We start from the raw sequence: 125,171 nt of genomic DNA on the forward strand, positions 1-125,171 counted from the left end.
TTCGATCTGGATGGTTTTCATAAAAATCTAGAATCCAGTGTCTTATTTGAATAGTTTATTTTGAGTTTTAGTATATTGTGTATCTCTTGGACTGTTTCAATAAACACCACCAGAGTAATGGGTTGCGGTTGATGATCATCAACACCCCCCACAGGGAGGATAAGCCACAGGTGAGAGGTGAAAGCCCTGGCTGTCCGCAGAGTGCTGTATCTAAGCACCTTAATGAAAATCTACGTCCACACTCGCCCGGATAGATTTGAAAACGCTCCGCGTCCACACTAACGTTTTCAGTCGTTTTCACAGAGTTGTGCGTCCACATTGAAACGGCCCCAAACGCTTACGTTCCAGTCCTGCGCATGCGCAAAAGCGAGTGAGAATTAAAGAATTTGAAGAAAAGCTATCTGGAGCATGTACAAACTGATATTAATCTTTTTTAGGGCTGTCAAAACTGAGAGCAATCAAAACAACTGCTGTATAATACCCTCCGCTATCTTTGTTTAATTGGTCACATGACTGCATCACATGACTAAAATGCCTCATTGTTTTAGAAAGTCTACGTTTTCGAGTGTCCACACTGCGATGGGGCAGCTCCGTTTTGAAATGTATGCGTTTTCGAGAGCGTTTTCAGAACGCTGCGTGTTTCCTTGAGGAAAGCGCCGTCTCAGTGTGGACGGGAGGCCAAAACGATGTAGCGTGGATGTAGCCTGAGTGGAATCGAAAGGTGCGCAGGTAACAGGAATGACCACAGCCTTGAAGAGAGGGGATTCTTATGAAAAGTTAATTAAAGAACTTGTGAGAGCTTCACAAGAAGTGGACTGGGGCTAGTTTCCGAGCAACTGTCACATTCCCAATATCAACCCACTCCTTACCGGGACTAAGGAGGAAAAGATCTGAACTCCTGCTGAGTGGTCTGAAGTCCTTTTTGCAGATTAAAGTTAATTTTGGATTTCATTTGGAAATCAAAGACCTGACGTCTGGAGGAAGAGTGGAAGAATCCAAGGTGTTTGGTGTTTCCTCTATTGCTGCTCCTAATCTGTGGAACAATCTTTCCCAGCACATTAGAGAGGCCCCTTCACTGTCCACTTTTAAAACACGTCTTTAAACCCATTTTTACTCCTTGGCATATGACACAGTCTGACCCTGATTTTATTGATTTTATTGTTTTGATCTAATGTGCTGATTTTATTGTTTTAAATGTAATTCTCATCATCATTTTTTATACTATTTTATTATTGTTTTTGCTATTTGTGCTAATTTTATTATTTTAATGTCATTTTAATAATCATTTATTTACATATATATATATATATATATATATATATATATATGATTTATTTTATATTATTATTTTTCTTATTTTTTAACATGTTCAATGTATCATTTTGACATGTCAAGTGTACAGCACTTTGTGTTCAGCTGGGGGCTGATCTGAAAGTGCTATATAAATAAATTGCTTGCTTGCTTGAAGTCCAGTGTAAAGATTCTCCAGTCTGTGAACAGCTGGGAGATTTTAGATCGCTTCGTGATTCCATCTCCCTGCAAGCTTTACGGAGATGCCAAGTTCATTTTTCCAGCAGTGCCCCAGTGTCAAAAACTACTACCCAGGTCTACTTACATTATTATTATTGTGCTTAATTGGCCAGCCAACTCACCTCACCTAAACCCCAGAGAGAATCTGTGGGTTATTTGTTATGGGGTAGACGTAGTTTTGTTGTTTTATTCTGTCTTTTATTGGCTTGGTTTTATACTATGGTTTTATGCATGTTTATATATATTTTGCATGCTTTTATTTTGAAGTTTGTTTTTCTTCCTACCCACCCATATTCAAAGCAATTCTCCACAACTGCTCACACTGCATAAAAGATGGGAGGTGGGGGCAGTTAAGGGGAGTTACAGAGCACGGGCAGTCAGGAGAGGAGTCAGAGCAGGCACAGAGGTGGTACAAGCATGAAGACCGCAGAGCTTCAGCAGAGCAGAAGGATGGAGAAGCCAGACAGATGCCAAGGAGGCTGGAAGTGTCTGTGGAACTGGAGCTGTATGCAGTAAGGCTTTTCTCAGTAAGAGATAGTTGGTGCTAGAAGATCTATTTCAAGACTGTTGCACCTGTAATACATTATATATGTGTGGGACTGTAAATGAATGTTAGAGTTTTGTACTCCTCGGCTACCACCACCCCTATTTATTTTATTTGTTTTAGCTGCTTTCCACCCGATGGAAAAGGACCTCCCTCTTCCTTCTCCTTTCCCCTTATTACACATTATCAAATGAAAGATAAGAAACACCCCAAAATACAGGTGAGCTATCAAAGCAACCTGGGCTGTGAGTAACACCTCAGCAGCTACAAGCTGAGCACCTCTGTGCCGAACCACACTGATGCAGTAATTCATGGTAAAGGAGCCACAAATAAGTATTGAGTGTGTAAATGAACATACTTTTTAGAAGTTATAGATATATTTATATTGAATAAAAACATGTCAAAAGTATGGCCTGGGGACAAAAGTGATCTGCCAAGAGTTCCACAACCCGACCTGCTGGTGGCTTTGCTAAAGGGCAGTAAATCAGCTTAGATGACATTTTAGTTTTCTGTGAATTATACAGGAAATCATGGAACAGACTGCCAGTACTTTTTCTATCATTTTACAGATCTGTTTTGTAGACTATAAACCCGTGGAGACATGCTGATGTGTCTCTATTATGGTCGTTTGTCTGTTGTCAAGGACTTATCTGCACAATCTCATACACACGCACACCTTCATACACCAAGTTACTTTTTGCATAATGCTCAGTATTTTGCACATTTCTATTGCACTGTCTCGTGTCTGTGTCGTTCTGTTCTGTCTGCTGTTGCACAGTGTTTGTTTTGGGGTTTTTGCAATTTTTGCACTTTGCACTTTATGTAGTCCTGTGTTGATTGTCTGTTATATGTCATATGTAGCACCACGGTCTCGGAGGAAGGTTGTCTCGTTTCACTGTGTACTGCACCACTGCACATGGTTAAAATGACAATAAAGCCACTTGACTTGAGTTATATTGATTATTAGGTGTTTCTCTGCTTGGTGTTGATCAAGTTTTTATTTTTTTGCTTTGACTCTACCATCTTGAGTCTTGTTGCATTTAAGATTCCTTTATGTGTAATTTGGTTTGTCCCCTTTGTCACGGTACTGGGTCTTGTCCAGCTGCCAGAAGGCAAAAGACAGGGTACACATCTTTAATTGATGTGAATGTTCTCAGAATGTATTTCTTTATACTAACAGAGGATTCATTCTGAGGTATTTGTTTTTACAGGTTATTGGTAATATTAGTTCTCTGGCCCCTCTAAATTGGGCTGTTTGTGCCCCACAAATTACAATAAGTTTACCACCCTCTGATATAAAAAGTCTAAAACAGTTTCAAATCGATATTGAAAACTATAACTTGGAAATCTATATTAATATTATGCATTTATAGTCCTGCAGCCTTAAGAGAAAAGCAGAATGTGGGATAAATTAGAGGCTGACAGGCTGCTTTGTGCTTGAAAACAAGCCAGCCACCTCAAGGACATGAAAATACGAGGCTGTGTGGGCATCAGCATCACAAGCTAGACAGATAGAAAGCACCGTGGAGAGAATATTTATCTAAGTATGTACTGTCACAGGAGCTCCCGTCATTACAATAAATGAACTGTCTGTACTTTACCAAATGATTCATGCTTAATAAGCTGTGCAGCTGCAGGTCAGATAATCTTTCTGCAAAATAAAAGCTGCAGAGCTCAGTGACACCTTTTAAATGGTCAGTACACTCAAATCAACATAAATACACACGGTGTGACTCACCCATAGTGGGTTTTAAGCATCGCACGAAGTTCTCCCAGGTTTTGAGATATTTTCTGCCACAGCCTCATTTGTGCTGCTCACAGCAGAGCAGACTCAACACTTCACAGAGCGCGACAGACGCTTCTTCTGGACTGAAACGCACAGCTTTATTAAATAAGATTTTGTGGCATTATACGGCACGCCGAAGTTTTATCTGGCTTCTGCTTTCAGTTTACTTTGATACACGATACACACTTGATAAAGTTTTCAGCCAGTAAACATTTGTGAGTGTTGAAAACAGCTGGGCAATTTACAGGATCTGATTAAACAATAAATAAATATATTAGTTGATTAATGATTAAATTATATAAGGTGATTGTCTGATTGTTGGGATTTTCACTAATATTGCGACGTCTGTAGCTTACAAGATAAAGTGCTTTGATGCAGCTACAGTTATAAATTGATTAAAACTGAGCTGAGTTAACCCTTTAAAACCTGAACCATGAAATAACTGCCAGAAATCTTTAATTTTTTTGATAATGGAATGTTTGTTGAACCTTTAGACAAACTATATAAAAATATATCAAATTTAAATCTGCATATATGAGTTTTAATTTGAATCACATTTGCTACATAAGCAATATTTTTGCAATGTAGTTATTAAAAATGTGTCATGCAATTCATATCATTTTTGGGGGGTAAAAAAAGTCATGCTGATCATGTAGAAGTCTCAAAAACTCACAAAACACATGTATCAAATATGATACACTTGGATTTAAAGGGTTAAACTGTTTACCAGTGAGTAGCACAGAGACCTCCAGCAAAACCAGATTTGGGTAACCTGTACTGCAACTGGTTGAAGGCAAAGAGAAGAAAGAAAAGGACAAAACAGAAATTAGAGGAGAGAGAAGACATGGGATCCAACATTTTTTTAAGTTTAAGTAATGAAATATTATTGTCACATAATTGCTGCAATGTCTGTCTATCAAATTATCTTACTAAAATCCAGATTAAATTATTTTAGCTCCATTTTTGGTCTCCACCAGCTAAAAGAACTATCAGGCTTCTCATTTATTACTTCTGCAGTTTCCTCTTTGCTGGTTGGTCTGTCTGCCACAGGCTAAAGCTCTTATTTATCTAATAATTAATGCTTCTAAAAACCATTATAAGAAAGCGTCTTTTGGTGGAAAAGACAGCTAGTCTTTCTCTTGTTTCACTGACATGCCAAAAACTGAAAAAAGTGTATTTTTTTTTAAAGAAATTACAGCTTCCTGAGATCAAAGCATTGATATTTTATTGTGTGGCAGCCTTTTTTGTGGAATAAATTTACATTTCTGTGTCTTCTGATGACTTTAGGCTGGAGTAGTGGGTGTAACTGTAAAGAAATAATGAGTTCAAGGATGGAATAATACAGAAGCTTGGAGAAATGAAGGTAAACAAGAAGTTGTTTGAACTCATCTGAAAACATAACAGAATGACTTAATGGTTAAATGTATGTCTTCTGTTTGGAAAGTAGTCTTAACATTGAAGTCAGAGTTATGTGATGAATATGGGCTTAAACTGCAGAGTCTTAGCTTTAATTTGAAATTATGACATTTTTAAAGATGCACACTCCTTTTTTAGGGACTTTGTTTCACAGTTATTTTAAGCAGGTGGGAGGTCTAGACATGAGTCTATATGTGGCATTTTGTTTACTGTGAACCTGCAACATGTGAGCTTACGATGCAAATTAAATTGTTCATCCTTACTGGGTCTGAGCAGAGACGTGGCAATTAGAGACCAGAGAATCAGAGACATTTGGTGACTTGGAAACGAGCTGGTGATGTGAAGTGGGTGGGTGGGTTCATTTCAACAGCTATCACTTCAAGTCCTTGAATTTCATCAGCTTTCTGTGATCTGGTTGCCATGTCACTGCTTGTTATTTACTGTGTGGAAGCCCTGAGACAAAATCAACAGTTTAGTATATTCTGAAAAAAAAAGAGAACAACACACTTCTTTGTTTGGTAAAATAAAAGGCCTGGATAATAGAAAACAATAGAAAACAACAGCGGTGGATGATCGCAGGATCCTTTCCATGATAATAAAAATCACTAAAGACAGCTACAGGCCTGGCAAAGCATCTAAAAGAAGCAAACTGACTATTTTGCAGTGTTTCCTGTTTTTAGACAGCTGTCATTGTTTCTCCACAAAGTTCATTTTATTCACAACTGTTTGAACAATGACTTTTAAAAACATTTAACAGTATATTATAATTATTGTACTTCCTTAACTTAATGCAATATCTTTATTTTTTGCACTTTAATATCAAATAACTGATATGTATATTATTATACATAATATATTTTGATATTTAAAATATGACATTGAGTCAATATGTGGACACAACATGTTTGTTATTTGTACTACTGTTTCTGTTGAGTCATTCTGAGTCATTGTGTGTGCGTGATGCATGTAAACTCCTGAGGTTTATTCCACAGACCTTACATATATAATGCACAGTTATTGTCATAATACAGAAATTCAAATTCAAATAACTCCTTTACTTTGAGCTATTGCAGGTTAAACAATTGTGAGTGAGAACAGACTGAGAGGCTGCTGGGAGAGAGGTAGTGAGATTCATTCGTCACCTCGGGCCTTCACACTCATCAAATACGATTAAAAAAAATATGAGCACTTTTATGAGAGAAGAGGAAAATGTTCCAGTCTTCTTTTATCTGCATATAGAAATTAAAATATCAATCCCCCCACTGCACTGTCTTTAATTCATACCATTGCAAGCTATAGTCATTTTAAATAATCTGTTTAAAGTTGTTTGCAAGGAATTCACATTTTTTATACCTTAGCAGAATTCTTGCCTTTGTTGTTGAGATACTGTCACATGTATGACCATGATATGGATATGATGATACTGAAGGAAGTAAAGACGGCGTTAAGATCAGTTATAAAACAGCAACCTTTCTGTTTGAGATACTCGCTGTGTGTCAGTCTAACTCACCTAAATAGAGAATGATTAACCTGTGAGATAAAAGCAAAACTGTTGTGAGAACAGAAGAACTAATAAAAATCTCAACTGAAACTGAAACTCTTGGGAGTGCATTCAAAAGGCCTCTTCTAAAAACAAAAGAGTGAACATTGTAAGTACATTCACTCAAGTAAACCAGAAAACAGGAGGAAAAAACTAAACAAAATATAGTAAAAGAAAATTTATAGGGCAGAACTTTTATTTTTCCTTCTTTGTGACCCCCATTAAACATCTTAAGACCCCTCATATTTTATCCAGTGATTCCTTTTAGGGCATCTGTACACAGTGACGTCGGATTCTAAATCAAACAATCAATTTGAATTGCAGAATTTTGGGTTTATTTCAAGGGGTTTAAAAACAATTTTGCATTTACTGTTTAGGAATTGCCATCATTTTTATTCATATTTGAAATACTTTGCAATTAAAGACCACCTGCTTTATTTGAGAACCTTTCTGCCTTCAGTTTTGTCTTCAGTAGTCTTGGAATCTTTTCTCTGCTTCTGGAATAATGAGGGAAAAGGCCTCACTTGACCATGAAACTGAGAACAGAGAGTGTCATCGGCACAGAAGGGAAGATAGTCACAGTATAACTGCAAAACAAAACAAAACAGCCCTGAAGCTCAGAAAATATAGTCAAGAAATCTGAGGAACCTGTGCAGACTAAATGTATTCATCAGTATAGTCTTGTTTAATTTATATAAAGCCCCCCCTAAAGAATTCACTGTTTGTCACTTGGAGACCTGCTAAAAATAATTAGAATTAATTATTTATATATATGACCCTTTGTCCTTTGGCACTGAGCCAACAGTCAAACCAGGTAAAAGGAAGTGCGACTGCAGTCGATGAAACACACAACTGCTGATGTCCGACTCTTCAGCTGCACAAACCGAAAACAAAAAGCACTGTCACCTGCAGTTCTTTGTGTTTTGAAGAAATGACCTGACAACCCTCCAACCTGACACACTTGCACATCAGAAAGGAGACTAGTGAATTTCATGCCTCAGTAATTGTTTTACATTTAAAGGCCATATTTCCTGCAAGGCCTGTAATATTCAATGAAGAAGTTCCGCCTCTGTGGTGAACTGTCAAATTTAATTTCATCACCTTTCACAGACATGACATTCACCACAGACCAGTTCCTTTTTCAGCTGCATTCCTGTTTTAAATGCTCCAGGCCAGTGCTCTGGTCTAATTTACATTATCACTTTCAGGGCTTTTTATGGTGCTCAAATAAGCACATAACCATTGTCTAATTTTTGCATTCTTGTTGTTTATCCATGCTCACAAAAAAACGTATAAGGGAATAACCATTTAAACTAACTCACCTTAACAGTTTAGTGCACAAAGACAGAAAAAGTATATATATTATAGTCAACAGTTACAGACTTTGAATCCTACATATCAGGACATGATAAGCAGTTATCTGGTCCTTAGCAGGTTTTCAAATTAGGCAATCACAGCTTCAGAAGAACAACAACACATGACATAATACACTCATTTTTTTTTATTTGGTAAACTGTAAGCCGTATAGCAGAAGCAGTGTATGAGAAATGAAGAACATCCCATGATTCGGTAGCTTTTAGAGCAGCAATCATTTTGTTGAGTGTCAGTGTAGGTCACTGGGCTGAGCAGGTGACCCATATGCTGCAAGTCTATTTGCAGAAAGCTGAGTTTGATGCTGCCCCAGGCAGATTTACTGTGTGTCCCCCCCTTAAAGCATTTCTATCAGGTTGAGGTCTGGACTTTGATAGTGCCAACACATCAGCTTGGGGTTTTTTCTTTTTCACTTATTCTGTTGCAGATTTGTTGCTGTGCTTGGCATCATTGTCCTGTTGCATGACTCAGATCAGCCAAACTTTAGCTGTCAGACAGATGAGCTCACACTGATTCTAGGATACTTTGGTACACAGAGGAGTTGATGGTCGACTGCGAAACAAGCCTAAATCATCACCCCTCCACCACTGTGCTCACAGTTTGTGAGGTGTTTGTCCTGATATGGTGATTTGGTTTTCTCCAAACGTGGTGCTGTGCCTTATGTTAAACATCACCACTTTGGACTCGTCTGTCCGAAAGGCCATTGTTCCAGAAGTCTTTCTTCAGAACTTTTCAAACCTAAGCTATGGTACTATGTCCTTTTTGGAGAAAAGAGGCCTTCTCCTGGTAAGCCTTCCAAACAATCCATAAGTGTTCAGGCTTCTTCTAATTGTAATTGTCATGAGCTTTAACATTTAACAAGCAAACCAAGGCCTGCAGACTCAGACTTTTTTTAAGTTTCTCTGAGCATTGCATGGTCTGGCCTTGGGGTGAATTTGTGGGAACATCGACTCCTGGGGAGATCGTCTTGAAAAACTGTAGAATGATGGAGTTCAGTTCCTTGAAAGTGGCAACTGTTGCTTCTGTCATTGCTGATGTCTTTGCTCTTTGACATTGTGATATAAAAAACAAAACCCCTCAGTTTTCCAGGCCAGCAAACTGCCGACACTTTAGCGTTTATGGAGGTGGTCATTCTGATTAATGATTAATTAATCAAGTGATTTCATTAGCAGCGCTTGGCTGCTTACTCTTTACATTTCAGTGGAATAGTAAGCGTGTATTTAGTTTTTCCATTCATCCACTATGCCTTTTTGTTGTTTAAATAAATAATGAAAGTGTAATATGCCATGTTGTTTATTTGAGATTAGATTTAAATAATTTTAGAACCTGCTAAGGACCAGATAATGTTTTTAAATTATGTAAAAGTGCACTTTTGTTTTCAGAACTATTTAAAATATAAATAATAAAAGTTGCATAATCTTTAGATTGTATATGTTTAAAAAATGTAATATACAAAAAGCTAAATCCTCCATTTTTCTGTCTTACTTGCACACATTCAGAAAAAGTTAATGTGCTATGAAAAATGGCATATGAAATTTAAAATGTAAAAATAATGACACCTTCTGACAAACCGAGACTTAATGCCATTGAAAATTTTATTGTGATATCTGATAGTTTACATTAGAGTGAAAACAGACATGTGACATGGCTTTAATAAGACAGAATGCAAAGCAATGTAGTCAAATAAAAAGCATAGAATATTTGTTTTTAAATTTAGAAAGAAAAAAAAAACAAAAAACAGGCACGACATTATAAATACAACATGCTTTTAGACCTCAAACTGTAGTTTAACAGTCTAAGAAAAGAACTTGTACAGTCTTTTCCCCCGTATACCCATCTAGCCTTTGATCAACATCCTGTTTAGACAGTAACAGAGCGCAAAAAGTAGGTAGCCAGTGCCACAATAACAACAGAACAACAATAAAAAGTAAACAGTTTTCAGCAGCAAATATCTACATTTTTCATCCAGGCTGCTTTGACGCTGTATTTCAGAGAATCAAAACATTCTACAGAAAGACAATGTCATAGGTGACAGGTTTTCTACTCTTTGATTTTGGTATCGCAGTCGAATCTCCAGGGGACCATCGACCGTGGACCCTGGCTTCGTTCCTGCCCGCTGACACATGACACTGATGCATTCAATAGAGCCTGGGTCTTTATTTGGTACGCACTGGCGGTGACACTGGCAGCTGCTTTTTGTTGGTTCAATTTTGACTGACTTATCGAAGGGAAGAGTATAGAGGCTCTGCAGTCGGGTCGCTCCCAGAAACTGCTGCTGCTGCCATGTGGAGGTCCTTATGAGAAACTGGCTGTGTGCATGTAGCAGAGGGAAATCGTACAACTGTGTGTGTGCATTCAGTAATGATTCAGGTAGACACAAACAGTCCTGTAAGGTAGATTTCTTTCCAAATTTTGCTACGGGTGCTGGTCTTGTGAGACTGAGTGTGTGGAAAGTTCACAGAGGTAAACCAACCTAAAGGCAGGGGCTGTGGCATTGTTATGTTAATGCAATCAGACTTTGCTGTTTTAATAAAAGCTCATCATAGTTCAGGAGCTGCAACCTTCGAGCATCTAACGATGCATTCACGCATTCCTGTGAACATCTAATGTTTGTAGCTTTAATCTGACCAAATCTCAAGACATGTGGAAGAAGACATGGCTTTAATGCAATGACTGTTTTATCCGATGGCCTTCCAGTCTGCAGTATTCCAGATTGTTACCAGGAAATGGAAAGACAAGCTAGTTCTGGCTGAAGGAGCTCAAATCTTTCACATCATATTTCAATACTTTAGAATTTGGACTCAAAAACAGGCCATTAAAAGTTTGATATGACATCTGCAAAGAAGTTTGTTGCACCTCTGAGCACACGCCCAAACGATGCTGCGGGGTTAACGCTATCAGCTGCGTTCAACACTCTATGCATTAAGTTGTTGGACAGACCTGCAAATTCTTGCCTGCATTTGACAGGCCCTGTGTGTCCTGCAAAACATCGAAAGGATGCAGCACCAGAACTGAGATGTGACTAAAACAGGCTATTATCATCAAAACAAGCCATTCGATCAAATAGATAAGGGGAGTAACAGTTCACTTTTACACAAAAAAAGAAAAACACCACGAGAATGAATACGTTCAAAAAATACAATCAGATATTCACAGCCAGTGTTGCCGCAAACTAATGACCTCCGACATAGCTGCCACAGGGTGCATTTCTACACCTGAAAGCCCTCAGCACAGGAGACACTGACTGTGGTGGCCAAAGGGTCTTGGTAAAGGCTCTCCCTGCGACATGGTGGGAGATTCCAGCTCGCCCTCAACGTCTACATGGCTCAGCAGAGACCTAAACACCGGCCCTCTAACGGGCTCTTACCACACAAGCTAAATAAACAAGCTAACAGGGAAAAAAAGCAAACAAACCAAACGGGGGATAAATCACTTCCAAACAAACTAACCTGGCTGTCAACCTCGCAGATCAGCGGGAGAGACAGTGAAACCAAACAGCTGTGAAAGGGAAGAAAAAAAAAAAAAAAAAAAAAACACACCAGGAAAACTCAAAAAGAAAAAAGAAAGAGGGGAAAACTGAGGAAGTGAAGGTAAACATTCGCTTTGGTGTGCAGGCATGCATGTGGATTAACACACATGCATGTATGCGCACACGCCACACAGCCAGACACCACACAGCCAGAGGTACGGTGAACAAAAGTGCTTCAAGTAGGGGAAGTAAAAGAACTAACCCAGTAGAAATACGTATAAAACCTTAAATATGTTACTTTATGTACAAAAACTGTAACACGGGCCAATATCTTAGCTGTTTATGTATTTATATTTCAAGTAGGTATCACTGCTAACTATCAAGGGTTTGCATTGTCATAGTTTTAGGTTAAAAGGTCGTGTGATCTGACTGACCTTGCCGGCAAAGTAATCAATCACTGCTGATTTTTTTTTTTTTTTTTTTTTTTTTTTTTTTTTTTAAATCTCTCCCATCCTATCCCACCCTGCCCACACCATCACCTGCTGCCATCTTTTTAATCCCTCCGATTAAAAAGTCCAACAAGTCCTGGGCAACTTCTTCCTCCTCTTTGCTTTACTGTGAGAAATAATATACTGAATATCCATCTGTTTTTGCACCTCTAAATCTTAACATAGAAAATATATGTGTGTATATATACCAAGTCTCTGTTATCCATAGAGCTCTGAGGATTTTGGTGAAAAATGTTATTTCGAGGGCTACTTCTTTGAACCAGGAAGGGGGCGAAGGGAAGGGGAAGACACATCGGTTCACATGAAAGTTTTCAGAGTTATGCACTGCACAACAGAAGGAAAAATAAAAGAAAACAAGTAGAGGGAGGCCGTTCGTGTTTTGAAGAGGCACAAGATTCATACGGCTTGGAGGCAAATCACAGATGCTGTCCACAAAGAGACGATTCATACGCTCCGAGAGAGAGAGAAGGACGTAAAGTGCAAAAGATCTAGAAGAACGGGGCGAAGCGGCGGGATTTCCAGTATAGCAGCAAAAAAATCAGAAACTACTTTTTGGGGTGGAAGAAGTGAGAGGAAACCCGGAATTTAAAGAAAATGAAACCAAATTTCCTCAAAGTATCTAACAGGCAGCTGCTAAGCATACCAGAGTCGACGAAGCCCTCCTGCTCCAGCTTCCTTTCCATCTCCAACAATCTGTCGTTCATCTGTGAGAAGGCCATTGGGAAACGAGAGCGAACAAACATTTTGCCTCCAAACCGCGATGGACCAAACGCCTCTGCAAAGTGCAAACGAAGTCGTTCAAGTATGCCACTGTATAATGCATGACCACACACACACACACACAATGCATATATACACACAGTAATATGCATATATACATATGTGCATGACAGCAAATATATATATAGAGAGAAACCATGTTCCAATATCGACGTACTACGAACATTTTCATAGTATTTATGGATATGTAATCATAATATGTGTATTTATATTCATATGTAAGTGTGTCTCTTATTGTTTCATTACCAGACAATGGGATAATACACTCTGTCATCGTGTTTTATGATGTGTGGGCACTGATGTAAGGATCCCCAGTCTAATAACCATTTCTGCTTCTTTTTCGTCTTTCACTCGTGGTACTGCTGCAAACTGGGACCAGCCACAATCGCAATTAGCCAAACACTACAAATATTTATCTATAGATCTATGTATACGTATATATATATACCCATTTATGTCAAACGAATACTAGGTGCTGCTTTCAATGCTTTTGGGTGCTGAAAAGTACCAGAAAGAGGGAAAAAGAAAGTCGAAAAAAAGGGTAAAAACAGAAAAATATTAGGTATAAAATTCCACATTACTGCAAACTCATTCTTTGCCTCTTTAAAAAAGAAAAAAAAAGAAAAAAGAAAGCAAGATGCTGCTACATATTTGCAACTACGATAAACTCCCTTTCCCCCTCTGCTCCTCACCCATCCCTGATTACTCATTTGGACATTAGCAAAGAAAAGCATGCTCAGCTAGAGGCAGAGATACACCAAGCCGACAAAACGAACAAAAACAGACTTGACAGGGAAATAAAATATAATGCTAACCAGTAACATCCATCGGCTGCCAAACCAAATCTTTACCAAACCCGACGTTAAAACTAAAGCAAATAACATTAAAATAATCAAAGTCATCAAGAAAAGAAAGAAACGTCCTCTCGGTGAAGTCTCTCTCTTCGTTCGCATAGTGGTCGACACGTCACCACAATCACTTGTAAGCGTGTTTCGGTGGGGCGGCGGCGGGTTGAGAGTGGGCGGGGTCGATCCCAAAAGCTCTGGGGCTGCGAAGGAGAACAGGGAATCTTCAAAGTAACGGCGGGACTCCCACGATGTCTTTTTTCAACGAGTCGCTCCACTCGTCGGTCGCCGTTTGTTCACTTTCACAATGAGCAGGTGGGTGCGTGTGCACGTGGAGAAGGCGGGAAGGTGGAGGTGTTTGTTTTTTTTAACTGTTAGGAAAGTGTGGGGGCTGGTGGGGGGAGGGCCGGACGAGCGCCCTCCCCCTGTAGTTCGATAAAGAGCATTCCCAGGTCAGAAAAAAAACAACAACAAAAACAACAAAAACAAATGGAGAGGCGGAGCGTCACTCCCACCCGTTGTCCTTGATCATGTGAGCCAGCTCGATGATGAACTTTCCCTCTTTGTACTTTTGACTGCTTTCAAACGCGTGCTCCTGTTAAAAGAGGAAAAACATCAGAAAATCAGTCATGAAAAAGAAAAACACATAATCAAACAAAACGAGTGACAGTGGGAATACAAAGTGGAATAAGAGCAATAAACAGCTGCACTTCATATCTCAATGGCTCATCTGTGCTCACTTTAATTTTCTCCTATATCGGTGCATCTTTGTAACCATCACCGGTGCATCATATAGACTAATGTGCTCTGCAGGGACTGCTGATGTAAATGAGCAGCTTTGCTAAAATCTGGCACGCTTACATCTTCTATGTTTTTTCTTTATAGTCATAAAAATGCACAAAAAGAAAGAAAGACTGGCGATATTGTCCCAGCCCTTTTTTATACGGAGAACATGGGACGCGTAGAGACGGCAGCATTCAAGCATCCAAGATGAACACATTGATGTAGCACTATCACCATCACCGTCAGAGAACAGCAGGGTTTTGAGAGACGCAGAGAGAAATATGAGAACAGAAAACGTTTCCTCCGGTGTCCAAATCGCTTCGTTCAAAGGTCTAAACTTCCAGACCGGCAGTGCATCTCGTTAAGTGCTGTATGATTTCCGGCATATGTCCCGGCCCTGCTGAGCTCCGGGAGACTCGTGTGAGTCTGCTTCCGTGAATATTTGCTCAGCCTGGTTTGCCTTGTAAACCAGCCCTGCTCTGCTTTGCTTTCAGGGCTTTTCGGAGAATCTCTAATTGTTTTTGTCACTGAAGCAGCAGCTTTAAGTGAGTCCCTGTCTTTATACCGTGTTCAGTTATTTTACACCCTTCTATACTCTTTTCACACAATTACCAGGACAAGCCTCTTCAAAACGGCCTGACATTTAATCACTGTAGACTCTCAGAGGTACCAGCCTGGCTGTCTGCAGCCAACCTTTCGGCACTGTAATTATCTTGCACACTTGGATACCACAGAGTGTTCAATCTCTGAGCCCAAACAAAAACCTGAGTATTTAAAAAAAGAAAAAAACTGTCACAGTTTCTTTAATGAGCATTGCTTTAATAAGAGCAACCTTGTTCTTCTGACCTGTAACAGCATAATGTGTTCTCTCAGAAACTAGAAAAACCACATAGCTGCAAAACAACAAAGCAGCAGCCTTTAGTGATCCATCAAGACAGACGGGGAAGTAAGAACACAAAGAAAAGCTGAGGGGAACATTTAAATAGCAAATTACTTACATATTTCCAGCCAAGGGTGGTTTTACAGTTTTCACAGTAGATATCAGCCACAGCATGTAAACCTGTGAGGAGAACCCGCTCCTCTGCTGGCCCGCAGCCGACATTCACCCTGTAAGGAAGGCAGGGAGAGCAGGAAAGGTCACAAGGGTCAAGGAAATTAAAGCAGAGTATAAATAGGGGCCCTACGATTAAACATGGTAAATGGCCTGTATTTGTATAGCGCTTTACACTACATTCGGTCATCCACCCATTCACATTGTAGCCACAGCCGTCCTGGGGCGCACTGACAGAGGCGAGGCTGCCGGACACTGGCGCCACCGGGGCCTCTGACCACCACCAGTAGGCAACGGGTGAAGTGTCTTGCCCAAGGACACCACGACCGAGACTGTCGGAGCCGGGGCTCGAACTACCAACTCGCCCCTAAATTTACCTAAACCATTTTATATAGACCGAATCTTATTTTCTTGCAGAAAGTTTCAGGAGTGAAAGCAAAGCAAAGATAAACGTGTTAAGAATGTCTCGACGCTGCCACTTTGCTCTTAGTTTGCCCCCAAAATCTTTGCTGTGTTGTTAATTCCTCTGCTTTAAGTTGACCAGTTTGGGACACATCAGCTCTACAGACGTCAGCCTTTCCTTGAAAATACCACGAACCTTGGCGTCTTACTTAATTTGCTGACGAACTGGTATTGCCGTGCAGAGGTGCAGCAACCCGTGACGGTGTGAGAATATGTAAACATTCACGTCTACCTCAGCTGACCTGTACTGTCAGCGAGCTGCACGCTTGGATTTGTTGGCAGATGTAGACACAAGAAAGAAAATTCTGCACGAAAGCAGAGCCTGATGCTCAGCTTCATGAGGAAAAAGGCAGACACGTCTGATAACTCACAGCAAAACAATCCAGGCAGACTGAGAGGACTGCTTTTTGTGGTGAACTGTCCCTTTAAAAACGCTGTGCTGCAGAGAAGTTTGAGTGGCGTTTTAATTAAATGAACACGTCATGAGAAACAGACTCCTTTAGAAATTATTATATGTAACCAAGCAACCGGTAGATGTCTGCAAACCTTTAGTTTTTTTCCCTCCACCACAAATGTTTCTGTTTTTTAGCCTAAATGTCTTTTTACCTGCAGCGCACCATAAGCTTTGTCTCAGGGGTTCGGTTGCTTTCACATTGTTCGGAATCATTTATTCAGACGCTCGCGCCCGTAGACTGCTTCTCTCATTCGATTCATTGTGACAGGTGAAACAATGTAATTCAGAGTCGGGTGGCACGAAGCTGTTGAAAAGCGACACTGTCTCAAAATGTCTCGGGGCTCTGAGGGGCAGAGAGGGGGGCGGCTTCTGCGCGGTTCATTAAGACTGAGAGCAGAGTCCCAAAAACCAACCAACCAAGAAATAGACCGGTAAAAGTTGCTCTCAGGTTCAAAGAGATGAATGCTAACCAGCTTTTTCTGCAGCACGGACTGAAACTCTGAAAGAATGGAAGTCCGTCCTGCGTTTACCAGTGAGAAATGATTTGTTTGTTTCCAGGTCAAATGATAAATTAATGACTGGACTCATTAAAACCTGATTAGAAATAGTGCAAAAGCTGAATCGGTCATGTGTGTGATCTAAACAACTGAAAACTACAATTATTTTGACATCGTTTGACCTGCAAAACACCAAATAAATCAGCGCTTGCTGGGCTTGGCTGCTGCAAACTGGAACCAGACTGTTTCTGAGTCACTATGGTGCCAGAAATCTGCAGTTCCTTTGAGTGTTTGTAGTTAAAAATTTCTGGCATGCAATATCATTTTATGAACCCACAGAGGCCACCTAAAGGAGGTGTTTGTAAGCAAACTGTGGTGCAGTCTGCATGCATGACAGAGACCGATCCATGCTCCGAGAGCATGAAAATTTATGTGCATCTCATGCTAACAGCTCTGGCTGCAGCAGTGCACTGATAAGATGCAGGTGTACAGACAAAGAAGCATGGCACAACATTTCCTCCTATGAACCTTCGTCACTGGAAGGTGTGCATCTATGAGGACATGGGGGTGGGAACTATTAATTAAAAGATGGGTTGCTTTAAGTATGCTTTTCCTGAACAGTGAATATGTGCGTGCATAAAGCATGTGCTGAGTAAAACTTATCAAAAATAACTGTAAATGGCTACTCCGACAAATTCTGCAGAAGTGAACGGGGGTTAGTGGAGGTGATCGTTCCTCTTTCAGTTCTAAATTTTGGCCTGTGCAGTTAAGAAGAAAGTGCTTTCAACATTTGCTACTTTCATCAGCTAACATTGTGTTTCAACTGATGAAAGTGGCAAATGTTGAAAGCAAAGTGGAGTGAAAGATGAATTCAGATAACTGAACTGTGTTTTAAAGCCAAACTAAGCTGTAGGTCAGACTGCTTATATGAGAAACAAGGAAGGTGAGCTGGAGGTGTGAGATTCATACTTACACTGAATTAAACAGATAGGCTCTTCCTTGACTGCCTTGAAATGACTGAAACCAGAGAGAGAGAGAAAAAGACATCATGTAAGTTGACATTAAAGAGCTGCACCGCACCGCTGAGTTCAAGAATGTCAGCATCTGACGCCCCGGGGTGCTTCTCCCCCCTCGACTGCTGTGCATTCTTGTTCTTCCACCTTATCAACAGTCCCGCACAAGTTTGGCTGGAGGTAAGGAATAAAATGAGGCTCAAAAATGCAGAAGCCTGAGCAGATAAACAACACAGACAGGTCTATGAATAATGTGGATGTGAGAGCAGTAAAAACATTAGACCACATAAACAATGACTCAATATTCACAAACTTCAGTTTCTGCTAAATACTGCATGGACAGTCATGTAAGAAGAGGTCAATACTCTACTTTTGAGTAGAGTATTAAAGTACAAGTAGGGCTATGAGGAAACAGATGAAAGTTTGTTTTGAATAAACGGATCATATAACATCAAGGTAAAAATCTAATGAGTCACATTTTTACAGAGTTTTTCCATCTGCAATCTCAACATTTCAAGCTCCACTGTTGACATGCAGCCCCAGATATTCAGTGCATCTGCCGAACAACAAAGCAGCTTTCACAGCAGCTGATAGAAGACTGATGTCTGAGGAATGCTGCAGTTTAACAGGGATTTATCTCTCACACACACACGGCTGATAATAACTACTTTAATCATCGTCATCACCCCCAAAATGAGCTGAAAACCCTGCATCAGTTTTATTAAACGCACCCCGTGGAGTTTTCTCGTTAGACAGGAACTGTTATGTTTACATCCCTGAAAATAGTATAAGCAGGGATTCCTTGAGGCAAATCAAACACAGCCTTCCTTATGAGGCTGGAATTAAAAATGTCTCTGCAGAGAAGGGTGATGTGGGTAACCGGGGGTCCTAATGTATTCATGCTCCTGCAAACAAAAGAAACTTTGAGTCCAAGTACTCAAATAAAATTTTGGGGGTGTTTCAGTCTTCAGTTACAGAAATGATGAGAACAAACCAATGACAGCGGCAGGTTTTGTCTGAGAGCAGCACAGATGAGCCTGCTGAGCTGTTTACAGAGAGAAAGTGAAGCAAACAAGCAAGTGCCTTAAACTTGCATTCATTCAAATGTCCAGCAGGGGCGATTCCTATTGTTGCAAAGATGTCTGGTTGTATAGTAATCTATGGGAAAACGGGCCTGATTCTCACTTCCTCCATGAGCTCAGTAAATACTTTCCAGATTACTTTATAGGCTCAATCACTAGTTCCATGTTGCATTTAATATAACATCGTGTTCATTTAGTAAATCATGGTTCCCATTATTGTTGAGGCAGATAAAGCTTGCTATGCCTTACCCGTGGGACGTGGGACAGACAGAACTACCCAGGTTTATATTATATCTGCATGACACATTTAGTCACTAGAACAGCAGATGTGAGTCTGCTAGCATCTGCCAAAAATAAACCAAAGACACAATTAAAGAGAATTTTACGTTGATAATTCACAATTAATACTTCACAGTAGTATGCTATAGATCAGGAGTTGGTTTAAAATAGAGATACAATCTTAAAAAGAATAAAAAGCACAATGTTTAAAGATAACAACGCAAGTGCACATGTTACTGCATTTCCACACAGAGCCACTAGAGGTCGCTTAAACTTAAAATCTGACTATAGGTCCTAAGAAGACGCTTGCACAAACAACTTATGGTAGTGTCGCTCCAGCAGGTCACTGAGGGACAGCCGATGCCTGTTGCTGACCGGGAGGGAGTTCTTTCTCCCCACAGTCACCAAGTTTGTTTACAGGGGAGTGGCCAATTGTTGGGGCTGTTTCAGTAATACTGTAGGGTACACTCAATCACTTATGTAGTCTTGATTGCTGTAGGAGGTAATAAAAAGAAAACTGGCATTTTTTTTTTACTATCCTGCTATTTGCCTGCCATTGAATGTACACACGACTGTTCTGTATAATGTAAACAGAGCCAGTAAAGCCGTCACAGTGAGTGACAACAGAGCCTGCCAGGCTTCCATCCTCTGGTCCCGTCATCCCAGGCTGGGCGACAGGCCTCAATCGGCTTTGCTTTTTCCATTGCAAATGAGTGTGGCAGATACATTTGTTGTTGCGGTTGAGGGCGCTGAGCTAATACCGCCTAATAGGAGCACCAGCTGCCTCCTTCACTGACCACAGCCACAACCAGCACTGAGGCCCGGGGGACATCTTTAACTGCCCAGCATGTGTCCAAACTGGCAAAGTTTAATTTCAGACGTTAGCAGTTCATCCCAAAACCGATTCCACAGCAACAAATGTGAGGTGCAAAAAAAGGAAACCCTTCTCTCTGCAGAACTCTTACTGTCACATCCTTAACTTTGATGTTTGTGTTTGAAGGGAAATCTATGCACACATGCAGTCCAGCGCCACAAGACATGCGACCTTTAGCTGCGAGAGGGAACTGGGTCGGTCCCCGTGGAGTTAACAACAAGTCCTCGGCAGCGTTTAGGCCAGAGAGGGTGGCGGGTTACTCTGTGTGACGAGAGCTGGATGTCGTATCTGTGCTGCTCTGTAGCTCGCCATCAGCTGAACAACTGGCAAAAGACTCCATCTCTTGCTGCCCTTATCTGTTTCCCACAGTCTATTTTTACTTTGCTTGTGTTTTTTTCCCCTTTTCCCGAGCTGCTGCAACATTCACTAAAACATTAGCAACAGAAAATCCTACAAGATTAAAAAGAAAAAAGAGAGAAAGAAATTCGGATAGTAGCTTTGGGAGACAGACGGCAACCCAAGCGTCCTCTAGCCTACCCTACCAGCAGTCCAGCTAGACATCCCAGGGACTGCTTTGTTGACTGTTTAACCATGCAGCAAGAATCAGATACTAGCTGGAAATATTCACACAGCTTGTTTTTTTGCTGCTTAATAAAACATGACAAAAACTGGAGTGTGGTTACCAAACTCATTTCTTTGAGCTGCTGCAATTACACTTGTTTTAAAACGCTTGTTCCCAAGAAATAAATTCTACAAAGCAAATCTCAAAATCCCTGAATATCCTGTTGACCACATGGGACTAAAGGGAACAATACCTCGCACACAGAAATCTGCTCCTTCAGCCAAACACACGATACACAAATCCACCGTGAGAGCAGTGAGTGTGCTGTGTCACCGGCGTTTCTTCTTAAAATGACGCCATAAAAATGAAAGAGAAGCTGTGAAACAAACACTTGTGTTTAAAAAAAAGGAAAGAAAAGAGATTAACTCAGAGCTCTTATAACAAACCCGCTGAGGTCAACTTTTACCATCTGTTTTAACAGATGTCGGCTGTTGCAGGTGAAGGCTCAGCTCCAACTTAATCTTGTTAAATCCCAAGGCTCTGTATAAATTCAGTTAGAGGACAGCGTTTGTCAGATGTTTGTAAGAAAAGTAGATCTGGTATTTGTAGATTTTGTGTTGGCTTCTGTTTTATTTTAAGTCATGTAGCATTCACTCACAGATATGCTCCGACGGGATATATCAGAGATGTGAAAATTCAACATGAACTAATGATACGCAGTTTGAACTTGATTATAGAAGAAATTGTCCTTTTCATGTCATCCCTCCAAACCTCAGTTTTCTTATTTGAAACTTTGCAGCTTTTGGTTTACTTGCTGCTTTGGGTCTCTGTGTTGTTGCATTACCCAAACCCGCCTGTAAAACTTGCTACACTTTTGCATTCATTGGTTCAAAAGCAGCCCTGAACCACGATGATTCCTCCGCCGTGCTGCACAGTCAGGACGAGGCTTTAAAACTTTTATCTCATCTTTCCTGAAATGTTGTGGCTCACCCAAATATTTGAGACACACTCCAGTGTTCCCACTCAACGTTTTTCTGCGACTGGACGCATTTAAAGTTTTAGTCCTTTTTCCATGTTGCACTCTTGGCGTGATCATTACAGGATGTCTGGTCATCTAAAGGTTTGTGATCCTCTTAGAGCACAGGTGTCGAACTCCAGGCCTCGAGGGCCGGTGTCCTGCATGTTTTAGATGTGTCCTTGATCCAACACAGCTGATTTAAATGGCTAAATTATCACCTCAACATGTCTTGAAGTTCTCCAGAAGCCTGTTAATGAACTAATAATTTGATTAAGGTGTTGAAACAGGGTGATATCTAAAACCTGCGGGACACCGGCCCTCGAGGCCTGGAGTTCGACACCCCTGTCTTAGAGGCATCCAGTTTTGTTTGCCTCTCTTAATATGGTGTTCTTCCTTCCTTCCCACTGTCACCAAGTTTTTGCAGACATGGGATTGTTGAATCATTGGGGCCTTCTCTCTCTCCATGAGATCGTTTTTGTTGTGAAGTGATGCCATTAAAATAAAACTAAAATTGTCTGTAACCCACAGGTGCGATTCAGTCTCCTTGACTCCAAGCAGCTGGATGTACTGTAGGTGAGGATTTTTGTCTATAACTGAGACAATCACCGCAGGCACCGATTGTTGAACGTTTGCTCACCATCTCTGGCGTCAAACCAAGTGATTACTGAAATGTTTCACCTTTGACGTACCAGGTAATAAACATCACCGCTGACGTTGCTGCGAAAAGGTTCAATAAAACCTTCCTGGTCAAATGGTGTTTTTTTAAAAGAAGAGAGAAAGAAGAGCAATATTAAACTGACTTCTCTGTCACAGGCAGAGTCTTGGCAAACTTCCAGTTAAAGATGGCTTAAAAAAGAAAGACGAAAAAGGGAGCTGCGTCTGTTAATGGTGAGAAATGAAAAGTGTGATCAATCCATTAGAGAGACTTCCATCAGCCCGATGGGTGGGACGAGGCCAAGGTGCTGAATGAAATACTCAGCCTCCTCGTCAGTATTCGGGCGGCATCCTCCCGCTCCAGGACCACGTTCACACTGCAGGCCTTCACGCTCTGCTCTTAACCGCTGCTCTGATTTCAGGATGCCGTATCGCTATCTGTAACCCACATCTGATAAAAATATGAAGCGACAGCGATGCTGAAAAGAAGCTGCGTGCTCGGGATGACAACAACAACACGTGTCCGATCAGATTTTGTGCCTGCGCGTCTTGTGTTCAGCATGTTTGGGTTGAAGGTGTTGACTGAAATTAAACCATGTCAGTGATTATCTAGCTGCCCTTCATGTTAACAAATCCAGTGGAGTGACAAAAATAGACCATAGAATCAGAGCTTAGGAACTGTAACAAGTCAGGCGCTGGATATCGGCACAGTTTTAGCCTCAACTAAATCAGAACAGTGAGATATATATTTTAAAAAAAGTTGTCTGCTTTAATATAAATATAAAATAGATATATATCCTACAGCATTAATCTAGCATCATTTCCAAGCCCAAGGAACATGTTTGCTGGCAAACTTAAAATCCAGCTTAAATATGTTTATTTATGTCGTTTATTTACTTTGCATGCTTTCCAGCAGCAGTTTGCAGGAATCAGCCCAGAAAATAAACAGACATAAAATATTATAAATAATAGAAATATTGCATTTGTTTGATTAATTCCTCTTTTAATTGACAGACAGCTGTACAAGTGATTTAAATGCATCATCAGTGTTCTATGAAGCATACAACCTGCACATTAACTGATGCTGATGCACATGAATCCCAAGACTGCATACCCTCAAACATTTTCATCAAGTTTCCACCATAAAAAAAATAAATCACCATCTCCACTCAGAGCTGAGGTAATAACACCCCCCCCCCCCCATATTTAGTTTAGTGGCTGAAGCGGGAGGGGGGAGGCCACTGTGCCTGCCATACTTCCTTCTGGTCCATGTGCTCAGGTTAATCCTCTCTTTCAGGCTGCTCCATCTGCATCTTCCCTCGCTGCCTGGCATGCCTCGAAGACTCTGTGCACAAGCTCGGGTAATGAAACATTTTCCCCCCACTCTTCTTTTTTATACCTGACTCAGGGGATTTCCAGCACTCAGGCTGCAGCGATGGAGAGAAATCTGTCAGAACCTGCAGAGCTCCTCCAACACTTCCCTTTGTTTTTTTGTTTTTAAAACAGGGCTTAGGAACTACTTTCTCCTCTGCTTAGACCACGTACAATGGAAAGAAAACCCCACATAACGCACTACCGGTGCAAGATACTTTCACATGAGATGAAAATCAAACATGGACAAGGCGAGCGGTCCTTGGCACCATGCAGTGGAAAACACCAGACTACGGTGTCATCTTCTCCTGAGTAACATAATCGGCTTAGAAGGCTTGATGCTGAGGACCAGCGATGCCGCCTTGGACTGCTGAACACACACATGGCAGCGAGGTGTGGCGCAGAATGAGGAGTTTATTAATAGATCAGTGTGAGGTACGGTCAACAATCAATATCAAGATATTAAGAACGATTTCCAGATGGATGTTTTCACGGTACGATGCATTCGTGTGAAATCAGACATTAAAATACACGTTTGGGTTTTTTGTCCATCAACAAAAAACCCGCTCTGCTCCCTGACGTCACCGTCGTAACCTGGACCTGAGAACGGGAGGCCTGCGGGTCGAGTCACTCCCAGGTTTCAAAGCTTTTTCATTATTTTGAATCACATGACAATATTTAAAAAACTGCTGAATACAAACTTTCAAACTCAAAAGTCAAACAAGGAGGTTCAGGTGATGTTGAGCATGGGCAGAACTTTTACTTTGTAACTACGATGGTTATTTTATTTTGAAATGATTGCTAGGAAATAAAAAAATAAAATAAATACAATTCAGTACTCATGTTATTGATAATTATCCTCAAAATGAGCCGTTTCTCTCTACAGTTACATGGATTATACTTCTTTAGGTCACATATTGGTGGTCAAACAAATAATCGTATGTTGTTCTATTTCGAGAGACATCTCTACTTTAAATAAAATAATAAAATAAATAATAATTAAATAATAATTAAATAAAATCATTCAATTGCAATTTCTCAAACAATAGAAAAAGACTGAAAATGCATTCCTGCACTTGTATGAAGTGGTAAAGCTTCTGTTACTTTACTGTGGCTGTGAGTCCACGTGGCAGCATTATGCAACAAAATACATTTACTGCTGCGCTGCGTCACAGGTTTTCCTGACATTTGCAGTTTTTTCTGCCCGTGTTCTGATTGCTTTCTGTATTAATTATGCGGCGCTTGAACTGCAGGAGCTACGATTGTGCAATTATCTCCTGCGAGGCTGCAGGAAGAAGCACATGCACGGCGGCCTTGAGAAACCCTTTTGACACTTACCCCGATGAAAGCCTGCTAATTGAACTTCAGCTGAAATATCTGCATCCAAATGAAGTGCACGCAGCCTTTTGTAGCATCTGATCTCTCTGGACGCCTTGTACCTTTTTTAATTAAAACTAACAATGAAGTGAGTTGGGGAAAAAAATAAAAATATTAAGTGCACTTCAGGATTCTGAGTCAGGATTTACAAAACAAAACAAAAAATACATGCTACATAGATATTAGTGTTATGAAGGCAGAATAGGAGCAAATAGCCTCATTTTAAGCATTTGAAACCTGCCGGAGAAGAACAGACTGTCCGAGGAAGCACTCTTAATGAAATCCAATTATTACAGACGTGGATTGTTTGGCTTAAAGAGGTCGTCCGTCATCAGTCGCATTAATCCAGTAAACACAGCAACACAACCCAGTGAGCCCTTTACTCCAGTGGTATACTGGGAACTGTTTAGCACTGCCAACTAATCGCATTCTTAAGAAACAGAAATGGAGAATAGAGATTTTTATGGCGGTATATAACTATTTAACATCATAAAACACCAACCAGCCAAACCAGCCAAACCATCAAAGGTCCACCAGTAAATTTTTTTGATAATTGTTCTACAACAAAACCAAAACATATTTCTGCTCAAACAAGTTTCATAAGAAAGTTCATCTCAAGTCACACACGGGACCAGAGCAGAATTTATTCCACGAAAGAGAAAACAACAAATGTGTTTGTTTTCATCACAGAAATACACGATTATTAAAATAATTGTTAATAATTGTTACTTGAATCGTTTGTACTTGTCACAACAGCGTGGGGCATTTTAAAGCGAGATGGCGTTTCTGACTGCAGTCTGACGCAAACATCGCCTCTCAGCTTTAACCACAGCAACACCATCTCTGGTTATATGTTAGTAAACACAGCAGCAGGATGTCTGTGGTTTGATTCCTCAATAATTCATGAGAAAACAAGACAGGTTTAATTTATTCCCATGGAAATCAAGCCCAGAAACCAAACAAAGGCCAGCACGGACGTGGCTAATGTGAAGTCATAAATCAGCTCCCAGACAGAAGCGCTCTGGTGCTACTGGTTTTCCAGCATTCCTGCTCCAGTGTCATCTCTGAGGAACACTGAGAAACAATGTGGCGTGACTTTAATAAAGCCAGCAGACAGGCTAAACAACCTTCAACACCTTCAGCTCCTCCCGCTCTGACCTGCGGAGCGCCGACGCCTGACGTCATTATTGTGTTGCTTCCATCTAATCGTTTGTCACACGGGAGGCAACATCAAGAAGAATGACTGCAGCACAGGAAAGGTGGGTTTGATGCTCATAATAAAACAAGCTCATGACCCCGGTGAGACATTTGCCATACCAGGCATTCGAGCCTTGCAGTGCTGGTGTAACTGCAGATTAAATAATATCTTTTGGCTGACATTTCAATGCAAAATTACGCCTGATCAGATTCAGCAGCACCTTAACCACACAGGCCTGTACTCAGTAAAACACAGTATTGCATATTTTCCTTAAAAAGAGCTCTCTGGGAACTTTGATCTGAAAAACAGCAGCTGACTTCTAGTTTTGGCACCGTTTGAATCGTAGACGGCCCATCGCAGCCAAGAGTGTGTAAAAGCATTTGTTCTGTTCCCTGCTACTTGCTCGTCTTCTCTGTCCAAGCCACAAAGAGTTACCAGAAAGTCAAACTGACCTTCAAAGCATGCGGACCGGCCCTGACGGAGCTCTGGTCCCTGAAGGGAAAAAAAATCCAGTAAGTCACCGATCGGCCTCAAGAAGCCGTCATCAGCCGCTGTCTCAACTGAGCGAGAGGTTATGGAGGAGATTACAACAAGCTGCTGCTTGATGGTAAACAAGGAGCTGCTGATAAGAGAATAACCGAGTAACCGTGCAGTTATTATTGTTTCAGCTTCACTTTCTTCCATCATAATGAAAACTAAACGTTTTTTAAATCCAGCTTTGACCATTGAGGATGAGCCGTGTCATAAAAGTTAAGTGTTTTCTTCCACGATCGACTTCCTATTTGCAAAAAAGCGAAAGAAATTGATTAATTACAAGAGCAAGCAATGGTGTCTCGATTTAAATAGCATCCCATGAATGAATCATGTTTTCCTCTACATTTTTCTTCTGCTGATAAACTGAAGGTTATTTGCATGAGCCACATCGGCTAAACTTCTCTTCATTTATTGCTTTATCCCCCCCACCACCACCACCAGCCACCCGGTTTCAGTTCAACTTTGCTGGAGCAACAATTTAATTTCCCCACGCAGGATCCAATAAACCTTCACTGCATAAAACACCTTCTTTCTGCCCTGTCACAGTCTTTGCTGCGCGTGGCGATAAATCCACATATCTGACATGGCTCACAACAGGTTAAGTGAGGCGCAGATAAATGAGGACACCCCCCCTCTCTCGGGCCAAAGGCACATCGCATTCATGATTTATGATACTCGTTAAAAATTAAAACCCAGTGAAATTGTTGTTGTGCAGACTTCGCAACTCCAAACTTACCACCTTGAGGCCTCTGAAAATTCTGAGAGGCTGGTGGTAAAGCTTCTGCTTGCACTAACAAACCGAGTTATCAGCATTTGCTTCAGGAGAGAATTAGCACATATATGTAGAATTTTTAAACACTGGATTTTTGACATAGTGGCTAGTGGTAATATTATAGCTGTTCCAGCAGTACCTACTCACTGTACTTGGTTTCAGTTTTTTCCAAGTGAGTACCACATGACGTATGAGGTCATTACAGCAGCGCAGCCTCCACACGGTCGATCAAAGCTCAGATTGATCAACTTTGCCATTTAAATAATCAGCTTAGCGCTCGGTAAGGCCTTAACGCAGAGGAGCACGCCGTCGCTGCTGAATTATAACACGTAAAGGTCACCACTCCTGCTCTGCTTCATCTCACAGTTCAGAAACTTTCCCCTCCAGCTGCCGATTTACGACCGGCATTAAAGTGACGCTTTCACAGCTTTGCGCGTTTGTGCCTCCAAATGCCAGCGTGGACTTCGATACACAGAAATCGTGTAATAAACAGACTCGGAAACTTTAAGGGGCCACAGAGCTCTTTGTATTTCACTCAGGTTCACATTTGTCACTCTCTGTGGGCTGATGAATGACCAGCCCTGGCAGGACAATTTCATTTTGGGAAATTGGCTGAATCTTCAGCGTCCTGCTGTGCGCTCTGACTGTAAAATGAGGTTTTTTGTTTGTTTTGGTTGCTAGAATTGATCATTAGTGAAGACAGGATTTATGTGCAGGCAGCAACAAAACGATCAGCAGCCATTTATGATGGGAAGTTAATAATGAGGCTTTTTTTCCACAGGACTATGCAGACATTTGAGTCCACAGACACATCACAGAGGAGGGGTCACGAGTTGATACCAGCGACCAGTTGAAAACCAGTTCCACCACCAGGTACTGTGAAAACTGTGCTGAAATTAGTGGTCCTAATATTCGCGTTTTCAGAGATTTTCCCTGAGATTCCTGACTTTAAATCCAGACTGGCACCGTCGGACACTTTATGACGCTTATAATAATGTGTCGTCTAGATTCGCTTCAGGTCACAGACTCGCGGAGATGAATTTCTCTGACAATAGTCTGACGGGAACACTGGATTCAACGAGTGACACATCATTTCTACCAGCACCTTTAAGCTGTTCGTACTCGACAGGAGTGGATGATGATGAAGGTAATTTTCCTTAAAAAAAAGAAGAAAAAAAAGGGTAAAGTCGGAATGAAAAGCACAGTCACGGGAATATTAGTCACACCAGCCCAGCGATGACAGGTAAGGTGAGTAGAAGAGCGGTGAGGTTTTCATGCTCATCAGCCTCAAACTTTCAGTAAATGAACGTCTGAGATTTAATGATTTTTGTGGCTTTCTAAAGTGTTGCCATCCATCCCTCCATGCATTGACTTATTTAAAACTTTTGTTCATGGAGATTATGGAATCTGAAGACATTATCTCTGACATTTTGCAATAGGCAGCTCTTTAAATCCACACTTATCTACATCATGACAAGACACGATATGAGCAAACACAAACAAAAACACGTCCCCAGACTCCCGGCAAACGTGTGGCCAGCGGCGCAGATACGAAGCTCGACTGTCCTATTTTATCCATCTCAGATTTTCAAAGCATGTATGAGGTTACCAAAGATGCTCAGCGAACCAAAGCGGTGCTTTCAGCTTTGACGTTTTTAACTCAAAAACAGCCACAGAAGCAAAAATAGCCACGGCAGTAACACTTTAAAAGAGCGACCAGCTCTTTCATGCTCTGCAGCAGCGTCAGTGATAATAGCAGCCCCGCCCAGCATCCCAGCCTCGGAGAATTTATGGGCAGTAACCAGACACAGACGCAAGAGCGGACAGGTACACGAGCTGTGGAGATGCAATAAGGAAGTTGAGCATCACATAAAATTTCATCTGTGTCATTTGCCAGAACTGATATCAGATATTGCTGAGTGGGATTTCACAGTTTAGACATATTTATTCACCACAAAATATTACGAGCATGCTGTCAAATATGACTGCCTGAGAAAGTCATCCCCATGGTTACTAAGGAAAACATGCCATTCATTTTGATCTGCAGATAAGTCTGCATAATTATCAGAGCTCGATTTTAACCGTGAGCTGCATAAATCAGCACAAAACTACATTTATTTTCCTATAAACACACTTTCAGAGCTCTAACTTTACAAATTCACATGCGTGTTGCTTGTGCTTCTAATTCAGTTCCATCTAGTGAGGATCACTTATTTAAAATCTTCACTGATTAGGGTTCAAGAGTCAGGGTTAGAAATGAAGTGTCAAAAACTCAAATGGACAGTTAAAGCGAGTCAATCCCAAAAAGACTGCCAGGATTAACAGCCCAAAGTTACAGCCTAAATGCACAGCATAGAGCCTGATATTAAACAAACACAAAGCAGTTTCAGTTTCCCCTCAATGACACCGGTAAGGTAGGTGTTTTTATTTACACATGTCAGCTGTTTAAAAGTTATGCAATACTAGGAGGTGACCCACTTTGAGTAACAGGTGGATTGTGACACAGACAGGTAAAGCCACTCGCAGTCTGTGAGCCTTCAGGTAATCTGACTGAGTCACTGAACCTCCTCAGCATGTTTGTGCTGTTTGTGCCTTCAGAAGTATTTATAATGAAGTTATGTGACACATGTTATGAATAACCACGTTTTGGTTAAAGGTGGTTTCATTGCCAGCTCCAAAGAAAGAAAAATAAACATGGCGGCATCAACAATGCTAAGCTTGAGCCTTCACAGCAGGACTAACCAACAGGTGAGACCATTTTTGATATACAGTCTATAAAATACTGTACAGTGAAACTCTTATAGCACATTGTTAAGGTTTTAAAGCACATGATCCACCTTATTCCTAACACGAGGCAGCTGAGCTCTTATTTTGAAGGAACAATAGAAAAAACAAAAGCTCCCAAAATTCACGTGAGCACACCTGCTCGCTGAGCTGGCTGAAAGTAAATATTTGGTTGTAAAACATACATTTAATACCACAACATTAGGTTATAACAGAGTGAACTCCACTAGTCACTATGCTAAAGAACGCTCTGGGCTGTAAAATGCAACCATAGACTGTATATTAAAGACGGACATAGCGATAGTGACATCACACATTTCGGCCATCGCCATGGTAGCTTTTTGAAACCAGATGCGATCAATTAAAGGACACCTCACACTCATACGGTAACAGTTTGTCAATAACGAGGTGGACACACCCTGCAATTGAATGTCTCGCCCCCTGCTGGCCTTCATGAACACTGCAGGTTTATGCACTTCCACACCGGCTTCAGGCTATGAGCTCAGGAAGCGAGGCCAGTTTATGGGACTCGAGAGACCCATTTATCGACAGACTCCCGTCTCGTAACTCTTCCAAACTCGCATTTTAGGTTTTATATAACTAAAATTTCCTGTCAGCTCAGGCGAGCACGGCAGATTACGAGAAGTTCCCGAGGCATGCTGGTCACCATAGTAGTCAAACAAACATGAGCACGGTGTGCGGCGCGGAGCAGCCTGCTGGCGCTCGCTCAGATTAATTCTCTGTTCTGCTCTCACGTCATGACGTGTCTTCAAACAGACAGTATGGCTAAAAACAGTTTGCTGTGCCACAGTAACCTACATTTGCTTCTTCGACTACATCACATTATCCACACTTATTTATAGCTTACAGAATGGGCCGACACTCGCAGCTTTTATTTATAGCGCTAAGGAGAGGGCCAACACTCGCTGCTGATCAGGGTGTTTTAAGCACGCTACACTAATGTAATATTTCTCTCTAGTTGACCTTCGGGACGGCACCAAGTGTAGCTGCTGTGAGATTTGTGAGACAAGTGCAAAACCCTGAAGCTTTCCTTCCCCCATAAATAAAACAGAGCAGCTGAAGTCATGTGAAGTGCTGCAGGGTGGCTTTATATGAAGGGCAGGGACGGGTGAGCTCGTGTGGAGCCGTCATACCTTTGAGATGAGCTCGTCGTGGTTGGCCAGATGTGCTCGGCAGTGGATGCAGCTGTAGGTGCGGTGGCAGGACGGCAGGTAAGCCTGGAAGGTCTTAGACTTGGTCATCTTCACCATGTCAGTGGGGCAGGGCTCCTCGCTGGTGTCAGGGCTGGCACTGGAAGAGTTGCAGCTCTGCTGGACTTGCTGACAGAAGAAACACTGGAAGATGCAAGCAAAAGCCGTCGTTGTTGTGGAGTGGGTGTGTGGCACGCTCCACACAGACACCACGGGAGAAAATCAAACCTGCGGATAAGTGGGAAAAGGAAAGAGACGATGTGGTGAGCGGCACGTTCCGCACTTCCTATTTATAGCGCTCATGAGCTTAATTGCATTTCCAATATAAACAGCTCGTTCACTGGAACAATCATTTGATTAGAAACATCTATTAAGTGATTACAGTCGCATGTTGTCCCCTACCAACACGGCTGCGTGGTTATGTAACTTAATATGACAACGAGTCAGAGGCCACATAATACGTTTCACCTGCTCTCAAACTATTTTCTTCTTCACAGCACATGACAGAAACCAGCCTGTCTTCATTTTGTCTCTTTAGACTGAAAGATGCGAGAAGAGATTAGCAGCTTGGAGATAAGTCAGAGGAATTTCTCAGGAGGAACAAAAATCCTTCAAAGGACAAAAATATACAGTATTTAGAATCTAAAACTCGGCACCAACTCTTGTGCCTGTAGAAACTTAAGGAAATGCTGCTCAGATGTCAATTTTTCAAGTAGCTCAACATGTTTTCCTCTCATGTCATTACTTTACACGAACAAATGGCTCATGATCGTTTTTGTTGGACACTTGACGTCAAAGTATCTTAATGCATGCCGAACAATCCAGGCAGGAAAATCCTTGAAAGTTGATTCAGTTCATCTGGACGCAGTGTTTTCAGTGGGAGAAGTGTTTCATCACTCAGACGAGTGATTTCTTCAGTCTGGAATGGACTTGGCTGACTGATGAAACGTTTGTTTATATGAATCAACTTTCTGGGATTTTATGTCAAAGGATACCATTAGTCACATCTCTTAGCCTTATCTTGGAACGTGGCGTTTAAAGAAGAAAGAAGCACGACTGTCTGCAAAGGTTTCAGAGGTAAAAGTGAAAGCAGGCTAAAAACTGCACACCAGCACAGCTGCTGAGACAATGAAACAGAAGCCTGATAATAGGTGCGAGCTTTGAAGGGGGTTCACGAAAAACACGTCTGCAGGTCTACACAGATGCTAAACATCCACCCATGTGGAGTCTTCCTTCTCTTCCTCCTACTGTGCAGCTGTTTGCAAGCATGTGACTCCCAGATGACCAATATGAGATTAATGCTCACATAAAAAAATGCATATCTGGAATTTTTTTAACCTCAAAAAGAAAAAAAAAAAAGAGCCCGGAGTGACAGACCTGCACAGATCTGCCACAACATTAAAACCACTTGCAGGTGAAGTGAGTGACATTGATGATCTCGTTAGGATGTAATGTCCTGCGGGGACTCGTCGGCTCCTGGAACTGCACTGACATGCAGATGTTACTTTCACACTGCTACGGTTTCTCTGCTCTCCCTGTGGGACTGTGCAGGTAGGGGGAGTTGTTAGGCTAATTTGGGCACACCTGTGCAGGCTAGAAACAGAGCCTAAATGAGCTCAGTGTAATCGATCTCTCCCCTTCTGCCTCCTTTGATTTGGTTTGCTCCATCTTTTGCTTTCTGCTAACAGCATTACCACACATATCACTTCTCCATACACAATCAGAAGTCCATGTTGGCAGGGGTCTCCCACAGCAAACTGTGTCCCCAAATTTGTTAAAATGAATAAAAATGATCACAAAAGTTTGCACAGGTCTTCGCAAGAATGTTTTAAAAATGCATTTAATTATTAAACCAGATCCAAACAGCGTGCAGACTTTTTCCCAGGTTTCAAACTTCCACGGACATGCCTGAACAAGCCCGATCCCAGACACCCCACCCAAGGCTGTGATCCTGGACTAAATCTAAATCAAGAAAAGACTAAAAGTAGGCGTTAAAAACATCCCACAAACAGACTTGGATAAAAGAATAAAATGAGAGGATACTTTGTGCTCGCCAAACTAAAAGCAAAAAGAAAAACTGAGGAAGTGTTCTTAGTTTTAGTTTTTTCCCAGTGTGGTCGGGTTTGTTGACACAACCAGCCTCACGAGGCTTTGGAGTGTGTGATTACTGGGATGTCCACCGGACTGTGACTCAACTTCCTTCACAAACTGTTGCGTTTTGCTATTGTGAGCATCGTATCTTGGCCCTTAGTAATACCCGCACTTTTATAACATTCAGAAAATAAAATTAACCTGAAGCTAAACATTGCAAACTAAACTGCAATGAGTAAACCCACTCTGGAAACTAAACGAAAAGCTAATGCAAAGCTGCACTCAGTGTCCTGACATTTAAACTTATCAGAATAATCATTATTAATTGTTAGGTTTGTGGATTGTAGCCAGGCCAGAAAACATATTTTTATTTACTGAGGCATTTCTCCACATTTACACAAAATAAATTAACCACTGTAACTTTTAAAGGTGCAGTGGAACTCACGCAGAATTAGATTTGAACACATTCAGACCCACTCACTGTTCAGCTCTGCAGACAAAGATGAAACGCACATTCACTGCTGTGCACGGTGCTAAAAATATCATTTTATCCCTTTTTAAAAATCATATTTTGTGTCATTTTCTATTTTACTGGTTGCTGCATCTGAAGAGCACACGCTGATTGAAGGTGCTAAAGGTGACGGGCTGATTGACCGATGAAGGTACATGTATTGATTTGCAGCAGTGTATCAGCAGCCAGGAGGCGCAGAGCACCTGAACACTGGTGTCGAGTTTCTGGACACCTGTTGAATGCACGCCTGTTATTTGCTGTGCTTTTAGCGCTGATTAGATTTCCACTGACAGCTGAGAAAAGTCATCTTTGCCTGCTTGTGTTTAACTTTGTTACTGATTTACAAAGTGTATCTTTCCTCATATGGATTTTTTTTTTTTTTAGCCTTTTTCTGCTGAACTACTGACTTTCAGGAAATGAGCAACACGCAGTAACTTTATCAGAGAGTCAAAGTCCTCAGCCCCTAAACATACAGGGCTAACAGAATGCTAATCAGGTTAACTAAGGTTTCTAGGTTAAGGGAGATAAAATTAACCGTGGTAAACACACCCGGCTGGATCTTGATAAATCTTGAGGACTTTAGATTAGATTTCCCAAAACTACACAGCTTTAACATCATCTGACTAAACTGTGAAGTCAGTTGGGTTGGCATGGTTACCATAATTGGATGGATAAACACAGTTAATGGCTGCATAGATGTTATGAACGGTGCCTTTACAGATCCAGGACATGTATTCCCCTTCCTGTTTGTCCCACTGCAATGTGATTGCAGTTCAGATTGGGGTGCAGTAGGGCGCGCATCGTGAGCTCATCCTCAATAAATGGGGGTAAATTGTGCTAAATGACCGAGATGATCATTTACACTTGCTTCTAGTTTTATACAAATACATATCAACAACACTTCCAAACGGGTATGAAATGACATTCACGCACTTCTGTTTCTCTTGCAGGGAAGCCAAAATTCTCCCAAATAAAAATGGCCGAGGAAGTAAAGGGACCCATGGTGCTGTGAGGTTCCTGATACCCACAGAAATGTGTTTTTCCCTCTCTCTCACCCTGGTCTATTAAAATCGTGTTGAAAACTGGATGAAGAATATGAAATGTTTATATTTTCGGGCTCACCAGCGCCCCCTATGAAACCAGAGCGTGAGGATTCCTGAAGTTTGCAAATTCTCTGGCTCACATTTCCTATGCTGACTGAAATATACGGTGAATCCGACTCTGTGGATCTTATTTCCCCATTCAAACACCAACCAGCACATTGTACACCCAAACTCTCAGACTTTCACTTTTATCTCTCAAGAGTTGCAAAGTGAAGGAAAAATCCACCACACGCCTCTCTTAATATCATCTCTGCATAGCAAAGGTTGCCCCATTAGACAGAAATCCCCTCAAAACAATAACCCTGCGGCCCTGAGAGGGAAAACAATTAAAAAGGCTCGAGAAGTTTCCAATTGAGCTCAATGTGCCGCAACAGGAAGAGCAGCACCGAGACAGAAGCCAGCAGCCAGACAGAAAACAAAGGAGCTTCCGCAACTCAACAGGAAGCAGCGTGAAGCATGGCTGCTCTGCAAACACAAACACACGAATATATACGTATAAATACACAAAAACACACACACAATCAGCCAGGTAAAAACCTGCCATGCAGACACACTCTGGCCCACAGAGGCCCCACGCAGAGAGCCACGTTTACATACATACAGTATAATCTGCACAGGTGCCGAGGCCTAATCCCTGCATGAAAAGGACAAAATCCCCTCTGTGAATTAGCTCAGTTTAAGCGGCACGTGCACAATGAAGGTAAACACACACACACACACACACACACACACACACACACACACACACACACACACACACACACACACACTTTATAAGCCAAGTTGCTGACTTCAGGCCATTTAAAACCACATGTTCTGTTTCTTTGATGAAACTTTAACATTTCTGGACTTCTGCAGATAAAAGTGCTGATAAAACACTTTAAACACGACGCTTTGAATCCTGCAACATTGTCTCCTCCTCTCTATTGTGTCCGTGCACTCCATCGCCTGCCATCTCACCTTCTGCTTTTTAATTAAACAAAAGTATATTTGCATTTTAATAAATTAAAAGCAGAAAGATATTTTTAAAAGGGTGGCAATGTGAGTGCAGAGGACAGGTAACAGCTGACATTCGCACTGAGCAAAGTGAAAACAAAGAGGCAGCACAGTGTGCGTCTCTGGTAACCACTAACAGGAAGAGTGTCCAGACAAAAGACTCGCTCCCTTCATCACTGAGTCTAACCAAAACAACCCGATAACATGCGTTTTCGCTGAAAGTCTTACGATCCAAAGCAGTTAATCTGGCCGTTAGACGCGTTTGCAGCCCTCCCAATTCCTCCTGCTCCTCTTCTAAATTTGTTTATGCCCAACAAAGAGCACGACGCCAGCTCAGGCGCAACAGTGTCGCTGTCTGCTTTCATTGTTTGTTTTTCTGAGCCTGGCGCTGTCTCTGAATCCAGCGCGACACAGAACCTCGGCTGCTGCTTTCTTTCAGTTTTTAAGCAAACGGCGCTTCAGCTGCTGCTGCTGTACTCACCACCTGGATCAGATCTGAGCAGAGCGCAGCTCGGTGGAAAACTGCTTGCTGGAGGAAGAGACAGAGAGGTGTTGTTGTTGGGGTTTTTTTTGCACTTCTTGTTGCTTTTTGGACTTAAAGAAATGATTGTCGGCGTCCCAGGCTCTGGTCCATGGGTGATGCTGCCAGATGGGAACTTATTGTTGCGTCCTTTGGGTGATGACGGTTCTCATTTTTCCCCACACGGGCTTTTGTTGTGCCTTTTGTGTGCGTAATGGACTGGCCTGGTTACTTTACGAGAACGTCACCACGTGGGAGGGAGAGTGCGCTTTGATTAACAGCCCAGCTGACCAATAGATGCCTGCGCTGCCTTCAGGCTCCGGTGGGAAAGATGGATTCCAGATTAAGAGCGCAATTCAAGGTAAAATGGTGTGTTTGTGCGATTTTAATGCCTGCCATTCTCTTTAAATCCACCCTTTGAGAACTCTTATTTTGTAAAAAGCACAACTCTGTTTTAAAGTTTATTTATAAACTTTATTCTTGTAAATATTTGTCTTTGTTTATGTTGCAGGTACATTTGTACTTCATTTACTTTAGATTACCAAAGCATTTTCGACTATTTTTTAAAATGTGATTTCCACCAATTAGTATTTATATCCATATTTACAAGATTTCTTTTGAAACTTTAAATGCTTTTGGATCCTTTTGGAAAGCCATACTTGGAATTTTTAGTCAACGATCTATCCTTGCTTTATTCTTATCCTGCTTATCCACTTCAGAGTCATGTGGAAGGTGGAGCTTATCCTTGCCTTCAGACAGTTTACAACCAATTTACAATCACCAATTAACCTAACATGCTTTTGGACCATGGGAGGAAGCCGAAATGGCTAGAGTGGACATGCAAACTCCACACAGAAAGGATCAGATTTGACTTTTGCTAGGACAGGGAAAGAATCACTTTCTTATTTTAGCTCAAATACCAACAGAAAGCCACCTGCCATATGGCTTCAGCTGGAATATGTGCCAAAGTGCAACAACATCTATGAGACATGGCAGCTAGCAAGCTAAAGAAGCACAAACTTGGCCTCCTCCAAACATGCCAGAGGCAGTCAGAGGTTTTGCTGGACTGTGTGAGAGGTAAAGGAGGCAGGCTGCATGCTAGTGGAGATAACTGCAGAGCCATGAAAATTGGTGCCTCGATTTTTTTCTTGTTATTTAGGTTACATTGTTAAATCGTTGTATAAATCCATCCATCCATCCATTCGCTTCCGCTTATCCTCTTCAGGGTCGCGGGGGGCGCTGGAGCCTATCCCAGCTGTCATAGGGCGAGAGGCAGGGTACACCCTGGACAGGTCGCCAGTCTGTCGCAGGGCCAACACACAGGGACAGACAACCATTCGCACTCACATTCACTCGCTCATTCACACTTAGTGGCAATTTGAATTATCCAATTAACCTATCCCCACAAGCTGCATGTCTTTGGACGGTGGGAGGAAGCCAGAGTACCCGGAGGGAACCCACGCAAACACGGGGAGAACATGCAAACTCCACACAGAAAGACCCCGGCCTGATGGTGGAATTGAACTCAGGACCTTCTTGCTGTGCGGCAACAGTGCTAACCACCGTGCCACCGTGCTGCCCGTTGTATAAATCATTAGTAGAAATTATTTTTGTGGATGGATTTATGCTGCTTAATTTGGTTTTATAAAACAAAATGTTCCCAGAGTCTTCCACCCACATGTTCAGCCACAGTTTTTCTCTTTGTGAGTTTTAAATAGGTCATAAATGGCATTATCACGGTTTCCTTGTATCACTCTTTAGATGTCTGTGTTTCTGCTCTGACAGACTGTCATCTACTTATTTCCCAGAAAAGGAAATCGCATATTCTGCTTGGAGACCAAACAAAGGAGGGAGAAAAAACCCTACATGTTATTGTTTTTACTGTCGAGATTATTTCCCATGCGGCTTGAACGCACCACAAAGGAGAGGTGGGAACGCGCAGACACCCGGATGTGTAAATAAATACAAGATGAGAATATGAATCTGGATTCTGTCCTCTCCTTCACACACAAAGCGAAATAAAAATCAGACGCACTCATGTGTGTGCAGTTCGGTTTCCCACCTGCGGATCTTCGAGTTAAATGAAGAAGATGATGCGTTTGCGTTCCCTCCAATCACCCCGTTGATTAATTATTTCAAGATCAATAATAATTAATCTGCGAGTTAACCAAATGGAACTAAGAAAATGATTGTTTTCATGTTCTTTACAACTAAACAGTCAGACTTACATCATCCTGAAACCACACGAGTGTTTGAAACACCGGAAACGTCATATCTGAGTAATAACGAAATAATTAACGGTCGTTTTTCTAAGAGGCAACGACATAGGCGATAAAACAAAGCCTACCACTGTGACAAAGACCAGCAGGTTCCTTCAATGCTCTGTCACGTGATCAAGATGTTTTTATGGAATAAGAGGCACAAAAACAGCAGCCTTCCTCACCCTCCTCCTCCTCCTGCAGCTGCTGCTGCGCTGTTTATGTGTCAGCGCTGCATCATCCTGACACTGGACATCACATCTGGAACAGGACGCCACGAATGATCACACCAAACATTAACAAAGGTCTCATATTAAATAGTACAGCTTGGCCTCTTCTTACCCTTCCGCTCCTGGCGTCGTGGACGCGCTTACCCTAGACAACATTTCATGTTTCTCCTTTTGTTTATTTTTTTAAAGTGTTTCATAACAATGATAATAATGAACTGTAGCGTGAGGACTGTCGTGTTGTAACAAACCCTGAGGGGCGATATTGCTTCACCACGAGGGCGGCTGATGATGATGATGATGATGATGCATGTAAACACAATATTGCAGCTTCCTTCAAGAGGTGCAGGCAGAATGCGCGTGGACGTTATGAAATCCGTCCTTTCGCTGTGTTTTTGTCGCCTGTTCACGTGGCATTATAAGCCCTCCCCTCCTACCCACCCCTACACACACACACACACACACACAAATCTGACCGAGATCTGCAGCCAAAAAAGCGCACCGATGATGATGGTGGTGGTGATGAAGGCAGCGTAGATAATCAGCTGAAAGCAGCTGCAAACCGTGCTTTTTTCTGCTCTTGAACGCAACTTGGAGATCAAATTACAAAACGTGTCCCATTAAAGGAGAGGATGTTGTAACCTTATAATTAATGTAAGCAGATTGGTAAAGCCCCACGGTCACATAAATCCACCCGAGCTGCCATCCTATAAGACCACGGACTTCCACAATGGGGACTAAATGATATCATTTCAGATTCTAGAGGGTGACACCTGATTTTTATTTCTTCCCCGACGCGTCAGACAGTTTAAACCCGCCCCACAGACACGCATAGCAGGCTTTAAATACGGAAAAACTCCTTTGGTGCAACAGGAAACAGAGTGTGACAAAATCTGCACATACTTCTAAAAGCACCATCTGACCAGTACATGCGTGTCCTCCAGCAGGTCACTGCTTCTGCACTTACCCCAAAAACTCTTCGCCTTCCTCCCCGTCAGAGAACCAAAACAACCCGGCCAAGAAATCGAAGCTTTTCCCTCTGAACCAGCAGTGTGGATATCAGTTTAGAAAACAAACAAAAGAAATAAATAAAAATAAAATAAAATAAATGAGGATAGCTTCACCGTCCCATAAAGGCAGCAGCAGCCTCTTTAGGTCGAGCCCAGTGCTATTAAAGTCTCCAGAAACATCAGTGTCCTTGTTGGAGTTTCAATGCGTTCACAAAGCAAAAGCGTGAAGAGTGCGGCGTGGGCGAAATCCCCAAATCCCATCCGCTTGTTTGGGATCAGAGCGAGTGCATGCTGGGGTGCACCTCTATACCTTCAGCTCTCCGACATCAGCGTCAGGACAGGCCGAGCTGTCCCGACTGCGGCCTTTTTTATACTGAAATCCTAATTAGCTCTCTGATGCGCGCACAGCCGCGTTCACGGCCGCGGATCTGTCACTTATAAGCGTCGCCTCGGTGTCTGCAGCTTCTCTTTAGCGTCAGCGCCGCAGGCTTAGAAGGAAAACTTGTGCAAAAAAAAGTGCAGAAAAGGCGCAGTTTTATCTCCATCTATCGGTGATGCGTTTAAGTGTCGCAGGAAATGGCGGGTGTCAGACACAGCCCGTGAGAAAACCACGCGGAACCCAAATTCAGCACAAGAATGAGAAATGAAAGAAACACTTAAATTTTAACCCCCAGACACACACACACACACACACACACACACACACACACACACACACACACACACACACACATAAATGCAAACTTCTAGAACTATCCAAGAAACAAACAGGAGCCTAAACAGTTTTCTGTCTTCCATTTATTTCACGTTATTCGTTTTCTGGTGTTTTAAATTATTTTTTTTCTTAGCTGTATAATTTGTGGCTAGTGAGCGAGTAAAATCTACAATATGTATCCACAATTCGCTCATGCATCTCTTTGCTGGCAAACCAATCGTCCCTCTCCTTTCATTTGTGTTATGACTCTTCATATGTTACATGTCATACAACCTTTAACGGGCCAGTCAAACAGCGCTGTGACAGGGAACATTTCGCTGTTACTCTTCACACAAAGGAAAATAAAGACGTGTTATTTGTGTTTTTTCGATCTTAAAATTCGCTGTTTGGAGAGGTACGTGAAGGCAGCAGCAGCCTAGCCACAAAGCCTGCTCTACAAATAGAGTCCAATCAGCGAGGAGAAAGATCTCCATGTACCCAATCAGCTGCGGCGGAGGGCGGGGAGAAGCGATGGCAACCAATCAACTCGAGGGCGGGGAAGTGGCTGCGCGCCCGCGTGGCTGGTGGTTGTTTTTGGCTGCGCGCGCCACCGATACGCGTGCCATAAGAACAATACTTTAGTGCGCATGCGTGGACGCATTGCAAGCACGTGGTCGAAACAAAGCTGGTAAACAAAGCCGTCAGAAATGAATCCAGCTGATCGCTGCTCAGTGACGTGTTCACTGCAGTTATTTTTGGTTTGAATAAATTTGAATGTATTTTTGCTTTCATACAGCAAAATTTGCTTTCACCTTCGTAAATGTCACGGGTTAAATTTACTTCTCCCTGCGATATTAATATATTAATAGTTATGAACGAAGATGCTTTTTAAATTTACTACAAAATTAAAAGCAAAAGACTCGAACTTTTGATCCTGCTTTGGTTTGTAGCTGAAAAAAAGTGAATGAGGTTTTGAATTTATGAATCAATCACGGGACAGGCCGCAGCACATCATATTAAACTGTACCGCAGCACCACCTACCGGACACACTGAGTGTGAGTAATTCAATACGACAAACGTGAATACTTCGGGTCCCGTTTGAAGTTAGTTTGGTCCCGCTTTAGGTGATAAATTCTGTATGGATGACTTTTTCCTAAAGACAGTAAACTGTTGAAGTTTCTGTTTTCTCTCTAAAAAAAGATTCGACTGCTAAAAAAAATAATGCCAGTATACAATAATGATCTTATAAGATCATGAAAACATGATCATGATTTCAGGTGTTTATAGATTTCCAACTATTTCACTCTGACTGATTGTGCGTTTTCCACACACAGAGTTGTGGATTTGCATCGCTCTGTTTTGGGGCCCAATCAGCTTAAAGAATAAACCTAAAGTATCATTTCAGCTGAAGACGGCGCCCTCCAGCGGTTTTCTGTGGTTAAAGCAAAGTTTTCCATCCATTTGATCTTCCTCAGACATGTCTCCTCTTCAGCACAATGGAAATGTTGCTTTTAAATAAATGTTGTAATGATTAAATTATTATTTGGAGTCAGTGTGCAGGGCTGTCTTTGTTTTTATCTTTTAATGATAAAGTGAAGAACGGTGTTAAAAACAAACTGAAGCATCAAAGCAGATGAAACTAAATTAGTAATGTTGTCAAACATTTTGGCCATGAGTACTTTTTTGGGTTTGGTTTGGTACCTAGTAAAGTTTACTGCAGGTGCATGCACCTCTGCTTGTCCAACAACCAATTAGAATCCAGGACTGATACATGCTGGCAGGAAACGCCTCAAACGCAGCACAAACTTTAATGAACGTCTATTTAATTGTCATGGCAGAGTTGCAAAGAAAAACATTAAAAAACAGATCTTTCAAAGTAGCAGTCAGTCTTTAATAATAGTGAACGCTTTGTTCAAGTCAAATCCTTCACACGACAGCAAAATAAAACTGACCAATCAATTCAGAACAATTTCTATGGCAGGTTGAAGAGAAACCCTTAAAATACAACCAAGGATCTTATTTATTTATTTTTTTTCCTTTCAGAAATGTTAACTACACAATTAAAGGTTTATACTGATCAAAACATACAGAGTGAAGTAGTTCCACTGGAGACAACTCAAACAAGATTAGTGTCTGATAGAAACATAACATTCATTTTACAATAAAAATATCTGCACAAAAACATCCCTCCCCCCCAAAAAGGAAAAAAAGTCTCAAGGAAAAAAGGGTTACGCAAAAAAATAAAATAAAATAAATGTTTGCTTTTCATCTTTTCAATACAGTCACAAATCACACAGCTGTGGCAACAAATCTCTTTAAAATTTACAGAAATGAAAGGTAAGGATAACCCCCGAACCCCTCCCACCCCCCCAGACTTGATTGTATTCATTTTTAAGCGCATATACTGCAATTACAACGGATTCCCGACTGAACGAAAGCTGCACATCAAATCTCAGATATCAAGACTATCAAAAAAGGCACAAACAGACAGGTTGCACAAAGAACTCAGCAGAAGCTTTTTTTTTGTTTTATACAACTAATCCCAGTAAGATTTCCAGTGCCCTTAATGTTCTCGCTAAACCCCCCGCCCCCCAAAAAAGGCTATCTACAGGCGAGTCAAGTCCCGGCAGGCACCTCGGATTACAAGTCCCATCCCAAGTACTGTAGAAGCAAGTGCATTTAATAATCGTGTGACAGACGGGTGTATGCAGCGAGCGTTGGAGCACTGGGACAGACGAATCTCAGCGTCTTTTAATTTGAGTGCAAAAACTGTCATTTCTGCATCAGAGTTTTGGTCATGAACTATATTTTTTTAGTTAAATCTCTGCAAACTGAACCAAAAATAGTCTTTTTTCAGATGTTAGCAAAGAGGGAAATCTGATCCAAAAGATTAAAGTATACATTTACAAAACAAACTTTATTTGTACAGGTCTGTGAGTTTACTGAAAGACCGCGCAGTTTTACCCTGATCACTGGGAAAATGTGTTCAGCTGGACCTTTTTTTTTCTTTTTTTTTGAACTTTTGAAAATCACAAAGTTTTAATCTCTTCTGTAAAGCAGTCAGGGTTTGAGGTGTCTCCTCTTTATGTGAATTTTTTTTTTCTCTAATGCTGATTTGTTTGATTATGTTTTAAAAATTACAATAAAGTCTGTCTTGGGGGAAAAAACGTGTTGAAAGGTACTTTTTGTCAGCAGAATGAAGAATCAGCTTCTTTGACTTTACGTTCAGAACACCTTCCTATCGTGTTTATGCAATATCAGTAGAAACTGAACTGGGGGCCAGCTGTACTGTCATCTGAGTTTATACCACAAGATGGCGCAATGAGTCAATGTAATGTTGATGAAACCAGGCGAGCTTAAGGGCCTCAGTCACACAGGCTTAGAGGCCAGCAGGAAACCAGCTGGCATCCACAGCTCATCAGGTTACGATTTTTGAGCGGTTGATGTAAAGTCGACTGCTGAGTAATGCCGTGGTAGAACAATGGTTGGTGAGAGGCTGCAGGAAGCTGCGTGCTGTTATTAAGTGAAACTAGTTTCAGCTCTGCGCCAAAGACCTTGTGACAGGCAAGTCCCGTAGTTTGCAAGAAACATGCCGACTCGTCTGCAAACACCTGTGACAGTGAGACCAAGTTACTAACTTACTCAGTGGCTGTTTTTGCTGATTAGTCAGCATCTCCCTGACAAATTACAGGTGACTGCAGCGCCCTCTTTGCAGCTCTCAGCAACCCAGCCAGTAAAAACCGTGATCTAAACAGAGACTGACAGGAGGTCGCAAACCGGCCTCTAGGGAAAAGGGCAGGGCTAAAACTAAATTTATGAGAAAAGGGGCACATATCTGAAACTATCTGAACACATCCATGGGTAACAATGCCCCTGGTGGTGAAAGTTCATTAAACTCTGCAGAGGGTCACTGCAGAAAGTACCTTTAAAACTGCATCACTTCATTTACTACCTGAAGCTCATGGATTCTCATTATTCTCAATTTGCCATCTTTGCTTCTCAATGAACTGTTCGCTCTAAAGACGACTCCAATTATCCGTCAGTTGGTGCAAAATTACATGTTCTTTCCAGAAAACTCTGCAGACCCAGAAAACATTTGCTTTCGTCTTAAGTCAGCGTGTTAATCTCGAGTCTTAACGCTCGTTTTTGCCGACTTTCATTGGCGTAACATCACGTGGCTGCAGTGATGTTGACGTGTACTCGAGAGGTGTGTCGGTACGCCGTGACATCACAGTTGGGAGTGGTCAGAGGTGCAATGGGCTGGCTGGCTGACCGATTATGGCTTGAGTGCATCTCAGCAGAGCTCCTGTCGTGGCTCCGCTCAGCTTCAGTCTAACGTCATTTAGGTCAGAACGAAAAAAGTAAAACTGAGGTTCTTTGGCTCTGCGATTTATTATCGACCAGAGCAGCTCCGCCCTCGGAGAGATCAACTTTAAAATGACTTAAACTTGGCTCGTCTCCTCAGAGAAACATAAAAATCATGAGTTTACCTCTGCGACTGACCACATGCACGGAAAAACAGAAAAGAAAAATCTTTTAATAAAAGATTTCAATTTTGTACTTTAAGTGCAGCAGAGTCAGATTCTTGAAGAATCCATTCAGGTAGATTTGAAATTTGATGTACTCTGAAATGTTTTAATATCGTAACTAACACGAGTCATGCACACCTTACCAAGAGGTTTCAATTTGAATATGCAGTTCTGCAACCCAACCTAAGGTCAGGTGTGCCATTAAAGCCAAATATATTTAAACACTGCAGTGCTTCTCACGTGAAGTGACACGGATAGATGCTGAAGCTTTGGGGATTTCATCCCGTTTTTGCGCCCCAAGTTTCCAAATCCACACACACATCGATATATGTGTAATCTTTAAGCTCCTCTCACTTGAAATAAAACCTTCAAATTCAACAGTCTTTAATCAGCAGTTACTGACAAAAAGTGGAATTATGGTCTTGACTTCTGCTGCATTTCTTTTTGTTTTTTAGTTTTACTGCAGTCGGCTGCTGGCGCTGACCCTGCTAACGGCTATCAGCATTAAAATGTGCAATTTAAAGCAAAAAAACAAAAACAAATAACCCCACAACAAAACAAACATGATCTGTTATATCTGAGCATAATTTCTAACTTTATAATGCCTGGATCCCATTTGTCAGGTTCAGGAAACGTGTGTGTGTGTGTGTGTGTGTGTGTGTGTGTGTGTGTGTGTGTGTGTGTGTGTGTGTGTGTGTGTGTGTGTGTGTGTGTACGGGTTTGTACTATCCTGGTGGGGACCAAAATCTGACTTTTACTATCCTGGTGGGGACTTTCTGCACCGTGGGGACCAAAATCCAGGTCCCCTCGGGGTTGAAAGCAATTTTCACACTCAAAATGCGGTTTTACTGTCAGGGTTACAATTAGGTTATGGTTAGGTTTAGGGTAAGGGTTAGGGTTAGGCATTCATTTTTAATGGTTAGGGTTAGGGTAAGGGGCTAGGGAAAGCATTATGTCAATGGGATGTCCCCACGAGGATAGCAAACCAGACATGTGTGTGTGTGTGTGTGTGTGTGTGTGTGTGTGTGTGTGTGTGTGTTTGGCATAAATACAGTTATATGGTTATTCTCCTATTTGCAACCACAACAAGATGTCTTACAGCATGTAGATGGAGTTTATCTAAGAAACAAAAAGTTGAAATCTGAAGAAATAAAGAAAAAACAAGACAGAAGAAAAATGGACAGAGAGGTTGTGAAAGCGACAGAAAGAAAGAGGACAAAAAGCACCGTGAGTGTGGAAAGTGTGATATACCACAAAAGATAGAACGGACAGAGCCTGGGCGCTCTCCCGGTGGATCCGCCCGGCTTGTGTGGCACTTAACATCGTCGTCTTTGTATACAGAGCTTTTAACAGTCATGCAAAGGGCACAGTTTTATTCTAACAAGGCGAGAGAGAGAGAGACAGAGAGAGATCAACAGAGACTCACAAAGAAGAAGAAAAGAAGACAAAGAAATGGGGAGGCACAACAACATTTCCTCCAGACAAAACAAGCGCTGAGCGGTAACTGAATTCTTGTCCTGATGCGGTAAAGCTCCCCCAACCCAACATGAAAAACACCACCCTGTACATACAGACGTGTGGGAAATTCCTCACAGCTAAGGTGGAAACTTTCCTCCTCGAGCTGATGAGACAGGAAATCCTAATTCTCACCTTTAAAATATCTTAAGACTCTTTAGGCCATATATTTATATATGTCTTTATATGTATATATTTGCATTCGGGCCTTGTGTGTGTTAATTAAAATACAGCGTTCGATAAAACATAGGTCCTCACTGACTGATGGCTTGTTGCCTGCAGAACCTCTGGCTGATTCAGTGATTTCATTGCATAAATCAGGTCGTTAAATTTGGATTTTTTTTTCTAAAGAGAAGGAAAAAAGTAGACTGCATCCCCTGTAACACTGCGACGAGTATTAGAAAACTCCTCCGATCAATGATCCTTAGATGTAACCCTCTGTTGTTTGTGCAATGAAGGCAGAGAAAAGAACAGCTAGTCTATGACCATCATTCAACTGGACATTAAAGGTCTTGAATAGTAATAGCCAGAGCCAACTCCCCCCAACCCCTGTTGTTTGAGACACACAGGTAGAAAAAAAATGCTTAACTTGGCTTAAAACACACAACCCCAACCACCCCTGTAAGCTGTGATGTGACCCCGCCCTCCCCTCACCTGTCCTCACCTCCGAGAGAGAAAGAGAGAAAAAGAAAGCAAAACAGAGGATGATTTGATTGATTGATTCCTGACGCCATTCCTGAGCAAAGTGGACTTGACGAGTGAGACCCAAGGAATCCAGGAGATGTGGACATCGGCAGAGGAGCATTCAAACAAAAACCAACCCAAACTAAAAAAAAATATAAAATAAAAATGAATAATATAATATCACAGCAACAGTGTGGAGGCGGGGAGGAGCAGTGGCAACGCAGGAGCCAGTCCGCAGAATCATCTGGAAGGAGAAGAAAACAGAGACGCCGTGATGAGCCGCCATGCTGAACCCAAGACTCATAACACTGAGCGTCCAGCAGAGGTCTGAAATACCGAGCAGGATACGGGGCTGAGCGAGGTTGAACAACATCGCCCCCTTTATACAAACACACACACAAGAAATAAACAGATACGACACTGACGGGTACAAAACCACATCTCTTTGGGCCAAGATGCAAACCCTGAGGTGATTTTTTTGTCCCCAGATTGCCAAAACTTGCAAAAAACAAACAAATTAAAAAAAACAGAACTGTGCACAAAGACAGCCCGCTTTAGTTCTAAGACAACTGCATTTTATTTTGTATATAAACATTATGTAAGAGTAGATAATGGATAAACCTGACCTCCTATAATATTACACTACAGTATATTTAAAACTAACCAGGGGGCTCATTCTCTGTGACAACACTTTCTTTAAAGGTGTGAAACACTTTGGGGTCAACTTGAAAAAAAAAGACAGATGTGAAATGTAAAAGTGAGGTCAGAGGTCAAATGTGACATGATATTTGTAAATACATTGTAATATTTAGAATCCCTGTAACCAGTATCATTTCCTAAATGTTGCCAATACAAACAAAGGCAGTGAAATTTAAAAGAAAAGGGATTTTATTTGACCTCGAAGAAGAGTTTAGAGGTCATGTACCAGAAGTATCGTGATATTTCAAATCCCCATATATCATTCCCTGTATGCCTGTATGTTGTCAATACAAACAATCACAGTCAGAAACCCATCCATCCATTCTCTACTGCTTATCCTTTTCAGGGTTGGGGGGTTGGGGGGGGGGGGGGGGGGGGGTGGAGCTTATCCCAGCTGTCTAAGGGCGAGAGGCGGGGTACACCCTGGACAGGTCCCCAGTCTGTTGCAGGGCTAACACACACAGACAACCATTCGCACTCACATTTACATCTATGGGCAATTTAGAGTTTAACATGTGGGGGCAGGAAGACAGATGGTTTTAAAAAGCTCTCTGTAGCATTATTATCAAAAAATTAGTATATCATAGCTTCAGGGTCATCATTTATACTTCTGCCTTAAATCTCATCAGTTATATCATAAATCAAACCCTATGCTGTGACCTGGCATGTATGCAACTCCCTAGAAATGTAGGTACAGGCGACGACTGATTGGCTCGTTCAGTACCGTCATTTCCGCCTTCGCATGTGCAGCGATTTATTCTGACGCCATTTTTTTTTTTTAAATGAATGGAAGAGAACAGATCAACTCAAAGAGAGAAAATGAAGCATTCTCACCGTGTACAAGTGCAGCTGCCCACCATTATGTAGCAGACTATAGAGATTAAATGCAGAAGCATAGATTAAGTGCAAGACCTCAAAGGGTTGATGAATGAAGCAGCAGGTGTCTTAATAACAGAGCTGTGATATTGAGAAGTCAGTTAATGGCATTTTATCCTGGCTTCAAACTTTATTAATATAATGGTGCTTTTTCAGTCTTAAACTTCATCAACGTCCAAAAATAATCACATTATTGTGTGTTATTGTGTTTGTTGTACCATTTATTTGTAGATTCTAAAATATATTTTTCCTTTCTGATCTGTAATGAAATCATTCCAAATCATTTGTAATACTAATAAAACACCTAAATAGTTATTTTAGTCAAATCTTGCCTATAATTACAAAAATAATATTTTGGTGCTTACTGCTGTTGCAGCAGGGGGCAAAAATGAACCTTGTGGCAGATCTAGTGATGAAGCCCTCACACAGTCATACAGTAGCTTTGTAGGGAGGCTGTAGGTCAGGAGGTAAAGCAGCAGCTACTGATCGGAAGGCCGGTGCTTCGATCCCCGGCTGCTCCAGTCTGCAAGCCAAATATCCCTGGGCAAGATACTAACCCCACATCACTTAAACATAGAAGAAAGTGCTTGTATGAATGGGCGAATGAGGCTGTTGTAAAAAGCACTATATAAGAATCAGTCAATTTTACAATGCTATACTTTTCCTGTACGTTTCACAGCGCGTTTCTTTATTTTTAACTTCATCATATTTTTCTAATATTATAATTTTATCTTGATTTGTAAAATCTGCTTCCAGCAGACCGGTCCATGTTTGAGCTCTTCCTCTTTCATGTGAACGTGCTACATAGATAAACCCCGGGTAGACTTATGCAGCTGATAACTGTGTTCACGTGACCCTTTAGCCTGATTGCTGATGTTAGATTAAGCAAAGCTACATAATGGAAAGCTACCCTGCCTATGACGCATTTGCTTCACAGCTCAGGCCCCAGGAGATGAGTGCAGCGCAGAAAGGCAGCGTTTTTACAGATTACCAGATCTGCAGATACTGAAACAAGGAACTAAAAATGCAAACATGCTTGGTGCTCTAATCTGGGAGGTGTCGCACCACAGACTCACTTTCACTGCACTCGTGTTATGCTTCAAGACATGCACAGAGGAAACACAGTAATTACACACAGCCCATCTTGTGCACAAAGAGGATGATGGTCTATAAAATGTAGAGCTGATAGCTATTATCACAAAAGGAGGCCTGTCAGGAAGCAGCTGGTGGTGAGCAGAGATCAGCGAGGGAGGGGACGCCGCATCTGAGGACTGTTGTCAGCACGGGAAACAAAAACAATCTCTCCAAATTTTCATTTAAATTCAGACTTGTTTTTAACTGTATAATTTGCCAAAATCCTTTCTGAAGGAAATCACACTTTAGCTGTTAAGAGTGGTGAGTATCCATTTTAGCATCAGTGCATCTGTCAAATAAAGAATTACATTGCAACAATAAACTGGGTAGTTTACATTGTTTAAAGAAACTTTTAGAACTACATAATAATAATTCTTGGATATGTCAGACGCTGCACAGACAGCTCGTCTCCCATCTGACTCCCTCACAATCAGCTGATTTTATTTGCACAATGATGTTTGCATATTTAATGATGCCATGTGACTCCTCACCTTCATTCCAAGAATATCAACACGATTACAGAGAATCGGTATCGTGATGCACATCACAGTTTCACCAGCAAAACACTCATTTGAGGTTTTCTATCTGACTGTACTTTTGGAAGTTTTCTCACACAAGTCATCAGAAAACAGAGCAAACATCCAGGCCAGCAATGCCGGTTTCTGACCCTCTATGCCATTTATATTCAACTGATGCAGTTTCAGTTATTAAAACTTTCATACAGTACTTAACAAACCTGTCATAAAAACAAGAAAACAAATATCAAAGTGTTTGGCACTGTATATGCCATGATAGTAATCACAGAAAAACACCTTTAGCTGAGATATTGTATCTTAAACAAAAGCAGGTGCAGCAGATTTCTATAACAAAGCAAACATCAGATACTTGCGTCACTTCCCAGTATGTTTATGACTTCACCAGATAATAGGACATGAGCCTTTTTCGCTTTTTCATAATTAATCTTTTGCTCATACCGAAGCTGCTGGCCAGAGGCTGACTCACAGCTCACAGTAGCTTTAGCCACTTTCCTTTTGTTAGCTTCTGTAAAATGTCCATATTCAGCTGAAGGAGTCTGATTAGGTTTGTTGTTAGGAACATTTTTGTTGCAGGCCCCTGAGGTTTACTTTAACAACTCCAACCAGCTTATAATCAATCATAAGTGAGGGTGACTGGCAAGTCACCACTGTTATTGTCCAGAAAAAACATCTAAGGTGGATCAGATGGGACATTAGCAATCGCAAAATCTGGAGGTAGGGAGCTAGATGCAACTTCAGGATGTTTCATGTATGTGCCATTGGTTAGTGTGAGAGGACGGACTGATGACCTCGGCCACTTAAAGACAGTACATCAGATACCCTGTAACCAGCAAACCAGCGTTAGCTCAGGGTTTGTTTGATTCCCAAAACCAAAGAAAGTTCAACTACACATCTAAGGCCCTGCTAACACTGACCGTACATGAATGTTAGTCTCTGCAACAAGCTGATCTAAGGCGGGCCGTTTCAAATGACTAACGCTAGTGCTGCTCACTGCTGACAGTGTGTGGGAGCAGAACAGAGGCACCGAAGCAAGGCATGAGCTAGGGAACATTAAAGTCTTATCATTTAGAGTTTCTTGGAATATCTGTCCCACACCCTTCACACTAAACTATACTGAATTTAACTTGCGTTACAATCAATTCACACATTGGCAATAGGGGAAAAAAAAGTCTTAATACATGGTAAATGCTGCATATTGAACATTTAAAAATCTAAATTTAATACCACAGAACAATTTTTGTGTCTTGTTTTGGATACAAATTGAAGGCAGTAAAGCACAACTCACTAAGTTTAAAGTGCTTAGATGGATGGTTTTAAGTGGTTTTATCCTTGTCGAGTACCTCGGCTTCGTACTCAACAAAAGCAAAGTTTAAACTTACTCTGTGAGGTCCTGACTACAGCTCTTAAACAGATGAGCTGTTAAATTTAACCCCAATGATCCTGAGCAGATTTCAACGCGGGAACACGACTCACTCCACCGCGTTTTGAAGCAGCGGAGGTGGGACAGTCATGAGGATCTCCCTGATCTTTATGACCTTGGAAAAGTTGGTTGTTGTGTACTTCTTAACAAATTGCTCATAGTTTTGTGTCACCAGCCCCTGCAGGTTATTTTTCAGTAGTTTGGGGTTATAAGTTGGGCTGCAATGATGTGCACTTACCTGTGTGGGATGTTAGGACCTGAAGCTGGGCTGGAAACGTGCAGTTTCTTGAAAGATGAGCTCCTTCAGTGTCTCTTTGGGTAGGTCATCTAGCTCCATGTCAAACTTAAATGGGGCCTCAGCAACAGGCTAAAGACAGAGCAGCAAAGAGGGCAGAGTGGGGTAAATGTTTATGGAGACTTTAGGTTTGGATCCAACAGAACAGCTAAGTCACAAACAACCACAAAAGAAATGAAGAACATTTTTAGATCAGAGAAACATGCAGGCAGCTATTTGGACAATGCCACTACCATCACTTTGAAATCAAAGTTATGACTGAAGTGCACGTTTGAGCTTTAATTCAAGCAGCTCAACGGAAATTTGCATCAACTGTTTTGCAATTACAGACATTTGTATTTCCATTTTCTTAGCCTCAAAATTAATTGAACAAACTAACAATTTTAAACATAAAAACTGTGTTTAATATTTGGATGAAAATCTTCTGCTGCCAGTGACTGAAGTTCAAAAACCCATGGACACCACCAAACACCCTTTCCTCACTGCAGGCCTTTTACTGTAGCTGCCCTCTGTTTCTTCTTGTTTGTGGGTTTCTTTGCCTTCGGCTTTGTCTTTGGTAACTGAAATGACCATTTCCTGTATGAAGCACCGTCTGCTTAGTTTTGCAGCACTTGGCTGAATCTGAGCAGAGAGTATAGTCCTGTACACTTCAGAATACATCTTTCTTCTTCTAACAGGATGCCCATTTCATTACATTCCTGCACCATGTTTGACAGAGGATGTGGTGTGCTTTGGGTTAATGAGCCGTTTCTCTCCTCCTCCATAATTTTCTCTTGATTTCATCTTTCCAAAGAATATTTGAAGGCTCTTTTAGACGTTTGCTGGCAGTCTAATCTGGCCTTCCTGGTCCTGAGTGTACAAAGTTGCATTTGGTGGCTCTTGATTGCAGACTTTGATATGTTTACCTACTCAAGAGTGACTTGTCAAAATTCTCTGAAATTGTTTTTATTAACCATGAAAATAATTTGGCAATCATCCACTTCAGTTGCTTCCTGTGGTATTTCAGATGTATCGTTGTCGCTGCGCTGACGAGTGCATTCATTCATTTTAGCGGCGACCGGTTCTTGTAAAATGCTTTTCTACTTTATTTGAACACTTAAAAACAATTTCTAACTACAAGCACAATTCATACAATAATATTTTTTCTTACACTTTTAAGCTTACATTCACACAGTCACGGTCTTCACTCACATCGTTATCTTTGAACCTCATGTTGAGGAACGGGCCTGAACTGACCATGAGCCTCTGAAAATGGAGGACTCAGTATTTAAATATAAAAAAAAAACCTGCATATGGAATACAGCACCTGCTAAAACGGTTCAATACATCTGCTGAACCCCTTGAATTAAAGCTGGAAGTCTGCTCTTCAATCATCTTGTAAAATATTTTCCCCAAATATTTTTGAACCCAGGTGATCCATATAGCACAAGATGGCTGACCAACCTCATCTGTGGGGTCGTAGTATTGTTCCAGGTAGGGGTGTGCCAGTGCCTCCTCCACCTCGATCCTCTTGTGAGGGTTAAAGGTCAACATCTTGTCCAGCAGGTCCAGAGCTGTAACACAAAGATGGAGTTACTTTAGGTGACTCTGAAACAACAACAATATCCTTGTCTGTCCACTAGAGGTCCTAGTCTACATCCAACATGTTATCATTTTTTTAAACCATCCTTTGACACCAAACCCTGTCAGTGCACCTCTGATCAGCTCTTTACTGAACATGAATTTGCTGCATCTCTTCATCCAACCTTCATCCACTACTTAATACTGTGACAATGAGGGTTTCAGCTTACTGAATTTGCAGAATGGCTCTAATAAATGTCTGTGTTAGCCTGTGTCACTGCATGATATCAGTTTGGAAGATGTCATGGTGATACGGTGAATATGTGGTGACTCATTGTGAAGTGCTGTAAACAGAGAAAAGCATATAAGAGCAGCATCGCGTCATCCATCTGCACTGCTTTTGTGCTCTGAGTAAAGGTTTGGCCACAGTTCTTAGTTGAGTCTTACCAAATCCATCATTTAGCGTCGTCTCTGTGAATTTTACCACTTCTGAGGACGTTTTTCTTAAGTACATTTAAATTTACACTGTGTAAATGTTATCACCAGCTTCTCTCTGAATTTGGCTTCAGGCTGCCTTTAGATGCATGTCGTGGACTGACATTGTGATTACCAAAGATTTTACTAAAGCTTTTCTCACTATCTTGAAATGGCACTGTGCATTTACAAGCACAGCTCTTATGAATGATTATACAGATTAAATTTAATTTCAGCAGTGAAGGAGACATAAAATCACTATGCACAGAAAAACCAACTGAACCTGCAAAAACATCATTAGAGTGTAGTGAGCGTGTTTGAGCCCCAAAGTCCAGATGTTCTGACTAGTGTGATTGCTGTGTGTTGTGCCAGGGCACAGGTCATCAAAGAAGTAGACACAACATGAATGTAATGTGATCTGTATGAGGTGCGCCAAGTGTAGGCAATCATTTTTCTCCCCGCTCTATAAAATGAAATTCTATCAGGAAATGTTTAACAGGCTCATTTACTAATCCCCTGACGACCAAATACTGCAGTTATGGTGAGATTCCACCTCTTACCTTTTGGATCAGCGTTGGGAAAGAGACGATTCCACGGCACTTTGCAGCGCAAAGGCAGTGACAAGAGATAGTTCCTGGCTTTAATGTTGATGATGCAGTTGAGATCCTCCTGTGAGGGAGAACCCAGAATTCCTGGAGGACAAATAGAAAATCATAAAGACAATCAGATTTTGTTCTTTTATGATAAAGGTAACAATTTGCCGAGCCTCCGCTAAAAGTTTATAGTGAAAAGAAAAATTCTCTGGACAAAAACATTCAGACTGCACAACGAACGGACAGATGGGAGAAGCAATATGTGGTCTAGCACCAAGAGACAAAGAAGTCCGACTTGATAAGGACATATTAGTGTCTACAGTATCTATGGACTGGCAACAGGAAGCTGTTGCGACTGAGTGTGAAGTCTAAAGGTATCAAAGCTTTTCTTACAGACTAAATAATGCAGCTGAGTCACACCATAACGATACACTGTATCTATAACGATACACTGTACTACCAAACAAATCTTTTTGTTAAAAAAAAAAAAAAAAAAACATTATCAGGAAAAACTCTGACAAAGTTCATCATGGAGGGCTCGACTTGGTCAGACCATCTCCAAAACAAAACAGGTTCCCAGTATGAGGCAGCGAGTACCAAGCAAAAGGAATCCAAGAGGGAATAACCAGTAACCGGTACAGACGTTTACTGATTACATGGCCACTGTTGCTCAAACTGGAGAAAACCTCAATGCTTGCTATGATAGAAAGATGCCAGAACACAGAGCAATGCACTACGCAGCCACAGAGCAGTCACAGTTCCCCAGCTGAACCCCAACCACCACCTGAGCTGAACAATGGAGCAATAGAAGTGACTCAGGTGTGAGCGCTTTGTGTACCCTTGGAAGAGATGGCAGAATCTTGCATAACAGAAACAAGGTTCGCAAGTAAAATCAATATAATGCAGAGAAATCTTGGCTCATGGGATTCATCTAGATGTGTGTTTTACTTATAGACCCATAACCTAACCCTAACATCTCTGATCCGTTTTGGCAGATTCATTTTGCAGGTAGCTTTTACTGCATGCAAAGTTTATTTTTACCCAAAATATGGTTAAGCTGATCCAAGTAATGCTTCCCCGGAAAGATTGGCCTGTTGGACAGCATCTCAGCCAGGATGCAACCCACTGACCAGATGTCTATGGACTTGGTGTAGCCCTGAAATCAAGTAGAACAGACATAATCATGATTACAGTAACTAACTTAGTTATACACAGCATTAATATACCATGTGCCTATCAAGTGCTGTAAGTCATTTTAAATTATTCCAACTAGTATTTAGAAATCAAAGTTTAAGACTTGAAATAGAAATACAAAGTTTAAAGATATTTCACATCACTAACAGGGTCAATGGAGGGCACAAAGTATTTTTTTAAGTTGGGAAAACCTAAAAACACTAAACATATGCCACTTTTACTCTACTCACCTTCGAGTTGAGCATGATCTCAGGAGCTCGGTACCAACGAGTGGCTACGTACTCTGTGAGGAAACCAGTGTGATCGTGGTCGGGATCAGCCACACGAGCCAAACCAAAGTCACAGATCTACAAAAAAAATTAGAAAGGCACAATAAATTGTCACAACATTAGAGGACACAACATAAAAATTAAAGGCTGTAAGACGTTGAGAGTCCACACAGCAGATTTGTATTTGTGAGGATTTATGACAACATTAAGTTGTTTAATCATGAAATCATGATGAAAATATGTCTGGTGTTAGTCAAACCACCATATGAGGAGGTCTTTCCCGTGACAAGAAAAATATCTGAATGGGGCCCTTAAGGGTAAGTGCCTGAAAACGAGCATTTAAATGAAGCCAGCATCTGCTTGAGACGCTACCTTGAGATCACAGGTGGTATTGAGGAGAAGGTTGGAAGGCTTCAGGTCACGGTGTAGTACGTTGGCAGAGTGGATATACTTGAGCCCTCTGAGGATCTGGTAGAGGAAGTAGCAGATGTGGTCATTGCTCAGGTGTTGAGTCTTCAGGAGCTTGTACAGATCTGTTTCCATTAGATCCTGGACAATATATCTGCATGGTTCCAGGTTAAGGAAAGTCGGCTTTTATACTGAAAAAACACACTCACACACACGTGTGTATTTATATCCTTGCAGGGACATCTCATTGACATAATGCTTTCCCTAGCCGCTTACCCTAACACCCTAACCATCAAAAATGGATGCCTAACCCTAACCCTTACCATAAACCTAACCATAACCTAATTGTAACCCTGACACTAAAACGACATTTTGAGTCTCAAAAATATCTTCAAACTCGTGGGGACTGGGATTTTGGTCCCCACAAGCTTCCAATTTTTGGCCCCCACAAAGATGTTAATATGTTAATACACAGTGTTGGGAAGGTTACTTTTAAAATGTATTCCACTACAGATTACAGAATACATGCCCCAAAATGTATTTTGTAACGTATTCCGTTACGTTACTCAATGAGAGTAACGTATTCTGAATACTTTGGATTACTTAATATATTATCATGCTGTTTACAACTACGTGAATGTGATTTATTACTGTTACTGAAGGTCCGCGGCTCCTAACAGTAGTAAAGGGACCTCTGGCTAATACGTCAGGTTCGTGTCGGGCTCGTAGCCGAAAAATAGCTTTACTTTGTTGTCTGGGTCAACTTTGCTTGCGAGAGACAGAGAGAGGCGTTGAAAGGCTGCTCCAACGGAACTTATTGTTTCGGAGGAAAACACGAACACAGCGTACAGTCGAGTCTTAATAGCTTACTTACAACTGGGCTCGTCAGGCACTCTTCTTGGCTGCAGTGGTTATTATTATATTTACATGCTCCCAGCTCCCGTTTTTGCTCGATGACAGCTCGGACTTTTCCACTCCCTTTTTCTCCCTCCTCTTGCTCACAGACACATAACGGGTATGGCAGTCCATTCTCGCTGCAGCACGGACTACACTGCCCATGAGGCTACATTCTTTAGAGCTATGCCTGTAACACTCTGCCTATTAGCTTAGCACAACAACAACAACAAAAAGGCGCTCTGTCACCCAGGAAACACACAGCCGCAGAGAGAGCGCGTCACCCTGTAACCATGGCAACAGTAACGCTGCCACCTGGAACAACAGAACATAGCTGTCAAACAAACCCAAACAGTCCTGACCCGCGACAATATGAAACAGGAAAGTACCGCCGTGTAATCCATTTATTTCAACAAAGTAACTGTATTCTGAATACCACCTTTTTAAACGGTAACTGTAACGGAATACAGTTACTCATATTTTGTATTTTAAATACGTAACAGCGGATACGTAAATACACACACACACACACACACAAAAGCCTGTAGCCAAAACACTTGAGGGTTCAAAACTGAGTTTCACAATCTAACGTGTGGCATCAGAGTGACTACGTACATCATTTACAGGCAGTCAATAGTCATGACTCACTTACGAGGCCATTATTAGTCAGTATGGTAAACTTTGGTAAATGTATTCATCATGCTGAAAGCTCCCTGACACTTAAGTTCAGTAAAACTATTCATTGTTTTACGTTTCTTTGTTTTTTTTTGTTAAAGAAAGACTTGATAAGAGCAAAGGCGGAGGTTCTTGTGTCAAAGATTTAGTCCAGACAGATGCACAGCTGGAAAAATACAAAACTAACTGATCAATTGTTGGGTCTTTTAGGACTTTTAGTCAAGTTTCAAAGTCCCTAAGCATGAGGATTCTAATTGAGCTGGTGCTCTTGAGGCCAATATGTACTGAAACTCGTCCAGGTGGACTCCACCTCCCTGATGACTCTTAGTGAAAGAAAGCCAGTGCAATTTAGTATTTGTTCTTGGGCAAATGCTTGTGTTGCCAGGCTGAGCAGCTGCAGGCTTCAGTCACAGACGCAGTGTAAAACTATACACAGTGCCTGCAGGCTTAATAGTTTGCTACCATTTGGCTACAGCGAAAAGCATCTCTGCCAACTGTATGGTGACAGGTGGCTATTATGTAATAAAAGACAAATAAAAACCTCTTGACCACAAACGCTTGATGGCAATACCAATCTGACCAGCAGCTAAAGAAAACCATCAAACACAAGAATGAGACGCTTTACAATCAAACATGCTTCAGTGAGGATACACATCCTTCATCTGCTCGATGGTCGGTGCACGGATAATGTCGTTGATTCCAATAATGTTCTCGTGCTTGAAGCGCAGAAGGATTTTGATCTCTCTCAGGGTGCGCTGGCAGTAGGTCTGGTGCTCAAAGGGGCTGATCTTCTTGATGGCCACGCGTATCTTGTTCTCCCGGTCGTAGGCAGAGCTGTATTTAAAAAAAACAAACAAAAAAACAAAAACCTCAAAATGAGACAAAAAGTTAAAAATGCAAACCTTTTAAATCCATAAAACTCAAATGCCAGATATGTGCAATAACTGCATTAATTTATAATTACGATTCAGAACCACTTATTAAGACAGAAAGGCCGCAGGCGACCAAGACTTTCTCGCTGTGGTGATGGCGCTAACACAGCTAAGAACATGGCCTTTGTGGTGAAAGTAAATCACACTCTCTCCTCTGTGAATGGTAAATGGCCTGTATTTATATAGCGCTTTACTAGTCCCTAAGGACCCCAAAGCGCTTTACATATCCAGTCATCCACCCATTCACACACACATTCACACACTGGTGATGGCAAGCTACGTTTTGTAGCCACAGCCACCCTGGGGCGCACTGACAGAGGCGAGGCTGCCAGACACTGGCGCCACCGGTCCCTCTGAACACCACCAGTAGGGAACGGGCTTACTGCTTACTGAATGCCCAGCTGTGCCCAAAATTGAGCACAGCCATTATCCAAATGTTGAAAACCATGTTTGCAAGTTGGGATGGTGAATATGAGAATCAATCAGTCAATCAAGGAAATACAGACCAAGGGTCACTGAGCTGTTGGAGCACACCTCACTAAGATGAACTGCTCAGGACTCTCCCTCTCTCTTCCATAGCACCTGGAATCAAGGTTTTTTCCCCCTTTAATTGCCGTAAGTCAATATTTTGTGGAGACTGTGCAGACTGTAGTCAGTGTAATCAATATTAAAGCTATAACCAATATCGCACAATATAAAACTTAATATAATCGTTTTTTTCCATATCCAGCTCTAAGCCACTGTGCTTACTGGGCCAACCATGTTCAACAAGTGCAGCCTGAAGAACCACATATGCCACATACCAGCACCGATACTGTAGTCTATATATTAGCTTCTAATAACTATCTTTAGAAGACAACAATAAAAGCTATTCCACAAAAAGACAACATGTTCACACACCAAAAAGTCACGTATAATCCCAAATAAGGATTTATGAAAAAGGTACCATACAACTCCTGAACAAAATCTCACACAACTGACCAAAAAACCTTTAACTGTTACTTTAACTATTATTTACAAATGAAAATGGCAGATAAAAAATAAAGAAACATTGCTGTGTGAATCAAACCTCTGTGACCAATGCCACTTCCTTCCTGTGGTTTGCAAGTGAAAAGTTTTTCATGTTAAGTCAAAACGGCAGGAAATGCTAGGTTTGAATTAAAAGTATTGTAAAACAGTAAGCACACCCTAAAATGGAAAGATAAGTGTAGAACATTTCCTTTTACACGAGAACTACTACAGCAACCCAACTGGTTTAAGTGCTTTCAACCCAACCATATCTGGAATGAATGTGATAAAGACAAAACATTTTCAGGAAATTAGGAAGCAGTCTTGCATGCTGGGTATGGAGCATCTAAAGTTAAAGCTAGATTTAGAGGAGCAGGGAGTTAACATGCAAAGCTTAGCTAGTTACTTTCATATCACACATTCTTCACAGCACAGGTCAACCTTAGCAGAGAGATCCCTTACTAAGGTAAAGGCTCATTACACAAACATGTGTGATTAAAATATAGATAATAATAAAATAATTCAATTCAATTTTATTTATACAGCGCCAAATCACAACAACAGTCGCCTCAATATGCTTTACATTGTAAGATAGACCCTACAATAATACATACAGAGAAAAACCCAACAATCACATGACCCCCTATGAGCAAGCACTTTGGTGACAGTGGGAAGGAAAACTCCCTTTTAACAGGAAGAAACCTCCAGCAGATCCAGGCTCAGGGAAAAATAATAAATACTCTTATCAGTTACTATATTGGAAAAACATTTGCAAGCCTTTTCAAAACTTTTACTCCAAAATTAGTCTATGACACTTCAATGTCATATTTCGCATGTGGCTAAAGCAGAAAACCCAATTTTAATCATAGGCAGGTCACTGGTTTGCTTTCTTTACAATTAACTTCCGTAAATAATGTGCTGAATAATGGCTCAGTGGACAGTTTGACAGACACTGACAGACGCCCTGACCAAAGGTGTTGGAATATTTTTATGTACCGTGCAACTCTAGCGGTCATCAACAAAGACAGGACCACAGCCCATGAACACCGTGTGTGAGATTAGATGTTGAAAGGGAAAAATAAACACTAGCACACCCTTTGGCATGAAGAGGGTTTGTGTATCAGCACTTTTCTCTGCAGGGTTTTTACTTCCAAGAATGACACCACTTATTTGTACTAACTAGTAAAAACATGTTGGCTGGATTTTTGTTTAGTCTGCCCACTTTGTCTTATTTCTCTTGTGCAACTGTGCAGAGACCATAATTTTCAAAGCAGAAAGCAGATGTGATGTTTTGAATGTGGGACACATTAAGCCTTTTAGAAAACAAAATCTAAAAATCTAAACTTCACTGCCATCACATTTCCATTCATCATAAAATGATCCGACAAATTTAGTGCTTTCATTGACTTTATTTTACATCCTAGAATCAGCTTTTTAACACAGTATATACATGTTGGATATCAAGTCAGAGTATTTTCCTCTTCAGTTTCTGCTCACAGCTGTAACTTATTTTGGAAACATTTTTAATTTAGAAAAAGTATCTTTAGTGATTATGTGGAAAAATGTGGGTGATTATGCTTGCACCCAACAGGCTCACTGTTCATCCACTCAAATATCCAGCCCTGCCCGTGCTGAAACACCTCCTCCACACTATCCCAGGTACAGACATGTCCACTGCTGAATATCTGGCTTTTTTCACTCTTAATGGCTGTCTCAGACCCACACTGTGGTCTCAACCTAAACCTCACAGCCTTACCCCCCCAAAAAAAACAAAAAAACAAAAAACAACTTTACTAAAATAAATAAAAAGATATGCAGGAGTCGACTTCAATTCATCTTTTCCAGTTATTATTAGTCTGCAATGAATGATTGCAATTTTGACTATTAAAGCACTTTGTTTTTTTGTATGTTATAGTTTTTGTTTTTTTAAACTGAATAATAATGACAGAAGTTGAGCCCGCCTACATACGTCATGGAGAACGATTAATTTACAGCCTGGTGTTGGGTGTGCGAAATGATCAAACATCTTCAGATGACACATCCAAACCAAGTCCAGCTGACCTAGTACCGCCAGGAAATGCAAATCACTGCTGCCAGCTCATCTCACCCCATTTGGTACAACCAGAAAAGCAAAACTGCACAACACAGCTGCACCTCGGGATGACAAACTGAGAGAATTTGCAGCTTTTATCATCTTCCTCAGCTTCATCGTTTACATCTACACAAGCATTGTTTTATTTCGCCACATTACACACAACAGAAGTGACTGAAAAACACCCACGTAGTCAGACAAAATAAGAAAATGAGTTGCTATAGTGATGGGGGTGTAAGGACTGCAATGTAAACACAAGTGTGCCAGCCTTCTGTGAGGGAAATATGAGTGACCTTCCTTTCCACTTGTGTGAGAGGAATGTGTGCGTGCGTGTGCGTGGTAAGTAAATAGTTCTCCATGTAACTGTTCTACACCAGCAGATACCCTCCTGTACAGAGAAGCAGGCAACGACAGTAGTTATTCATCAAAGCTGCAATCCGATCCAGGGCAGAGGCAGTTTGGCACAGACACATCATATCCTCGTACTGTTTTTAAACAGTCAATGGTACAACAGCCTCCTCCTAGTTTGTGGAAATGGCAGACATGAGAAGCTAAATATTTTCATGAAACTAATAATTTGTCAAAGGTCAAAGATAAATATGTCCCTAACTTTGGCACCATTTAGAACAGCAGGTCTGCAGCAGTACTGGATGGTATTACAAAATGTATATTTTGGAAGACTTTGATGCTTTCACTTTATTTCACAGCATAAATCCATCTATGCATCTGCTGCTTATCCAGTATGGGTCACAAGGGCAGCAGTCTAAGCAAAGCAGACTTCCCACCCTAGCCACCTCCTCCAGCTGTTCCAGAGAGACAACCAAGGCCTTCCCAAGCCAGCCAGAGATGTATTCTCTCCAGCAGCTCTTGGGTCTGGCCCTGGGTCTCCTCCACACCGGATATGCCCAATGCACCTCACCTAGGGTATCTCCAGGATGCACTCTAGTCAACTGTCAACCCAATCTCAACTGGCTCCTTTCGATGCGCAGCTCCAACTCTGGAGCTCCTCACCCTCTCTAAGGGTGAGAGGGTGAGGAGCCACCGGAAGAGGGAAGCTCATTCCCTGCAACTTCATTCTTTCAGTCACTACCCAGAACTTGTTGAGGTGTTTGTAGGAACGTAGTCATAGACTCATCAGTAAAATCAACACTCGGCTCTCGCTTTACCACAACAGACCGGTACAGCACGTTCGTGAACAGGACTCTGAGATACCTGAACTCCTCCACTCGAGGCAGCAACTCCTCCCTGACCTGAAATGGGCATTTCACTTATTTCCAGCTGAGAACCACAGCTTCAGACTATGAGGTGTTAATTCTCATTCCTGTCATTTCACACTGGCCCAGTAAGTGCTGGAGGTCACCTTCTGATGAAGCCAGTATTTCATGGCAATATTTCTGGATGACAACCCTTTAGTGCAAAAACAGCTGTGAAGCAAATCTCCATTTGGACTTTTCTTGAGTAAAAACTCCTGTTAGCTTTGAGTAACACACAGACACAACAGTCTGTGAAATAGTCACCACCTCTAATCTACTGATTTGTATTTCTGGACAGGATTTTCATCTGCCTGGACTCTTATGCTCTGATTCACATGTGCATGCATGTGAAATGAATATTTTCTGCTTTTAAAAGAAAGAAAAGTCCACATTTGGAAGTGGGAGGGGTTAAGGGTGACAATCAGACTACACATATATTTTCACACATCAATTAGGTTTATGGGTGAGGCATCATAAATCACTGGATCAGGTCTAGAAAACGATCACGGTTTAGCTAACTCTAAACAACATTGGTTGCAACTTCTTTTAAAAAGCTGAGTGTCTTGGTTGGCATGGTGAAACGTTTCTGCTTTTTCTGATGCAGAAATATACTTTCTAGTGAAATACATCAGGCACAATGTTGTGCTCATGGTCATGTGACCATTTCCTGTTTTGCAAGAGACCAGGATGGTATAAAAGATGGATGCAGATATCAACCGTTGGTTATGAAGCCCTGAGATGAGCAACCTTGCTGTTCCTAACCTGATGGGCTTTCTTTTGTTTTATTATTCTCAAACTGCAGCTGCAAAAAAGAGAATTTGGTGCTTTTGTGGTTCATATTACTGTAAAGTATTTATTAAATGATCACACTGACAGAAGATAAAACTTCTTCTAAGGCAAAAAAGGCCAAATACTTTTTGGTTTCAGCTTTTGAAATGCTGTTCCATGCTATAGGAATTTATGACAAACAAAAAGTATTGGTTCATACTGCATTTCACCATATTTACTGAGCCAAGCCCTGTAGTTCCTTATCCCTTTATCCAGCATGCAGAAGGAACTTTGAGGAAGTACAAAGTACAGAGTTCACCAAGTAGTTTTAATGCAGTTATCTCTGCCTGCTAAGGCAGTTTTGAGCTGCACGGCTTTATCACTGGAGGGTGGACTCAGGCTACTCTCAGGCACTTGTGACCTTTGAACTCAAAGCTACTACTCTGTAGATCAAATCTGGTTTAAAGCCCTCATTTTTTAGCTATCCTGTTTTGATGAGCAATAGTTTTACTTAGTTTATTTTACTATTGTAATTTTTTCGACCATTTCATTGACCTACATCCATCCATCAAAAAGCATTAAATGTTATATGTGACTGCATTTATTAAGAATCAGCTGTAAAGTCAACCAATCAGTGTTTTTAAACAGAGCTTAAAAGTTGTATTAAATCCTTAAAATCTGCTGTACTTTGAGTTATACAGGCCTAAAATTAGGAAAAAAGGTGAATCAAATAAGACCAATTTTCGATCCACATTGTGTACTTTGACGGCCTGTAGAATGAAGGTAATTTTTTTCATTTTTCTTTTAATTATTATTATTAAATCCACTAGCTACTCTACAAAAAAATTAAATTAAAATAAAAAAAAAAAATCGGGAATTTCCTGAATTTGGGGAAAAAAGCCCTAGGTATGATTATGCAATAATATTTTTACAAGCTAAATTTAACACAGCTTGTGCAATCATTATTTTAATGAAGTTGCTCTGTAGTGGAATCTTGTTTTTCCTATTTCCTCTGTGCACTTAGTGTTTTCTGAGCATGCTCAGTGCTCAGGAAGAAGCTTTGTGGGGGTAGAGGGGGGTGCCTCCATTTCCATGGAGACAGGAATACAAGGCTTTTCTCAGTTATGCAATAGGACTGTAACCATGACAATATTAATGGTTAGGGTGGAAGGAAAAAAAAAAAGGGGGGGGGGGGGGCAAAGTTCACTTTGCTTAAAGGGCAACCCATGGTGAGAATGTGGAGTGACATCACAGTCACAGGTTTAAAAAGGCAGCGCGAGTACCGTAGCTGTGGGGTTGGGCTTCACACCACACTCAGTGCTGCTGTGAGGGGGTTTGCTGCATTAAGAGGTGGTACAGTAGGACTCGAGCGTCTCTGCCGTTTACAATTTACTGCTGTGGCCTGCAGTTACTGATTCAGACCGATAGCAAGTCATAACTGCTTATCAGTCACATCGGAGATTACTCATGGAATTTTTCCTGAATAGACAAATGTTAGTCAGAACCAAGAGAAAAATAACTTTACAAAAAGAAAAAAATAAAAGTGATTGGAACATAGCAGTTGAATAAGCCGCACATAAATTTAAACACATCATTGGTTTCCCCTGTTTAAACGGCTTAAATGAGTTCCTAACAATAATATCAAAATGAACCTACAGTTAAATAAATTGTCATGGGGGTCAGTGCATCTGCAACAACTATGAAAACTGTTCTCCTTAACACGACTGCACCGCTACCAGAAACCACTGGTATATTGTCCGGCCTACAGAACACGTAATCTGCAATCTTATTTTTGTTAATTCCATCCCGTAACATTGATTTATTTCTGCACAGAGATCAGTTGAGTTGAATCTTTTTGAGCTGCTCTCTGAGAAGCTTCAGCAGATAACTGGGCGACACTGACCATTGGCTGCAAAAGTTTACTTCAAGTTCATTCTGATTAATACCCTCCAGCATTTATCATTGGGAACGATCATAGATTTAACTGCATTTGCATGCTTACTAAAAAAAAAGCCTTTCCTGTTTCTGTGTTCACTAACCACAATAACCCATGTATAAAAACATACCAGCATGGTGTTTGTGTCTGCAGGTGCTTTTCAATCAAGCTTACATGGGTGTATGAAATATTGAGCTCCGCACAATAAGCCATTTGTTTCCCTGACGTCAGCAAAATGCCCGCATTGAAACATACCTATAGTTTCTTTTCAGAGGTAAAGCGCTATAGTGCGTGTAGCTCCTAAACAATATCATTTCACTCACTGTTCGCATTTATAAGTAATAATTAGCAGGTAACCTTATTGCAGCAATTCAGACTATTTAGCACAGACATGATGAAGAAACTTTGAAGAGCATGAGCAGAGAAAAGTTTCTTCCTCAAAGCCATTTCCTCACACAGTATGCATCGCAGTTTTCTAATATATTTGTACAACCTCAGTGTGGCCTGCAGGGTTTCGTCACAGGCTTTGCATTAGCGACTGGTGGAGTCTATTCTTACATAGGGGAGAAGCCACTCCTATAATAAAAGCCACCTCTGCTACTATCATAAAAAAAATGAATCCACTTACGTGGAATAAATCATTAACTTTCCAGTGTCATTTCAGACTGAAAATGAGACATATATAACTCCAAGAGACTGTGTGGAGTCATTCATAACCCCAGCTCTATATTTAGGTGTGCTGTTATGATAGCCTTAATATTTTAACCATTATAGGCTTTAAAGTTACTGTAACATTTAAATTTGCTGCTTGTTGTCCCCAGTTTTTGACCAATCCTTTTGAGTATAAAATGTTTACGAGTCTAGCAGACCAAAACCCAAAAGCTGAAGCTGAAACCAACACAAATTTCTGCATTTAAAATAAATAAATAAAATAATGCCAGTTATTATTAGTTAGATGCCAGTTATTAGGAAGGCACAATACTGGTGTCAGTAGGCCAACCTATGGACCGAGTTCAGTTCTATGTTATTTCATTTTTATTTTCTAATTTTTCTTACTATAAAACTAGTTGATTATTTTCTTTTACCAGTACAATAACTGGTAAATACGATGCCAGGAACATCTGTTTTTACTGATACTGTAAGCCATTTCATTGTTCTCATTTCTTCACATATGAAGTGGATTATACAACCAAATGTATTTAAACAATAACATTTAAAACAAACAAACAAATTAAAAAAAAAGACGTATACTTTATATGTACACACACGTACTCTTGACTTCTTTCTAGGTTTTTATATTTGACTCTCTGATCACAGCTGCTAACATGACATCTAAATAAATGTATATAGTTTATTTAACCAAAAACCATAAAGCAGGCTAATAACAGGCAAATGAATCAAAACCTGAATGCACAGAATCTCACCATCAGTCTTAATGTGCATCTCCACCTGTTACCATCAGTTACAGCTGTCATTCTTTTGAGTCATCAAGTCACAACCTGATTTTTTTTAAAGCACGTTGAACAAATTTAAAAAACCAAAAAACCTTTCTGGCACTTAGAATGACCAAAAGTGACTCTGTGTTTTATTCAGTATGAACTGCTATGGGTGACCGAGCTTATAAACTCATCAGGAAGGTGTTTACAGAGGTCCCCAAAAATTTATTCTGTTCATCTGGACGTAGCGTTTTCAGTGGGAGAAACGTTTCGTTGCTCATCCAAGTGACTTCTTCAGTCTCAGCTGACTGCAGGTTTCCCCAAATCTTATAAACAGTAGATTTGCATAATGACTGAAACCAGCCCACTGAAGGAACAATGGTGCTAGTTAGCACTGACAACAACATTATCATCCTTCCGGCAGACAAGGGTAGGTGCACAGTTTTGCTAAACCAGAAAGACTATCATAAGAAAATTTTGTCGCTGCTCAGTGATGAAAATACTTATGAGCCCCTGAAACGAGACCCAGGAAGTGGCTACAGGAAGAGGGTGATACCAAACCAAACAACCTCTGGCGAAGTGGATGGCACAGCACAGAAGAGCTACCTCGTCAGGCCAGGACTCTGCAGTCTATTTACTCCTACAGGCCAGTGGACACTCTTTCAATGATGAGGATGTACACATCCTGGACAGGGAGGAACGCTGGTCAAGGAGGCCATTTACATGAAAAGGGAAAGACCATCTCTTAATCGAGGAGGGGGCCTAAGGGTACATCTTTCACCATATTACAAAGCTGTGATTGCAGCCATTCCCCAACTCTCTGTGAATGGTGGTTTTTGATAAATTAGCTTTGATCAGTGGTTGTTGATCAGTGGTCATGAGAATTTGCATAATTAAGATTAAGGAACTGACCTCACAGCCCATTGTTCCTTCAGTGGGCTGGTTTCAGTCATTATGCAAATGTACTGTTTATAAGGTTGGGGAAACCTGCAGTCAGCTGAGACTGAAGAAGTCACTTGGATGAGCGACGAAACGTTTCTCCCACTGGATTTACTTACCTGGATGATTGAGCATGCATCAAGTAATTTACAGAGGTCAAGTCAGAGAAAAGCACAACAGCAAAACAAAAAACTGTACACATGTGACTCACTGAAACTTGTCCCTGCAGCCCATTTTTGAGGCATCTGCTAAGAGCCACTGATATAAATGCTTAATATAGGAACTCTCCTACAGATAGCACTCATGTTTTAATTTCTGACCATAGGCCTGCTGCTTCTCTCCTACAGCCACAGCATACCTTCCAGTTCCAAGGCTTTGACCAAACACTTGAACCTCAGATTCAGATGCTGGTTTTTTTTTTTTGTGCATCAATTCAAAGTCTTCCATTTAAGTGAAGCACTCTCTAGCATCTCTGAATGAGCGAAACCAATTAATACAAGAGCTCAAGGGAGACATTTTTCATAGACAACAAATTTTGCAAATGAAAGCATCGCCACTCTCTAGAATTCAGGATTCAACTCGACCAACACAAGGATTTTGTCAGTGGCTTCATAGTTATTTAAAACGCATTTACATTTCATAATGATACTGAACTGTAATTAGAAAGTTGGAATCCTTTAGACTTCTTTCAGAGGATCTGGACTTTACCATGACTTATTGGTTAGTAACCTCAGTCTTTTGGTGTAGCGACTTCCACAGTCGCTAGAGGCCGGGGATGAAGCTCGCCTCTTTGCCTGACGCGCTGTCAACTTATGCAATAAGGCGAAAGGTGGAATTGTTTGCTTATTTATTAAAGTGCTTTGAGAGTTTACAGAGTAATGCGATGATCTTACGGTTTGTACTCTTACAACTTCACAGGCTCTAATATAACAAAGCAAACATGTTGTGCAGCGGTCAACAAAAATTACGGCTACCCAGCCCTCCTCTCTGTCAAAATCAAACCCAGTGAATGACAGACTGACAACGCCCATTTATGTCACCGCCAGCACCCACGTGACTCCCATAACAACCAAACAAATGAAAAAACCCAGTGATCATCAAAATTCTATATATTTAATTATGGCTCCTACACACCAGCCCCTAATTATTAGCACCCCTTCTAATAATTACCCAGAATTAACCAAGTAGGAGACATAAAACATGCAGAGAAAAGTCAATCATTTACTGTATTTTAATATTACCCACAGGAATCCCATAGGTAGTCTTAAAGTCTATCTTTAAAGAAAAATGAGAGACATTTCATGTCCAAATACAATCAAAGTCTGATAATTGGATCTAGAAGTCTTTAACTGTGATCTGCCTCCAGCAGTAGACACAGTTTGGTAATAGGTCGATCCAGGCAACTAGTCTGAGTCTTAATCCGAACTTGACGAACAAATCCTCTTCGGTCCGGAAAAGTCTTTATCACACGTCCCATTGGCCAAGAGTTTCGAGGTGCCAAACTGTCCATGATGAGAACCAGATCTCCCACGATGAGGTTCCTCTTTACTCCAATCCATCGCTGACGTTCCTGTTGCTGTAGTAGGTATTCCCTCACCCATCTTTTCCAAAACAAGTCAGACATGTATTGGACTTGTTTCCATCTTCTCTGTGTATACATATCAGTGGAACTGAATACTCCTGGTGGTAATATCGGGGAGGTCTTTAACAGAAGAAGATGATTAGGGGTCAAAGCTTCCAGGTCGTTAGGATCCATTGAGGCTTTGGTAATTGGGCGGCTGTTAATGATGGCTTCAACCTCACAAAGTACCGTATGAAGACCTTCTTCATCCAGGTTTTGTACTTTCATTATGGAATTAAGTACTTTGCGAACCAGTCTTATCAGTCGCTCCCAGGTTCCTCCGTGATGTGAACCTCCAGGTGGATTAAAGGTCCATTTAACTCCCTTTTGCAGAAAGACGTCATTGATTTTCACCTGGTTCCAATGTTCAATGGCAGTTCTAAGTTCACGTTCAGCACCTACAAAGTTGGTTCCGTTGTCAGAACGCAGTTCTCGAACCTGACCTCTTCTTGCATTGAAACGTCTGAACGCATTAATGAAAGAGTCAGTATCCAGTGATGGAGAAACCTCAATGTGAACAGCACGGATAGCAAGGCAGGTGAATATAACACCATATCTCTTCACCACGCTCCTCCTACTTTTCACACTGAAGGGTCCGAAGTAATCCACTCCTACCCGCGTGAATGGAGGTTCATCTGGAATGATTCTTTCATTGGGCAAATCCGCCATCTGTTGATTCACTGGTGGAGCATTAAGACGTCGACAGATGACACATTTAGTTAACACTTTTCTTATTGCTGTACTAGCTCCAATCAACCAGTACTTTTCTCTTAGCTTAGACAGCATGTGGTTACGACCACCATGTCCAACTTCCTGATGTATGTGTCTAAGCAAGAGCTCGGAGATGTGTTGATCCTTTGCTAGTATTATGGGATGTTTCACCTCAACTGGCATCGATGATCTACTGAGTCTCCCACCCACTCTGAGAATTCCATCTTGCAGCTGTGGGCAGAGTCTTCGAAGAGGACTTGATTTCATAATGGGTTGTCCCTTCTCCAGACTCACAAGCTCCAAGGAAAATCTCATCCTCTGACAGAACTTGATGATGGCAACCTCAGCTTTGTCCAGATCTTCCACTGTAAGATTCTTAATCACAGATGTCCTCTTAAAATTCCTCAGCTTTTCTTCCACAAATGATTTCTGTTGCTCTTTACTGACCTCTGACTGTGGTAAGCTTGAACACAATTCTCTCCTTTTCGTCACTAAGGACAGAAGCAAGTCCTTAAATTTCAGCAGCCATGCCACTGACTTCTTAAGACGTGTCCAGGTGGAAAAACGTTTAAACAAGCGAGTAACAGAATTTTCTCCAGCTTGCTCAACACTCACTGTGGCAACTGTTTTTACCTCAGGATCATCAGATGAAACCAGACTGATGTCATCTGAGTAGACAGGCCATTCACTCCTAGATTGTAGAAGATACTGAGGCCCAGACAACCATTTTGTATTCTTCATAAAAACATCGACTTTCACTCCTCTTGAGGCCATATCTGCTGGATTACTGGCTGTGTCAACATATCTCCATTGCGAGGAAGATGAAACTTTTAAGATTTGTGAAACTCTGTTGGCCACGAAAACCTTGAATCTTGAAGTCTCACTCCTGATGTATTTAAGAACAGAAGCACTGTCTGTCCAAAACACAGAATCCAGAAGTTCCATCTGCAGCTCTTTCCTCCAGAGTACATCTAATCGACTAGCCATGGTTGCTGCAATGAGCTCCATCCTCGGGATGGTAAAGGATTTAAGAGGAGCAACACGAGCCTTTCCCATAACAAAAGCACAGTGTTGTTCTGAACAGATGTTTTCAATCAGCAGATAGGTCACTGTTCCATACCCATCCTCACTGGCATCACAGTAATGGTGCAACTGAGCACTCGTGATTTCTCCAAATCCATCAGGTTTCAGACATCGACTCACTTCAAACTTGCTCAATAGCTGGAGCTGCTGGAGCCATGTTAACCATCTTTTGGAAAACAGCTCTGGTACATTATCGTCCCAGCCGATTCCTTCCTTGCATAGATCTCTTAGGATTTTCTTAGCAGTTAAGACCACAGGACTTAGCATTCCAAGAGGATCATAGATAGAACTGACAATTGAAAGGATTCCTCTTCTGGTGAGTGGTCTGTCCTTGAGCACAATCTTGAACTTAAAGGAGTCTGATTTTATGCACCACTCCACACCCAAAACTCGCTCGATCATTGAGGAATCCAATTCCATGTTCAACTCTTTCATGCCTATTGCTCTGTGACTTTCAGGAATGGCCTCCAGCACTCCAGGCTTGTTGGTAATCCACCTTTTGAGCAGAAATCCTCCTTTGGCACACAAAGAAACCAACTCTTGGTACATTAACACTGCTTCCTCATCAGTTCCAACGGACACAAGACAATCGTCCACATAAAAACAGTGCAACAACTTCTTCACAGCTTCCTCACTGTAGAGATGTCCAAAGTCATCCGCACACTTTCTGAGTGCAAAATTGGCGCAACTTGGTGATGAAGTTGCCCCGAAGAGATGTACATTCATCCTGTATTCAGATGTTGGTTGTTCCAGATCACCTTTAGGCCACCAGAGAAATCTCAATAGATCTTTATCTTCAGCTGGAACCATGACTTGATGGAACATGGATTCAATATCTCCCATAATTACAACTGGCTCTTTCCTGAATCTTGTGATCACTCCTATTAAAGAGCTTGTAAGATCAGGTCCTTGTAAGAGTTGGGAGTTTAAAGATGTTCCATGATAACTCACTCCACAGTCAAACACAACTCTGAGTTTCTTCTTGGTCGGATGGTAAACACCATGGTGTGGTATATACCACAGCTTGCCATCATTGCGATCGATCTCCTCTTCCGGGACCTTTTCAGCATAACCTTTAGCCAGGAGCTCATTCATGAAGACTTTGTACTCAGTATGAAACACTGTGTCTTTCTCAAATCTCTTTTTTAGAAAGTACAGACGTTGTTGAACAACTTTCTTATTGTTTGGCATACTGATACTGGCATTCCGCAAAGGTAATGCTATTTGGATATGACCACCCACATATTTGGCAGAGTTAGTCACTATTTCCAGAAATCTCTGATCCTCTCTTGACAATCCAACCTGTTCATCAACTTTGCTCTCAGGAAAGTCAATTTTAAACTGTTGCTGCCAAAGCTCCTCCAGCGTGACAACAGAAATTCTGTTGACTGTAACTTGTGGATGCTTCTGATCACCTGTAGCTTCACAGTTTCCTGAAAGTGGCCCATTAATGGTCCAGCCAAGCCTTGTCCTTACAGCATACGGTCCTCCATCAACACTACACACCACTTCCAGAGGTTCCAAGGCTTTGGGAATGTTTGTTCCAATCAGAAGTTCGATTCCTGCATTTATTTGAGGCAAGTTTATGTGTTTTAAATGTGGCCATCCTTCAATATCTCCTGGTGTTGTAATATTTCCTTTATGTACAGGCATGGACTCCTGTGTGTACACTTTTGGCAGCTCCAGAAATTCGTCACCACAAAGAGCGGCAACCTCCAGTCCTGATAAAGTGTTGCTGCTCACAATTCTTTCCTGGCCCATGGTTCTGAGGAGGATGTTTCCTTTCCTTCCCTCAAGGTGTAGTCTGCGCATCAGACTCTCAGTGCAGAAAACTGCTGTGCTCCCTTGGTCCAAAAAAGCATATGTTGTAACAATATTGCTTCCTTTCTTTGACTTTACTTGGACAGGTACAATGGGCAGTTTACATTCCTGATCTCCAGCCCCTGTAAGACCACTTGACACCAATGTGCTCACATGCGGCTGCATGTTCCTGTCGGTCTTTTCAGAGGGTGTACTTTCTTTGTGCAGGATGGTGGGATGTTTCCGGCTGCATTTGGAACAGGAAATCCTCTTACGGCAATCTTTACTGATGTGTCCTATACACAAGCAGCCAAAACAGATGCCATTTTCCTTTAAGAAGGTTATCTTCTTCTCATGAGCCATTTTTCCCAACTGTGCACATACGTCCAACATGTGTCTTCCGCCACAACAAATACAGACGTTCCTTCCAACCTGATTATTTTTCATTTCCATTTCCACAGGCTTAGGTGTACTCTCCACAACTTGCATGGTGGTGGCAAAGCTTGTTCCTTTATTTCCAGGTCTGCCTTGATACTTGGGTTTACTCATTCCTTTAGTTGGTAAAGAAAGCAGAGAATCTTGAATATTACCGAATACAGGATCAGTTAATATTCTTATTTGCTTCTCCAAAAAGTCTGCAATATCCATAAATTTGGCTCTTCTCTTATGCTTTTCTTGCAGGTCACAAACATGGCTTCTCCATCTGTCCCTAAATTTATACGGCAATTTTTTAATAATGTTCACCATATTAGAAGGCATGTCCAAATCACTCAGATGCTGCACCTCCTCCATTGCATTACAGCATCCCCTGAGGAACAAACTGTAGTCCTGAAGAGCTTTTACTTCCTCTGTTTTAATCGAAGGCCATGAAAGTGCCTTGTCCAGATATGCAGCTGCGACCTTCTGTTCATCGCCATAGTGCTCCTTTAACAGTGATTTTGCCTTCCAATAACCACGATCGGAGTTCATTTGTTGACAGCTTCTCACCAATTCCTTTGCATGGCCTCTTGTGTACTGTTCCAAAAAATATAAACGATCACTGTTATTTTTTGTATTGCACTCAACTGCATTCTCAAATGCTTTAATAAATGAATAATATTGAAGTGGATCTCCATCAAAATGAGGTATTTCTCTCTTTGGTAAGGAAAAGAGGCTTTGCTGTTGAATTAAAAGTGTTGTTATTTCATTTTGTTTAGTCATTATTCCAATAACATCATTTTGGGGTTCCAGTTCCACCATACCATTTGTATGACAGTCATTTTGTCCATTTGCATCAGATGGGTTTGAAGGAATAACTGAATATTGTTGAGGATGATTATTTTGAGAAGATTCAGTCAACACTGCTTGTTGCATGACACATTCCTGGGTTTTTTCCTTTCTCCTGTTTTGAGTTTCAGCATTAGTCAATGAATTTTGTTTTGCAGAGATGTGAGGTATAAATTCCAATGCATCAACATTAAGGGTTTGTTTAGATATTTCATTGGAAATGTATGAATTCATTCCATCTGAAACTTTTGAAGATCCTTTTTTACTTGTTATGCTTTGAACTTTAAGGACATTTATTGTTGCCATTTTTTCAGCAATTTCAGTGTTCAACTTTAGCCTTTCCTTTCTTTTACGAAGACGTTCCTCCTCTTCTTCCAGTACATGTTTTTCATCCAATAATTTCTGCTTTATCATTAAAGCTGCCAACTCTGCCTCAGCTTTCATACGAACAGATGAAGTTGAAGATCTTGATGAAGTTTTATGGCTTTCAACATTTGAAACGCTGTCACTTGGTTTGATATCATCCTCCACTTCAGTCTCAGTATTTGATGCAACTTTGTTTTCCAATAAATTGACTTGCTTTGGACACACAGCAGGGTTTTGCTCTCTTCGATTTATCCAGTTTTGAATTTCATTTAAAAACACATTGGTGTATTTCATGATACTTGAAAACCATTCCTCTTGTTTTATTACTTCTTCCTCTGGCACCAAAGGCAACACCTCAACATGTGAACTTGAAGCCTTTTCACACAATGCTTTTAAATCCACAACATACTGCTTAATTTGAGAAAGATTTTCATTGTGTTGCATAAGCTCTTTCATTTTTTGTATTAGTCCTTTCATTTTATTGACATATCTTTTGCATTCATTTTGTAATTTTTCAATTTTATTCAACAATGCTTTTCCAGTCAGTTTGCTTTCTCTCTTTCCCCCCAAATCATTAGAGGAACAATCATCACCACCTGTTTGACTCATGATTTTCCCGTTTGTTTGTTCGATTTTTTTTATTTAATTTAATCTTCAGTGATCATCCATAAAACATATATCCACTGGAAGCCACAATAAACTTTGACCATAAAATCCTTTCAACGTAACGGCACTTTAATTGTCCATTTGAACGTCATCCAAGCAGCATAATTAATAAGACGCAGCGCAGACATCAATCCAAGAACGAAGCAAAAGCGTTGCACATTTAACCACCATTCATTCCATTCAGTGTCTCCTCTTGAAACATCTTAGCGCTAATGCAATGTGGCTTCCTTTTCCACAACCAGACATGCACAGGTATTCTTACCTGCGCTGCTCAGAATTGCGTCAGGTGTGTCGGTGCTGCTGGCTCACTCATTCAGATGCGCTGCACTTACTTGGCGTCTTTCAGGTTCCTTGATCTGATTTCTTTGATCCTGCTTGCGGCTTGCTTCTCCAGAATGCCGTTTTTTTGTTGACTAAAAATGTAGCGACTTCCACAGTCGCTAGAGGCCGGGGATGAAGCTCGCCTCTTTGCCTGACGCGCTGTCAACTTATGCAATAAGGCGAAAGGTGGAATTGTTTGCTTATTTATTAAAGTGCTTTGAGAGTTTACAGAGTAATGCGATGATCTTACGGTTTGTACTCTTACAACTTCACAGGCTCTAATATAACAAAGCAAACATGTTGTGCAGCGGTCAACAAAAATTACGGCTACCCAGCCCTCCTCTCTGTCAAAATCAAACCCAGTGAATGACAGACTGACAACGCCCATTTATGTCACCGCCAGCACCCACGTGACTCCCATAACAACCAAACAAATGAAAAAACCCAGTGATCATCAAAATTCTATATATTTAATTATGGCTCCTACATTTGGTTTAAAAACTGATAAATGAACCAAAGTAAGACGTCACAAAGAAAATTGTAAAAAGGTATTTTTCCACTGTGGGAGTGAAGACTATAATGAAGTCCTAAAAACAGCAAATACTCTGACTGTAGCTTTTAAAATGTCGCAATTTTGTGCTTTTAAATTAAATATTTCTGGGGCTTAGCAGAGTCATTTTCATGAATTTCTAGTTCTTTATGTCACTTCATATATGGAGCGATTAAAAAAAAAAAAATCTTAGTTTGTCACAAGTGTTTATTTTAGGGCAATAACATTTTGTTTGTTTATTGAAGCACACTTGTGATTTGTAATTCATGCAGATAATTTAGACTATTCAGCTGAAAGGGTGCTAACCTAAGATAATTCAAAGACAGGCGTGTTTTAAAATCTCTGAAATGAAAACATGCAACTTTTCTTGAGAAAAAAAAGGCATCTTCCACTGTTTAGTGTGTTAAACAACATCCTTCCTTCAGCAAAACTTTGCTTGTCAAGCCCAAAAAAACAACTTATAACACTTTTGTGTGTGTGTGTGTGTGTGTGTGTGTGTGTGTGTGTGTATTTTAAGGCAGCTTGAACTTCCGTAAGCATACCTTGACATAAAAATGAGGGCAGGTGATAGAATCAAAGCTACTTCTGCATATTTCACTGTGCATGAACTCGATATCTGCCTTTTTCTCATTAGGTTACAAGTCCTAATGTAAGCTCAGCACTGGGTTTCTGAGAAATGCGGATGCAACAAGTAAAACCAGCAACAACATGCACCTTTAAGTCCTGATGATCAACACAGATATTAACATCAACGCAGCAGAGCAGCGCCTGAATGTTTTACAGCCCTTCTGAACCAGAAGTCGTCATGCTCGTCTTGGCAGGCGCAGCCACCCAAATTACACAAATTACATCTCCTTCTGAATTGCACAACAGGATTTCAGAGTGTCAAGGCTCTCATTCTCTCCCTCCTCTCTCATTGGCTGTGGAGTGGTGGTACTGATGTCAGAAGCAGAGGAGTTGCCATGGAGATGGGCGCCACGGTGGCATTTCGAGAGGACGAAACAGAGCATCGGCGGTGGCTAAGAATCAGGCAGGTCAAGGACTCGAGATGGAGTCAGAATCACCAGAGGACAAGAATGACAAATAAATTTAGGATGAAATGTTTACAAGCAACAAGTGTTTCCCATGCTGGATGTCAGTGATACCAAAGAGTATGCTGTGACAACACAACTTTGTATTTCTATACAATACCAAAGCTCAAATGATAGCCAGGTTCACATTATGAGATACCAGATATCAGAGGTGCTTATTAGTCCAGCACTGCAGACTGCAGCGGGTTCTTATATAGCGCTTTTCTACTCTAACTGGGCACTCAAAACACTTTATACAACTTACCTCATTCACACAGGAGCTTTTTTTCTGTTCGTGAGTGTATTTTTTTTATTTTTTTATTATTTTTTTTTTAATCCTGTCTGGCAGCTTTTGCAATCAGAATTATGATTTGAATACACTTGTTGTGCTAACCACATTTCTCATGTTTTTTCCCGTGCATGTATGTGTTTTCTATCTAACATTTGCACACACTGGATGGATCGGAGAGCAACCTTGAGTTAGTATCTTGCCTGATGATATTTGGCATGCAGACTGGAGTAGTCAAGCATCGTACCACCTGTTTGGTGAGTGCGAAAAATTAATTCCATGTATTCATCAGTCTAATAAACCAAATAATATCCCAAAGCATTCTGATGCTTTTTGTGTTGACAAACTAAAGAACTATTTTCTTCACAATTAACTTTAAGTTTTTAATTAGTTGTAATTAACTATAATCTGAATCTGGAGTCATGTTCATGTCTTTCTTTTCTATTATATATGTCTGCGCAAACGTGCTTTAATGTGGTTTATTTATTTAATTTCTTCAAGTATTTTTATTTATTTGTTTATATAGCCATCAACCTGCAAGGGGGTTAAAATAAGAACACAAAAAAGGCTCTTTATGAATAGTACTGGAGCAGTTTCAGTGTGTTGCTTTGTTTTTACCACAAACCGTATAAAAGATAAACGCCGACACCGTGATGTCACCCACTGGTTAGTTAAGTCCAGTTCTGAAGCCTTGAGTTGAGCATTTTCACCATCTCAAGAAACTAACTCAATCTTGGGCTAATGGCTTGTAATTGACAGGAGCATATTCTGAATAATCTGACACTTAGAGTGATCAAAATTTACAAAATGGACTTTAATGTTTTATTCAACATGACCTGAAATGAGTGAATGAGCCCAGGCATTTAACCAGAATCCATTTATAGACATGGTGTCTGGCTGCTGTTTTTCTGCAGCCTTCTGTAGGACTACAAGTCTTTTTGCAGCCACAGGAGTAATCCTCTGGTTGCCATTAAACAGAGTCTCTTTCCTAAAACATGCTTCACTGAGCGATCCCCACTGCATACTAGCTAATATAAAAACTTACGAATATAAAAACCCCTCCTGCCATTTTCCTTCTTCCAGTGTGATATGAACAAAAAAGTGGAATCTGTCCAACTATCACCCATCTTTTCAGATGTAAAACTTTTTATAAACATGAGCCACTTCAGCAGCATTCCCCCATGATCTAACTGCTCATGTGGGCGGGTTGAAAAAGGCAGAGTATGCCATGGCAGCTTCTGAATATTATCACAGAGGGCGATACAGTATCTTGTGATTGTGTAAGCATACAGTGTTAAGAGGCTCAGTGTACCACCAATCTGTGGCTGTACATCTGCTCATGTCAGGGCCTTCCAGCCTCAACAGGCACCAACAAGAGGTTGTTAAAAGCAAAAATAGGCCTGCTCTGAAAATGACACAGACATACCTCACAGTCGACTGGTAAGCAAATGTCTTCATGCAGCGTACCAACTTAGGTTACAAAGAATCTGCATCATGTTTCAGGTTTTTCTTAGAAAGATAAACAAAATGTGCATTTAATGAGAATTCACAGAGAACGAATATCCTGCTGTACAGTGGGCGACCAGAAAGAGAAGTGGGATTCTTGGTCCAAAAATACGCTCTTTAAGCAGAAGCTTACATCAGCGATACCTGCAGCTAGTAAAAAGCCTTCTGGTCTTATAGAACCTCCGTAAACACTTTTCTGATTACTTTATGGGCTCAGTCACTCATTTTGGGTAATGGTGAATAAAACATGAAGCACGATCATTATTAAAGTCAAAAAGGAGAAATAACATGTGTATACCAATTCGGTATATAACTGTCAATAACAAACTAGTCAGATCAACCTGTAGCTTGTCATGTCTGGTTTCAAAACAGCAAGATGGTGACAGTGAAATGCTCAATATGAATTTGTTTTTGTGGTTTAAATAATCCAAAGGAGTTAAACCCTAACACAGTAGAGCTGTAGAAACATAGTTCTTCATAATCTTTAAAAAAAAAAAAAAAAAAAAAAAAAAATCACACAAGCAATCAGCGTATCACTGTGCATCTGTGGCTTTTACTCATGTTTAATCTCTATAGAAAATGCAACAAAACAGAACAGTGCATCCTGCTTTACTGACTCATAAAGGCCAGCTGACTGCAGCCCAACACCACCATACAGCAGCGCAGCCTGACAAAGAACTGACTGATGGTATTTAAAAATATTTCAGATGCAAACTGAGGGATGTCTGAAGTACACCCTGCAACACTTTCGCTGGCTGCTGCACATCAAAGCTGCATGACCAACTGGCTGAAAACCACAGGTCTCAAAAAGAACGCAGAAAGAGGAGTGCAAGGAGGCTGAGGCTTGCGCAGCACTCGCTCCAACTGACTCGGAAGCACACACAGCCAAAAATACAGTAACACTACCAGAGTCAGTGAAACAACTGGGCTTCAACCTGAACCTGAGTAAGGACTGCGAAAGGATCACTGATTTGTGAATATAAGCGAAACTGAAGTAGCCGTCATCTGTGTCACTCCTTCAGGCCCATACAGTCTGCTTTACTGTGAACAAGAGCGCAAATACAAGGAGCAAAGCAAAAAGATGTTAATGGTAACAACATCAGGTGCTTACACCAAACATGTATCCATTTCTCTATTGTTGTTGCTATTACAAAGTTATTAGATCCTCTGATACTTAGTGTGCACAGTTTGGGCCAGTGCTAGTGCTGAAATCTGAAGCTCAACGCACCCTGAAACATATGGCTAATAAAGCTACGGGAAGCGGTCGGTACAGTCCGGAACAATAAAAACCACCTCTAAAAGTGGCAAGAGTGTCTGGACTATAGCTGAGTGTGTCTCCAGCAGAGCGTTCAGACACACTGAAAACCAAGATGACACAGCTCAGCTGTCCAAATACCTGCCAATGTCATTGTGGGACAAAGAATAAGTTTTAAAGTGTACTTAAGAATTTGCAAGGTGGGGGTCAGCCTAATATGGAGAGGCAACTCACTCCACAGTTTAGAAGGTATGACTGCAAAAGCTCCATCCCTCCCGTTCTTCAGTGTAATCTTCAGGATATGGGGGAATAACTGGTCAGCCGAATCTCAGTGACGTTGACGGGACGTAAGGTGTTAAGAGATGTGCAGTTGTTGGTGGTGACAATCCATTAAGGGATTTAAAAAACATGCAATAATATCCTAAAAAGCAAAGGAAGACAGTGAAGAGAGGCCAGAACATGGGACATGCTTTATCGCAGGGGTAGGCAACCTTTTTGACGAGTGCCATCTAAAATTTCCTCAGAAGTCAATGTGCCATATAATTGCATTAGCAATAAATTTAATAACGCTCTATATTAACAGTTGCTGCGCTGAGCGGACAGCTCCTGAAGCATTTGAAGTGTCGGAATGTGGAAATTTCAACATCGCTTGAAAAAACTGACAGCTAGCAACGTCCCTCTCACCAGTAGGCTAAGTGATTTTTAGCCAATTACAAGTTGAATCTGGTAGTTGGGGTTGTTAGCTAAGTCATCAAGAAGCGGTTCAACTAATGTGTCTATGCGAGCTAATTTGTGATGCGCACCGCTGGCCCAGCCATTTATTTTTTAATGCACCTTCTCAGATTAAATCACTGCGTGTCGTGCCCAGGGCTGGACTGGGACAAAAAAACAGCCCGGGCTTGACTAAAGACTGGCCCACCAGGTATTAAAGCCATAAAGCCTTTGAATGAAAACAAACGCTGTTGTGACAGTGATGCACACTGTCTTGTTGGTATATGTATGATTTCTATACGTTGTACATCAGATAAAAACTTTGGTGGTAAGATTCAGATAATTATTTATTAAAACCTAAACATTTTAAATGAGAATAAGAAAGAAAAGTATTTCTTTGTGCCCCCCTTTCCCTGTTAATGCCCTACCTGGCCCCCTGGCAAAACTTTGCTAGACCCGCCCCTGCACAGTTACCAGCTGTCAGCTACTTAGAAAAGGATCCTGGTGTTATTTGTCTCTCAGAAACAGTTCATAACTTCCCTTCAACTCATTCATGTCACCTAAAAGGTAAACCTGTTTCTCCATCACCTGTTCAGCTCTGATGATTCAGTAAGAACATCTCCTGGTTTCATCTTCATGTTTCCCTCTCACCACATATCCAAACCGATATCATGACCAGCAGCTTAATCTCCGCACAGTGCTTAAGGTTGACTGGGTCCAAGAGTAGAATTTAAAAATTGGAGTCAGAAGAAAATAAAAGAGCATTCAAAATTCCTAAAAGTATAAATTATGAAGTGAAAAGCTTTACACATTAATTTTTCTCTGTAGGAAAATCTGCGAGAAGATTAGAATTGTCACATCTATTGAATAATTTTTAAGAAAAAAAAAATGCACAAGTTCTATTGTAAAACATTTAAAATAACACCTAATGGCCATACATTTTAAAAGCTGTGATTTTTTTTGATCAGCCAAGAGATTTTTGCATCACTGGAAATTTATAAAAAAAAAAAAAAAAAAAAAACCCTAACAAAAGAAATTTGAGTTTTGAACGAAGCAAAAATCACTCGAGTTTCCCTTTCGACCTGAAATGTTTTGTTCAAACTTGCCCAGATTCATCCCTTAAAATGGACTGAAACATTCCTGAAACTGGTCACAGCACGCTTTCTCTGAAAAGGCCCTTAAAAGAGTAGTATTACAGCTACTGCCATTAAATACTGATGACAAAGCTCCAGACAGACAGAAGATCATCATCATCATCATTAACATCAATAAGAACCCAATTCTGGAGGAAAATATGAACTTTGATGGTTACTGGAAGTGGCACCTGCAGAGACCACACTGACAGAGGCCACATTTGGGTGACGGAAACAAAGTTCATTAAAGAAAAGTTCAAACCTTTCACCCAGTTGGCAGTGTGACGGACAGGGAAGGTGTGGAAAGGCCACAGTGATGAGATCCAAATCTTAGACGCAAAACTTTAAACAAGTCACCACTTGTAGGAAATTAACATAAACTGCTTGCCAAGACGACGCCTAGAGCAATGATATGTACATTTTGCAGTTCTACGTTAAATCCGCCTTCCTGGAAATTACGTTACAGTGATACAGATCTCAAAAAGCATAACTGATCTGTTTGGTAGTAATACTCCATTTAACACAGTTCATCAATTAGCACAATAGTTAGCACAACAGTTCATAAAACAAGATGGCATGTAATAAGATGGACAGGAATGCACTGCATTTAACTTTTGTCAGTGTCAAACCGACACACTATAGATAGCGTGGCTTAGGGTACGCTGATACCAAGAACTGATCCAATACCACTGTTAAACGACTAAGCTCTAGTCCTTACTGTGGGGAAGAGACTGGAAGTCATTCCTTTATATTTAAAACAACAACAGGGTTAAGGTACGCTGCTTTACAAACTGTGTGAAATCAAATGTGGCAAATAAATAAATCCAATAATATTTATTTATTGAGTGGGTATTTGTAATCAAAATAATAAATAACAGCTCAGTGTGAGAGACATTATGGTGAATTTATGGCACACTGGTTGTCAGTTTGCGTAGGTTTGATTACACAGAGGTGTTTGCAACCTATGCAAACATGCTTGCGTGCAGTCCCCCCTTTCCATAAAAACAGCATGAAGGTCACCATGAATGACGTTGTGCATAAGTAAAATGCTAAATTGTTCAAAACTGGGCTGGAACCCTGTTCCAAACATTAAATGCTCTTGCTTCACCTCAGCTCTTTGTAACGTTATAAGTTCAGGGTCCTCTGCGGCTTTGGGCTACTCTTGCTTATGCAAGAATAGCCCACAGCCTGGCTGCTTGCGACACTTCCCCCTGGTAAAACAGCTACAACATACGGACGATGGTCTGCAAAGTTGCCCGTAGGCTCACCACTGAACTATTAAGGCACCAGTACACTCGATGCATTGGTCCCTTCATGTGCCACCAGTATAATCGTCACACAACCACATCGATGAGTACTCGCCGTTGTAGCGCAAGTAGCCATAGCAGCATTCTTCTAAAAAAACAAAACAAAAAAACAGTATGCCACTCAGGCAGCTGTGATGTAGAAGGAGAAGTTGTCAAAACCGGAAGCAAAGAAGGTTTTTTCCACTAAGTCTCATCTTTCCAAACTGTGGGAACATCTCCCTCGGTTTACCCTGTGAATCTGAGCTTCTACACTGTCTCACTAAAACATTGGTTAAAAAAACAAAACAAAAAAAACCAAAACGTTGTCACCTTTGTGAACGACAGCGCATAGCAAAAGTGACATCACTTTGCTGACACATGCTGTGCTGTGGTGTTCTTTCAGCTGCTTGAGCACCTCTCGCAACATGATGTTTGCGGCCTAGTTGAAGATCTAGTGTACAATTGTGTCCTTGCGGCCGTTACCTCCATTTCGGTGATGTATCCATGTACAACATTAGGTTACTGTAAACTGCAGTAAAACCTTGCAAACACATGTTACAATTAACATAAAGAAACTACTGAAGCGGTGAGCAAGACAAAGCATCATCATTGGTTTTCAGTCATGTTAGCTCTCCTGACCACAGTGTGTGGTTAAAACTGAAGTATTGCAAACATACAAATAAAAGCTAGATGAATATCAGGTGTAATATTTTCATGCAATAGTGTTTCTAAAGTTGTCCAAGCAGGTGAACTTCTGAAAGTAATTTTAATGTGAGCTCAGCTCTGCTAGCTTTGCAGATTGCAACATGTACTTTCAAGCATTACTGTAAAAGCACAGAGGCCTCTTTACAAGTGAACATCCTCACATGGAAAAATGCACTTCAATTCAGCTTGACTTGAGCTACGAGTCATTTCTTTGCTCGTACAACTGTAGCTGTGTGCTTTCGGTGGGTTTTCCAGTTTGCAGACGAAAAGGTGCTAAAACAACCTGCTGTGCATCTACACCGTGGGCAGACTGTGTGTCAAAGCCTGTTCTCAGAAAAGCCTGCTCCTCTCTCTAACTACAGAAGACAAAAGAACTACGCTGCTGCTGTTTGATACAAGGACAATATATTATGTAATGCAGTACAGTGTGCACATTTAAGGTCAGAAGCATCTCCTCAGGCTAAAGAACCACATGCAAGAAGTGTTTTTCAAAGTAGAGGGTAGAGTTTGATTTAATACACCACGAAATGTGGACAAAATTAAGTTACCTTTGATTGCCATTCCTGTGTGGGAATGTACACTACCAAGAAAAAGCACAAATAAAATGGTGAATAATTTGAGTTTACGCTCTACTGCACTACGGATAGCATACCATTAGGTAGAAAGTGGATAGAAAATAATGCTTCTGTGGTCTATCTTTCCTGCACATTCCTTCATATACTGCTTGTAATCTGCCGTCAGCTACAAGGAAAACCCCTTGAGATACTCCCACAATACATTTTCCAGGCATTTTATGCAACACCAAGCAACTTAAACAGAGGACTAACCGCATGTAGGAACAAAAAAAAAAAACAGAAAGAAAAATTTAATGAGGTAATGTCAGCTCACTATAAAGCCCACACACTAGCGGCATTTCCAGGATGCTTTAAATGAGGTGGCACAGGAAATCAGAATATTTGATTGAGAAAACTGGCCTAGAAAACATTAGGTATGACTTTCAGGCTCATGTGAAGCCCTGTGCAATAATTAAGATGATATTACAGGGAATGTGGTGCTGCACATGAGCCTGAACATTTTTTTTTACCCAATTTATTTGCAAAGAAGTATTTAGACTCTTTACTTAAGTGAAAGTCTCACTTAAGCAGCCTGAGAGTACTAACACAGCACCAAAACAAACATTACATTTCAAAGCAACATTAACAAAGCAAAAGCAGAATTAACCACATTATAATATCAAATCATAATCATTGACTTTAATAATGCAACTGGAGATGATTTAAATGCATCTGGGTACCTTCATGTGTACACGAAAGCTGTTATTGGATTTATATTACAATCTTTAAAATATTAAGAACCCAAGGCTTCAAGATAAATCATGTGGGGTGCAAATTACGTTATTAGCACCTAGAATGTAGTAGATTAAAACTGCATTTCTGTAAATGTTTAAGTAAATATGGCAGAAATAAACCTGAAGACATGAAGACACATATAGAGACTAGTGTGTTGATTAAATTACTGCAAATGTCACTGGATGACTACACGCAGCACGTTACAGAAACTGAAGTAAGAGACATTCTTATTTTATGTTACATTTTTTTTTTTAACGCCACGCTACTCTCTGCTTCTACTCAACTACTTTTGTATGGAAAGAAATTAAAACCTGTTTACAGCTGAAACACTAAGGTGACATTACTCATATTAAGAAATCAATAGTTATGCTCTCAAAGCATCATGAGTACATGACTCCAGGTACCTTTAAGTACCTAAGCGGGCTCCTTTATGAACTCTTCCATATATTTATGTGCATTGTTCACCCCAATGATGGGAATTAGCTCACTGGTGTGGTGTGGCAAGGATAATGGAAAATTCAGCTGAAAACATGCTTCTTTTTTTTTTTTACATTAAAGGTTTGAGTTTATTGTAATTTTCCACTTCTAATCACTACATTGTGACTGTGCAGTGAACCATGGCTAACAGACCCAGAGTAGCACTGCTGCAGAAGCCCTCAGGCAGAGAGCTAACACACAAAGTTAGTATAATTAATTATGGTTTGCAAAAACAAACTATACATTTTTAGAATAACTGCTATAGCTATAGGAAAACCAGCGACAAACATAAATATAAATATTAAAATAAAGATAATGGGAGGCATAACTGACACTAATGGGTCGTCTTAGTGCCTTGAGGGTTGTTTTAAAGCAGACACTTTTGTATTTCTGTCCACTGGAATAAGTGGACTTTTGCATTTTTTATTAAAGAGTCTAAATACTTGTTCAAGTATTGTTATTCACTCCAGTTATTTTAAAGCCTCAGTTTTTCCACAATTATAACAGTAAACGACACTGTGTTAGTATACATAAAGTACAAACAATTAAGTCGCTTATGGCTGCAATATTAAACTGGCAAACACAATAATGAATCGATATTCTTGATGTGACATTGTTATGTATGAGTTTCCTTTTACTTTGGGAACTTTAAGAATATAAAACATGTTTACAGCATCTGTCTAGTTAAACAGGATTACGATCTTTAGCCGAGTGAAGAATATAAACAGTTTTTTTCCATCTCTTTGCGAAACAGCTATTTAGTAAAAACAGCCTTAACCCTTTGAGCACGATCACTTTCCATGTGCACAGAGCTTTACGTGAGCCTGAAAAATCACACCCAGTGACTTTTCTACTCTGCATTTATTTCTGATCAAATGTTCTGATTCCCCGCGGGCCCCCTCTGCGGACCCCACTTTAAAAGAAATCCTGGAAACGCCTCTGTCCGCCTGAAGCGATCGATATAGCCTCAGATATCGTCCACCCTGTTCAGCATTGATAACAGCTAAAAGTAGCCACATAAAATGCACTTCCAGGCTAGTATAATGCCATGAAGTCAGCGACCACCGGCCGGGATTTAACTGCCGTCTTCCTTTAAGCAAAATCGGCTTCTCGCTGTTGCTTGCTAGCCAGCCGAAACATGACAGTTAGAAACGGAAAAGATGCGGGTTAGCCGCCGTTTACGTCGGGCTAAAATCAAAAAGTGTCAGCCCGAGACACTTCGGCTACAACTTACCACACCATCCCGTAGGCGCCTTCGCCGATGTAGGAGAGGTTGCTGTACCGAGGCCCGACGTCGAAGGCCTGCCCGCGGACCAGCTCCGTTCCCGGCCCGGGGCTGGGGCCGCTGCCAGTTGGGGCAGACACCGCAGCTGTCGCCATTACGAGGACTGTCTTTTAAAAAGGCTTTTAAATGTAAAAAAAAAGAGCGACTAGGATCAGAAAAACGTGCGTGTCTGTGTTTATATCCGACGCCGCTGTGACTGCAACAGGGTGTAGAGTGTGGCGGAGGCCTTCCCGACGTGTGGAGTGTTTTTTTTCCTTTCCGTTAACGTGCGTTCAGAGCGACCACACCGCGGCTGTGCTGTCGCAGGCAGGAGCGCGCAGCAGAGGATGCTGCTGCAAGACATAACGGAGGCGGTCACGTGACTCCGGTCTTTATTTATTTATTTTACTTTAAAAGAAAAAAACATTACAAATATTAAAAAAAAGAAACTGGGCTCATGTGAATTGGAACTTTATCAAGTGGGCTATAAATGCAATTGTAATATTATATATACTATATTATATTATTTTATTATTATTATTTACCTCTACTCTGATGTTGGGTTTGATCTACCTGTTAGCAGCTGCAGAACAAGATTACATGTTCTTTTAAAACATGAAAAAACACCCCAAAGTAACACTTTCCCGATGAAAGTAGTCACTTTAAATGCATGAAGTGTAAACTTCATCCTACTAAACTGCATCCTACTCCTTTTCGAGCACACACATTCTGTAGACATAGATATATACATGAAAACTTGATGTTTGTTAAGTTTTGTTTTTTCTCTTGTTATTTCAGTTATATTCAAAATAAAATTCTATCTATCTATCTATCTATCTATCTATCTATCTATCTATCTATCTATCTATCTATCTATCTATCTATCTATCTATCTATCTATCTATCCGACCATTGCAAGTTTGTTCAATAACTAAACAAGTTTGGTTGTGGAGATATTGAAAGACAAAAATGTAGTCAAGTGACGAAATGACATATCTACATGTCCTAATTTTCTCTGTAACTGATGAAATCGGTGTTTCTCCATGTCACAATATTTCTAAATTATGATCTGATCCGGCATGCTGAGCTCTAAATAAATTCAGTAAAGTTTTAAGGACATAAAGTATAATAACTTACACATTATTTCATATGCAGCCTTGTCTACATGTAGAGACCCTTTTATTTCAGGTTTTTACATAAAAAAGAAAATTATCACCTCGTTAGCTATTTTAAAATAGATTATAAAAATAAGAATTTTCACATCAAAGTTACCTATAAAAATGATGATGATGAAGTTTTAGAATTAATTTATTATAACATAAATATAATATAAAAACGTATTCGATCTCTAAAGAAAGAAAAGCGGATTTAACATCAATGACGCAGCTTCTCTGCATTTTGTTGATGCCACTGGTTAATTTTGGAAGGTTATAAACGCTTTTATTTTGCATATAATACTTTCCATCTGCAGAATTTCATTAAATGTTGCACCATAAGGGGGCACCTTAAAAAAGGAAGTTGTCATGTGTTTTAAACATGAGCTGCTTTCTTTTACCTTTTAAATGAGTGTGCACTCAATGACTTACCTGGTTAAATAATGTTACATTGACACACTGCACCACCTGGTGGTAGCAAATTGTATTATGCAAAAGTGCAGCTCAGGTAGCTCAGGATAATTCAGCTTCAGCTAGCATCTCTTCCACACAGTACACTGATGCTTTGGGCATAAAGTCATAGGGTTTCCTTACATTCTGCTGATAGCTTTAGTTCCCTCTGGTTTGTAATTGTTTAACTTATTTAGACAAACCTTTAAAGCATGAATAACTAAATGAAAAAGAAGTGAGAGAAAAGAATGAAAAGCCTTTACATTAAAAAAGAAGAAGTGCTGAACGACAGAAGGTTCGAAGCAGATTGTTTAGAAGATATGAAAATACCAAAAACCACGACTAACCACTACTTCCTCATTATCTCCACAGAGTGAGAAGATTTTTACGCACATACTCGTGAATGAGGCCCTTCATAATACCCACACCGATCCAGACCTGTAGATGGCAGTGTGGGTTAAATACTATGTGAGAGAGGAAGTGCTGCAAGGCAGAAGTTGCTAAAGATCATCAAGTTTGCAGTAGTTCACAATAACATCCCGTCCATTTTGGCCCACTAAAACAAAAGAAGCCCAGTCTGTTTCTCTGAGCAACAAACTTTTATTTAATATCTAAAGCGGAAATGAACTGTCTTTAAATAACCACAGCAATATTCATGTATAATGGCAAATATAAATGTATAAACTACTGATGAATCTGTTGTCACACAGTCTTTAGCAGTTTGCACCCATCACAACCAATCCACGTGAAAGAATCTAAAAATAAAGTTAAATAAATAAATACATAAGCAAGCAATTAAACATTTAAAAGATATCAGATCTGCTTAATTATCAAGGATGTTTTGTTCTTCTTATCTGGGCTGCTCCCTTTAGGGGACACGACAATGGATCACTTGCCTCCATCTCATCGTCTCCTTGGCATCCTCCTCTGTGTGACGCCAGCCCTCTGCATGTTCTCACTACATCCCTGAATCTCCTCTGTGGTCTCTAGATTATTTGACCTGAGCATTTTCAACTCTGCCACTCGGTTGTGCCACCATCTCCTAACCATACATCACAGCAGGTCTTGCTAATATGTTAATCATCCCTTTCACTTGTTTTTCTATAATTCAGTCATGAATGATGCCAAATATTATTTTACTTTTATTTTATTTTACTTTATTATTTTTACTGCTGCATCACAACTGACCAAAAACTGGTTCTGCCAGAGTTTTCTTCCTGATAAAAGTGTGTTTATCCTCCCCACCATTACGAAGTATTGCTAATAGGGGGGTTTATGGTTGTTTCTCTCTATTATTGTAACGTCATTAACTTAAAGCATGAAGTGCTTTAAGGTGATTTCGTTGTGAATTGGTGCTATATGAATAACATTTAATTTAAAAAAAAAATACATTTTGAAAAAAATAAAAAAAATAAAAACACAACAACAGTTGTAACAGTTATTAGCCAGGTTATTATACTTATAAAATCCACTAACACAAATAATAAAATAAAGACTTGAGATGTCCACATGGTCAACTGCTTTCTGAAAGCGCTGCATTTATGTCGTAATTTCTACTGTGATTTCTAAAAAAAAAAAGGTTGTCCTGTACTAAAAAAAAGTAAACCAAAGCTGAACATTTTTTAACCATAGAATTAAGTGGAAAGAACAGCATATTGCCCTTGAAATTAACTGAAACCAAACCGAATTGAAAATAAAAATTCAAAATTAAATAATAAAAAAAAGAATGAAAAACATAAAACTGGTTACTAATTTTGCTGTGGTAACTGTTTAATGTGTAGACCTTTATTGTGAAAATCCAAACCGGATATTGAGAATGTGAAACTGTTAGCGTGATAGTTAACGCTCGAGCGCTGCCCTTGACTGTCACCGACCCACGTGAGTATGTTCACTTACAGGTTATCGTGATGCTAAGCCGGTAGTTAGCTAAGCTAACCGACTACAATAAGAGAAACCCGATCTCACACCGTATGGGCGTCTCATTTCTTTTGCAGAACAGACTGTCTGTTATTGACCTGACTTCCGGCTTGGTTCGGCTACGATGTCCTGCAGCGGTAAATCTCTGTGGTTTTTACTGCGGCGGTGTGTCGCAGCCAGACGGCTAACGGTACCGACAGCTTCACGCATGTGCGGCTTCACTCAGCAGCGAACTTGGACTTCGGCGGCCCGGACAGCCTGTCTCCAGAGACTGTGCGAGCTGCAGCCCGCAGTTAGAAGCAGCCAGAGCCGCTTCTGTAGTAAGGTTAGTCTCAGAGCAGCCCCGCGTGGTTTAGCATGTGTTTGGGTCACAGAGGCAACTACAGACGGTTAAAGACCGAGAAGATAAATTGAAACTGCTCTGAAGATGCTTCTAGAAGAGTTTATTAACGCCACGGGCGTATGTTTTGGTTGGGGAGCATCAGACACTTAAATTCGTGCTTTTTATGAACTTTCATCTAGAAATGTGTCCCTTATATGCGAAACTCCAGGACAGAAATATCCCTGTTCATGTAAAGGAAAGCACTTGTACCAAACCCACTTTGGCAGGGGTTAGTGTGGGGGTACCCAAGTTCTGGTGTAGGAGTGCAGTGGAGGAAATGACTCTCAGAAAAAAAGAATCAGTAATTTCTATTGTGAGCTATTTCTCTGTGGTCTGGCTATGGTCAGTTGACCTGAGCTGGTTCTGAGGTTTACCACCTGCCTTCGACAGTACATACAATTATTCTACCTGAGCTATCATGGCTGCTTTCTGACTCCTAGTCACTATAAAGCTGCTATAATTGTGGGATTTGACAAGTGTTACTGAAGAGCATCATCAGCTTGAATTGATGACTACATGGTCCTTCTAGCAGCATGTCTTTGTCATTGAAACACATCCAGGCACTTATTTGGGCAGCTATCATGAAGCATTATCTAAATTAACTCTCATTTCCCTTTCACTAAAAGTGGTATAAAAACTGTATGTACAGAACCCCAAAAGACTGATTCTGTTCATCTGAACGTAGAGTTTTCAGTGGGAGAAACGTTTTGTCACTCATCCAAATGACGTCTACCACCACTGTTTTTTTTCTCACTGCAGCATCTCTGTCATATAATACAGTTGATCCTGGTGCAGGTAGGACCTAACCTGGCAGTGACCAGAAAGACGCAAATACAGAAGTCACAAAGTCCTTTACAATATAAAATCACATACAATTAAAATTGTATCAGTGGATAAAACAAGCCTGCACAGAACAATCTCCATTTGTCCTTAGCAGCTGTTAAAGGTTGTAGTAGTTCACTAATACAGCGACGCATCAGAGCATGAAAATCTTAAACTCCGAATCAGGAATAATGAGTTACAGTAATCAAGGTGTGATGAATTGAAAGCATGTATGATCATTTCCATTTCACACTGATATATTGATTTAATTGACTCTACATCTTCCAGACAGGAGGAACCTGTGAGGATGACTACCCACCTCTGCCGGCCTATCATCCTGAATCAGAACCAGAGACCAGGGAGGTTTACATCGTGCAGGTGAAAGGTCTCCCGTGGTCCTGCACCACTCAGGACCTTCTGCAGTTCTTCTCAGGTGGGAGTCTGAGGAGTGGCACACCTTTACTTTGTAACTACACAGTATATGAATAAATTAAATGAGATTATTATTTTTGCAATTACCATGTACCAGAGTGTAGGATACGTGATGGGGTGAAAGGCATCCACTTGACTTTGGACAGGCTGGGGAGGCCGTCAGGACGAGCCTTCATCGAGATGGAGCACGAGGAGGACGTCAGCAAAGCACTGGAGAAGCACCGGCAGTACCTCGGCCCACGATACGTTGAAGGTTTGTTCCAAACAGGAAGTCCTTGACAAAGACTGATGGTTTGAAGGAAAACTCAGTTCAGTTTCAGGGTCCTGACAACAGACAGCATACAATTTATTTATAATAAATAAGAAGCAGTCATGTTGGCTTAACTCATAAGAACACATTCTCCTGTCCTGTCTCAGTGTATGAAGTGACAAACAGTGACGCTGAAGCCATCCTGAAGAAAGCCACCCAGCCTCTAGGAGCTGATGACGTGGTGCTGCTCAGAGGGCTCCCCTTCACTTGCACTGAGGATGACATTGCCCACTTCTTTTCAGGTACACTGTGTTGCTATAGTATGGGACTCTTGTCAGTGCAAACTCAGTAGATTTAGTTGCAAAAAACCCAAATAAACGTTAGCTATTGAATTTAAAGTAGAGCTTGGTAATGATTTTGGTTTCTTATTACTCTGAAGACAAGAAAACTGAAGCAAAATTCTCAGCATCTGTGGCTAAATAAAATGTTATCACTTACTGTCCTGCTTAAGTTTTTTCTTTCTTTTTTTTTAATAATTTCATGCATGATTTGGTAAACTTGGTAAATCACATTCGTAGGATTCATTCATTTCACCTCCCAACATGAGCAGCTGAGCACACGGCTTTCAGTTAGAAAACTGGCACTGAGCCTTTTGAAAAGGGGAAAGTATGAAAGGGGAAAAGAATTATAACTACTTTATCTTAACAAGCTGTATTTCACAGGTTTGGAGATAATGGAGAACGGGATCACCATGGTCACAGACTCCAGGGGAAGAAAGTCTGGAGTGGCTTATGTGCAGTTCACGTCTCAGGAAGCAGCTGATGAAGCGCTGCAGAGAGACCGAGAGATCATAGGGAACAGGTAGGAAGCTTCACTGACTCTCGAATTCTCCTGGATGTTTCTCTGGTGGCCAAGAAGAAGTGCACTCTTTTATTTTTTGTCATGTTTGTTGCTTCTTGTGCTGTTTCTAATATCTGCAGATACATCGAGGTGTTTCCCAGCAGAAGAGATGAGATTCACTCGACCTGGAGGAGAAGAACGAGTCCATTTTCATCTCAGTCCAGGCCTCAGTCAGTGGACAGGAGGAGTGGTGAGGAATTTTAATTGGAATTGGAAAAACGTGCAAATCTTACACTTAAAATATGAATATAAACATAAAACGAATAAAAAGAAGTACAGCAGGAGTGGCTACAACAAAAAATTTGTGATGTGGCTCTGCAAAATATCATATTTAACATTGTTTTGAAAAGAGGCTCAAAGGCTTCAGTGTCTCATTTAGTCAAACACCCTTTCGCCTCACATCCTCTCCTCAAATCTCTGGTGGGAATAAAGCGTATTTGATGGGTCTGGAAATATGTCCGCCTGTGTACATGTGTTAGTTTGACCAGTGTTTCCCAGTGAACTCTGCTCGAGCTCCTTTCCCAATTCCAGCCTACTTGTCGATCAGTGGGCATTCGGTAGACGGATACATTTATGGGAAAATAAATTACACTTAAGGTGTGATGAGACAAGTTCAGGATGTAACGAACAGGTAACACAGAGAGGGATTAAAACTCTTCATGTGGACAACTCTTACATGTGCCAATTCAATGTTATAAACCATATTTTAAAAAAGACTTTCTTGTTCTTTACAGGGTAGAAAGCATTTAAATGACCTGACGTATACAACACAGTTGGCGCCCTCTATGGGTTCAATACCGCGCAACAGGTGCTGGTAGTTGCCCGTCCCTCTGGCATGTTAATTCTGACTGATTATGCTACCCTGATAAAGACTCATCGGGGGAGGGGGGTATAGATTAAATATATTTCAGTATCATGTGTAATGTGAATGTTCTGACATACATTTCAAGCTTTAATAGCTCCAGTGAATATTTGATGATATTTCAGCCATTTATGGAAGTTCAAGCCCAAATGATACATGAGCCTGGTTAACAGACAGCAGTGTAATGGGACACTGAAAAACTCTTTCCTGTTTTAGCCCCTGAAAACCGATCACCTGCTTCGCCTCCTCCATCACTTCACCTTCAGAGCTCCACCGTACCGCTACACTACATCCACGTGAGGGGACTTCCTTTCCAGGCTTCTGGGGAAGACATAGTGAAGGTAAAGCTGTTCACGTGTTGAGACAATGAAGCTGAGTTTGGTGATTTCACGTGTCTGTGTTTCTCTCTCGCAGTTCTTCTATCCTCTGGCCGTGTGTAAGATCCTGATCGAATGCGGTCCTGACGGGAGGCCGAGCGGAGAGGCTGACGTTTACTTCCGCTGCCACAGAGACGCCGTGGCCGCCATGTCCAAAGACAGAATGAACATAGGTGAGCCCGTTGGCGAGCTTTTCACAGCGTTGTTTATTTTTGCTTTTAGTTCAACTCTTTACCAGGGCAGCAGCTGTCGATTATTTTAGTGAGTAATTTATCAACTAATTGAGTAATCGGATAAGAAATACTTTTGTCTTATAAATGAGCAATAATACATTTTTAAAAGATGAGTTCAGAATGAACTTCTCATTGATTTCCATTTTAGAAACTTGAATGTTTTAAAGTTTAACTGCATACAACATCTGTCAAAACCCCGAAATAAACTCTTTGATCGTACGCCTCGTATTAAAATTAAATTTTTAAGAAAATTTAAGCAAGTTTTTGTGCTGCTGAAAACAGATGTTATATTAATAATAATTCAGCATCCAAACCAACAACCCTCAGGTCAGCGAGTTTAATGGCCCATGTGCATTTTTATGGGATTGTGAAAAAAGCTTTTATTTTTACATTTTTAAATATTACAATAATTAATTAACACAGTATTTGATATTGTTTCTCTTTCAATATGAAAAATGTTACGAAAGTATTGAAATTAATGTGGTCTAGTACACCCCATGCCCCCCTTCAGACTCACCCCTGTTCGCTTCTGTGTAAAACATGACGGCTGCCGTCAGAATTCAGCGAGCTCTATAACTTAACCGGTCTGGGATCAGACCAAGTTATCAGTTCATCTACATAGTTTAATGTTGCTTTATTTCTGGAGGCTTATTGCAGATTTTACTCAGTGTAAAACAAACGGCGGTGCATGGAGCAGCTTCAAACTTCGCTTTTTCCTCACATCGGCGTTTGCTGATCAGCTGCTTTGATGAAAGACTCCTGCTCGCTTTTTCCCAGTAAAGGATTTAATGGTGGCCACAGGAACAGCTGCTGTTTTGGATGTTTCACTCTAACGGCTCCGCCTCTTTGCTCTTCGCAGTGTGTAAACAGACTCCGCCTCCACATTAAACTGTGCCAGCATCATCATCGCTGCTGTTGTGTTGTCAGTGTTTCTGTGTGGGCTTCATGTTGTCAGGCTTTTTATTCTGACACGCTTATATTGCAGGTCTGTCGTCTTTGTGGAGGAAAGAGTTAAAGTTAGAGCTCAGCTGCTCTGAACTTGCAGGTTTTTGGGTCATAAAACAAATCCTAATATTATAAATGTTCAACTTGTTTCTGAACTGGTGTGCGATTTACAGAAAAACTGTTGAGGAGACTCATGAAATTAATTCATGATCCACCGTGGGAGTATATTGTTTATTCCTGCTGCCAGTTTATTGAATAATTATTCCAAACTTAGCCCCAGATTTTATAGGGATGCATTTAAAAGAACAGATTTTCATTTTTTTTAACCCTTCTCTCTCCTGAATGTCTGTGATAATGTTGTAAATCAGAAAAACAAGACTCATTTTAGTCTTCTCTGCTCTTTACATATTTTTCTATGATCCAAATAATATTTGTCTAAATGTCTAAAGCGTGTCTTTGCTGCTTATTGATCGGTGGCATATTGACTTTATTTGGTTCTTCTCTTTCAGGCGAGCGATACATCGAGTTATTTCTCAACTCTGTCGCAGACTGTGATGGCAGGTAGGAAACACGTCTACCATCAGTTAATTTACTTTGTTTTAAAAGAGACCAAGTTATGCATAAGACAGTGGAGTGGTCCTATTTGTGTAAACCAATAATTACTAGAGTCCAACAGAGTGCCGTTTGCTTTTTCTGACAAAATATTTGGTCTCAAAGTCTTGGAGAGTAAAGGATGCAAATTGATTTGTTGTGTCGTAGACAAACTGCTCTGTGAGGCCCGTACAACGATCATCTTGTTTCTTATTCATGGACGGATTGACTGATTTTACATGTAAAACTAATATTAGAAAATATAAAGAGGTTAAACACGTATTACCGAACGTAACCCAGCTGCTGCAGAGAAAAACTTGCGCTGCCTCGACTGAGCGCGTTTTGTTTTTCCCTCTCCTGCAGGTGAATGTTGACACACAGGATTCCCATATTTATTTTCCAGCCTGACGTCGACATCGAATAAACATTCCTGGTGTCAAAGACGAACCTGTCCGTCTTTATTTAATCAAATGTAATATTCCTGTAATGCTTTTTTGATTTTATTCGGGAGGTTTGCATCTCCACTTTAAAATTAAAGAAAGAGGCAAAGACTTGTAAATGCTCATGTTTATTGTAAGCCAAGAAGCTGTTCCACTTCACCTGTTAATCATCATCAGCCACAAAAAAAATAAAGATTTAGTTGTTTTTAATCAACAGAACATAAGTTATAAACCTGCACTGATACGTCTTCACTTTACCTCAGCCAGGCAGAGAGCCGTGCATCAAAAGTGCTGAAACATATTCAGTTTATCCAGAGCAAAAAGCCTTCAGTCTAAAAATGTATGATTCACCTGCTACAGTTTAAAACACACCAGACTCAGATGTGACTTCATGCTAAATGACTGATTTTAAGCCTTTTTGTTAATGCCACTTCTAATACACAACAGCAGGAAGGAAAAAGCAGCTTTGTGAACTTAAAAGAATCAGGTGATCATTTGCAAAATACATTTATTATTTCTCATTACATGAAACTAGCTGAGCTTAGCATAAAGAAATGAAACGAGATCAAAACAGCTCAGGAAAAGTGCCGACTAACACAACGTTGCAAAAATGAAACGCTGCATCTAAAGTTCCCCTGTCCTGACGGGAGCAGCTGTTCCTGAACAGAGCACCGGGACAGAGTCTGAAATGTGCAAACCTTCGATCAAAACTCTGATCTTGCAGTTTTCACTGACTTCCTTGTTGAGTCTGCATGAACAGCTTTAAATTGGTCTCCATTTTTAAAGCTTTACCAATATTAAGACAAGAGACAAACTCAGCTTCTAAAATAGGTCCAAAGATGAAGAATTTTATGGTGATACTGATTTTTATTGTGAATGACTTCTGAATCAATGTCCAAGTTTCCAGCACACAACACTGGAAACTGAAATTGGCATGTTAAATGTTGACCTCTTATGGTGGATTTGGTTATTTATGCTAATACTCTAACAGTCATATTTAAGCAAATAGAGACAATAGATATCAGCGTTTTCATCTTTTATCTCTGAAAGCAGGGAATAATCATAACTGTTTCTAAGTCTCACTTAGAAACATCGTTGTTGTGGATTTTTGGTGATCTGATTTTTCTGGGTTTCCACTCATCATTCCAGTTTACTTTATAATTCCCAGAATCCGCTCCACTCTGGAAATAAACACTTTAACTTTTTTTTTCTTTTTTTAAACAGTCTTTAAGGAAGTAATGACACATAACATGACAGCATTTGGTCATTTTGTTGACCGATTTTGTCAGGATTTTCCCTGAATGTGACGCCAGTTTAATCACAAAAGTGCATAAAGGTACGAGTAACTCCATATCCTGATCTCTGAATCGAAACACCGAGCCTTGAATTCCAGTTTTTCCTTTTTTATCTTTTGACACTGGGGATGAAAATGTCAGTTAAACTTTTCATCACTTAGTGTCCATAAATGAGATGATTCTTTTATTTATTTGTTTAAATCCAGCCATGTGAGAGAGTGCAAGTTTAGCTTAAAAGTGCCGACAGAAGCCTAAATCACCAACACGAACCAGAAAAGGAAGATAAATGGCTTCAGCTGTTTTTATTATAAGGAAACCCTGCGCGAGCACACACACACACACACACACTAGACTGATTTAAATATCTCACAGACCCTGTGATTCTTAGGATGTCTCAGGAAGTTGGGATTTTTTGGTTTTTAGGTGCCAGTATTACACTTGAGCGCCTCTGCTGTGTGTGATGATTGTGGGTTCATGTTGGTGATGAAGAGTATTGTTGGAGTAACAGCGAGTAGCAGGCGGTGCAGACCGTCTCTGGGAGAATGGAGGAAGGTAAAGGCAGCTCTTTGGACACGCAGCTCTCACAGAAAACGCCGCTGCAGTTCTTACACTGTTTCTGCAGAGAAGAAGAAAAACTCCATTAAAGAAAACCACAGAGTTCTCCACCCATTCTGCTCATTTACAGCGCTTTATTTTTACTTTTTGGTTATATGATAGTAGCTTTGCATGACTCACAGATCATATTCATCTCATATTGGGCTTTGGTGCAGTCCACGTTAGCTCCTCCCCATTCAGCACACACCCTGAGGGCCAGAACCGACCAATCAAAGAGTCCGCTTCAGCCTTCTAAAGCCTGACCATAGATCATTGATTGGTTTGAGATCGGGGCAGTTTACTGACCACTGATCCAAAATGCTGATTATCTGTGAGTCTTAATAATCACTTTGCCCTTTGAGATGATCATGCTGATCTTTGATGTGGGCAGTCCTTAAAGTGTGGGGACAAGAGGAATTCCACAACCTGCGGTCAGCCTGGAGACTGATGAGATGGGAATGGATCCCCCACAATCAGGATTTGAGCCAGACTATTTGCATATGTTTGATATTTTTTTGATACAGAAAATACGTTTTGGAAAGCCATAACAGCTTCAGGAAATTCAACCCAAGAAAAACAGGAGTCAACTATTTAAAGAAGCTGTAAACTTTCAATGCCAAACAGAAAAATATTCTTGATAACTAAAGTTCAAAATGATCCTCAGTAATTTGTACCTTTGTCTTGAGGAGGGAGTCGGCCTGCTCACACATTGTACACATGGAAGGCTCGCTGATCTCCAAGAACGACTCCTTCTGAGGAAGAACAACAAAAATAAATAAATGCATGAGTCTCTGAACAGTGCAAAGACACACTGCCATCAGTACATGCTGACTGCTTCAGCATCCACTTATTAAAAGGCCAAACTTTCACACAGGTAAAAAGTCAGATCTCACCTGCTCATCTTCGTGGTGCGACAGGGACCTTCAAAGTTAAAGTCGGGACATAAAAAAGTGAATTATTTTTCCATAAGTTTCACTATATTTTCTGAAACTCTAAAATACCTACAAGCTGGAGCAAAGGCTAGTTTTGTCCTCCGGGCCACTCTGTAACTGGTCTTTCTCCTTCACTGACGGGGATTCCGGGAGTTGCTGTTAAGAACACAGTCATAAGCCACCAAACCACAGCTGACAGCTGTTCGTCGAACATATCGTTAATGTGAGAACCCACGTACTGTTGGTACATCCTCTGGTTGTCTCCTGTCGGTCCGCGGAGTGCTGGACTGAGGTACCGAGGAGGCACTGAGGTGATGCTCGCTCTTTCGATCGTGACCTTTTCTCAGCTCTCGCTCCAGATTAGACCTGAAACAGCAAAATAAGCCAAAGAATAGAAACGTATAGTTCAGTGACGACAGTAATTAATAAACATATCTGGAGCAGAAAAAGGAACAACGTTTATGGTAAAGGGGAACCTCCAAGGAGTAGGAAAGCCCAATGTTACAGTAGAAATAAGATTCTTCTGATGGCAGCTTTGATTAACAGCTGTGCCAACACAGAGTTGCATCCAGCAGTTTTCTGCCAGGCCTCTGACCTGTGTTTGTCCCTTCGTCAGGTAGAACCTGCATGTTATACATCCTGTGTAACTGAAATCTGTGTGAAACGTCGCTACTCAAAACTTTCTAGAAACCACTCTCTGTATCGATGTGGTTTGATGGGCTACAGATCTTTAGTATTTGTACGTTTCTATGGTTACAAATGCGCTCGCACAAGTCTGTGATGAAATTCTAAAAGATCTCAGTGAGAGCACTGAGAATCTGACTGTTTTAACAAAGAAAGTCTGAAAGACTGATAAAATAGTTTGGAGTATTAGGGCCACGTTAAGAAAAAAAATGTTCATTTTCAGTATAAATTCAAAATGTGGAATTGCCAACGGCCACGGCTTACAGCTTCTACAAAACGCCTTGTGTAGATGAGGTAGTGAAATCGTACTTCAGAATCTGTTTTAGTAAAAAGGAAGCGATTTGTCTTCTTCCTCTTTGTTTTGGTCATCTCAGTGTTTCAAATGGAGCAGGAGTACTGAGGTGCCAGACTTTACCTTTGCTTCCTCAGCTGCTCCACCTCCACCTGCAGACTCTCGATTTTGTCTCCAAAGTCCTGCTTGAAGAGCCGGTTTGCCTCTACAGCCAGGTCCCTCTCCTTCTCCGCCTGCTTGCATCTGGTTTGGGGTGAGCGGGTTAACATAAACTCATGGAAAAATAAAAATGTGATGAAGGGAAAGGTGGCTGGGAAGAGAGATCAACTCAAACTAAAATGTAAGAGCAACCTGGGACACTGTGACCAAAGACCATGAAGCAGACTGTTTGTTTATCGTTTTATTAGCCTACTGATTACTACAGTTGACACCAAACTTATGTTCACATACAATTTCAAATTATTCATTAATTTTGCCCCTTCCTTCTTCTGCGCTGGACGTTCGACTTCAACAAACCCCTCTGGTATTTGGCGCCACACGCCAGTTCTCTCTGTTGGTTGAGAATATCTGACAGCCTCAGGTTTGAGGACGAATCACATTACAGCAACTGTCAAATATTCAGCATGGGTTTATTAGCACATCAGTCCATCAGACACCTCTACTCATCTTATGTCTGACTAAAGCATTACCGGGGCAGTTTTTAGAAACGGAAATCTGAAGTAGAAATCTGATGTGGCGAACACATCTGGCAGAAAACACGAGGATTAAGGGGCTGCTAAAGGATCCATTCAGTCCACACTAAAAGCTGATGCTGGAGCGCCGCTGCAGGAGGTTGTGAGAAGATGGTTTTTATTTTGTAACAACAAAGGAGCATCGTACAGAAAAGATAACATCCTAGTTTGGTTATTTCTATATTAGGCAGGGTTGTATGTTTGTTTTCAGACTCGTGGAGCTACTGCTGCAGCAGCTTCCCCGCTGCAGAGTTCAGGTTCCGGGCCTGCTTCGCCAAATGTTTGTCACTGATTTTTTTCAAAACAACAGATGAACAAATGATGGAAAAAATTAAAGAAAAAGAAAGTGAAGAGAGAGAAAATGCGTCCATGAACATAAGAAATGTCATCTGGAAGCACCAAATACATATTGTAATAATAAACTAGCCTCACCTGGTCTCCAGCTGTTTTATGGTCCCTGACATCTGGTTTATTTTCTCCTCCATGCGAACGATGATCTCACTCTTCTGTTTCGAGCTGGCATCGGCACTCTGCAGAAGATGATCCAAACTAGTCAACTGATGTCTTTCCTCCATATACACTCAGATTTGTGTGAAAAGATATTTTTGGGGATCCAATTCTCCACCTGCTCTTCATCCCTAGAACAGCAGGTGGAGGATTGGGATTAGGCAGCTGTGAAGACCAGGATAGGGGTCCGAAAAAGGAAGGACAGGTGGACGGATTAAATATCTGATAAATGCGACCATCCCTAGTTGATAAGTTAATGCTGATAAGACGGCAAGAAATCCAAATTAAGAGACTAAACTCAGAGCAAAAGTGAAGATCACCTGTGCACCTTTTAATCTGAGGCCAGATTGAAAACCTTTTCCGCCTAATATTTTCAATGTGTTCCAGTAAACTAATTGCTATCGTCCATTTTATTCTTGCTTTGTGGAACAGTTTCAGTCTTCTTGTAGTTAAGCAGACATTTGAATTGAATCCTCTTTTCTGCCTTAACTGAAAAAAAAAATGCCAAGTTCTTACTGTCAGTATCTACTGCTGACTGCAAGTTATTCTAGACAGGAAGTGATGCTTTATCATTTCACAGAGAGCTAATAGTGAAATTAACCACCTACAAGTTTCTGGGAAGAGCTGAAATCTACGAGTGAAGCCCTGAGAGACAAAAGTGGATGTGAGCCTTTTAAAAGCTTTCCGAAGCTCAGTGTCCTCATAATCAGATATGAGAAGCACCGCCTCACCTGTGACTTGTGCATTAGCTGTTGGTTGATGGCACGAAGGTCTTCCAGCTGCTGCCTGAGCTCCACCAGAGCGTCCTGCTTCTCACAGACGTCTTTCTCCAGCATCTTCATGGACAGCTCCATCTCCTGCTTCATCCCGATCTGCACCTCCAGCTCCTTCTCCACATCCTGCACACAAGTCAGACTTTGTCAGTTAGAAAAATATAAGCAGGAATGTCATAATTAAACTCTAAGCTAAATGGCCTGAATTTGGACTGGGCTGACTGTCTTTCTCCACATAAGCTTTGTTGTATTCTGTGTAAATGGCAGCTAAAAATGAACACACTAAACAGGCCAAGCACATTTGTTACTATTAACTACAAACTTTGTCAGCAGATGACATGGCTACATGTATAATCCCTCGCTGGTATCAACGCCTCAGCAGACTTAAAGCTACACAAAGACTGTCAAACAGCTGAAACGCACCAGTCGAAGCAAAGTTTCCTCTTTGAGCTGCTTGCGTGTTTCCCCCAGCGCTTGTCCGTCTGCTGCTGAATCACTTCTTAATGCCTGAAGAAAAAAGGAACGCTTGCTTTTACTACAAATTTCCAAATGCTCGAGTCAGCTGCTGCATAAACTGGCAGATAAGCAGTGTTCACCTTTCTGGACTCCAGCTGATATGAGCTCTCCTCCTTTACTCTCTCCACGTCTTCTTGTAAAGTGATGATCCTGTTATTCGCCACTGCGAGCTGCAAGGACAGAAATCAACAAAGCAGCTTGGTAAACAGGAAGTCCCTGCAGCCGGGCAAAAAGCATGTAAGGCTGACATTTAAAGACAACAGTTTTTGAAGATGATCACTGTGAGACTCGCCTCTTCTGTCAGCTTCGTGTTGGACTTTTCCAGAGCGTCCACTTTGGCCTGCAGGTTATTTACCGACGCGCTGTAAACAGACAGAAAGCACGTGAGTCATCGAGCTCGACAAGGTGAGGAGAGCAAAGCGAGCGCACCACCCCGACAAACCTTAAATGTCTGTTCAGCTCCTCCACGTAGTTCTTCTGATCGAGAATCGCTGTGATCTGACCGTCCCTGAAAACGCACAAAGAGAAACGTGCAGTTAGCCGTCAGGCACACAAACACACAGCAACTACAAAACAAAACAATAGAAATCTGACAGAAAGTCTCATACTAGTGCAGTATTTTTAAACTGTTGAGGCTAAAATGTGTTTCAGGCATGGAATGGAAATGGAAGAATTTTCAGATTTTCTCTCTTTTTCAATATTTAAGTTTAAAGGCCACACATTGGAAAAATATGGTCCGAAGGCTGGGGCTCAATCCAGCCGTCCAAATAAAAGAACACTTTCTGTTAATTAAGTTCAAGACAAATGGCTGTCAGTCGACAGAGGTAGAAGTGAAGCAAAACATACGCTCCTATTACAGGCCCACAATGTACAGTTACTGCTGATGGGACTAGAGGAGCCAGGACTCACCCCTCCACGCTCTTGCTGCTGTGTCCACCGTCTTTTAGGTACATGGAGAAATCGATCACCCCAACCTGCAGATGTTATAAGAAAAAGGCAAAAAACAAATGACAGGAGCCATCCTCGTATGTAAAACAATTGAAAGTATGTGTGGAAAGTCTGCAGGCTGAAATATTTTAGTCTCCAAGCTCAGGCGGATATTAACAAAGAGCTGTGCAACATTCCTCACAGTCACTCTGGACTCATTCCCAACCTGAGAGCTGAACATCCTGACTGACTACCTGTGGGCTGCTGAAACGAGAACAACCAGGAGCTGCACTGCTCAACAGTTTAATGTTTATGAAGCAGAGCGGGGACACAGGGCTCAGAGCCCAAAACACTGCGCCCCATTACATTGCTCTTAATTCAGTTGTGCTGCTGCTGTGTAAAGGAAACATTGCTGTACTTCATATTTAAATGATCTGAACAGATGGTTTAACTCAGGGTGGGGAACTCCAGGCCTCGAGGGTCGGTGTCCTGCAGGTTTTAGATGTGTCCTTGATCCAACACAGCTTATTTAAATGGCTAAATGACCTCCTCAACATGTCTTGAAGTTCTCCAGAAGCCTGGTAATGAACTCATCATTTAATTCAGGCGTGTTGACCCAGGGTGAGATCTAAAACCTGCAGGAGGCCTGGAGTTCCCCACCCCTGGTTTAACTAAAAGCTTTTGTTGGCATTTTTAAGGGAAAATACTGACTGTAGGAAAACAAGTAAACAACAACTCATTAGTGAGAGTTCAAATATACACATATATAAATGCCATCTGGCCAAAATTTGAATGCCAAAAAAACTTAATTCAATAATTCTAAATAACCACACCACAGTGTATGTTTTCATTTTTTGTCTTTCAGAAAAATGAAAACATAAACAGGTCACCCAAACATTTGTTTTGTGAGGCTATTTATTCGCTTATGCTTTCCAGCCAGTACACACCAAATGCTTCAATCCTTTGAAAGAGGCCACTTTAGACATTTACAAATAAAATGATGGATTATTTATTAAAAGGATTATTTTCCTTTAACATGAACTTGTATCATGTCAGGTTGTTGGCGTTATTGCAGAAAATAACTGGCTATTTTACACATGAAGTCCATGTCTGGCCTTTGATGTGATCAGTGAAACTGAATTTGACGCCCTTGTTCTACACGGGCTGAGAGAAAGCAATGCCACTCCAGGGAGTGTGGTTAATTTTCCTCTGCCTTACTTCTTCAAGAAGTTGGGTCTTTCATTTAGTTTGAGCTGCTCTAAGTGGAGTTAGAGGTGAAGGTGAAAGCAGACTAACCTGCGAGTCCAAGTCCTCTCCCTTCATACACAGATTGGCATCGATGACATTTAATCCAACCAGAAGCCCGGCGATGACGGCGCCTTCCTCCTCCATCATCAACGCGTTTGGCTCGTAAAATTCACTACAGAGAAGAGACAGAAAGGGCTGCAATGTTAGGCGGAAGGGTTTTAGGTTTGTATAAAATACTACCTGAGCCAAAAACAAACAAACCAAAAACCCCAAACCAAAACAAAAACTGCAGATCCTCAGATGCCACTTGAGCCAGGCTACACAGTGGGGTCAGGGGCTGAGGGATGGAACCAGTCACAGCTGATGCCAAAGTCCAAGAACAGGCATTACTAATACAAACTGATTGATTACACACTTTGATTAAAACAGCTCGCAATCTGGATTTAGGGAGCTCATAAAAATAAAACACCTTGATAGGACACTGATTTTTTTACCACGGTGTAAGGTTCAAAGTTGAACCTGCGGGTTCAAAAGCTTGTTGTTGAAAATTCTAAACCTTTAACAAATGGCATAAAAATAGTAAATGCACTAAAATGAGGATTTACATGAGCCGTGTGTCAGTCATGCTGACAGAGTGTGGTATGAACTGTGGGACAACATCGTCTCCTTTCATAAAGGATGCTTCACTGTATCCTCTGCAAAAGGAGATCATATGAAGGAAGCACTGAAGCATCCTTCTTAAAAGACTTTGACCAGCTGCTATTATATATGCTATTATTTCAGGGTCAGGTGAACTATCTGACTGCTCCACTGGCTGATATAAGATGTGCAGCAAATGCACCGCAAACTCCTGACCCACTGTTCTGGAGCCAGACTCTCATCCTCCTGAGCCAACTGACCAGGCTGTAAACTGAACACAGGATTATAATGGTGACATTGGAGGGAAACTAAGAATACAGAATTTAAATGTAGATTTATGTAGTAGCGTTTACATAAAACAGCACAGCCAGTAATACAAGTTGCTGTCTGGACCTCAACACCTGTCTGTCTGTGACTGAGTTTGACCACAGCCAGCTTTGATGGAGGTGATAACTGTTCTAAGCAACCAGGTTTGCGTCGTTATTAAAGGTTAAAGTTGTGCATTATCAGGAGCGTGGCTGCTTAAACATACAGGTGAATGAAGACTGTGCTGCAAGCTGCCTGCTAGCCTTCTCATCTGCTAAGTAAAGTCAGTGAACAGAACCTTTCCTTCATTTTTGTGGTGTTTTTGCCTTCTGGAGAAGTTTAATGCAATTACCTGATAAATTATAATAATTTGTTATAATTAATGACTGTACTGCCAACTGATAGATGTTGTGGCTGCAGTGGTCAACAAGAGACACCACATTCATCTTTTCACATAAAGTCTTCGCCTCTGTGAATATTACAATCCAAACACACCTGAGCAGGTCCTTTCTGTTGATGATGGTCTTCATATAATCTGAGAGCTTCTTCTGCATTAAGGCCAGTCGTAACCAGGCGCGTCCTCTTCCTAGAGGAGTTCTAGTATCAAACATGGGAAGAGTGAGATTTGCACACACTAACAGCCTTTACAAGATTAAGGCAGCTAGCAAAGAAGCTCCAGCCGCGTTCTGGCATTGTTTAAAGCTCAGATGACATAATTAAAATCCGAGGAGAAGAGCCTGTTTTTAGGAAACTTTGAACAAACTCACTTGAGCCCAGGCAGGTCTTTTACGCTGGCAGTGATCTCTCCTGCCTCAGGCGTCAGCTTCTCAACCAACTCCAATGGTCCCCAGAAGGACTTGTTCTGCCCCAGGAAGGTTTTCTTAGCTGATGATTGACAGACAACGATGAGACGGACAGACTGAGAGCGCGCGCATACAGAAAGAGCAAAAACACACTGGCCTCAATACAGTTAAAAGGAAACTAAAGCAGGAGTTTAAGACTAAATATTCCTTACAGCTATGTCAGCTGTAAATTTTAACAGCATGCTGCGTCTTATCTCTCACATCTCACTGTCAAAAACTGTAAGGAGTTATAAAAGACAACATGAATGCAGTTTTTACTTTTCAGCCCGTGTTTCAGACAGTGCTCCATCACGACAAAGAACTGCTGCAGAGGTGCATAGTCGGAGTCAAGCGTGCGTCCCAGGTTGAGCGCAGACTCGATCAGGCCCTTGATGCTCAGTTTGGCCATGTTCATCAAGTTAAGCCTCTCAATCGCGATGGGATCCTTGGGATCTAAAAGAAAGAGAAAAGGAAACAGACTTTTATAATTCTTACCTTCAGAATTTAACAGCACAAATAAATCAGGAACTAAACTCGTTTGAAAGTCAGCTCTGTATTTCTTAAACAGAAATTTTAAAAAAGTCAGTTTCCAGGAAGGTGAAATAAAGAATACACAGCAAGACAACAAAGACTCCATCATTACAAATAGCTAAAAGAAGACAAACTCCAGGACTTCCCTGTGAAAAACCTTGTAAGTCTGAAGATTATATACAGTTTTAATATAAACTATAAAATGTGTCTGCAAGAGAAATAGTCTCAATTAAGAGAATGTGAAAGTTTAATACAGTCCACTCGTTCTGCACGCCTGATCCTGATCTATTATTTATGTCAGCATTTAACACAGAGAGGCTTTTAGTGGAGGTGCTCTATGCTGCCCTGCAGATTTGTTTACATTATTAATACAGTTACACATTTAAAGTTTACATTTGCAGTGCAGCATGTTCATCTTCTCTAACGCAAAATGTAAACAAATTAGCAAAGATCCTCGGCATGCTGGTATTAAAACTGTATAAATTAGTATTATAATATTAATGCTGAAAGTAAAATAGAAAATTGTTCCTCAAAACAGAAAACTGGAAAAAAAATTCAGGCAACTAAACAACGAGACACTGAGAAATACTGAGCTGGTTCAGGAGGACGTCGTGACTTATCTGGTTATTTTATAGCGGTTACTGGTCTGCTTGATTAAAAACCATTTTCTCCACCATCTCTATCTGGTGTTTTCCTTTGCAGCGACAGAAACAAAGAGCCAAGCTTTGTCATTTATCGTTGGTTTTTTTCCCCCCATGTATCAATCTGAGCGATACCAGTGGCTGTAATAAGGTCTTTGTACGTGTCTGTAGGAAAACAACCTTCCTTTATCTTTTTTTCCTCTAACAACCTTATGGGCTATATCACAAGTTTCAGGTATTAGTAAATACGACATGAAGCTCATTTGTTTTAATGTTACAATTAAGACTTAAAAAGGTGGATAAAGCAGAGCATGCTCTATTGTGTGACTGATAAGTATGCAGTGTGCCTCAGCTTCAGATCCAGCCCTCACTTGTTACCTCCAGTTTTTAAAACCACCAAGAGCGGTGGTGAAATCACATGGCAGGATCTCGCCAACCAATATGTGACGTCACGCTGGCTACATCCATCTTTTTATACAGTCTATAACAATAATAATAAACATATCATGAACAGTTATTATACAATAAAAATATTATGCACATATGTTTAAAATATAAGACGTCCAGCATCTGTCCCTGTGGATCTGAATCAGTCTGTTTGAGAAAATGTTCACAGGATGGTAATGATTACCCAGCTTGTTAAATTAAGCCATGTGGATAAACTGTATGAACATTAAAATAAATTTTGGATGGAAAATGTTCCTCAAGAATACTGCCACGTCTCCCATAAAAAGGTTCGACACTACCAGTGCTATGATAGAACTATTTTTTAAGCAACAAACTTGTGCATGTTGTCGTTATCAATAACAAGAACCTCAGAAACCTATGCAAAGTGAATGAAGAGGAGAGCGAACGTCCCCTGATAACAAACTAAAGCCTAAAGCAGATGTTTCTGTTGTCTGTTAATGGGCTTCTGTAATGTCATTAAAGTGGACTCTTCAGCGGTGTAGGCTGAAAGCTGCAGCGCTTAATTTGCCAACTGAACTGCCTACGAGTGCCTGCCAGCTGGCCTGCTCGGTGCTGAGAGTAGGTGTGGCAGTTTTAAAAACAATAAAAACAGAGCACACAGTTAGAGATATCTGTTTACAGTCAGGCTTGTGTTTGCTGCCAAATCTATAATTGGCTGCATTCCGCTTTGTCAGTGGGAGAAACAAAATGAAAATCATCAACACACAAACATGTTTGTTCTGTGCAACTGGGATCTTCTGTAAGGAGCAACAACTACCAAGTACTTGAATCCTCCCAGCAGGACCTGCACTTCCTGGCTGCTTTGTTGTCCGCCCTTGGCTTATTTACAAGTGGCGTCATCCTGCTGCGTAACCCTCAATGAAATCAAACCCGTCGTGACACAGCTCACACCGTTCACCAGGTGAAATATGTTGCTTCTGGTGTCCGCGATGCACACCACCACGCCCTAACACATATCGCACTGTGCTCACAAACACTTCCTCAAATGTTGAGCTAATCTGTCACGTTACCTTCATGGACCGGCTCGGGGTCTGGCGTGAGCGAGATGTCGTTGAGCTCGCGGAGGCAAAGCCACTCGCCATCGACAGAGACGCGAAAGTTGCACAGATAAATGGTCTCCCTGGCAGCCTGGGTGATCTTGTCTGTGGTGGGAGTCGGGGTTTCGCTCTGAGGCGTCAGATCAGACATGATGACTCAGCTTGTGCGAGGCAAAACCAACACCACCGAAGGGGAAAAGGGAGGGGGGAGGTACAAAAGATGCAGGAGCTTTGCGTTCCAACAACCAGAGAAGGCCAGAAAAACAAGAGGATGAAAGATGAAAAGAGAATCAGAGGAAGAAACAAAAAGGACAAGACGGGAAAGGCCCACAGCAGCCTTCAGCAGGTGTTAGAAAGGGTGCTCCTCCTCTTTATGCACGCATCCTCCTCTCCTCCTTGCTACAACTGAGTGAAACAGGCTGCTGTCTGTGCCTTCTACTCCTCCACCGCCTCCTCCTCTTCAGCCTCTTGTTATCCCCTTTTGTGCCGACTGGGGATTTAAAATGCAACAGAGCGCACCGTGCTGAAAAATCACAGCCCTCCTCCGGTCAGCTTAGCACCGGTTCTCTGTGATTGGACTGCCTGCGCACCGCAGTGAATGCACTGGGTGGGTGTTGACCAAGATGGCTGACGGCAGCGCTGGGTACAGCAACACATTGTCACGTGAGCAGATGGTGCATGCGTAAAAAAAAAAAAAAAAAAAAAAGGGGGGGGGGGAGGGGGGTCCCCGGAGTAACCAACCAAGGCTAATGATGCAGCAGAGGGCCTGTATCTCTCTGAAGCATCAACAACATCCCCCCTCCTCCCAGTCTCGAACACAGGCCTGTCATTTCACAATGCAATTATTGAGCTGGCTGCAGCAGAAAAACAGCAGCAGCAGTGAGCATGAAGGGCAATAAGGCCAAAGGTCCCAGATGTAAGCGGGGGCCATCTATTTTTTAAATCCCCCACCCATTTTGGTACAGCCTCCCCGGGCCTAACACCTTAAACGTCCAGCTGGATATTGACAATGAGATAATCTTTAGAGGATGACACTCCGTGCCATCAGAGGACAACAAAAATAAACATGTGACAAATTTAACTGAGAAAGTTTTCACTTTTTTTTAATCGATTGCTTTGTTTGTCTGAAACGAACCTGTTTTCTCTTAGAAAGTAATACCATGTGTTCAATATAATACATGGTCAAAAACTGCAGTTGCTCTAATGTTCACATGAGGCTAGAAAAGTGAGTCAATCCTCACAGACGTGTTAAAACCTCCAGCTTTACAGCAGAACAAACATGTTTATAGCATGTACAGGAAACAGCTTAGTTTCCATATTGTAACAATTTTATGGGGACAATTATTTTATACGCTTTCTACTTTGATTGACAGCCATCTGATTACAGGTGACAACAGCGTAACCAAACTGAACCTCTCTACCATGTTGCATTGGTATTTTGGGGGGGCAGTTTAAAGATGCTAAGGCACATAGTGCACAGAGGTCACCAACTTTCTCCAGAGTCAATCGCTACAGACCTCAAACTTCATGTTCCTTCAGATTAGATCAAGAGCAGTGCACACAGAGCTTCATGGAATGTGTTTACATCCCTGAGCAGCTGCATCCAAGCCTTATATCACCAAGTGATATAAGATGCAGTGGTGTAAAGGATACCGCTACTAGACTCTAGTGCATTGGGCACATTTTCTCTGAAGTGGTGAATCACACTTCTCCGTCTGGCATTGCGATGGATGAGTCTGGATTTGGCAGTTGCCAGGAAAGTGGTACTTGTCTGACTGTAATGGGCCAAGTGTAAAGTTTAGAGGTGTTTCTATGATTATGCCGGGGGCTGTTTTTCAGAAGCTGGACTTGGCCCAAAGGAACTCTTAGCGCTTCAGCATACCGAGACATTTAGGAAAACTTCATGCTCTCAGCATTTTGGGAACAGTTTGGGGAAGGTCCTTTCCTGTTCCAACATGAATGCACACCACTGCACAATGCAAGGTCCACAAAGACATGAATGAGAGAGTTTGGTGTAGAAGAACTTGACTGGCCTGCACTGAGTCCTGACCTCAACCTGATAGGACACCTTTGGGATGAATTAGAGGTGAGACTGTGAGACCACCATCAGTGTCTGACCTCACAAGAAGAAGTCAAAAATCCCCATAAACACTCCTAAACTTTGTGTAAAACCGTAGAAGACTTGCAGCTTTCATAGTTGCAAAGGGTGGGCCAACATAGTATTAAAGCCTATGAATTAAGAATAGGATGTTACTCAAGTTTATTAGTTTTATACTGTAATGTTGTGGACAGACATTACTGATCTATTGCCTACATTTATTTAAGGTCTCTGTGCAAGAGCTTTGGACACTAAAAGTAAAAAGGATCTATATATCTTAAATGCCACAGAGACCTGTGTGCTGATAGAGAATGAAGATGTGAAAGCAAACAGGTATTTTAACAACAGGTTAACTCTGTCACGACCAACGACAGGACCAGTCAAAGACTCAATACCTCAGGAAGGTTTCTAACTGAATTAAGTGACCCTAAAGTATCTGCAGCCAGAATAAGAGCTATAATAAATACATCCACTCATTTTAAGAGTTCCTGTAAATACTAAAGAAAGGTGTCTGAATGCTTCCTTTATTACCTCCTTTAACAGAGGACACACTGGACAATCCCTTTATGAAAGGAAAGTACACAACACCACCCAGAAGCTCACCACAGCACACAAAATTAAATCATCAACATGAGCCACAAGTGATGCTCATCATGTTAATAAATATTAACAGTACAGAGAAACAAAGAGTGGAATACCCACTGTGGGTTGGGGATGGGATGTACCTTCCAGTGGAGAAGCTCAAATATCTCGATTGTCTTGTTAATGAGTGAGGGAGGAACAAAGCAGGACGTTGAAAGATGGACTGATGCAACATCACCAGTGTTGTGGATATGAACGTGAAAGCGTAGCTGTGAATTTACTGGTAGAGCTACATTCCCCCCTGACCTATAACCACCAGCTTTAGATGGTGATTGAAAAGGTGCCTTAGCTCTCCCTTAGAGAGGGGGTTAGGAGCTTGGTCATTCAGAAAAGGTTCAAAGTTGAGGTATTCGGGGCATGTCCCACTGAGAGGCGACTCCAGGGGATAATGGAGAGATTATGTCTCTCATTTAGCTTGGGGATGTCTCAATGCCCCCCGGAACAGCTAAAGGAGGTTGCTGGGGAGAAAGAAGGCTACTGCACCCGTGACCCAGACCCAGATAAGTATCAGAAGTTGGATGGAAGGATTTGGAAAGTTTTCATCCTTTTTATTATTTAATTCGGACATTGGGAAGGAAGTGATAGTTTTCTTCTGTATTAATTGCATGAAAGACGACACAAAGACACTAGAGGAGGTATCAAAGATAAGCCATCTGCAGTACGTCTTTGAGGCATAGTTTCAACACAGCAGACCCATGTAAACAACACTCACTGTCACAGTATTAAACAGCCTGGTGTAAGGGCAGCTGGATTCTCTGAGCGGTCTTATTTTCCTTAAAAACTCCTTAGGAATTCTCCTTTTTTTCAAGTGGTTAGGAAAGGAGCCAGGAGGTCACTTTCTGAACTGCAGCTCCAAATCAGATAAATGATAAATCTATAAAACAACAACAATAACAACGAGCAGCGAGGCGAGTCAACCAAGCCTGTCAAAACACATGACACATGTTGACACATTAGCCGAGAAATAACACAGATAAAACACAGCGGCTTTTACTTTGCAGACAGAAATCTGAGGCTGAGAGTCAACAATCATGTGATGTAGCTTATTCTCTCCCCAGCTTTAGCTCCGATCACTCCTGGTACTTTACTGAGTTCATGTGTCAGCAAGGTGTTTGTTTACGGACGTTGGAAAGTTAGCCAACAATGCTAGCAGCACAAACTGCAGCGTTACAGTTGGTATTCTCAGTGTATTAGGAAGCTAGTGTTAGCTGTCAGGGAAAGGTGTACTTTTTGAAGTTGGTCAGCACTTACTTCGTCGCCTCGATTCGATTCGTTCAATCTGGAAGTCATACTGTCGAAGCGGAGCGGGCGGCAGCGATCCAGCCTTTGCGAAGCGCAGGTTGGACGAGTTTAAAGCCTCCTTGAAGTAAATCACTGAGGTCGGGGAGAGAGTTTCGTCCGGGCTGTCAGTGTGTCCGTTTTCATCGGAGGAGTTTTGTTTGTCGGAACTTTCTGAAGAAGACCGCAGAGGAAGATCTCCCGGTGGCATATCCCGCTCCGCCATCCTCCCTTCGGTCAAATTCGTCTCATGTGACCGGGGAAGGGGGGCTGTCGGGCAGTACCAAGCTAGTTAGCTGCGGTTAGCTTCTGCAGACATGCACTGAGGTGATTAGCACCAGCTGGATAGTGACTCACTTGACAGCAAAACCTCTCTAGTAATCACTCCGCCTTTCGTCCTGTCCACCACAGCCTCTCCATGACCCGGAAATAGCCAAGTCTCAGCATTTTGGTCAGACTTGTTGCCAATTTCGCGAGAGTTTAGGCGCTGTGTCAGCTATCCTTTCCATACACAGAGCCCATACACGAAGCAAGATTTAACACTAGCAGCAGAAGCACGACTGGGAACGTCCTCCTATGTTTCCCATGATTCATTGCGAAACATGGCGAATTAAAGGAGCCTCTTCTGTGCTCTATTTTTATCTTAGTGTGTTAAAAATGGACCCTGCAAGCATTTATGCGTATAAATAGCGCGGTTTGTTGGAGAAGATAAAAAGTAAACTGTCATTTTCCCCCACTAACAAAGACTTTAGCTAACACTGATGTGGCAGCTAAAAGCCTAAAAATACACAAAAGCTGGATTATAGCTGAAAGTTTTTACGAAGAGCTGCACAGTGGTTCAAATTATGAACCAATGAATCACATAAAGAAAAACTTCCCACATATATCTTTTCTTAAAATGCTTCTACTGTTTAGAACAAGCAATAGTCATATGGTGCTTTATAAATACAAATAATAATAGTAATAAATAATAGCATGATACACTATTTTGCTAAGCCACTTTAATGTTATCTAATATTTGGTACCCTGTTTTTACTACACTCAGCCATTTTAATATTTTTTCGCTGTTCTGTTGAATGTGAGATAATTCGGCTTTACTAATATATTTGTTTAAATTTTGACTTAATTTATCTTGATTTTCAGATTAGATTTGACCCTATTTTTTCATATTTTGGTTTATTTTTATTTAGCTCCATACTTTCTATTTTAGCTTCTGTAACAAATCTTTAAAAAATCCAACTTTGGGTACATTTTGGGATACATAAACTAAATTTTATCTTATCTTATCTTATCTTATCTTATCTTATCTTATCTTAAACTTGTTGAAGGTTGTATCCCAGTGAAAATGCGTAAATAAGCAGAATGCATTGCGGAGTAATATGTGGGCTTTGTAAAGGAATCCATCACAAAGAATTAAAAGGAAATTAAAAGGAAAGATTCATTTACAATAACTGTCAGATAATTGAGAAACAAAACAGCTCCATGCCCAAAGTCTGGGCTCTAAATTTAGGATCTAAGTTTATCGTGAGGATGTTTTGCTAGTTCTCATACAAAGAAAGGTGAGCACTGTTACATGTGATACCCATAACTGACAACAGGAGGAGACTAGGGACCAATAAAACTGCCAGACTTATAGTTACCAGAGACTGGAGAATATAAAAAGATATTCTTCATCACCAGGGCCAGATTTAATCTGGATCAGAATGATCTGAATTAAGAAAGCTGCATCTTGCAGTCCAGATAATCAATCTTATTCTTAGTTTTTAAAATAAATTTCCAGATGCAAGTGCTTCAAGGAGATCCAGATTCCAAATGAGTTTAAAACACCAAAAAACATAGCCAGGGCCTTTTATTTTCATTTTTCTAGACAGTCAGATATGTAATGAAAACATGTTTTAAATCAGGCAAAATGTCCGGTTGTTAAACAAAATAAAATTAAAAGTTCATTGAAACATAAAAATTATGGATCTTAAATTTAGCAATAGGATGGATTACCACATCATTCATGTCTACTGTGTAGTGTAAAATCTTTTCATTAGGCAGGCTATAAAATAATAGTTTCTGCGGTACTTTGAAGCTGATATTTGTATAACCAGCTCGAGCCCGTTCTTTACATGGCTAGGGAAAGAACATACCTGCCTCAGTCAGGATTTAGTACTTTTGGTGGCTTTTAGAATTCTCAGTGTTTGCTTTTGGTTTATGGTTATTCTAGCCATAACTCTCACTTTTGTAGTTTTGTGTTTTGGTTCAAGTTTATTTTTATTGGTTTCAGTTCCTCATGCCTCATTTCTGTGGTAACATCTCGGTTCCCCTGTGTTCCTTGGTAAGTGCTGCTATTAATGTCTGTGTTACTTCTCTTCTGTTTTGCTTTAAAACTGATGGTGATTCAGCTCTGATCTGATTATTACCCAAAACTCCAAAAAATAATGACCTTCCACTCTTCAATTTCAATTACAGTCATCTTGTGGGCCAAACTGGATACTTTGGTGGACTGATTCTGGGCCACATGTCACATGCTGTAATTCATTATTATCAGGAAGTCCTAAAACGTCCCTGAAAAGCCTTCAGTTTATCCAAAATGCTGCAGCAAAAGTACTGACAGGGACTAGAAAGAGAGCGCAGATTTCTCCTGTATTGGTTTCCCTTTATTGGCTCCCTGTTAAATCCAGAATTGAATTCAAAATCCTGCTCCTCACTTATAATGTCTTGAATAATCAGGCCCCATCTTACTGTATCACCCCATTACAGCACTTCGCTCTCGCTCTGCAGGCTTACTTGTTGTTCCTAAAGTATTTAAAAGTAGAATGGGAGGCAGAGCCTTCAGTTTTCAGGCCCCTCTTCTGTGGAACCAGCTTCCAGTTTGGATTCAGGAGACAGACACTAGCTCTACTTTTAAGATTAGGCTTCAAACTTTCCTTTTTGCTAAAGCATATAGTTAGGGCTGGACCAGGTGACCCTGAATCCTCCCTTAGTTATGCTGCAATAGACGTAGGCTGCAGGGGGATTCCCATGATGCATTGAGTTTTTTCTTTCCAGTCACCTTTCTCACTCACTATGTGTTAATAGACCTCTCTGCACTGAATCATATCTGTTATTAATCTCTGTCTCTCTTCCACAGCATGTCTTTATCCTGTTTTCCTTCGAAAGGTGTTTTTTTTATGTTAAAAGGCAGTTAAAACTACTATTATTTGAAATACAGGGTTTAGTTTGTGTTTGTGGGGTCAGTTCAGTTTGGTGAGCAGGATCCTCCCAAAGCTTTTCTGTCTGCCCTCACAGGCAGCTGCACGAGAACATCTGCCCACCAGTTCTGGTGCACATCAAGGCTTTTTCACCTCTTTGCTGACAAAATGTTATAAACACTGTGCATTCACGTTAAATCCAACCAGAACAATATGTATTCATGACCTTATTATAACTCCATCAAACATCACATAGACTGTCCTGTGACGTAGTTTAATATAAGTGTTGAATGTTTCTGCCTCAGCCAGATCATTTCTATACAAATGAGTCTGCAGGTATTAGAAATGCTTTTAACATGCATTTTCTCTATTTCATTTCCATTATCCATAAATGGCAGCAGATTCTGAGAGTATAAACTTCCACAGGTAATAATCATTTACTCACGATTCAACATATTTATAACTTTTTTGGTTTGTTTTTTGAAAATATTTCCTCAGAATTAAGCAGCGACTCAAACAATTCTGCCTTAATAAACTCATGTTTATATCAAACTGTTATCAGCTTAAACCTTCATGCTATCCAGGTTTTAACACCAATACAGTAAGTTTTGGTAAATGTACCTTACATGGAAATTATTTTTACAAACACTTGGTAATAAAAGCGCTTCATTCAGACAATCAGCAGATCAACAGATAATATTGTAGCATTAAGCCAAAAGCATATCAGATGAGGTGTATTAAGCCTCCAGATAATAAAGTATGTGTGTTAGCTCACACCAGTAGCTCCTTTGTTTCCCATTTGTTTTACTGGCTATGCGATAAAATATTTATAGGAAATGATTTATGATGGATGACCAAGCAAACATCCACACATTTAATTTAAATTTTGCATGTACACAGTGAGGACTTCACTATTCAGAGCAGAGTGCACACCACTGTTTATGACACACTTATGGACAAACTGTAGGAAAGCGAGTTTATGGAAACTGCATGTAGCTTCTAATGCCATGAGGTTATTATTGAAGTGACCTGTGTGGATCAGAGCAGGTTAAATGTTTGTCGCTGCTGGAGTCAGCACGTTTAGTGCCTTATTATCTCCATCCATCCATCCATCCATCAATACTTGTGAGAATGAGATGAATGTGGGCTCAACAAGTATAAAGTCTTATATCTGTCTCCACTGTGGGGACACTGGTCCAGGTGTCTCTTAACGGTGGCTTTTGTATTGTTTTATGAGACTGTTTGTTTTTATGGACCATGAGTCTGAAGAAAAGCTTGGTTGAGACTATTTACTAAATTTAACACAGGGCCAAACACACTGGAAGGGTTCGTGATCTCTGGTGAATTCAATTAAAAAGTGTTCACTGAATTCAGCACCACACACAGAAGGAAAGTGGCCGGATTAAACAGATCACTCAAATAAAGAAACAGGCTTTACCTTTGTATTTTTCTTGGACCATTATTTTCATTATATTATATTCCATTAAACTCCAGTTTTGCTAACTTTTTTAGTAATTGGATGTACGCTTCAGTGGATTCAGTGGGTTTACTTGCCCTTGTCTGATAAAGAATCATTTGACTTTCAGCTGCTGGTTCAGGTTTCATTAGACAGAATCAAATGAGTCATAAAATCATTTCTAAGAAATCACCCTTTGAATTTATCTTGAAGATAAGATAAGATTTAAAAAAAACAACAGCACTTACTAGCCTATTAGATTAGACCATTTGAGGGTTTTTTAATATGCTTCAATGAAATGCTGAAAGTTTATTTAAATATATTATTTGCGCATCAGTTGCCACATTGTTATTTGAATAAGGTAGGGTGGGCTATTCTTTCAGATAGTTCAATAGAAATTGTAATGCAAAGCTGCAAGAAGATATTCTAGGTATTTAAATGGTCTTGCCCTGAAAAAGTCCATCCATCCATCTTCTGGTGCTTATCTAGGGCAGAAGTCTAAACAAAGAAGGTGAGACTTCACTCTCCCCAGGCACCTTCTCCAGAGGCATTCCCAAACCAGCTGTGGGGGATGATCTCTCTGTAGGTCTCTCACAGACCACCAATCTAGAGCCTCCTGCTGCAAAATGCACTTACGCAAACCCTTATGCTCAAATACAATGTTTTTCTTTATGAACAAACTGTTGTTTAGCACAAAAGTCCAACAACAGATGACCACTTGGCTTCAGATCAAGCCTTTTTTGCCAGTCACACTCCTCAGGTCACACTGTCATTGCTCACATGAGCGCTGAAGTCCTCGAGCAGGACAGTGGAGTCCCAAGCAGAGATGCCTTCATCCTGTCCTTGCCCAAGTCATGAAAAGTGCTGTTTAGAATCAGAGTCACACTTGTGCACCATTTCTCAAAGGCACAAAAACATTGTCAATGGTCGTAGGGAAGATGTGTTAGGGTCCTTGTATTGTCCTTTCCCCCCCCCCACTTTACTGGGAATCGTTAACTGCTTTCTGGAAAACTAAACTTGGTTGCTGTATAACTTGTGATTGTTCTCAGAGCTCGTATTTGCCACCTTTAGCCTCTTTACCTATATGCAAAACCAAGAGAATAATATTTAACTTTGAAATTCACTTTAACCTTTCAGGTTAATCTGACACAATCATCAATAAATTTTGGAGTGTTGCCAAATCAAAACTAGGACAGGGATTTCTGCTGCCATGGGGAATTTTGGTGTGTGAACATCCAAAGCAATGGGAAAGAAAGTACATCTTTGTTACATTATAAACCTTTACATCACAGGACACAATAAAAAAAATCATCTGTTCCCCACCAGATTCTAAAATTATTGAAATGCCAGATGCTGCTAATCAGATACACTTATTAACTGACCTTCAGCAGTGTTGCTGTCCATCACTAATGGGTGTAAGGATATTTCTAAATAATTTGAAGTCCAGCGCATGGTGAGGAAGGTTATTCAAAAGTGGAAAATATTCGAGACCGTTCCCAGTATTCCCATTAATGGAAATCCCAGGAAATTCACCCCAAGGTCAGACTCTGCAAGTGCAAAATAGCAAAAAGACTCTACAGACCTCAGTTAGCGTGCAAATTTTAAAGGTCATGACATTGCAATTACAAAAAGCCCAAACAAGTGTGTTTTGTTTGGAAGGGTTGCCGGGAGAAACCGAACATGGCAGCACAGCTTACGTTTAGTCAAAGTTGCATCTGAACGATGTCCTGTCGACAGACAAGTCCAAAGTGGAGATGTTTGGCCGTAACGCACAGCACCAGATCTGGAGAAAATCAAACACCTCACACTGTCAGCATGAAGGTGGGAGTGATGAGTTGAGCTCTGGCAGTCATTAAGTGGACCATGAAGTCCTCTGCATAACAAAGCATGTTAGAGTCAAATGTCATGCCTTCTGTCTCACAGTGAAGGTTTGACCCAAACTGGGTCACACAACAAGTTAATGATCCTAAGCACAGCAGCAAATGTCCAACAGAATAGCTGAAAAATTAAGAAAGTTGCTGCAACGGCCCTAATCAAAGTCCAGACTGTAACCGACGGAAATGCTAAGAGAGCTGTGCATAAACAGATGCCTGCAAACTGAAGCAAACTTCAAATTCCTCCACAGCAATGTGAAAGACTGATAAAGTCACGCAGGAAACAACTATTTCAAGTTTGTGCTGCTAAAGAGTTTCTACAAGCGACTGAATCCAGGGGTCGTCTTAGATTTTCACCTGCTGCTTCTGCAATTTGTCTTAATTTTTGTTAAACAAATGTTGAATCTGCTCAGGACGAGATGTTTGTTTGTTTTTTTGACCAATCAAATGAATCAAAGATCTCTGCGAATTGTTTTTATGACTGATTATCCTTAATTATTGCTTTTAATGTAAAAGAAAATTGTTTTACCACTCTAGTTTTACTTTTGGACATCTGATCTAGTCATTCCTCTCATACATGAATCTGTCAAAAGAGTCAATTTTAGCTTTCTTTATTATTTTTTACACAAATCATGATTATTGAAACCATGCAAAAGCGCAAATTGTGCATGCTTTTGTGTTTCAGTGAACTAACTCTTTACTTTCTAATTTTGTAAAGAATATTCAAGACAAACATCAGTTTGTAGAAGAATGTGAGTCAATGATACGAGAGTCTGATGTGTTCACTGTAGCTACTTAAATTTTCCAGAAGTTAAAATTTGTTCACAAAACATTGTTTTATGTTTTTATTCACAACACAAAATATTGTTAAGGCTAACATTCATACAGCATATCTCAGACAAGTTGATATGAGAAGGACTTTCTCCCTCATGATTGTGTGTATGATGCACAACAGCTGCTGTTTTATACATTTACAACCACACACATGTCAGCGTTTCGATGTTTTTCCCTCATGGACGACGAGTTTCATCCAGAGAAAGAAAAAAAAAGCAAAGTGGAGGGAGACGGGAAGCCATAATAACTTGGATGTCGTGGAGCGGAGCGTGGATGTCTCTGTATCATGATCCTCCAGCTTTAATTCACTTTACATTTCATAAAAATAAAGCCTATTAAGTATTTGACTTGATTTTCCCTTTAAAGAAGACTTTGAGGGGTACTTGCTGGGCTTTATGGATGCTTTGTAGTTTGAGGGTGTTAGGCAGCCATCTGATGCTGTTGTTTTGATCCATGTTGTCTTTAACTTTCTGCCAGCTCCTGCCTTTGATGTGAAATCCTTCCAGGAAATCTAGTCCCCCTCCTTCTTTGACGTCTAATCCTTTCGTGACGTCAAAATGATAGAAAACAAAAGCAGAAGCTATTTATTTTCCATCATAAATGTATAATATTTCTTAGAATACAAAGGTTTTATGTGAAGACGTATGTCATTTTAAATAAAAAGAAAAAACCTCCAGTTATTTTCTGAGGGCACTGGGTTGAGTTTATCCAGCATTATTATTATCCCATTTTGACTTGAATCAAAGTGATGGAGGTTTACTTCTGTGATTAATCTGCTTTTTTTCCACCCATGAACCATTTTATGCTGAATTGTTGAGATTTTGTGCTTCAACATGTTTTCCTCACTTTCACACTGAAGCATATCTGGGTGAGATTCTGTTAAACACGTTATTGTCTTATTGTATTCCTTATTTGCATTTGTGTTTGCTTTGAGCTATACAAAAAGTGACTGACTTTAAGAACATTTACGCTGATGTTTTCAGAGTAAAGTGCATACAAGCCTGGGACTGAACTGCCAAAGCATCTGCCTATGCGTGCCACCTCCTGCAGATGGAGAATGGATGCATGTAACTCACTCGGGCTGAGCCCAGTCAGGCCTCATGGCTTAGCCCCTGAGCCCCATCCTTCAGGCCTGGCTCCAGGCTGAGGTCAGTGTTGCAGATTCGGGAAAGGTTCTTGGTGTCCTCTTCACTTAGTCTGATCCCTAAAGGAGGACCAATTTGCTTTGCCCCTAACAACATATTTCCTGAGATCACATGAGCATAAATCCCTCCGGCGCAGTAAGGTGATGATTCACACAGGGATGAGGATTTCTGTAACTCAGAAGGAGCTTAGGGTAGACGTAATGCTCCTCCTGAACACCTGCAATGTGAGACCCTAGTTGGAGAGGCCCAGACCCAGTACAGACCCGGAGCAGACTTAGGATACACCCAGGGTCAGGCAACCTCCTGGATTGGCTGGTAGGAATGGATGAATAAAAAAACAAGAGTATTAACCAAAGATTAGGTCCAAACCTTCCCAGATTATCTTTTAATTTGTTTTAATTCAGTTTATCAATCTCAAAAAGGACACTGAAACAAACACACACTGAGCATCATCTCTTCATTCAGACAAAATCTCTTCACATACTTTCTGTTCTAGTTAGAGTAACAGAGTTGGCACAGTCTGAAAAAACAGCCAACTAGCAGACTAAAGCAACAAGTTCTGTAAACATCGATAACCCCTGAAATAAAGCAGGAGGGCAGAAATGCAGAGCTGAGGGGAAAAGGAAATGGAGATGGATTAGGAGCAGACTGAGGACATAAACAAATATGACAAGACTGGAGAGCAGGATTAATGTCTGTAGTGATGGTGGATAAGAAAACTTTGAGTTATTGAAGAATTTCGTGAGAGTAAGCATCTGGAATTTCCTTAAAATCCCTGTTTTCCCCAGTATTGAAGTTTTTTTTATGCCACTGAAAACATTTTTTTTGCCATTAAAAAAATCTATATTTGGGCTAACATCAAAATTTTGACTTAATAATTTAAGATTTTGAGTTATGTATTTTGAAAGTTTTACTCAGAGGGATACAAAGCTAAATGTTCAAGGATGCACTGAATCTACACTTCATGTCTGCCTTAGTCAACAATTTCAACTTGGCTGTCCCTAGATTTGTTTTTACACCGACAAAAACTGGCAAAGGTGACTGATGACAATTGTTTCTCTATTTCCAAATTAAATATTCACCTTTTCCTGGAAAGTCAGGTCTGTGCGGAATGTTAATAAAACTCCTTTTACCCCATGGCTGGCCACCAGATTCTGCATAAATAGTCTGGAAACATTAACCAGTTTGTTCTGCCTTTTTTTTTTCTTAAATGTGCACAATT

The 125,171-nt window shown here is 40.9% G+C and overlaps 4 protein-coding genes across 11 annotated transcripts; 1 reads left to right on the forward strand and 3 right to left on the reverse strand.

The window, feature by feature from the left end:
* Positions 1-9,773: 9,773 nt before the first annotated feature.
* ypel1 (yippee-like 1) lies at positions 9,774-41,014 on the reverse strand. 3 transcript variants are annotated; one of them, XM_063488882.1, is made up of 5 exons: positions 40,440-41,014; positions 31,710-31,994; positions 18,011-18,054; positions 15,572-15,680; positions 9,774-14,385 (listed from the first exon to the last, which is right to left on the reverse strand). In XM_063488882.1, the coding sequence occupies exons 2-5, from the start codon at positions 31,824-31,826 to the stop codon at positions 14,296-14,298; spliced, it is 360 nt and encodes a 119-aa protein (XP_063344952.1). In that variant the 5' UTR covers positions 31,827-31,994; positions 40,440-41,014; the 3' UTR covers positions 9,774-14,295. The 3 variants fall into 3 exon arrangements, with proteins under 3 accessions (XP_063344952.1, XP_063344951.1, XP_063344953.1); XM_063488881.1 differs by lacking the exon at positions 40,440-41,014 and adding an exon at positions 36,949-37,342; XM_063488883.1 differs by lacking the exon at positions 40,440-41,014 and adding an exon at positions 36,696-36,924.
* Positions 41,015-43,542: 2,528 nt separating this feature from the next.
* mapk1 (mitogen-activated protein kinase 1) lies at positions 43,543-89,063 on the reverse strand. The gene is made up of 9 exons (XM_063488880.1): positions 88,696-89,063; positions 59,584-59,766; positions 57,328-57,517; positions 56,917-57,033; positions 56,534-56,648; positions 55,460-55,591; positions 54,309-54,418; positions 52,809-52,937; positions 43,543-48,149 (listed from the first exon to the last, which is right to left on the reverse strand). The coding sequence occupies exons 1-8, from the start codon at positions 88,839-88,841 to the stop codon at positions 52,821-52,823; spliced, it is 1,110 nt and encodes a 369-aa protein (XP_063344950.1). The 5' UTR covers positions 88,842-89,063; the 3' UTR covers positions 43,543-48,149; positions 52,809-52,820.
* Positions 89,064-92,145: 3,082 nt separating this feature from the next.
* On the forward strand, positions 92,146-98,526 carry grsf1 (G-rich RNA sequence binding factor 1). The gene is made up of 11 exons (XM_063488896.1): positions 92,146-92,207; positions 92,324-92,571; positions 93,739-93,883; positions 93,980-94,135; positions 94,300-94,434; positions 94,855-94,993; positions 95,113-95,222; positions 96,111-96,235; positions 96,309-96,444; positions 97,959-98,010; positions 98,404-98,526. The coding sequence occupies exons 2-11, from the start codon at positions 92,371-92,373 to the stop codon at positions 98,405-98,407; spliced, it is 1,203 nt and encodes a 400-aa protein (XP_063344966.1). The 5' UTR covers positions 92,146-92,207; positions 92,324-92,370; the 3' UTR covers positions 98,408-98,526.
* Positions 98,527-98,592: 66 nt separating this feature from the next.
* rufy3 (RUN and FYVE domain containing 3) lies at positions 98,593-116,033 on the reverse strand. Of its 6 annotated transcripts, XR_010095245.1 has the most exons (19): positions 115,435-116,032; positions 109,046-109,219; positions 108,692-108,809; positions 108,420-108,521; positions 107,028-107,151; positions 105,714-105,778; positions 105,247-105,312; positions 105,097-105,166; positions 104,885-104,974; positions 104,712-104,795; positions 104,247-104,414; positions 103,441-103,538; positions 102,401-102,520; positions 101,541-101,667; positions 101,375-101,457; positions 101,263-101,290; positions 101,044-101,121; positions 100,511-100,578; positions 100,281-100,391 (listed from the first exon to the last, which is right to left on the reverse strand). XR_010095245.1 is itself a non-coding variant. In XM_063488891.1 (18 exons), the coding sequence occupies exons 1-18, from the start codon at positions 115,685-115,687 to the stop codon at positions 100,248-100,250; spliced, it is 1,989 nt and encodes a 662-aa protein (XP_063344961.1). In that variant the 5' UTR covers positions 115,688-116,033; the 3' UTR covers positions 98,593-100,247. The 6 variants fall into 6 exon arrangements, 5 of the variants coding, with proteins under 5 accessions (XP_063344961.1, XP_063344960.1, XP_063344962.1 ...); XM_063488891.1 differs by lacking the exon at positions 100,511-100,578 and having other exon boundaries at positions 98,593-100,391; positions 101,044-101,118; positions 115,435-116,033; XM_063488890.1 differs by lacking the exon at positions 100,511-100,578 and having other exon boundaries at positions 98,593-100,391.
* Between the last annotated feature and the right edge of the window lie 9,138 nt (positions 116,034-125,171).

The sequence above is a fragment of the Pelmatolapia mariae genome, linkage group LG12 (genome assembly GCF_036321145.2).
Source record: "Pelmatolapia mariae isolate MD_Pm_ZW linkage group LG12, Pm_UMD_F_2, whole genome shotgun sequence".
NCBI classification, from domain to species: Eukaryota; Metazoa; Chordata; class Actinopteri; order Cichliformes; family Cichlidae; genus Pelmatolapia; species Pelmatolapia mariae.

Bases quoted from the DNA above. Each gene is read 5' to 3' on its own strand.
- grsf1 (XM_063488896.1), top strand. From the start codon at position 92,371: ATGTCCTGCAGCGGTAAATCTCTGTGGTTTTTACTGCGGCGGTGTGTC. The intron at 94,435-94,854 runs GTACACTGTGTT...TGTATTTCACAG, and splicing joins CATTGCCCACTTCTTTTCAG to GTTTGGAGATAATGGAGAAC. The intron at 94,994-95,112 runs GTAGGAAGCTTC...TAATATCTGCAG, and splicing joins CGAGAGATCATAGGGAACAG to ATACATCGAGGTGTTTCCCA.
- mapk1 (XM_063488880.1), bottom strand. From the start codon at position 88,841: ATGGCGACAGCTGCGGTGTCTGCCCCAACTGGCAGCGGCCCCAGCCCC. The intron at 59,767-88,695 runs GTAAGTTGTAGC...TTTTAAATACAG, and splicing joins GGCGCCTACGGGATGGTGTG to CTCTGCCTACGACCGGGAGA. The intron at 52,938-54,308 runs GTTGGTCAGCCA...CTCTGTCTTTAG, and splicing joins ACTACGACCCCACAGATGAG to CCTGTTGCTGAGGCCCCATT.
- rufy3 (XM_063488890.1), bottom strand. From the start codon at position 115,687: ATGGCGGAGCGGGATATGCCACCGGGAGATCTTCCTCTGCGGTCTTCT. The intron at 109,220-115,434 runs GTAAGTGCTGAC...TCTTTCTTTTAG, and splicing joins AATCGAATCGAGGCGACGAA to ATCCCAAGGATCCCATCGCG. The intron at 104,415-104,711 runs GTGCGTTTCAGC...ACTTGTGTGCAG, and splicing joins AGGAAACTTTGCTTCGACTG to GATGTGGAGAAGGAGCTGGA.
- ypel1 (XM_063488882.1), bottom strand. From the start codon at position 31,826: ATGGTGAAGATGACCAAGTCTAAGACCTTCCAGGCTTACCTGCCGTCC. The intron at 18,055-31,709 runs GTATGACGGCTC...CTCTGGTTTCAG, and splicing joins ACGACGAGCTCATCTCAAAG to TCATTTCAAGGCAGTCAAGG. The intron at 15,681-18,010 runs GTAAGTATGAAT...CCTTCCTTACAG, and splicing joins GCCTATCTGTTTAATTCAGT to GGTGAATGTCGGCTGCGGGC.